This window comes from Musca domestica, unplaced genomic scaffold, assembly GCF_030504385.1.
Source record: "Musca domestica strain aabys unplaced genomic scaffold, Musca_domestica.polishedcontigs.V.1.1 17, whole genome shotgun sequence".
NCBI lineage: Eukaryota > Metazoa > Arthropoda > Insecta > Diptera > Muscidae > Musca > Musca domestica.
The window spans coordinates 1,236,787-1,358,682 of record NW_026712230.1 but is presented as its reverse complement, the minus strand read 5'-3'; the positions used below and the strand labels follow the sequence as shown (position 1 = coordinate 1,358,682).

Below are 121,896 nucleotides of genomic sequence, written 5' to 3'. Positions count from 1 at the left end.
GTTTTTACTTGCCAATGAGGCCAGCTGAAAATGTGCACCTTCGGATGACCACCAGAACTCAAGCGCCGGCCATGGTGTGCGCCGCCATAACGGCTGATGGTTTCTCTCCGCTCGTATTAATCGACCGTGGCATCAGAATAAATGCCGAATATTATTCGCACTCAACACGCACCACCCAAGAATGGTTACAAAATGAGATTCCTCGCTTCATTTCCAGCGCACAATTGCCACCAAAATCTACGGATACCAATCCGTTGGACCATTGTGTCTGGAGTATTTTGGAAAGCAAAGTTGGCACTGAAAAATACCAAAGTGTCGGTCAAGCAAGTGCTTCTCGTGGGGAATGGGTCAAAATACCGTGACTAATTTGAACAAATCTAAACTTATTCTAAAATTTGATGCTATTTCCGAAATTTTTTGCTACCATTCAATAAAATTTAAAAAAAAAAAAAATATTGCGTTTGACTTTGTTGCATTTTTTTTTTTATCTCAGCCTGTATTTCCATAATTTTATGGAACTTTCCTATAATTGTTTTTCGTGTTGCACAGTGTTATATGCGAGAAGGTTGAGATTGAAAAATGTAGTTCGACCCCCCATACTCCTAAAATAGCCTTGTGCTGTAATTGTCGTGAATTTCCATTGATATAAATTGACAACACTAAATAACAAATTACAGCGTCTTATCATAATTAAAATACCAAGAATTCATAGTTAGTATACCTTAAAAGTCAACCAAGCACCCAATAAGTAACTTCTAAATCGAACGGATTTATCTCAGGCGGAAAGGTGTACAGTGAATAGTATAAATTATCATAGACATGTTCAGGAGCAGGGAGGAAGATGTATTTCCACATTTTTCACGGACAAAATGCTCCTGGAACTGGAATTTTTTCTTCTTGCTAAAATTTTATAAGTAAGTTTAAATCTCGGTACAGATTGTTTATATTCCATATGATGAGGGTATTAATAATTCGCACAAATGTATTATTTGCCTTTTAATAAATGGTATTTCCACAAACGACCATTTGTCACATGACTTATGACAATTTACCAATCAATTATTCAATTAAAAAATTCGTTTTTATTTCTTAACACATTTTTACAAAATACAAATAACATTATTGGTAACATAGAAAAAAGTATATACTATTTGAATACATATAAGTATGCCTGTAAACTTATGGCAGCTTTTACAAATTAAATTTGGTATGTTTCAGTTGGCTAACTCCAACTTCATTTACATTGTGATGTACAACTATTTTAACATTTAATTAAAAAAAAAAAAAAAAACATAACAAAAAAATCTTCAATAAATATTGTCACACATATTCAATAAATTATTAATGGCGAGAGTTAGACATCACAGCTGTATGGGTCACACCCTACGTTGTAGCTTATATCAAATTAGTTGCCAGCGGTATTTAAGTTCGATGCCTCCGTAACGCCATCCGTTGACAGAGTGGCTTGGTGCATTAGTTTGTCCATCTCTTCCTTGGTGGCGCGCTTAAAGAAACCGGCCCTATACATGCCATATGTTATTAAGGCCAGGACCAGCAGACCACCTATTACGGACACTATTATAACCCATATGGGTGTACCGTACAGCTGATGCTTCGAAATAATATTGTACTCTATATTTTTGGCAACAGCCAAAGTTGTGCCCAAGGGGTCACCAGTCTTTTGTACATTTAAACCAACAACGACCACAAAGAACTCCCAGGGTTCGATTAGAATCTGATTGACCGCCTTCAGGTCCACGTGGTATTTCATGGTGACTGTTAGCGGCTTATTGGGTTTGAAATCGTACAGGGGGATTACAGCTTGGACACATATTGTGGTCTCGGGATCGTTACAATTGAAGACTATCGTACGATTGACCGGAAGGGTTCCTTTCAAATCCTCGCCCAACAATTCATACGATTTTGGATTTGCAATCCGAGCATAATGTTCCTTGTTGACAGTTAAAGTTGCCGCTTCACGACGTCTGCGTCGACGCGATGCTGAGCCAGACATAAATGAATCTGAGAGGAAACAAAAAAAATTAATTAATTAATATTCGCCCTAACTTTATTTCTCTTCGCTAAATACTTACCGCCAAAGGACTCTTCTCTAATATTGAACTCATTTATGTGACCCATATTGGTGGAGTCGTAATGCATGCCATTGTTGTTGCCTGCTCCGTCGCCAATCGAGGCAATTTTGCCGGTAAATTGTGTCGAGTAGCTGGATGCTTTCTCCACTGCGTTCATCAGGATTTGCGTGGTATTCTGATAGAACTGAACATCCTTGATTTGTGAATCGTAGACGGCTTGCATTGTGATGTTGCTCAAATCAATAATTGGTATATTTTTGTTATTTCCTGAGTTGATGTAGGCCACGGGTATGTCAAATACGACTTTCATAGAACCGATATTACTGGGTCCAACACTCTTGATCTGTTGATACATAAAACAAAACACTTGCATTAGAATGAGTACATTACAAATATGTCAATATAAGTCGGGAATTTGCTTTATTGTGGCATTTATCACTTCTAAAAAGCGAGTATTGGGCAAAATAACAATGGACCTAAATTGGGTGTTTAATGCTAATATGACACACTGGCTAACATCTACATCTGACAGGGGGACGACCTAACACTAGTTTTATAATTAGTACAAATATTGAAGGCAAGTGGGGAATAATTTCATATTATAAGAGAAAAAAAAAAATAAACTATTTGTGGGAGTAGACCGACATATCTGCATATAAGATCGGGTTATAATTGGGATATACGAAGCAGGAAAAAATTGGATACTAATTGAACATTTTATGAGAATTATTTGCATTCAAAATGATGACATTTTGGGGCGGGAACGAGAAGCAGCGGACAATATTTTCAAACATGGATAAAATTAAGAGAGTTATAATTCGAAATGTTGGCCTTTTTGTGGAAGGTACATAAATGAGAGGTAAAATATTGTCTATTTTCACATCTAACATAAGCCATTTCTACATATTGCGATGTACCAAGTTTCAAATGCATCGGGTACTCCCTTCGTTCAACATTAGATTGGCACTAATTCCACGTTTTACTAAAACAGTTATTATTCAAAACTATTTTAACTTTTGTGGGTGAGGTACAAGAAATAGCGAACCAATATTGACCATTTTGGCATCTGACTTGACCGTATCAAATGATATATACTCTCTGTAGCCAAACTATCTGAATTAATAAACATTGACAATTAATTACTAGTAATTAAAAGCCAAAAGTCGGGCGACTGCATGACACCCTACACCACTATGCATTTTTAGTAGAGCTCCCCTAACAAAGCGAGCTATATATATATATATATATATATATATATATATATATATATATATATATATATATATATCTGAATTAAAGCGTGTTTTACTCTAAACTTCGTGTACCAGTAAGACCGTTTGGATAATGTAGTTACATTTATCAAAACAAGTTAAAAAGTATCAGTCGGTATTGCCGCCAGAGATATACCCTCAGCCTATGTTCGACTATCTAAATATATTTTGACTAGTGTTAAGGTTATTCAAACGTTTGACCCTCTATGGAGCAGATCCCGAAGGAATGGGCCAATATTGCCCATTTTCTATCGGACCCAAAATATGATATAAATATTTCGACAGATGTGCCAAGTCTAAATGGAATCGGACGTTAATTTGGCGATTTATGAGCTTCATGGGTACTCAAAATTTCAATATTTTGTGGGGGAGGTACTTGATGGAGTGGACCGATATTGTCCATTTTCACACCTGTCCTAGCACTGACGCAAATACTAGGATTTGCAAAGTTGGAGCAAATTCGGATTATCCTTTCTCTTTCTGTGCAAAGAATATATTTTTTGAATATTTCGACCTTTTGTGGGGGAGGTACCAGAAGGAGTGGGCTGATATTGTTCATCTTAACACAAGACCTTGGGTTAATATAAATATTGGGATGTGTGAAATTTGAAGACAGTCGGACTCTTACATAACATTTTATGAGAGTTGTAATTATTCAAAATTTTGACCATTTGTGGGGGAGGTACTTGATGGAGTGGACCGATATTGTCCATTTCCACACCTGCCCTAGCACTGACGCAAATATTAGGATTTGCAAAGTTGGAGCAAATTCGGATTATCCTTTCTCTTTCTGTGCAAAGAATATATTTTTTGAACATTTCGACCTTTTGTGGGGGAGGTACCAGAAGGAGTGGACCGATATTGTTCATCTTAACACCAGACCTTGGGTTAATATAAATATTGGGATGTGTGAAATTTGAAGACAATCGGACTCTTACATAACATTTTATGAGAGTTGTAATTATTCAAAATTTTGACCATTTGTGGGGGAGGTACTTGATGGAGTGAACCGATATTGCCCATTTTCACACCTGACTTTGCACTGACGCAAATATTAGGATTTGCAAAGTTGGAGCAAATTCGGATTATCCTTTCTCTTCCTGTGCAAAAAATATATTTTTTGAAAATTTCGACCTTTTGTGGGGAGGTACCAGAAGGAGTGGACCGATATTGCCCATCTCCGAACTCGATCTAAGTTTGACAAAAATATTACGTTGTAGCCAATTTGGACCAAATCGGATACTCCCTTCGAGAGTTATCGTGTGCACCAGCCAGCCAGACAGACAGACAGACAGACGGACGGACGGACGGACGGACGGACGGACATCGCTAGATCGACTCCAAATGTTCTGAAACGGATTTGGTCCAAAGAGACCTAGGGTCTAAAACCGTTATTTCGACTAGGCACGTTTTGGCCGTATCAAATGATATATACCCTCTGTAGCCATATGGCTGAGGGTATAAAAACATAAAGTGAGTGAGGCCGATATATGGAGCCATACCAAAACGGAAACCACAATTTTATACTTCAAGGATTGTCATCTTCTAAAATACCAAATTTGAAACAATTTCATGAGTAAATGTGACTAGGATGATCAAAATACCGAATATCGGTGGATATCGATTTATGTGCGCTATAGGTATTCTATATTTCGCCACCGGAGCTAGAACCCATCATGGCCAACAAATTCCAATTTTAAGAAAAATTCGAAGGAAAATGTGGCAAAAATCATCAAAATACCGAATATCGGGAGGTACCGTTATATGGGGGCTACACTAAAATGTAGGTCTATACGTACAATGTTTCGCCACCGGAGCTAGAACCCATCATGGCCAACAAGTTCCAATTTTTAGACAAATCCGCGTAAAAATGAGGCAAAAATAATCAAAATACCTAATATCGGAAGGTACCTCTAGTATGGGGGCTATACCAAAACGTGGGCTATACCTATACATACAATTTTTTGCCATACAAGCTATAACCTATTATAAACTACAAATACCGATTTTAGACAAATCCCTGAAAACTGTGGCAAAAATCATCAAAATACAGAATATCGAGAGGTACCGTTATATGGGGCTATACCAAAACGTGGACCTATACATACTATGTTTCACAACATGAGCAAAAATCCATTATGACCCACAAATACCAATTTTTATACAAAACCGTGAAAATTGTGGAAAAAATTAACAAAATACCGAATATCGAAAGGTACCAATACCAACCATCCTAGGCACAATACAAAGTGTTTTGCTCAATTTTGACGCTCTATGTCAAATAATGTGGACTTTATTTAACAGAAAGACAGATGGACGGACAGACAGACGGGCATCGTTAAATCGACCTAATTTTATGCTGATTATGAATATAAACCCTTAATGGGTCTACGATGAATATTTAGGGATGTTATAAACGGAATGACAAAGTTAATATACCCTCCTATCCAAGGTGGGGGGTATAATAAACAAGTTATAAAGCAGTAAGTTCGGCCGGGCTGAACTTTGAACACTCCACCATTTGGAACGAATTTGGACATTTTCAAAAAATAAAATCCGTTAAAAATTCTGGTAAAATCGTAAAAATACCGAATATAGCCGTTATATACCGAAATACCGAATATAGCCGTTAAACTGTGAATAATGTAGCATCATCAAAATACCGTAGATGGGGAGGTACCGTTATATCGGAGCTTTACGAAGACGTAGACCTGCATAGACAATTTGCTGTTACAGGCTGTAGCACCAATTTCGAACTTCAAATACGGCATCTCAAACAATTTCGGTGAGTATTGTACCTAAAATCGTCAAAATACCGAATATAGGGAGGTACTGATATATGGGGCCTATACGAAGTCCTGGACGTGCATACAAAATTTTCTGTTACAGACTGTAGTTCCCATTACGAACTCTTAATACGTAATTTTAAACTACTCCGGTGAATAATGTCGCTAAAATCATCAAAATGCCGAATATCGGCAGGTACGGTTATATGGGGGCTATATGAAAACGTGGACCTACGAATTTAACCTGTCTGCTCGCAAAATAAACATGTGTGGAAAATTATAGCCTTCTATCTCAATTCTTTCGAAAGATAGTGTGATTGCAACAGACAGACTGACATCGCTAAATCGACTTAGAATTTTACGCTGATCAAGAATATATTTATACTTTGTTGTGTCTGACATGAGTATTTCGAGGAGTTACAAACGGAATGACAAAGTTAATATACCCTCCATAGAATGATTATGGATATAAAAATATGATAGAACAGTGTTGACATTTTTGTTCTGGATACCGTAGTTATTTTGTAGTAGCAAAGTAGTTAGGCTTAATTCCACAATTGTTGGTTTTATAAAAACAATGTTTTTATCGTCACATGGGTAAAAATGTTTTTTGTCATAGGAGCTTGCTAGGGAGAATATCCCCAGAAAAAAGCCAAGGGAGCTGATGAGGATTGGTGACTCTTTCCGAATCCATGGTATTCCCTGCCTTAACCCCTGGTAAACATTGCCATGTTTCTTCACTAATAAACAAACGCTGTTTTTATAAAAACACAAGTATGGGATCAATCGAACTATTTTGCAACAACATGGTATAAACCAAACATGGACCTATTTTTAAACTTATTCAAGAAAAGCCCGAATAGGGGGAAATATATTTTTGAGGTGTTTTAAAAAGAAAGACGAAATAAAGGTACTCTTCATTTTAAAAATCTAATTAAAATAAAATTAAAGAAAATATTATGGGAAGAAGAAAAAATTAGTATGGGAAAATATTATAGCAATATACAAAAAAAACCTGATCGAGAACATAGGAGATTTGGAAACATTATGACAACATTATTATTTGCATCGTATCGTTAACACCTGAGTTTCCTAAAAAATATGTAAACGGTAACACATTCATATTTTACTCACATCATAGAGATTAATCACTTCAGCTGTATTGCCTGCCTTTTCCAAGTTGATATGCTCTGTGATTGGCTTTCTGAATCGAAAGAAATGACAAAACGTTCAGTATCCAAGAAATACATTTACACTAGTTTACAACTCACCCAACAGCAACAATTTCGGTGAACTCGGTTAGGGTAATCACATCTGAGGCAATGTTATCCCTGTCGTTAAGTTCCCTTCCAGTGCTGAAGACCTTGGCCACTATGGTCATACTTTGTCCCGATATGTTGCTTGTATCGAATATCACTGTGACAGTGTCCTTTGAGCCCTTGGCCATTGGTTGGCCCCGATTGAGGTCACATATTAGAGAGACATCCTGATTATTTGTTTTGCAGTTGGAGGGAATTTTGGCAAACGGCATACGATTGGAGGAGGTGATGTTGATCTGGGGTAAATAGGCAGTTTCACCGTTGTTTGAGACATCATAGGAAACGCTGAAAGTGCGGCTACTACCCAAAACGAATTTATTCCTGCAAGGGGGTGACATCGAAAAACACAATCAAGACATTGACGGACCGTTGAAAAAAATCATTTACTCACTCTAAATTACTTTTAACTTGCAAATCGGCCACACAAATTTCCGAGGCACATCCGGTGCTGAAGATAATCTTCTCCGTGTGGGATGAAGGCTCTGCGGGATCTACAGCAGCACAAGTTTCACAGAATTCTGTTGTAAACAAATAGAAAAAAACAGTGTTGGCATTTATTTTGTTATGTCATATGGGCAGGTTTAAACTCTTTTCTAAAAAAAAAGAAATAAAATAATCTACAAATATTAGTGCAGAAAGTGATGATGTTTACCAAGGGACAAAAAGGTAACAAAGACTTCTCTTGGATTTTGTCACAAGTTGTTTTCAATTAGGTGTGTCTGGTCACTAATTCTTTTCCAGCAACTTCTTTTCGAGAGAGTAAGGTAGTTTTATTCTCTTTTGCAAGAATCCATTGAAAAGTAAACAGACGGATTTCCTGACAAAACCTGGCAGCAAAAATATTTTATCCGCCATAAAAAGAAGCAAAGCATGTAATTTTCATTAAAAACTAACAATAAACATGCTTTTGCGTTCGGCCGTGTCGATCTTTTTATACCCTCCCTTATTGAAAGTGTTACGTTTCTTAAAATATATGTAAACTCTCCAAGGTCCCCCTTTGGAGCAAAATACCACTGTTATAAGGAAATTGCCATATCAAATATCGGGAGTTATCGTTATATGAGGGCTATGTAGAAACGGACTTACAGTAACGATTTGCCAAAAATTGTTACAAATTTTAGCGTATCCAGACAGCCCTAATAACATCTTGGCATAATACCCAAGGAAATTAGGAGGATTTGTGGCTAATTTCGAAGCCATTATTTTCTTTGTCCTACCCCTTGTAAGCCATGCCATTTTTCTCCACTGAATTAATTATTCGAAGTTTTTATAAATAAAACAAAAACATAATGAAGCCTGATTGCTTGGAAATTTAAAAATTAAACCAGTAAAGAAAGGTCAAAAGTCTATATAAATTAAGTGGAGGTAGACGCAAAAAATTTGATGGAGGGTGAATCATATATTTGGGAGTTATAACTATATCAGAACCGATTTTCACCAAATTTCAAGTACTTGCTTCTAGGCTGAATCAGGTGGTATGTGCCTAAATCTACTCCATTTGGGCTGATTTTAACCTTTTGGTGCACAATAAACGTCAAATCGGACAAGTATATATATGGGAGCTATAGCTAGATCAGAAACGATTTTCACTAAATTTTGAAGTATTTGCTTCTAGGCTGAATTCGGTCGTACATTCTAAAATCATTTTCTTTTGGGATGATATTTTCCTTTTGTGCACAATAAACCTGAAATCGGATAAAGATAAATATGGGAGCTATACCCATAATCTGAACTGTTTTTGATAAAATTTGGGCGGGGAACAGGCCAGGTCCGACATCTGGTACCAAATATTTTGGAGTGTATATTGCGAATGTGAGGGACTTATATATCAAATCGGATGAATCAGATATATGGGAGCTATATCTGAACCGATTTTAACCACCATTTTCAATAGAGTTTTTGTTATGGGGGCCAAACAAATGAGTTGAGATGCGACCTGCACTTTTTTTTACAAAAATACATGGACAGATGGACGGTCATCTACGTTTGATATTTACTTTTTTATACCCTGCGCTGCGCTGTGCTACAGGAAATTATGTTTTTGTGCATTTGTCTGTACAAGGCAAAAGATAGTGAGGCAGATGCATACTCCCTTTTCATGCAAAATTAATAACTTCTAAAGTCCGACAGTTCCGGCTTTCCAAATCCTACCTTCAGTATTCGGAATGCCATTGGCCAATCCATAGCGCAATTCCATTTCAATCGGTTTGAATATGGTTTCCACATTGAAACGGACATTACAGTCGATTTCGGTGCACTGCTCCTTCGTCGTGGCTGTAGATTTGAATTTCATTTCGTTGCTATTCGTAGAGGCGATTTGAACCCGCTTCACTTGGGGATCCAGAATAACGTGCATGTTCAGTTCTTGGGATTGTGTTTTAGGCGAAGTTGTGATAATGCTGTAACACACTTTGACTCGGAAGGATGTTTGTTCTGGCTTGATTTCACGGGTTGCCGAAGAAATACTAGCCTTAATGGATACCACCGGATATGAACGATACACGAATACTGTTTCCGCATTGGGAGCACCAATGGCAAAATCATTGAAACCATTGCCATCAATGTCCGAACCCTTAGAGAGACCGTGACCAAACATTGCTTGGCCGTAAGCGGACTTTTGGGCACTGTTAAAATCGAAACGCTGACTATGACGTTCGCGTAGACCACGTTCGCTACCCAAATAAACGAATACAGATCCATCCTTGGCGAACGGAGCACTGACTGCAATGTCATTGAAACCATCATGATTGATGTCGCCCAAGGCGGTGAGTGTGCTGCCAAATCGGGCCTTGCCTCGAATGGGTGACAATATAATATTCCGTTCGAAATTCATCTGAAATTAAATAGAAACTCAAAAAGGGTTGTTGATGGAGCCTGCACTTGACTTACATTGCCTTCGTTGAGGAAAACATAAATGGCTCCATCATCGAATGATCCCGAAATACTGTGCTGCGGGGCAGAGACGATCACATCGGTCAGACCATCACCATTGACATCCTCGGCTAAAACCGCATAACCAAAATACTCTCCAAACTGTGTACCGCGAAATACGTAAAGTTTGTTTAGCGAGTTCCTGGAAAAATCGAAGATATATGCCTAAACCAGGAAAGGAATGTATTAGTTCACTCTGCACCCTCCATTTATTGCAATCGTTTCGTCCTAAACTTACCAACCCCGATTGTTGGTTATCCTGAGGTGCCGAGGCAACGTATAATAATTTCTTGCGATCATTCGAATCGAAATAGCCAGATGCCACAGAATAACCGAAGTAAGAGTCGTCGGGCTGATCGAAATTTTTGGGATTTGGTATGTCGACTTCGTATCTTGTAAACGGTGTGGGCTGAACGTCGGCCTGTCTGGTAATGCGTGCCCGTGACACACTGCTGGTATCGCGACGGCTCAAACTCGGTTCGTCAGTGTCCACCACCTTGCGATAACGTATCACGGATCCCTTCCATGTGTGTATACCTGGAGCGCCAATCAAGAACTCTTCGTTGTCGGGAGTGACATGGGCACTGATGCCCTGTTCGCCCAACATGTAATAATAAATGCGCTTTCCATTCTCGTCTGTAACTTGTTCCTGCTTGCCACGTAATGGCGAAATTCTTGTCACGTTAACCGGATTCTGAGTCAGCGTGTTATTGATCCAATAGCAGATACCGTGCATTAGGTAATCATTTGTAGCAGGTGTGATAAAACGAGGAGCACATACGATAAGTTTGTCCGTATCAGTCCGACCTCCGTCTATGGATGCTCCCAGCCACTGGTGATCTTTCATCTCCGAGTCATATGAATATTCACTGACCGGAACATTGATATTTCCACGATCGTCGAACACATAAGTGTTGCATTTCGGTGTGCCAGTTAGAGTACAGCGATAAATGGCACCGGTTTCATTGACAGCGCGCTGTTCCTCCAATGTTGACTGAGCACGTGGAGCACCGACAATAATGCTGCAATGATAAGAAAATACGAAAACCTTTAAATCTCCATATAAAAAAATTCAACTGTCAATTTTTATCTTTGACTTCAAAGTCGAGGAACAGATGTTCGTAAATTTCGATTTAAAAATAGTCTATACTCTTTGTAGATTTTCGGTGGATACATGTCTACGCCAAATATTTAAAAACAACAAATTTTATGAATAAATAAACGTATCGGTTCGAAAATTAGTATACCAGACAAAAGTGATTGTGTCTTCGATCCTGAGTACTTATTTGGGGTCTGAAGTACTTAACACGCCTACGTTTTATACCCTCCACCATAGTATGGAGGACATATTAAGTTTGTCATTCCGTTTGTAACACCTCGAAATATACATTTCAGATCCCACAAAGTATATATATTCTTGACCAGCATAAAATTTTACGTCGATTTAGCGATGTCCATCTGTCCGTCTGTGGAAATCACTCCAGCTTCCGAAGGAATTGAAGTAGATTGATAAAATTTTACTCAAATGTATATTATGTAAATGGGCCATGTAGGTCCACGTTTTGGTATAGCCCCCATATAACGGTACGCCCCGATATTCGGTATTTTGATGATTTTTGCGTAAATATTCATCGGAATTGTTTTAAATTTGGTATTGAAGCTACAAATGAACACTGCAGCCTATGACAGAAAATTTTCTGAGCAGTTCCACGTTTTCGTATAGCCCCGATATAACGATACCTCCCGATATTCGGTATTTTGATTATTATGACAAAAGTTACTTATGCAGGTCCATGTCGTCGTATAGACCATAATGTAACAGCTACATTCATATATGAACTTTTACGGCGGAAATACCAAAAAGTGTGGGCTGGTATTATCCACTTCCACACCTGCTCTAATATAACTTTAATGCCGTTCAATGCTGACATACAGACAATGAAACTATATCAATATAACGAGTATATTTGTAGACAACTACGAAATCGTATCTGAGAACAGCGCCATTTACTTACGATTGACCATTTTCAAGATAGATGTTACCTTGTCCGATTTGAGGTGGTAATTGTGCAATATGGGTACATTTCTCTTAGGTTGAGAATCACAGTTATTCTAATTATAACACGACGTCACAGTTTAACCGTCTAATAAATATTTCATGTTTTCAAATGTTTAAATCATGGCAGAAATACCAGATAACAAAATAGGCGAAAAATACAACAGAGCAACTTTTGTCGGAACTAGATAAGTCAAAATTGTAGGCAAGTCACATTTCTGGGCACATTTAATTGACATATAAAATTTGAGACAATTTGTTTTGCACCAATAAGAACATCTCATTTTGATACATTGAATAATTTTGTTGTCCTTATTATTTGCATTAAAAAACGGAAGGAAATGTTGTGTAAAAGCAAACAAAAAGTCGAAGACTCGAAATAAGACAAGAAATCAAAAAACAACCCTCCAAATATAATTTGCAAAATCTGCTGCTCCAAATAATGGATTTTTCCGTGAATTCCTAAAAATGTGTTACCGGCTCAAATCGTGGATATTTGAAAAAAAATTCCGGGTCTCAATCGTGGCTATTTTCAAAAAGAGGATATTTTGATTTATTTTAGACCTAAAAATTTTTATTTGTGAAATGAGAACAATTGTCTGTCTCGTTTAACAATTAAAATCCATACTGGATCCTATCCCGAACATGTTTGTAAAAATGAACTTTTGATACCCTCCAGCCTTAGGGTAAAGGAAACATTTTTGTATAAAAATATCTGAATTCAAAAATGCTTTACTTTACATTTTATATAACAGACCGTTGGGATAATGCAGTTAAATTTATCAAAAACCATAAAATGAGTGAGGTAAAACACCATAAAGTGAATGAGGCCGTTATATGGGGCCCTACCAAAACGGGAACCTCAATGGAACATTTTATACTTCAAGGATTGTCAACTATCAAATTTTCTAAAATACCAAATATGAAACAATTATGTGGGTAAATGTGACTAGGATTATCAAAATAGGGAATATCGGTGGGTATCGATATATGTGCGCTATAAAAAAACGTGGAACTAAATATTCAATGTTCTGCAAAGGGCCAATTTTTAAACAAATTCGTGGGAAAATGTTCCAAAAATCATCAAAATACCAAATATCGGGATATATCTCATTTTAAAACATAGACACAATAAATGCTAAATTTTGACTCTCTACGTCAAATTTCATGATTTAAACTGACAGACGGACATCGTTAAATCGACTTAAAATTTTATTCTGATTATGAATATTTAGTGATGTTACAAACGGAATGATTAAGTTAATATACCCTCCTTTCCAAGGTGGAGGGTATAAAAATTGGGAACAGAGTCTTGTAAAATAATTTATTTTTGGGCAATTTCAAAACTATTCTCCTCTAGTTAAGAAGCTATGACATAATAAATATTCTGAATCGTTTTCAATTCAAATTGATTCCACAAATCGTACTCTATTCCAACCCTTCTTCCTTCCTTGGTTACATAAAAATACTACATGTTCTCCATTTTCATTTATATTTCATCCCAATCAATATCTCATATTTGGTTTGTATTTAAACTTTATCTCAAGTCTGTTTAAAAAAAAGTTCAGTCGGAGTTCCGACATTTAAATACTTATTTATGTTTACCTTAATTGAAGGACGTATCATAAAAATTAAATAATTCCAACTTTTCACTAAATCTAACATTAATATTTTAAAGAGAACTGAGAATAATACCAAATTTAAGTGAATAATGATTATTAAATATTTTGACCCTTGGTAGAATAGGTACCGGATTTAATGTTCAAATATGATCTGATGAAGATCTTATAGAAGAACATAGACTATTAACTTGATGATTCATTTAAACTTTAAAGGATACAGAAGAAGTCTTAGAAATTGGTGAATAGTAGAAAGATGGCATAGAACTAGATGTGTAAGTTAAGGAAGATATTGGTCTTTGCTTGCCCTCCAATATACGCTCGTTTCAAACCACACAACACCTCATATTTTAATTGTTTTTTATTATTTTTCTTTTCAAAGTTTTCAATTTTAATGATTGTTTAGATTTTTTTATTTTATTTATATGTGGGGCGAATTCATATTACAACAATTTATTTGTCATATCAATTTTCCCACATCTGGCCTGATAGGGCTAGCTTGTAATTTTATCATGGTTCAAATGGCCATTCTGGAACAGTTCCACACAGAATTGCATATCAGAAACAAACTTCCATTTTTACAATTCGCGACTTTTCTGGAGACTTTTTTTCAAAAATTTCTTTCGTAGAAACCTTTTTACTAGAATTAAAAACAACCGAAAACAAATGCTCTGAGTTTTGGCACATCCGACCGAATTAAGTCCAAAAGCATACAATTTTGGTGAAAATCAGTTCAGTTATATCTTTAACATACGATTGGTCTTTAAGTCCCTCGCATTTGTAACATGCATTCAACAACAATGATATTTGATACCAGATATCTTATAGAACTTGGAAATACCTTTGCCAAATTTTATCAAGATCGGCTAAAATTTATATTTCTCTCCCATATATATCCTTAATCCGATTTCAGATTATTAGGCAAGTAATCGCTAATATCAGCCCAAATGGAGTGAATTTCGGGACGTACGTTTCCATTTGGCGGAACTCGGATTCGATACATATTTTTTTAATATTATCCTTCTCGAAGTGATGTCATGCACTCTATAGCAATATTATTTGACATAATAGATAAAAATGTCTCCGTCAAATTTAGTGAAAATCAATTGGATATGCCTCCCATATATTACTTTACTCTGAAACTAAATTTTTACCAAATTTTCAATTTATAGCAAATTTGGTTGAAAAATGGCTACCACGCTTCAAATACCTTAAATCGGCGGAACTATTATACGAAAGCTATACGACTACTTGCTTCAACCTGTCCAGAAGTTATCATTATATTTTTCTACAAAAATATTAGTATTGTGAGGGGTTAAAAACCTATGACGCAGAGCATGAAAATCGGTGAATAAACAGAACAAGTAATATTTTTATCGAGACACACAAAAAACAGAGCAATAATTTTACAATAAGCATTGTTTATTCTGCATGTGAGTTATGTCACCAAATTCTTGCGATCTTTGCGAATATCAAAAATACTACCTTTAAATTGTGTGACTCAGAAAAGAAAAGAAATGTGTGATTCAAAAGTTTTATAGCACATTGGAAAGGGAAATAAATGTATAGATGCGTTGCATATTGCTTAGTGTGTGATAGTGTCTATCTGGCTTTCTTTTTCACTTAAAAAAAAAACAAGTCTGCATTATTGCCCATCTTTTGAAACATATATGTATTTATAGTCACAAGTAAATCGAATTGCTCCAAAATTGGCTGAATTGGTTATATTCTGAATTTGATCTATGATTCAAAATTCAAACTACCAAAAAATTAAACTTTCTATTTAAACATAAAAAATCAAAAGTTAATTTCGTATGTCCCCAGTGGAAGCTATGGCTATATCTGAGTCGAATTTAACCAAGTTTTATGAACTTGCTTTTAGGTACATGCCTATTTAGTGAGATATTTTTCCTTTGGTCCACAATAAACTTGAAATCGTTCGAAGATATATATGGGATAAGATTTAGAAGATTTTCCAAAAGAATTTTAGTTTTATTTAATTCTTTGGTTCCTCTTCTATTGATCTTACGATCTCGTCACTTGGGTAAAAAATATTTTTTTTATCATAGAAGTTATTTTTGAAATAACTTCTGGGGAGAATATCCCAGACAAAAAACAAGGTAACTGATGAGGATTGGTGGCTCTTTCCGAATCCTAGGTATTCCCTGCCTTACCCCCAGGTAAACATTACCAGGGGTTCTCCACTAATAAACAAACGTTGTTTTTATAAAAACAACAATAAAGGGAATAAGCCTGACCATTTTGCAACAGGAAAAGTTTTTTTCTCAATTATACATGGACAAAGAGACGACTCGATTCTATACATATCACCAAGAGACAAACATTTTCTTATAACATGAGAGTTTTCCATTGAAAAAGAGGTATTCCTTATATATAAAATAATACTATAAATAACATGATATGTCATCAAACTACAAGGTAGTTTGTAAAGAGAACATACAAAAATGGCTTGAAAATAATATTATAATAAGCTTAAAAACTCTTGAGAAAATTGTGAAAAATGTTTGTACAACACATAAAGAATAGTAGAAATTAAAGCCTTATTTATAATCTTACCCATGATATTTTAGAATAAACATGCGAAAGTAATATTATATTGAGCTTATTTTTTTTAAAGCATAAAATATTTATTTTTGCATTTATAATCATTTTATCCATTTAATTCAGCTCTCGCTGCCTTTTTACTTATTTGAGCTTCTACATCTTTAGCATTTGTATCGTGCAATAAGCATTTGTATCGTTTAAATTCATACTTGTATTGCCCATTTGGGCAAAATTAATTTGAAATCAGATAAAGATATATATGGGAGCTATATCCAAATCTGAACCGATCTCGATAAAATTTGGCAAAGATATTTCTGAGCTGTATTTGATATATTTCCCCAAATATGAGTGCATATGAACAATATATATGGGAGCTATAGCTATTTCTGAACCGAACTTCACCAAATATGGCGTACTACCTTCTAGACTCAATTCGGTCGTGTGTGCCAAATTCCATCCTATCCATATTAATATTAGATGTTTGGTGCACAATAAGAGATAAATCGGACGAAGTTATATATGGGAGCTATATCCAAATCTGAATCGATCTCGATGAAATTTAGCAAAGGTATTTCTGAGCTGCATTTGATATATTTCCCCAAATATTGTTGTTACAGAGTGCATATTACGGCTGCGGAGGACCAAAATAACAAATCGGATGAACAATATATATTGGAGCTATAGGTATATCTCAACCGATTTCGATCAAATTCGGCACACTTATTTTCAGGCCTAATTTGGTTGTATGTGCAAAATTCCATACTATTCGGCAAAATAAAAGGCAAATCGGACGAAGATATATATGGGAGCTATATCTAATTTTTTGCCGATTATCTCCAATTTCAATAGGGTTCGTCCTTGGACCAAACAAATGTTGTTTGGAAAATTTCATCTCAATCGGATAATAAATGCGACCTGCATTTTGTTCGCAAGAATACATGGACAGACGGACAGACGGACTGACATGCATAAATCAACTCAGAAACTGATTCTATGGAGATCCTCAAAAGTAACTATGGGTCTATCTCGCTTCCTTCTCCATGTTACAAACAAATGCACAAAGACATAATACTCTTACCACCATGTGGTGGAGAGAGATTTGACAAAAGTTTGCGTACCATAAGTGTTTCACAAGCATTGATAAAAATCATTATGACAAACTATTTTTATGATATTATTCTCAAGCTGTATTGCTATTTATTTAAATAAACCATCGTTTATTTCTTTTCAGTGTTTATATCAAGGGGTAAGACTCATAGTATTAGTGGTATTAACATTTGATTTGTAATGTTAAAAGTAACGCATTCGTGCCAAATAATTGTTAGCTTTAATTTGACTTATCAATCCAAAATAAGTTCGAATTCTTTCAACCGATTCATTATTCATCTTTTCGTAGTATTATGATGATTAATAGCAAACAAAAACAATAATGGTCTACAACGTACGCAGCTGTCATACTATATTTTAAGTCGCTCAGGGAAACAAAATGCAATTTCAGACAACACCCAATATCTTACGTATTTTCATATTTGCTGACCGCTGTGAAAACAAACGCAATTATTTTAAATTTTCTTTGCTCATTGTGACAAGCTTATAATTCTGAAATCTCTATAAGCAACAGACTATAAATATATATATATATGACTAGCCGAGTCCGGTGCGCCTCGCTGCCCCTTTTATGCATTCAAAATTTTGAGTTCTAGTTTATTCTAGTATTCAGGTTCATGTTTTCCTATAGCGCACATATAACGATACCCACCGATATTCAGTATTATGATAATCCTAATCACATTTGGTGTTTAAGAAGATTTGGTAGATGACAATCCTTGAAGTATAATTTACAATAGAGGTTCCCGTTTTGGTATGGCCCCATATAACGGCGTCACTTACTCTATGGGCTTTTGAAGAATTAAATTTAACTAAAATTCTTTTGGAAAATCTTTTAAATCTTACAACCGCACTTATAAACATTTTCATCTCTCTCCACTTGTTATGCTTTTGTTTTACTTGAACGAAATAACATAACCATATAAGTTGGTTTTTTCTCTAACAAAAAAACTCCATGTGTCGACAGGGCTTATTGAATTGAACTGACGATCTCGTCACTTGGGTAAAAAAAAGTTTTTTTGTTGTCATAGGAGTTATTTTTAAAATAACTTTTGGAGAGAATATCCCAGACAAAAACCAAGGAAACTAGTGAGGATTGGTGGCTCGAAACCTGGATATTCCCTTCCTAACCCTCTTGTAAGCATTGTCATCTTTCTCCTCTAATAAATAAATGTAGTTTTTATAATAAAAACAAAAACTAATGGGATTAAGCCTGACTATTTTGCAACAACAAAATTCTCTAGCGATTTTGGAAGGTTGAATTGTCAAATTTCAAGTTGTACAGAATGTTTAATATTTCTCTACTATTGTATACCACCGTACAAAGGTGCATTCCGGTTTAAATATTTTGAAACTTTTACATATGTTTATACCCTACAATATCCTATCTCGCCGAGCTGAGTCGATCTAGCTATGTATGTCCGTCCGTCCGTCTGACCATGTTAATTTGTAATCACTCTACAGGTCGCAATAATGATCCGATCCTCACGAAATTGAAAATAAAGGTGGGATTAGGGTCAGAATAGAACCCTATTGTTTTTGGAGATGATCGCACGATATTTAGGGGTTGATATGGACCAAAAACAGAAACATTTACTGATTTGCAGTTGCTCTATAGGCGAAAATTTACACGCAGTTAGAGTTTGGGTCTGGACAGAAACCTACCAATTTGAGCGGCCATCGGACAATAATTAGCGGGTAAAAAATACCCTAACTTTTATGTTAGAAAATAGGAAAAATTTCCACTAAACCGCAAATATTTTTAATCCTAACCAAGTCACAAATACATTAAAAGATCACTTCAGACCATTACAGTGATGCTAATAGCCAAGAAATCGGATATATAGCAAAATAGGTACAATACATATGTAAAAGAATTGATCTTATTTATTCTGCTTATAAATCAAGAACCGCTGGACCGATTTTCACAGTTCCAATCAATTCGGAATGGTCTTTTTTTTCTAATATTGTAGTAGTAATTGATAGCTAATCGACACGGAATTCCGCATCGGAAGAGAGTTGAGCACAGGGAAGAAGTTTAGCATTTTGGATGACCATTGGATTATATTTAGCTGTAAAATGGGCCACAACTTTCGTGTGCAATTGTTTTGAATACTTCACAACACTACGGAGTGCGTAAATATTGGCCAAATTCTCCGGGTCAAAAACTTAAGGGTATCTTCTAGGCAGTGCTCTTTGGCATTCTTTCAAAAACGAAATCTTCCAAAATGGATTTGGATATAAGGGGACTTCGAACATATTGTAGTGTGTAGGGTATCACATGGTCGGCCCCGCGCGTCTATAGCCTTTGCTCACTTGTTTTAATTAAAATTGTGACTTCTTTGGCTAATAGTATTTTTTTTTAAATTTGAGAATCCTTTCTATCAATATATGAAAGTCAGCACTTTAAAACAAAAATTGAATCAAGTTTTTGCTACAGATTTAATGGTTGACTGACAAAATTGGGAGATATTTTTAAGTACCATTAAGTTGAATGATACATTTTGTAACAATTACGTTTACTGGTATGTTTATAAAGACTCGTGTTACAAAATTGACCAAAATAGAAAATATGCTTCATTGTATATAGTTCACTTCTCCCTCAGAAGCAATAAAATTGGCATACAATATTTCAGCCAGAATCTTTTTAATTATTTATGGTTTTTTTAAGATTTAGTGAACCAGTTACACCATTAGAAAAAAGCCAGGATTGTATTAGTGCATATTAATATAAAAATGCTTAAGGATGCTCTGTTGTGGAAAATAAATTTTAATGCTCACAATTCTTAATCGATTGTAGTAAAATCTTCCACTGTGTATTTTAAGTGCCCAGAGAACCTCTCTGCCAAAAATTATCGACATAGGTTTACGTTCGAATTTATTGACCAAGGGTACTCCGCAACTTTTATTATTTTGAAAAAATAATCAATGTTCAATTTAATTTGACGGGGTTACGAAAATTCTTGTTAAAACACTTCTGAATTAATATTTTGTGAATATTTATTAAACGCAATAGTTTTTCAATACTAAACCAATAAGGACAAGTCAAAAGTCGGGCGGGCCGACTATATGATACCCTACACCACTATGCATATTTTGTAGAGTTCCCGTAACAAAACAATTTATTTGAAGTAGAACATACCATCTATCAACATTTGGCTTTAGAGCAGTCTTAATTTGGTTTGAGAGGAACGACATCCAAATCTAAGCAGATCTCGATAGAATTTGGCAAAGGTATTTCCAAGCTCTTAAGATACCAGGTATCAAATATCATTGTTGTCAAATGCATATTACTAATATGAGGGACTTAAACGCCAAATCGGATGAAACAAATATATGGCAGCTATATCTAAATTTTAACTGATTTTCACCAAATTTGAAGTATTTGCTTCTAAACAGAATTCCGTCGGATGTAGCAAATTCCAGGACTTTTGGACAGATTTGGCCATTTGGCGCACTATTAGCCCGAAATCGCTTGAAGATATACATATATGGGAGCTATATCTAAATGTGAACCGATCTTGATAAAATTTGGCAGATGTATTTTTGGGCTGTATCTGACGTCTGATATCAAACATCATTCTTGTGGTAGCGAATGTGGGGCAATTAAGCACCAAATCGGATGAAAAATATATATGGGAGCTAAAGCTATATCTGAACGGATATTCACAAAATTTAATATACTTGCTTCTAGACTGAATTCGGTTAGATGTGCCAAAATTCACGTCATTTGGACTTATATTGGCCATTTGGTGCAAATCGGTTAAAGATATATATGGGAGCTATATCTAAATTTGAACCGATTCTCACCAATTTCAGTAGGATTCGTCCTTGGGCTTAACCAATATTGGTTGAAAAATTCCATCTCAATCGGATAATAAATGCGATCTGCATTTTGTTCACGAGAATGCATGGACAGACGGGCGGATAAAGACTGAAGTGCATAAATCTACTCAGAAAGTGATTCTATAAAGATCTTTAAAAAATAACTATACCCCTTCTTTCTTCATGTTACAATCAAATGCACAAAGACATAATACACTTACAACTAAGTGGCGTATGGTATAAAGAACATGGAAATGGTTTTGGCAAAAAATTTGCACCAAGCTGTTATGTACATCTCCACCAGACGAGCAAAATCACATTGTTCAGATAGCTATGAATTTAATTCAATTCATGCCATATATTTTATTGGATAATATTAACTTGGACGTGATCATTCGTGCCGTATTAAGTAATTTGCAATTTTCGGGAATTAATCTAATTATACTTATCTGCAGAATGACCAATTGTGCAGTGACACTTAATGCCACCAAAAGAATGAAATTCTAGCAAAACTTTGCCATTGAAAATTTGAAACATTGGACAAGGCAGAAACATTACCTCAAGCAACAGTTATTCATAAATTGTTGTTTTAATTTTGCTGCAAATAAAAAATAATTTTCAACATAATCTTATCGCTTTTAAAAAGTGAAGTAAAGGGAAAGGGCTTTATTCTTGGATGATAACATTTGTTTTGATGTCGATATAATGTTTAGCAGACTTCCAAAAAAATTCTGATAATTCCTCAAAATTGTTTACAAGGTTATGGAAGTGGTGACCCATTCATTATCACAAAAATATTTATTTAAGATTTACACCTCATTGTAATTGAAACTCAGCACCGATCGATGAGTGTGTAAACAGTTAATGTAGTGGTTTAAAATCGATTTAAATTGTACATTGGTATCCAGCAATTCAGAACAGACATTCGAAATGTTCAATATATTTTAATGGAGCAGAGCTATCCAGGTATGGACAAATTTGTTTTTGGAAAGCTAGTATTTGTTAAATAAATATTGACTTCATTTGTGAGTATTTGCCAACATTATCGCAAACATACGTACAAACATTTGTTATCGTAAACAACACACACACAAACACTTATACGCGTACATATCAAGAGATAAAGAAGTGGAGATATGCAAGCCTTAGTATGACTTCATTCTACCGATACTAACTGTATTTTTTCCAACAAAAGCGGACAACGATTCCGATGATATTGATGACAAACCTTGCAAATTCATTGAGCTGTTATGAATCATTTCGATTTCGAAAATTCCACTTTACAAATGTTGACGAATCGCTAGGACATATCAATTGTCCGACTCTGAATGCAGTTACTCACCCCAAGGGTCTCAGATTAAGAGCAAATCCAAAATACGACGACTGATATTTCGGCATATCCGTGACGAAGCCAGGATCTTTGACGACAATATTCGGTTTCGGTGATATATTGAAACAATTGACGTGAGTTGTTAACAATAATAACATGAGGATGCCAATGTTTGGCCACATTAACTTGTGTGGCAGCATCGTGTTTGAATTGGAATGCCGTTTGACGCGCACTCAACACTTTCGATACCCGTTCGACTAACTATTTTGCACAAACGTTTGTGTTTGTGTGATTTCAATTGAAGGCAATGCGACTCTCAAGATATTTAAAGGCGTTCTTGACAACCTAGCGCGTTGTTGTCATAAATCGTACTGAAAATTCTATTCCGACAGCGATACAATGAAAGTTAACTGTGAATTGCGCTCACCGTACAATCTATTATCGGTCGAATGGAGTCTCTCCGGAACCGTACAATCTATCCAAAAGTACAGTTGAAGATAATATAATGAGAAAATTAACTACTTAGCCGGTAAAGAGTTAAATGTGTGCTCAATGCACTCTTTGCTCTCTGTTAACTGTTTTCAAAAAATATTTTAAAAAAATGAGAAGAACAAAACAAAACAAAAACATTGCCAAAACAGTAAGCTGTTATTACAACTTTACAATATTCCTCCGACCTCCCCTTGCTCAATTATGTCACGTTAATAATTATAATACCGATTGCACCTTTGTATCATCTTCAAATTTGGTTATGTGTTGTTGTCTTCTTTGTCTGAGATTTCAGATTTTTAGCCAGTGTCAGCTTTTGTGTCAATTATTGTCTTGCTTTCCGCAAATTTCTTATGAGTTGAACGCGAATTAATTCTGATCACGTTTAGCTTACTTCGGTTTGTATTGGAGGGAAATATAAACAATTCAACGCATTGTTATCAAATTGTATCGGAATTATGAATGAATCACCAAATTACATATGTATGCGTGTACATGTGTACGAGTAAGTGCCTGTAATGCAATATCAGATGAGCATATAATATTGTAAAATTGCTTAAAACTATCTGCAATTGGGTTTTAATTTAAAAAGAGTTTGTGCTAAATACATATAACTATTTTCCAGATTTTTCTTAATTTAACAGGAAAGCCTTCGTCAATATATTTGGATCTGAAGTTTGGCAAGATTTAAACCCCTTTTGGAGGCATGATCCTTTGTCATAATAAGCCTTCGTAATTGTCGAGAACACCCAGAAAATGAACAGTCACAAACCGTATAACTCATAAAAAGCAAAAAAGCAGTAAGTTCGATCGTGCCGAAATTTCAATACCCTCCACCATTTGTAACGAATTTGGAAATTTTCAAAAAAAAATTAAAATGTTTAAAATACCGAATATATTCCTTATATAGGGTCTATACGCAGGTCCACCTGTATAGGCAACTTTTGCCATAAGCCATTACGAAATCAAATACTAAACTTAAGAAAAATCCGGTGAATAATGTTGATAAAATCATCAAAATACCGAATGTAGGGAGGTACCGTTATATCGGAGCTATACAAAGACCTGGACCTGCATAAACAATTTTCTGTCACAGGCTGTAGTAACTATTAGGAACTTTAAATACGAAATTTCAAACAATTTCCTTGAATATTGTACTTGAAATCGTCAAAATACCGAATATATGGAGGTACTGATATTTAGGGCCTATACGAAGACCTGGACATGCATTGACAATTTTCTGTCATAGACTGTTGTTCCCATTACGAACTCTAAATACTAAATTTGAAACAACTCTAGTGAAAAATGTCGCCAAAATCATCGAAATACCGAATATTGGTAGGTACCGTTATATGGAGGCTATACGAAGACGTAGGCCTGAATATGCTATTTTTGTCATATACTGTAGTACCCATTACGAATTCTAAATACGAAATTTGACACAACTCCGGTGAATAATATCCCTACAATCGTCAAAATATCGAATATCGGGGGGTACCGTTGTATAGGATATGGTGCTTAGTAGGAACTTCTCGTTAGGATTTTTAGACAAATTCATTGAAAAATGCAGCAAAATCCTCAAAATACCGAATATCGGAGGATACCTATATATATGGGGGCTGTACGATATCATAGACCGTTATAGCCCATCTTCGAACTTGACCTATCTGCAGACAAAAAACTGATCTATGCAAAATTCTAGCTTCCTATCATTATTCGTTTTGACTTTAGCGTAATTACAATGGACGGACGAATTGTTCGAATTGGCACTTCCTATCTTAATTCGATTCGACTCTAGCGAGATTAAATCGTCTTAGAATTTTATGTTGATAAAGAATATATATATATATATATACTTTATAGGATCTAAAATAATTTTTCGATTAGTTACAAACAAATGACAAATGGTATAAAAATCAATTTCATTACCATTGACAATTTTCATATTTCGGCGTAGCTCACATATAAAATATTCGTTGTGGTGTATGGCATAGAGCATCGGCTCTTGCCCTTACTAATTTATTTATTACATTGAAAAATTTAATGCGGAAAGCACGGCATACCTTTAGGAGCTTTTATGTGAAATCATAGCTACAGAGGGTATGTATTAAATAAGTTTACATCAGTCGATCTAGTCATGTCCGTTTGTCTGACTGTCTGGCTGGGTGGTACACACGATTTTATCCAAATTTGATATATGGTAATAATTCTACCAAACTTTGATCAAGTTCCGAGATGGGCAATATCGTTGCATTTCTTGTGTTAATTCCCCAACGAAATTAAAAATGTTGAAAATAATCATAATTTTTTTTGAAAGCGGTAGGCGCATTCAATTTGGTTTATTTTGGTTTACTTCGCTTTTTTGGTTATTATACCCTCCACCATAGTATGGAGAGTATATTAAGTGTGTTATTCTGTTTGTAACACCTCGAAATGTACATTTTAGACCCCACAAAGTATATATATTCTTGATCAGCATAAAATTCTATGTCGATTTAGCGATGTCCGTCCGTCTTTCCGTCTGTGGAAATCACTCTAGCTTCCGAACGAATTGCAGTAGATTGACAAATTTTTTCTCTAATGTATATTATGTCTGCAGGACTTTTAGTATTGAAAATGGGCCATGTAGGCCCACGTTTTGGTATAGCCCCAATTTAACGGTTCCTCCTGATATTCGGTATTTTGATGATTTTAGCAATATTATTCACCGGAATTGTTTCAAATTTTGTATTTGAAGTTCGTAATGCGAATTACAGCCTATGACAGAAAACTGTCTGTGCAGATCCACGTCTTCGTATAGGCCCCATATAACGGTACCTCCCAATATTCGGTACTTTGTTGATTTTAGCGACATTATTCACCGGAATTGTTTCAAATTTCGTATTTGAAGTTCGTAATGGATACTACAGCCTATGACAGAAAATTGTCTGTGCAGGTCTACGTCTTCGTATAGACCCCATATAACGGTACCTGCGGATATTCGGCATTTTTATGATTTTAACTACATTATTACCGATTTTTTATAAGTTTCGCATTTGAATATTGTAATGGCGTATGGCCCTAATATAACAGCTAATGAGAATTGCCAAATTCGTCCCAAATGGTGGAGGGTATTCAAAGTTTTTACTTGTTTTTATGTGAAATTTGTACCAGGAATTAAAGTGAACAAGATCGGTCCTCGCCTTTTTGTTCCTCTTATCCATCTATTGCTCTCATAAAAGATCACGCAAAACATAAATAAATATTCTTTTTTAATTTTAAAACATATTCTGCTTACATTTGAGTTATTTTAGATAAAGTTAGGATCTTTGCGTCTATTAGTACATTTGTTTAAACATGGTCATCTCAAATGCTCGAGAATAGATGTTGTGTGTAGGCGGCTCACAGACCAAAAATGTTCAGAAATTACATAAAAATTGGAAATGTTTTTGGTACTAGTAGCTCCAACGAGATTTCTCTCAGATTCTTTCACACAACCAATCTACATTAAATCGCCAAGAAAATTGAATAGACCACACTTTTGTTTCGTATATTTTATTTTGTATATTTTTGTTTATATCTCATATAAAAAATTAATACTTATAAAATCTTATACATAAAGAGCACGCATCACATCTTCCTCGTTTCATTTCTTAATAGTATCTGGAATAGAAAAATCCTCAAGAAGCACAGTGCAATGCTTTTCTTTAGTTAATTAACAATTTACAAATTTTAATTACACGCTTCACTCGCAGACTTGTATGTGTGGTTGCTAGCTCACTACTTTAGAGTTATTTACACATGGCAGCTAATCGAAAGTTAACCTAAGACTAAACAAAAATTAGATCTACTATGTATTCGATAATGTCCCTATTTGTACGAGTTACGAAATAAGGCAAAAACAAACATATGAGAACACACAAAGTACAGATCGAATCAAAATTCTAAAACAAATAAATTAACTTAAATGTATGCACACGAAAATAGTAACATTTGGTATCGAAATCGTCCTAAAATGCCTGACAACTCCTGCGACAGCTACAGTTGAATATCAACACGTTCGAAGTGATGGTCTAATGGTGATGTTGTTCGCGTACGTTTGGACGTACTGGGTTTGTTTTGAACAAAGTAATTATTAAGGAAATAAAATTAAAACAAATTTGTGCCACTTTTGCAGAACAAAAACGGCGGGAGGTGTATTCACAGCTTTTTGGACTCGAGACAAGATCACAATGAAAATTGCATGTTGTCGACGTTGCACTTTCAGTTATCTTCGGTGTTAAGGTTCGATGTTTCCGTTACACCGTCATTCGACAGCTGAGCTTGGTGTACCAGTTTATCCATTTCCTCCTTTTTGGCACGCTTAAAGAATCCAGCTTTGTACATGCCATAGGTTATCAGTGCTAATGCCAACAGGCCACCGATAATGGCCAAAATTATGGCCCATATGGGGGTGCCGTATAGCTGATGCTTCGATATGATGTTGTATTCGATTTTCTTTGATATGGCCAAGGTTGAGCCGGTGGGGTCATTCGTTTTTTGAACATCAACATCGATGACTATCACAAAGAATTCCCACGGTTCAATTAGTATCTCATTCACTTCTTTCAAATCGACGTGATATTTCATGGTCACTGTTATGGGTTTGTTCCGTTTAAAGTCGTACAGAGGAATGACAGCACGAACACATTGTGTCATTTCGGGATCGTTGCAATTAAACACAATGGTTCGATTGACCGGCAAGGTACCCTTCAGGTCTTCACCCAACAATTCAAATGATTTGGAGTGGGCAATGCGTGCATACTGATCCTTATTTGCAGTCAAAGCGGCAGCTTCACGGCGTCTTCTTCTTCGTGCTAAACTGGTTAGTATGGAATCTGGAGAAAAAACCGTAAATTTAGAATTTGTATTTACTAAAAATAATCCAACATCCTACCTCCAAATGATTCTTCTTTGACAGTAAACTCGCCGCTGCTGTGCATTTCTACTGTCCGGAAATGACTGCTTCCGCTTTCGGTAATTACTTTTGTGTTGAATTGAGTCGAGAAACTGGACATTTTCTCAACAGCATTCATCAGAATTTGGGTATTGTTCAAATAAAAACTGACATCCTTGATTTGCGAATCGTACATGGCCTGCATGGTGATGTTGTTCATATCGATAATAGGTATGGTTTTCGTTGTGCCCGGTATTGTATAGGCCACGGGAATATCGAAAACAAGTTGCATAGAACTAACAGTGCTGGGACCGTTGCTTTTGATCTATAAAAAGAGAAAAAAATGGCGATATTAAATATTGCGGCTTGAATAGGTTTTGTACTCCATAATAAGACATAGTTGGCACTCTTTTCGAAAAGAACATGTCAGAATAAAAAAAGAATAAAACTTAGTTTTATGCATTGTACAATAAAAAGGTAAGTCAGAGCTACCAGCTGATTACAATTTGTTTTTTTTTTTTTTTTTTTGTAAGTGTGCCCGACTTCTTCCAGTTTTGTGTATGTATTTAATGTTTTTAAAAAATGAAATCAAAATATTTTCAAAACCAATGATTGGAAGACGCGTACATTGCGGCTCGCGCATTAAAGCTATTAACCAGTTTTCGCATGAAATTGAAAGATTGAACAGTTTGGATTATATTTTTGAAGACAATCCAGACATTTAATTTATTTTTCGAGTTATTTAACTTATTTTAAAAATGAGGAAAATATGAAAATAAAATGAAAACAACTTGTATATAATTTTGAATAAGTCTGACAGGAAGGGGGCATAGCCTCAGGGCTGTATTTTTGTAGTTTTACGAAGCTGTTCTACCTCCTTATTGTACCAACGTACTATTAAAAGGTAAGAAGACTACTTTTAACAACAATTTGACAATAAACTTTGAATTTCCAATCACAATTGTGTTTTTGACAGCAAACTTGTTTGTCAGATGGGCTTACTGACCGACCTTATGTAGGCCTTGGTAAGGTGGTGCTACCATCTGTAAAAAAGTACAATAAAGCTTTTAATTTTTAGTTAAAGGTTTCAAATGAATTTCAAACCAAATTATGCGTAATTCGACTTTTTAAGTACAAAGTAGATATAAATCCTCCTTGCAGATAATGCTGTGGTGGAGTAGAGGCACATTATTTGGTGTTACCCCCCTACTGTTTGCTACTACAAAGGTTTCAGTCATAATGCTTAACAGAATTAGCTGAAACTTAACAAACCTAGTTAGCTAAACGTCGGACTCTATTGACAAGTTGAACACATGCATTTATATGAATATTACCGAAATATATTGAGAGTACGAAAATTTTAAAGTTGAACAATTCCAACATTGACAGAACTTACTTTTTTTGTGTTCATTTCGAAAAACTATTTTTTGGAAACAAAATAAATCCTTTTAATGTCAATGTATTAATTTTTTTTAGAGGCGATCATAAGCAGCTTTTTGAATATCTGACGTCACTCAAAACGTACAACAATGTGGTTCCAACAAATAAAAGCTCAAATTAGTCAATTTGTCCTATTCTCTCAGAAAATCACTGATGTATATAACATCCAAATTAGCGCTATGTATAAGCGATCGAAAGGATTTATGCCGATTATACTGACGTTTAAAATTATGTGTTCTTAGTGAACTTATTGTCACGAAATACACATGTTTAGGAGTTTTAAAGAAGGTGAAATCTGTCAACGCTTTTGTTTTCAATGGCACTTACCTCATAGACGTTTACAATTTCAGCGGAATTAGAGACTTCTTCCAAATTTATGTGCTTAGTTTGCGGAACACTGCAAAGAAAAAAAATAATGAAAATATCTGATCCTTTAACGTTCTATGTTAATACTAACCCCACAGCTGAAATTTCAGTGAATTCCGTCAATGTGATAACATCACTGGCAATATTGTCTCCGGGTGTCTTTTCATTGCCAGTACTAAAGACCTTTGCCATTAGGACCATCTTCTCTCCCGAAATGTTGCTGGTATCGTATATCACTGTTATCGTATCTGAGGTACCATTGGCCATGTGATGGCCACGATTGAGATCACAAAGAAGCATCGAATCCTGGACATTGTGTTTGCAGTTTGAGGGTATTTTGGCAAATAACATTCGATTGGATGAGGTGATGTTGATTTGGGGCAAATAGGCAGTTTCTCCCCTGTTAACGACATCGTACGAGACTTTAAATGTCGGACTACTGCCCAAAATGAAGGTACGGCTAAAAATGGACAAATATGGAAGTTAATATTAAGCAAGATATCAGACATGAATCAAAATCCAAGAAAATACTTACTCTAATCTGGCTGTCATTTGCAAATCTGCCACACAAATGTCTGTATTGCATCCTGTGTTGAAAATTATTTTCTCCGTGGATATTTTGGGTTCGGCGGGATCAACGGCAGCACACGTTGTACAAAATACTTTTGTGAAGAAATTAAAGAAACATGCATAAAGTTAGATATATCTGAAAATCGAATTCACGTTCAAATGCATACTTACCTTCAGAGTCCGGAATTGCGTGCACCAATTGATAGTGTAATTCCAATTCGATCGGCTTGAAGATGTCGCTCACACTGTAACGAACGTTGCAGTCAACCACTTTGCATTGAGTCGTGCTGGTGGCAGTTACATTGAACTGCAGTTCGTTGGTGTTTGTGGAAATAATGCGAACACGTTTGACCTGAGGATCAACCACAAAATTCAATGCCAAGTCCTGTGATTGCACCGTTCGCGAATTGGTGGCAATGCTGTAGCAAATTGTGATTGGGAATGTTGTTTGATCGTGACTTATTTCACGGGTCTGTGAGGAGACTGTGGCCTTAATGCTAACAACGGGGTAGGCGTGATACAGATACACAGTTTCGGCATTGGGGGCACCAATGGCGAAATCATTATAGCCATTGTCATCAACGTCTGATCCTTTTGAGAGGCCATGACCAAACATGGCACTGCCGTAGGTCAGCTGCTCCGTGCCAGGATAATCCAATCGTTGGGTGGGCTGCTCTCGCAGACCGCGTTTACTGCCCATATACACAAATACAGATCCGTTTCCAGCAAATGGCGCTCCCACAGCAATGTCATTGTAACCATCAAAATTAATGTCGCCCAATTTGGTGAGAGTAGTGCCAAATCGGCCTTTTCCATGGAACGGCGACGTGATCAATTTGCGTTCGAAATATAACTGTTAAATAAGTGTGGCATTAAAAATAAATTCAAATCCCAGTTTTTCAAGAGTACAACTTACGTTTCCTTGGTTTATGAACACATAGATGGCGCCATCATCGTAGGAACCCGTGATTGTGTGTTGAGGTGCCGAAACAATAACATCTGTGAGATTATCGCCATTGATGTCTTCGGCAAGAACGGCATAACCAAAATATTCGCCGAATTGTTTTCCCCGGAAGACAAAGTGTTTGGTTATTTTATATTTGCTGGGGTAGTCAAATATATAGGCCTGAAAAAAAAACAATAAATTAATAGGCGACTTTAGAGCAACACCACCAATCAATCTCACCTCTCCTGACTGTTCGTCTGCCTGAGGAGCTGATGCCACATACAAAAGTTTCTGAGGATTGTTTGAATCAAAGTACCCAGAGTCTACGGAGTAACCGAAGTAAGAATCACTGGCCTGATTGAAATTTCTCGGCTTAGGAATATCTGTTTCATAGGACACACGGATTTGTCGTGCAACTCGTGACACACTGCTGGTATCACGTCGACTCAGACTTGGTTCATCGATATATTCCCTTTTGCGGTAACGTATTACCGAACCTCGCCACTTATGGATACCAGGAGCTCCAATCAGGAATTGGTCATTGTCCGCTGTCACGTGGACACTAAGACCCTGTTCAGCCAACATATAATAATAGTTGCGCTCACCGTCATCGTCGACAATTTGGTCTATTTTCGCCCGCAGTGGCGAAATCGAGCGAACGTTTTGTGGTGTGGCCGATAATGTATCGTTTATCCAATAGCATTTGCCATGCATCATGTACTCGAATACCGTGGGTGTTATAAATCTGGGAGCACAGACAATTAGTTTATCCGTATCCTTGGTTCCGCCGTCCATGGCAGCTCCCATCCACTGGAAATCACGTTGTTCTGAGTCATATGTATAATCACTGTCTTCGATGTTAATGTTTCCCCGATTTTCAAACACGAACGGGGCACATTGGGGCTTGCCATTGATGGTGCAGCGATACACAGCACCAGTTTCATTGATTTTTCGCTGTGACTCTAATGTGGACTGGGCACGAGGTGCACCAATAATTAGGCTAAAAATAAAACAAAATCGAAAATATTATTTTTGACGGAATGAATTAAAATTTTGTGCATAATTTATATAAAGAGTCATTAACTATAGTTTTTTTTTTTAAAAAAAGTGACAGGCAAAAGTCATATTTTCATCTCTCGTACAGGGAGAACATTTCTTTCGTTTGACTATTAAGGAGAGTAGAGGTGGAAACTTTAATTGCTCCTATATTTAATAAAATAAACTGCCTAGGCGTTTTAAATATAGCAATGATTTTCTCGGGCGTTTGTCATTCGAATGCGTGGTTGCGGAGACACTGGATAACCTATAGTTAGCCACTATTTACTCGATGCAGTTGAAATTAATGTTGACATAGAAACGAAAATACTTTCAAGTGCTGATAAAGGCACCAAAATAACAATTTAGGAAGCCTATAGCCATTTAAGTATGAACCACGTGCAATCCAAACATGAAAGAATCTAAAAAAATGGTGATGTTTCAGAATTTATACAAAATGTAATTCTATTTCAATATTCCACTATTTATCAGATATTCCTCATGATTATATGAGATTTATCAGCATAAAAAATATTGATTATTATGCTGAAAGTATTAGTCCAGCGTGATCTATGTTTGGGTATAATTTGAGATCCTAGGTCTCTTTACCAGAAAGAGTGAGCCGATGGACAATGAACCTCAGTAAAGCAGTACATAAGAAAGTTACATAAAGTTAAGTGAGAGGGGTCCAAAGCCGCTATTTTTAAGAGGCTGCATCAAAAATATACTTTTACTCAAAGCGACCTTGAGAATGAGGGTACAAAGTAAAAATGTTTTCTTTGGATCTTGCTATAAGTTGTAAACTTAAAAGGCTAATAGTTATTAACTTCATGTAACTTTATTGTGTGCTGCTTTACTGAGGTCTATGACATTGTAGAAAAATCGAGATCGTGTGTTTATAAATTGCGTCAGAAATTAATTGCGTGAAATAACAGTAATATTTCTATAAAATACTAGCTGAACCCGGCGCGATTCGGTACTCCTTTTGCTTTTATATGCATTCAAAATTTTATATGTGAATATTTGTTGCTTTAAAAAAATTAATAAAACAAATTCAAACATTTAAAAACGTAATTATTATAATATTATAATGCGTAAACAAACAAATAACTCGGTCTACCAACCCGTGAACATGCCAGGAGCAGCTGACCATGAGAAAAGCAGGAACATGCCAAATTTAGCCCGCATACACGAAGGGTTTGTCCTTCGGATTTATTAATTTCATAGCAAATGCCAATCGTGCAGGGAACTGTAGTCTTTTGAAGTTGATTGACATTTCTGTTGCAATTAGAGAATTCGAGGTAGCAACATAATTCCCCGTAATATATTTCTAATTTATTTGACAAATTTATTATTGTAACCAAATTCCGCCACACATTCTGAATTTTATTAGAATCGGACATAAATATCGTGTTTGGTACATAACATACATGAGAACGGCCTAAAAATATACATATGGAAGATATGCCCAAACCTCAGCCGATTTCAATATAATTTTGTAAATTTATTTCTGTACCGAATTTAGTCACTCATGCCGAATTTAATTGGAATCGGCCTTACGTTTCGTTTTTGGTGCATCAAGTATGTATGTTCGTTTTAAATTCCGTTACGCATTCCCAATTTAATAGAAATTAGAGATACATATCGTGTTTGGTGCATCAAATACACGAAATCGGTCGAAAATATATAAGGGAGCTTAAACCAAATCGAAACCGATTTCAATATAATTTGGGGAATTTATTTTCTGATCAAATCCTATCATTAATTCCAAATTTCATTAAAGTAGAACATATCATAAAATACGAAATCGGTAGAAAATATATATGGGAGCTAGATCCAAATCTGATTCGATTTCAATATAATTTAACAAATGTATGTTCGTTTTAAATTCCATTACACATTCGAAATTTCATTGCAATGTGGCACACACAGCGTGTTTAATGCATCAAATACATGAAATCGGCCGAATATATATATGAGTGCTATATCCAAATCTTAACCGATTTCAATATTCAATTTGGCAAATTTATTTTTGTTTCAAATTCCGTTACGCATTTCAAATTTGGAGACTGTATCTGTAATCGGCCATATAAAATCTAAATTTTTTGGAGGTACAGGGTTGTCCATATTCGACGGACCCATCTGGCAACGCCATAACTTTTGACAGAAATGTCACATCGCTTAATGACATACCGCGTTTGAAGCGTCAGTCCCAGCAGATTTTTACAATGAACCAACACACGCCACGCGAATTAGTTGAAATTTACATTAAACAGAAGAAGTCAATTGTGAAAACTCAACGTGCTTTTAAAACATTAAAAAATGTGAGAAGTACGCCTTCTAAGAACACCATTAAGCGTTTATACGAAAAATTTTCGACTGGTAAGGCTCTTTCTAATCCCAAGAGGCCATATAAAAGTCGACCAAGGCGATCGGCCGAGAATATCGCTGCCGTACGAGCCAGTGTTGAGAGGTCCCCAAGAACATCCCAAAAAACGCCGTTCTTAGCAGTTGGGCATGGCTCGGTTCACTTTACAACGGATTATTCGCATTGATTTGCATTTGTTCCCGTACAAAATTCAATTGACGCAAAGAATGTTGCCTGCGGACAAGCCTCGTCGATTGGAATGGGCCCAAAGAGTTATGGGTGCGTCAATGTGGGCAACCCTGTACATCCGATTCTGATGCTATATATCCAGTCCCAAGTGGAATATCCATGGCGATGTTGTAGTATACTTAGAAATTTCCTTTTATATATAGATGCACATTTTATGTCCCAATATATTTTGATATGCCCGAAATCAAATGGGCTTTAAACAGAAAGAGACATTAATCTGGGTTTTAATTCAATATTCTCTGACCAGCCTTTTTCATATCTTGATTATTGGGACTCCTTCCGCCGATTTATAGTATATCACTTCTCTTTTAAAGGAAGAGAACGTACAATGACAAATACGATTACACTGAACATATACGTTAACATGTCACTCTAAAGTGGAATTCCAAACCAGTTAAACATTAAACATTATCTATGTTTTCTTTTTCTTGTATTAAGGTAGGTCAATTTCAAATTTGGACTGACCCATATTTACATGTAGCTCCCATATAACGGTTCGGTACGATTTTATCCATCATTTTATACGAAGAGTGCTAATATTTGTGGTTTTTATGGGATATATTTTCTTATTCCAAAACAAATATAATTTTTTTTAATTTGTATCGGCATTAAATGTGCTGTGAGTCAGAGTTTTTGTGGTGTTCTGTTTTTTATAATTAACACTGAATGAAGACCACTGATACGAGTATTTTTTGTTATTACACCGACTTTGAAAATATTTTTTTTTTATTTTGAATATTATATAGTTCGTTTAGGTAATATTTTATATACCTATTTTAAACAAGACTTATATGCAAGAAAACTTGTATATATTTTTGAAACTTCTTCTTTGCCACATATTCGTTCTGTAAATAAGATCGAAAAGGCCAGAGGTAGCCACGAACAATCCGTTTGATTAGAGTCAAAAATTTTGGGAATAATTGCTGTTGCATAGTATTTTTATAATACCATTTGCCGCCAGATGTTGTCATCCATCTTTTTTAAATGGTATGGGCTTTATTATTTGTATGAGATATATATTGGTTTCAATGCTAAATTTAGTTAGTTTCCCAAATTATTAATTGCTACATAAAAAGTGCGCCTGTTTACACGATACTTGAATGAGTAATATCCGCATTGATCTCTGACAAAAGAAGTTACTGAGTAAATCTTACAAGCCCCAGGTAATATGTTTTAAAGAACTCTTTTGAGTCCATATTGCAAGTATGCGACAACTGAATTATTATAATTAACATATTCGGCTCATAATCAGGAAACTAGCGAGACTTATAAATATATATATGTTTTATGACTATTTGGCGGCTCTTTATTTAAATCGGAGCTTAACAAAAGCTTCGGTTATAAAAGAAAACGTCATAAAAATACGTTAAGAAAATTATAACACACGTACACACCAAATTTAGATGCAGTAGAACCCTTTGTTCCGCCTGCTGCGGCTGACCAGTCGGGGGAAATGGGCTTGCAAATGGTGAACACCATAAAGAAGTATGAATGTTTAATTTGTAATTAATATTCCATGCGCATTCAGTCACTGTCTGTCGATATGCTGACCAAAAATGTTTTGGCCATTTGGCATTTTAAAATCTCATTAATATAACAAATTGTAAGGATGTATTAAAAAATACTTAATATTTTCCATAAATAAAAAAATGTTAAAATTGACTGGCATTTAACTGTTAACAATTTGGGTGTGTGCGTGAAGCGGTTCGAGAGGAATTGGGATTGCGTCACAGGCAACATGCATATATACGAAGATCTGTTTCTTCACTCTGACTAATTCTAAGCTGGATAAATCGCTTTAAGGTGACTAATAAGAAATTAGCAAAAAAGACAGGGTGTCATCACTATTCATCATCATCAATGATTCAAACTTACCCCAGCTTTCTTAGGCTCAGCGTAAAACCAAAATATGAGGACTCATATTTTGGAATAAATGTGGGCAATTGTGGTTCCCGAATGACGGCATTGGGTATCGGCGACAAATTATAGCACTCCGATACACTGATAATATTACACAAAATCAGTGTTAGAAACACGCTCAGGGGGCCAATTAAGCGTAACCGGTAACATGTCAGCGTTAACATTTTCAATTTCTTCATTGGCTTGTTTTTTTGTGATTTTAAATGTTTTATGACACAATTGACACACACACACGCACGCGGACCTAACGTAATAGGCGTTGTTACAACCACGAATTGTTTTTCGCTTTCTTCTTCTTTTTCTCCTTCTTGCGTTTTATCGATTCCAACCGTGAGCCAAGGAGCGATTTAGGTTCTTGGCAACCCAACCCATGAAAAGCAGAAATCAAACTAAAGATGCTGGACTCAATGCTTGGAATGGTCAACCGAGCAGACAATCAGCTACTGCGGCGAACATTTGTATATTGATTTACGTGTTTATGTTCTCTCGCATGACGTCGTCGGCCAAGAGAGTCCGCTAAACGTATGAGTAATGAAAAAGTCTGTGTCTAAAAGCTTACACAAAAACCGGTAACACAGCCCGTGTTTGCTTAGCCACAAGCTCTCTATCCTCTCAGTTAACTCCAAGTTGTGGTTTGATATGTTGCGAGTGATCGATGTGGGATCGAACGCTTTCAACTGTTACTCACACTCTGGGTTTTAGGTCAACTAAAAGCTAAAACCTTGTCATACACCCTCCCATCCTACACTGATGGCGGGGAAAACCACTCAAAAATCAAATGAGTCCAGCTGTTGACTTGTGACGGGTGGTATGGGTGTTTTTTCTTTTGGTCTGGCATTGTGGCTTTTTGTTTACAAGTGTTTGTTGGACGGACTCTTCTCGTTCGTTTTCTTCTTCTTCTTTATGTTTGTTTTGATTCGATTGAAAAAGTATTTGAGAGATGTCTCACAGCCGAGTACTTGGAATCTGGCATGAATCACCTCCTTTGTTGGCTTAGTCTGTTGTTACAATCAAAACGTAAAATTTATATTAATGCCGCATCGAGGTATCTGTGTGTTATTAATTGACGTTAGCTTGGATTACCATAACTGGAAAGTCGTTCAAATTCAAAACCAAACAAATTATGTAAAACAAAAATATTGGAGAAAATGCTCCTGCAGTTAACCCCCATAAAATAGTTCATTAGATTTAAAATATCAGATATGCAAAGCGAATGGCGGTACCAAAATCCATTTTGTTTGCCATGTGATTTATTGTGTGTCGGTAGATTTTTTGCTTGCTTTAAAACAACTGACATAAGTAGTCGATAGTAAGTATATGTTGCGAAAAAAATCAATGATTGATTAATATGTTTAGAAGAACTTTCCTTCCTCGTTTTTGCACAAATACACAAGCAGTTTATATAACAAACGAATTGATCGGTGCTGATCACACAATGTTTTATAGCGCACCAGAACATTTTTTTTGCTCATGCAAAAAACCTAAATATCGTATTTATTTATTGGGTTTCCAAAGGAGAGGACAATAGAGTTCAAGTACTTATTTCTTAAATACCAAAATTGGTCTTTGTGACGTAGGCATCCCGTAGGGCCATTCCCGGAGAAGCGCTTGCTTGAGGTGATCGACACTTTGACATTTTTTAGTGTCATCCTTGCTTTCCAAAATACTCCAGACACAATAGTCCAACGGATTGGTATCCGAAGATTTTGGTGACGCTGGGAATGAAGCGTGCGCTGGAAATGAAGCGAAGAACCTCATTTTGTAACCATTCTTGGGTGGCGCGTGCTGAATCCTGTTGGAATGTGCAAGGTCTGCGACCAAAATGTTTGCGTGCCCTTCAGAATATTTTCGCGATAATATTCGGTATTTATTCTGATGCCATGGTCAATTAATACGAGCGGAGAGAGACTATCGGCTGCTATCACCATCACCATGGCTGGCGTTTGAGTTCTGGTGGCCAACCGAAGTTGCACATTTTCAGCTGACCTCTTCGGCAAGTAAACACAATCATTTTGTTTGTTTACAAACTGCCGAACAACGAATGTTTTCTCATCGGAGAAAACCAAATTCGGCAGTTCACCACTTTCGGCAAAGCGAAGCAACTCTTTAGCTCTATTGAGTCTATTTTCTTTCTGTTGCAGTGTAAGTTCATGCACTTTTTCGAATTTCAATGGCTCATTTTTTAATATTTTTCGAATGGAATATTGCGATATGTTCAGCTCACGAGCCATTTTTCGGGCACTGCGACGTGTGTTTCGATCAAGTCGCTTCTTTACTTTTCGAAACATTTCTGCTGATGTTGCTGTTTCTTCCGTCCACTCCTTTGACGTCGAGCTACACTTCCAGTATCATGGTAACGAGCGATGGTACGAGACACAAAAGATTTATTCACATTTAAATGCTGGAGTGCTCTAACGATAGTCACTTGTGGTTTTCCAGCCAAATATAAAGAAATCACACTATCACGGTTCAGATATTTCTATAACGTCTTTGCACAAGTTGCAACCGATTTGACTTGTAAGCTATCTGTACGCCGTAATATACACCCAATATTTTTGCTAAAATTTGTTCTGATTCAAATTGAGCTGCTATTCCTTTCGATTTAACCGTATATGCAGAAGAGAAGTAATGTGACAACAAATAAATTTATAAATTTTAGTCAACATTTTTCCGGTCAGTAACCACCAATTTTTGCTGACTGAAAAATTACATACACTTTACGAAAAGTTGCAAGAAAAATCTGAGAAATAGGAAAAATACTTAAGATCGGAGATTTTCGGTATTTTTATAGATTCCGACAGAAGGAAAATTGCTCAAGTCTGGGTCCCAGGCTAATACATACACATTGGGACTCTGGAACTGCTTTAATCTGAAATTGAATGATCAAATATAGGAGATATATCTAAATTTTAAGTTCGGGGACGCCTATATCAGGACCCATTTATCACACTGTTTCCTAGGTTTACCTTGAACGAATACAATGAAGTGGTTGGTTCATCATTTGAATAAAATTATATTGAATTCCAAATCAACGTTATAGTGTTGAGGTCACTTATAGTGTTTACATTGTTTTGTGAAGGTAAGAGTGCAGAACTTGCATGTATCAAAAAAAAAAAAAAAAAAAACATACATAGCACCATGTTCTCCCAGGTGGAGGGGTAGTATATTACTTTAATTTTATGTTTCGATATATTTTTGCATAAGTATTGATATCATCCTTATTTTAGAATATTCAATCAAATTTGAAAAATATCGGCCCTTACAAGGAGTTAAGAATCAAATTTACCAGTTTTTGTAAACGCATTCGATTTTTTCCAAAATTATCTAATGACTGTCGGGCATAACAAAATCAAACTCATCGCCTGATGGCCATCATAAATTATGATCTAATATATTAATGGCTTTTTAAATGCTGGTGCTACCGTCGAGTCCACTCATAATTGTATCCATACCTGAGTTCACAAAGAACGTAAAAGTAAATGATATTTTGTGTAGCGTTTGGAACAAAAGTAAAAAAAAAACAATCCTACGAAGAGAAATGACCTTAAAAATAATTTACAAATCAACTCACAACGATAGCACAATTCGCCAGGAAATTCAATTAAAATTTATATTAAAAATGATTGCCAAAAATGTTTACAAACAGAAATATAAAACAAATTTTGGGTGAAAGTCATGAAATATTGCTTCTGTCTGTATGACTTGGAATTTTATCTCAATGACTACAAGATGACTTTCTTAATATTGTACGGAGACAACAGAAAACACTTTCAGCCCTTCAACCAATTTCGAATTTGCTCAAAGCCAAATAAATGCAAAAAAATGGTCAACAAAACAGTTTGCCGAAGATAAATAATAAAAAGATTTTTTTCATGATTTCACTCGCAGAGGTGAGACAATTTTGGTTGTGTTGTTGTATTGTTTTTGGGATTATCTCAAACCTAAAGTTTTCTATTTTATGTGCTGTCCGTCGGGCGTTTAATGGAGAGAGAGCGGGATCGGGCAACGTTAATAGCACAATGACAATCCAAGTGTTAATTAATTTAGTTCATTAAATGAGTCATTCACGCGATATGCTAAAAACAGAATAGAAAATAATTGCTATAACAACAAAGGAACTTAAAAAAGTAGAAACGAAAAAACGGTATGGAGAAAAAACAATAAGAGTTTCTATACCAAGAGACGAATAGTAAACAATAGATCGAATAACCAGTTTTAAGTTGCTCAGAACTCTTTGAAGAAATCAGTCTTTTTTATTGGCTATCAAGTTTTTAACAGACGTGGACAGTAAAATAGCAGTATAGACAGATTTTTAGTGACTTCAAAACATATCCATATATCAACATCTTTAGAAATCTTTTACGAGTATTTATACCTTACAACACAACGATTCGAAATATTGGTACTACGATGTTATGCAGATCTTCTTATCTCGCCGAGTTGACTCGATCTAGCTGTATGTGCCCGTCCGTCTGTCCATGTTAATTTCTAATCATGCTACACGTCTCAATTATGTATAGTCCTATCCTCAGGAAATTTTGCATGGATTTCGGGTGAGGGTCAGAATAGGATCCTATTGTTGGGAAAGTTGATCGCAAAATATGATGAAATCATATCACCAAAAAGTGGTGATTTGGCATTAGTTCTACAGATAAAAATTATAGACTTATCGAATCATAAATTTGCGTGGGTTTAAAGTTTAGGATGAGGCAGAAGACTACCATTTTGTGTGGTCGTCGGCTAATATTTAATATTTCATTTTTGTTTGAAAGATGGCAAACGCAGAAATGCCATTCAAACCCATTTTGTCGTAGAGTCAACTGGCACAAAACTTAATTTCCTATGTAAAAAGTACAAGAAATGTCAGAATAGCAAATATTTCGGTTCCCGGGCCCAAATTGCATATTCAGCAAAAAATTCTAAATCGATTTAATGATGTCCATTTGTATGTATCTTAGAATCAACATACAGCACATAGAATTTGTCATAGTCGGAATGTGCTCTACCTCTGGTGGTAGAACATTTTCCATAATGCTCTACGTTTTTAAAAAGCCTTCATATTATGGTACCTTGGTGTTTCTATGATTTTCGCCTTACTTTCAAATAATAATTTCATGATACTCGCCCGACTGAACTTAATATATATACCCTAAAGCACAAGGTAATCAGGGTATTATATCTTTGTGCGTTTGTAACCGACAAAAGTTCCATTGTTCCTCTTGATGATCTGAATCACATTCTGAATCGATTTATGCATGTTCATCCGTCCGTCCGTCTGTCCATGTATTTTTCTTAACAAAGTACAGGTCGCATTTATTGCCCGATCCAAGTCATTTGTTTGACTCAAGGAACTCTGTTGAAATTGGAGATAATCAATCAAAATTTAGATATAGGTATCTTCGTTCGATTTGCCTTTTATTACGCATCAAACGTGTAATATCAGCCCAAATAGTATAGAATTTTGCACATACGACCTAATAAGTATGCCAAATTTGATCAAAATCGGTCCAGATATAGCTATAGCTCCTATATATATTGTTCATCCGATTTGTTATTTTTGTCCTCCGTCGCCGCAATACGCATTCTGTAACAGCGGCATATGGAGAAAAATATCAAATACAGCTCAGAAATACATTTGCTAAATTTTATCGGGATCGGTTCAGATTTGGATAAGCTCCCAAATATATCTTCGTCCGATTTGCCATTTATCACTAAATGTGTAATATTAGCCTTGGCACTTACGACCACATTAAGCCTAGAAACAAATATGTTCTCAAATATGTTCTCCACAGCACTAGTATGCACTCCTTAACAACGATATTCGTGGAAATATATGAAATACAGCTGAGAAATACTTTGGCCAAATTTTATCGAGATCGGTTCAGATTTGGATATAGCTCCCATAATTAACTTTATCCGATTTCAAGTTAGTTATGCACCAAATGGGTGATATAAGCCCGAATTGAAAAGGCACAAATGTCCCGACAAATTTAGTAGAAATTTGTTCAGAAGAGGATATTCCTCTCATATATTAGTTCTTTTGCACTTTAAATTATAACAATAATCATAGTTTGTATGAGTTAGCTCTCACAAATTCCTCATAAAAACATTTATTTGTTATGTGAAGCTCTAAAAATATGCTAAGTGGTGTAGGGTACCATAAAGACGGCCCCGTCCGACTTTAGGACCTTCTTTACTTGTTTTTACGTGTTGTATGCTCTCAGTTCAGTAGAGTACCTCATGGTCGGTTTGCCCAGAATAGGAATTTGAACGAAATAATGTTTATTTTTTAATATTATCTTTTCGGAATTACAAAATAGCTCCCCTGTACATTCATTACCAGCGCCAGTGCTAGCAAACATCACTCCTCCGTTGGGCTGTCGAGTTTCAGTGTTTGAGGTTAGTTTTTCTCTCTTAATAACCTTAATTATACGCATTATTAAATACCTACAACATACATATTTTAGTTCATGACTTCAATTATCTGGTCGACGCTGTGAAATTACCTCAGAGTACAGACAAGCGTACATGACACACATTTTGATCTCTGCTGTTCCATTTAAATTAAGCCCAGCGACCCTGTGTGCGTGTGTGTGTGTGGCGTATAGTTCTTTCGACATTCTGGATGTTTGATTCAAATCACTTTATTTTTGTACAACAAAAAAAGTCTAGCTCAAGTACTTTTGAGTTAAGATTTTTTGGGGATGCTGATGTCATGACTTCTGCTGTTTCTTATTAAAGTTACCGCCATACACAAAATTGACTGAATGTGCACACGAACTTTCCCAAATAATTAGTCTACTCGGTAAAGCTCTACTCGTGTAGTGATATAATTATTTGTGAACTACGTTCTGATTCAGCCCGTAGTTTGCATATGACTCTGCTCTCCACAATGAATTGAATTATTCGTTGGTTATGTTGAATATTCAATTTAGGGACCAGCCGACAAACAAACTTGCATGCAACTATGGCGACAACAATTACCATAGATCCATTCATGCGTGATGTTGTGTTGTTGGAGTCGGAGTCGTAAATCACATAAAAACATCATTTGACGACAATGATTTGCACGAATGATTTACATGTGACTCTTTCGCAAGAAGCGCGCGAAGCATTATTTCCATATGTGTTTATTCTTGGAAAATTGTGGGGAACAATGAGAGCAATAAAATCAATCAATTAATGAAATAAATAATGTAATAAAAGTTAGTGTAAATGTGATAACTGTTTCTTTGTTACATGGATAAGGAGACGAATTAAAATATCTGCAGAGAATCACTGTCTAAATCAAATCCTGCATATTCGGATGTACATCTGTCTGTCTGTTAAAATATCCTTGTAATCAAAGTACCAGCTTCGGTTTTTGTTTGTTGTATGCCAAATGCGTACGGAGTAAATATAATTATAAAAGCTTCTATTTCGAAGAATCTTCCAAATGTGTTCGGAGTGAATATAATTATAGAAGCTTCTATTTAGAAATTGAACAAAATCTCTTTAGATATATCTCCCACATAAATATTCCAATATATTTCATATTTTAAGCCGACGAAATCTTTAATATGCACTAGAAGATATTAATCTTCGATACAAGATGTAAAATTTGGTTGAAATCGGTTGAGATTTAGATATAGAGCTTTATATTTAGATAAAGGTTATGTTTGTAAAATTCGGTTGAATTTTAGATCATACGATTAAATTTCGATCATAAAGTCTGTAAAATTCATAATAGCATCATTTTTGTTAAGAAAGAACTACACGGCTTAAAAATAGCGTCAAATTTAGTTGAAATAAATTGAGATAAAAATATAGCTCTAAATTAATTTTCGGTTTCAAATTTATACCACACGTAATCCGAAATACACACTAATTTACGATCATAATTGATACTATTTACTTTGCATACATTTCTAATGGGGTATCAGAGTACGATGTAGTCCTTGATTGCGACATAGATAGTTCAGATTTGACTGAGATGTCTAGGTATCAAGTAGATTCGATTTCAGAATGAAATCTTTGGTGTTAAATAGTTTGATTGTCAAAGTCAAAAATATATAATTATTTTTCAATGATTATTCAATTTTGAAATTCTTATATTTTTAAGAAATATTGCTTTAATTTGGCACTTTACGTCGAAAGCGAATTGGAACCCATTAAAAGATTATTAGACTCACACAATATCTAACCACAATTTAGTTGTTTGGATGTCCTAATTTAAACCTGGCCCGCCGTAATTTACCGTTTTTTGGTTGCCAAATCATTGGATATAAACGATTCAATTGTTCTAAGAAGTATGTCAATTAACTCCAACGACAGTTTCTTCATCATTTTTAAATTAACAAGTAAAAAAACTTCCAGTTCGGCCGCGCCAAAATTTTTTAAACCCTCCACCTTTGGTAAAGAAAATAATTTTATATTTTAAAAGTATGTGATTTGAAACGTGTTCCACTTTAAACTACATATACCAGTAAGATCATTTGGATAATGCTGTTAAGTTTTAAGAAAACCATAAAGTGGGTAAAAGAGGCCGTTATATTGGGGCTATACGGGGGTAAACGGGAATTCCCATAGACAATTTTATACTTCAAGGATTGTCATCTATCAAATCTTCTTAAATACCAAGATTAACACAACCCGCGGATATCGGTAGGTAACGTTATATGGGGGCTATACAAAAACGTGGACCAATAAATACAATGTTTCTCCACCGGAGCTAGAACCCATTATTACCTACAAATACCAATTTTTAGATAAATCCGTGAAAAAATGTGGCGAAAATCATCAAAATACCGAATATTGGGAGGTACCGTTACATGGGGGCTATACGAAAACGTGGATCGATATATCTCATTTACAATAACAACCACCCTGGACACAATACAAATTGTTGTGCCAAATTTTGAGGCTCTACGTCAAATAATGTGGGCTTCATTGTGATTTCAACAGACAGACGTACTGAGAGACACACGGACGGACAGTATGTTGCAAACAGAATGACAATGTTAATATACCCTCCTTTTCAAGGTGGGGAGTATAATGAGGGCAGAAGGCATATTTCGGACGTACTTGAAATATCTTTGCGACAACTTTGTTTCTACGAATCGTAGGAGAACTAAGCAAATTATATCGAGTAGGCGTTGAGGGACAGTTGGAGCACAAATCATTCCGGTGGAAATTTAAGGCATAACCGCCATTACATAACTACTTAAAAATGCCCTCATTACAGATATACAATAACTTTATCGCTGTTCGATCAACCGAACTCCTTCTGTTGTGTTATTCATTTCTTTCTTTTGTATTGACATCCAGTCGCATTTCAGTAAAACTACCTACCAATTCAACTTTCTTAACTTAATTGCCTAATCGCTGCTATCAACTCTTTTAACATATCCGGTTTTTGGACATGCAATAACCTGGGTTGTTATTGTTTTGTACATGTTATTTAAATGTAACGACAACAACAACAACATATGACAGATTGGTTTGTCGATAGTCGTATTGCTCAATTTGTTTTGTTGTTAATAGATTATTTTTAAACCATTTGAATTTATTAGGAGTTTCAGGAAATTAGAGATGACTACATTCATTAATCATTTGTTGGATTGACAGATATCAACTATGGTTAAATGCAATGATATTATAGTTAAACTACAGACATAATGTTACTTCTGATGTCGGAAGATGTACCATTGGTACCCATGAATGTTACTTCATATCGGAATACAAAATGTAATAATGCCAAAAATTTCATTACATTTTCATAATGACATAACTGGGTTAGGCCCAAGCCCAAGTAATTTGATATTGCAACACGAGTCTTCACTCCCCTCTTTTGGATAGAGTTAGTAACAATTTTTTTTCTCATTGAGCATAAACGTTCAACTACTCCTTTAAAATTTAATTTCAAATTTCAATCAATTTTATTAGTTGCCTAGCTAAAAGATATACAGACATATTGTTAAAAAGCTTAAGAAAAAAAAAAACACAACACCTATTTGCCGTGAGCAACAACCTCAGATAATTCAAGGTCCAATATCTCCATCATCTTGACTAGATCTCATGAAAAAAAATGCTTCTACAAATGTTGGAGCTAGTCAAGAAATCTCCATTAAATAAAAATCTTAAACAGCAAACAACTTCATGCTCAACGCAATGCAACGCCCGTTCGCAGCGCATATTTGTAGCTTATTAAATATCAATGGATGCATGTTGTTCACTGGCTGGCTAACTGACTGACAGACTGGTTGTTGTTTTTGTTGTTCCATATTCAAACTTTATTTTTTATTACTGCGACAACAAAGAGATGAAGTGGAGTCATTGCCATTGCTAAGCTACAAAAGTTTTCCATGAATACTCATCCAACCGTTCCCAGACGATGACAGCCAAACTATGCAGCCATCGAAGAGAAGGGGGGAGGAGTAGACAACTATACAAAACATACAAGACAACAACGGCGACGTCTTCAGAGTGAGTCATGCGATTGAACCTAGTGGCAGTCTGTGTTCACATATTGTATGTAAACGTTAAAAAATTTTGGTAGAAGTTAATACAAAAAGTGAAAAAGACTAAAATACGAGGGTTGAAATACAAAACATTGTACATCACTTTTCTATTGTAATAAAAATAAATATTATTATATGTATAGCCCCCGTTTTTTATTAAAACTTACAAACTCTTTATTGTGCATTGGTATTTTACAAATTTTTTTTCTGCTTGCTTCTAATTAAAACATTGATGATGATGGTAAATAAAAGTCAAAAGACATTTTCGAAAATAGAAACAAATTAAAAAGTATCGGTCGGTTTTGCCTACAGATGTATAACCACAGCCAATATTCGACAATTTAAATATATTTTGACTTCTGTTATAATTCTTCAAATTGTTGACCCTCTATGGAGTAGGTTCATAACATAAATATTACCACGTTTGGGCTATACTGGTGACTTTCTCTACTTTATGTGAGATATGTGATAATTTTTAAGAAATGTCCGTTCCATTTTCATACTTCATCTAATTCAAATAAAGTATATTGGTATGGGCAAAATTACAAGAAAATCGAACAATTATATCCAATTTTATGCGAAAACATAAATCCCATATTCATATTGGATTTCTGATTAAGAGAAATATTTAGATATAGCAAGTTGTTGTTTTGCAAGTTATGACAGATAAAAGTATTGAAAACCGTGACCCTTTGTGGATGAGGTAACAGAAGGGGTTCGCAGATATATATCATCTTCACAACAGATATTGTATTAGCAAATATGTTTGTTGGTGTGAAATTTGAGGAGAGTTGGGTGCTTATTTCGCTTTCTTTGAACGTTTTGTTTTTCAAAATCTTGAACCCTATGTGGGGCAGGTAGCAAAAGAAATGGTGGAGTATCTAAATCAGATCTCCGAAAAATTCGTTCAAATTCGAGTAAAGTGTGTAACTCGTTCGAAGTCGAGCAGGAAACGAAAGAAACTCAAACGCATTAAAAAACATTGTCGTTAATCTGTACCAACAAAGCATGTAAAAGTGTTGTTGCTTTTGTGCACAAAATCCACCCGTCCTATGATCATACTGTTTTTCTCTTCTTTGATTTTGTACATGATCCCCCCTCTCTCACAGTTCACAGCAACATCAAAACCGATTTGCTGGTACACACATACATGCATACACACATCAGTAGACAGAATATTTTTTCGAAGCTATTTCACTCTTAGATCAAGCTCTCAATCTATTTCGAGCGATATTCACTCTAATTTTTGAAATAGGAGAACAAGACTCGAAAGCGCACCCTTACAAAGCAATCCCGCTCGCGAGCAATTTTTACTCCCAACTGAAAACGAGCAAAAGTGTACGATAATTCAAAAAATTGATTCCAGAGAGCAAATTTTGACAGTGCTGTACCAAGTACGCTTGTTGTCTTTGTATGTAAAACTATAGATCTTTAAATATCTTTTCTATTTAAATTTACTTAGTAAATTTCGTATACGTCTTGCAAAAAAGCAATAATGTCTACTAGGAAGTGAAAGTAAAATTCTGACAGTTGAGTTTTGAAAATTTACGGGATGATACTGGGAATAAATGTTCAGTACTATTCAGCGAATTTGATTTGTTGTTCCTCGATCAGCTGTTTTAGGGTAAGCTACTTATGCTTAGGACAGATGTGCATAAACTTCTCTTCAAGATATTTTTTTACCGATTTTACCGACTTTTAGTTATTTGATTTGTTTTCAACATAACATTCTTATAATTTAGTGAAAAAAAAAAACTTTTTTTTTAAATTGAAGAAAATTTGTAATTTGTGTACCCTTAACTGCAACACTCAGTGGTGGTTCCGTCCTCAACTTTGGCAAAACACCTCGTTATTGTAAAGGTGCAGAGGGAGGGCGACGTTGCATTGATTACACTTTTTTAACGAAATAAAGCGGTTTTTGTGCTTTACTTTTGGAATTTTTTGACCACAAAAAATAATGGCACGAGCAGAAGCACAGTCTGCTGGCCTGCCTTTGTTTTGGAAGTCTTTTGTTTCCCAAAACAAAGAAAAGCAAATCTCCTTCTTGCGTTGCTTCCAAAAAACCCAAAAACAACAAAAAAAGAACTGAAGAGGTTAAAATCAAAGTGCACACATACCATATGGGCTTCGTTCGGTAAACAAACCGAAATGTTTGCTTTTTAGGTCTTACCCCCCAAAAAAACGTATGCAGTCCTTGACTCATCATTTGGAGGAAGCAGAAAAAGTACTGCTGTAAATCATAAAGCATAAAATCTTGTTTTGGCACAGAATGTCACTCACTTTGTTTGTTTTTGATGTTTTTTCCATTCCGTTGCCACATGGAAGACGGGCGATAAGTGTGGCAGTTGTGTGTTTCAAATTATTTGCCAGAATTTTAATGGGAACCGAATTTTATTCTGCATAACTGTAAACTGCACTGGTCCGTCTGCATGCAAGTATTTCAACTTGCCTAAACAGAATGTAGAAAGTATGACTCATCTGAGGGAATACACATTCCGATAATGGCATGGGAGGGATAAGCAGTTTATATAACAACTACATCCGTTACCAAGGACGGACTATCGATGACAGCCTTAAATTAGATTTGTTTCTCAAAAGGAAATTAAGACTTAGAAGCAGTTCGTTTGGAAATATATTGTCTTCCTCGATAAAGAGAAGGGAAGAACAAACCTACCTAACACAATGCGAGTTTCTTTTCACACATTAAAGAGAGCAATGAAAAAGTGATATTTTTAGACAAATGTACGTTGATGAATGCGGACAGATGATGTTCGTATGTATAATTATGTGTTGTGTGTAGCCGCCTGTTTTGAAATCTATCACCAAGGGTCATCAAACTTTGGAGGCATCGTCGATGTTGACGCAATAATTGTGTAGTTGTGAATTAATATTCGCCAACTTGACGTGCAAAGTCTTGGGCCTATAATCAAAACAATAACAACACAACAAACAATGTTAGCAATTTCGCACATGGAATGAAATTTTGGCAAGCATTTCTGTTTACACACAGTGCAGATGTATAGAATAGGAACAATCTCTAGATAAAAAGCGCGCTACAGTCATCTATGTACAATAGTGTTGGGGTTTAGAACTTGAGATACTTTAAATTGTATTATTGGGGAATTATGTTTCATATTTTTATACCCTCCACCTTGAAAAGGAGGGTATATTAACATTGGCATTCTGTTTGTAATATCGCTAAATATTCGTCGTAGGCCCTATAAATATTCATGTTCACCATATAATTGTAAGTCGCTTTAACAATGTCAGCCTGTATGTCTGTGCGTCTGTTGAAATCACTATACAGCCCACATTATTTGACATCAAAATTTGGTAGAACAATTTGTATTGTGTCTAGGATGGTTGGTATTGAAAATGATATATATCGTATACCGTTTTGGTATAGCCGCCGACGATTTTGGCACATTTTTCCACGGATTTGTCTAAAAATTGGAATTTGTAGGGCATAATGGGTTCTACCTCCGGCGGCAGAACATTGAATATATAAGTCCACGCTTTCCTATAGCCGCCATATAATGGTACCCACTGATATTCGGTATTTTGATAATCCTTGTCACATTTACCACGTATTTTTTTTTTCAAATTTGGCTTTAAGACTTGCAATAGATAACATTCCTTGTTGTAGTGTAAAGTTGTCCAAATGGGTATCCTTTTTGGTATGGCCCCATATAACTGATTTTGTTTTTTTATTTTTGAAAAGTTTAACTGCATGATCCAAATGGTCTTACTGGTATTTATATTTTAAAGTGGAACACGCTTGAATTAAGATACTTCTATATAAAAATGTTTCTTTACCCAATGGTGCAGGGTATTAAAAGTGTTTTACCTATTTTTTTTTTTATTTCTTATATTGGGTAGGCCTTATCCCACCTCGTCGGAAACCATATAACGTATATATATATATATATTCACTATCCACGTACAATTCTATATATCAATCACAATAGAGCCCGCAATAATAAAGATAGAACTTTGAAATTTTGCACAGGTACAGAATTAATCAGTCCACATTTAGGTGTAAATTACGGTATATTGGAGGATTGTGTCTAAATTTTCAGCCAACTCAACTGGTCACTGTGAGTAGTTTAATTTCTTTAGGTATTGTTTTTGATATAGCCTTCATACAATGGTTCCATCTGATCAAAGTTTGGCCTTAACTTCCACCAAAATCATACTTTGGGTTCTACTCTCAGAAAATAAGCAACACAAGTATAGCCCCCATACGAAGGAACTTTCCCACCTTAGGAATTTTGAGGAAAAACGGTTTGGTGATAAGTCAAAATTTCTCATGACGGATGTTATAAATAGATCGGTCCAGATCTACTTTAAGTATTTTCTACCAATTTTTATTCAATGATGGAAAAAACTTTTTTTCCTGCTTTTAATAAATTGAATTTTGCTGCATCCAAAATCCGCAAAATCTCTTCTGATTGGATCTTAAGATATGATTTTACATACAGAAGAATAATTCAAAAGTAGATTTGCTTGGGAGAACTGTGAAAGAACTCAGATTTATGTTTGGTCATACCGTTTTAGCTTTATTTGCTAAAGAGATTAGCAAAATTCCAATCAGCAGACACAGTACAAGATACAAAATCATTTAAAAACCATAGCCTGACGAGGATTTCCAAAACTGGTCCGTAGCCATTTTTTTTTAAAAACGTTCCTTATTAAACTCCTATCGTAGTGAAAGAAAATTCCATCCATCACATTTCTTATAATAATTTTAATAAATGATAATGATTTTCTCGCACCTTTTGTGTTCAGAAAGTTCCTAAAGCGCTTCTTGAGTTCATCGACGAAGCTCATTTTTGGCTAAATGGGTACGTAAATAGGCAGTCGATTTTGTCGATTTTGATGTGAAGATCAGCCGTAAGCATTGTAAAAGCTACCAAGACATCCATTTATCGTATCATTGGACCGCACTTCTTCTAATCGTAACGTAAGTAACGTTGAGCCTTACCGTGAGATGAGTTCCCATAACGAAACAATTGGACGCCTAAATTATGCCATTTATCGCCTTTAGACTATTTCCAGAATTTTATTTAGTTTCATATAGCTCTTTCATAAACAATTGTTCTACAAAGAATTTTAAATTATCGTGAAATATACAACGTAAAAGAATTTCTTTTAAAAATGCATATTACCTACTTATAAATATTTATATAAAAATATCAATTACCAATGTTTATGCAGAAACGTTAATAATAATATTTATTTATACTGTTTTTATTTATGAGAAATATTTTCTTTTGTTTTTTTTTTTTTTATTTTCGATTGCAATGATTTTTAGTATTGCATGTTAACATTTTCTTTTTGCTTCAGGCATAAAGTCTCCCCAACCTATATAAATACATATGTTCGAACATACATACACATGTATATCTAAATATTGAATATCATCCCCGTCTCAACGGTGATTTAGCATCTGTTTAATGGCACTTCAAAACGCTCTACTCATTTCTAATTTAAATGTCAACAAATGAAATGTCAGACCAAATTTCGGTTGAACTCCATCAAATTTGGGGGCATTTTCCATTTCATCGCCTCCACCACCACCACCATCGATCGATTTGTCCACGTCTGTTCGAATATGTTTCTTGAACATGACATGTTGCACCAGACGTCGTCACATGACGATGTTGTGTTTAACGGTCACCGCACACACTCCCATGTGTTTTATGTACGCGTACACACATATGTACATAATGCATAAGTTGCATACATGCGCGTGTGTATGTTGGTGAGTATATAACAAACATCCATGTGTCTGTGTATGTGTCATTGTCGATCTGATAAAACACGAGTTTTGTTGGCGGTAATAAAAACTCTTGGCAGCTTTATTTATTGTCTTTTTGTCCCCCCCGATCAGGCAATAGCTGACATTTTGTTGTTAATTTTATTTCCACTTTTAAGGCACGGATGCGAGGAGTAGCGGATGGACTTTGAATTGATTTGAAAAATGAAACGAATGACACTGAATTTGTCATTGGAACTGCTCATGGGAGTAACAAACAAGAGTAGATGTTTGTCGTGCAGACAGAGAAGAGATTATCAAATACGACATGATTTTGTATTTGAAAAATCTAGCAGACATCTCAACATTTTGGGAGTGACACTTTGGTTGTCTATTCTTTCGAGGGCACTTTATTGAAAAAACACGAACAAAAAAATTATCCGCCACTCAGGAATGGACATAAACATACAGCAAGGAATGAAAGGCAACAACATTTCAACTTGGTATTTAAAATGTGTGCATTTATTAATTTTTTTTAAGAAAATCTTTAAAAACATCTGTGTTGAGATTAATATCAAATATTCAATACAAATTAGCTTACTAAACTATGCACTGGTCTAAAGAGGTGGCAGCAACATAGACGAAAAAACGATCATTAGAGTAGAGAAATAAAATGAAACTGGGAAGACGCTAGTAGTCTATATATTAAAATGAATTAATATTTATTTTATTAAAAAATATGTCCCAAGTGTCTTTACCTTTGGTCCAAAACTATTAGATTTTCATTCCTATTGCGTAGTACTCATAGCAATATTTAACATGTGTATATTTTTATTTGCATGAGGAGTCAATTTCCAAATTTAATAGGGTTTGCCCTTGGGCCAAACAAATTTTTCGTGCAAGGTTTCATCGTAATTGGGCAATAAATGCGACCTGTACTTTGTTTACAAAAATACATGGACAGACGGACGGACATGCATAAATCGACTCAGAATGTGAATCTATGCAGATATCAAAAGAAACTATAGGTCTAACTCACTTCCTGTACCACCCTGACTATAGGTCTAACTCACTTCCTGCTACACCCTGACCGTTTCTGGTTTAAAACACAACCAAGATCGTTGTTATTTATTTTTTCAATACCAATGGAAGGAACATTGCAAAAACTATCTATGTTTGATGATGCGGTTTATGCATTGGCAGGATTGGACCGAAAAACTTCATGGATTCTGCGAATCGTACCGAAACTGTAAATGGTGAGCGTGATATCATATCCAACATTCTTGACTAAAATGCAAGAACTCGACACGAAGTTTCAACAAGATGGTGCCACATTGGATTTACAGAGATGCGAACTCAAAGAACTTTATTTTACGTTCGGGCCCGATCAATTGGCTGCCTATATCGTACGACTTTACACCTTTATACTATTTTTTTTTTTTTTTTTTTTTTTTTTTTTTTTTTTTGTGGGGGCTATTTTAAAGCTCATATCCATGTACATATAGACACTTCAATTGACGTCTTGGAAGACAACATTGAAGCATTTACTCGTGAGATACTGAATGGAATGTTGCAAAGCATATGCCAAAATTGGACTAAACGAAAGGACCATTTAAGTCGCAGTCGCGGTGAAAATTTACATAAAATATGTTGTTTTGAAAGACTTTCCCATAGTTCTTAAAAAATCAACCTTTATATCTCAGCAAATCTTCGGGTTTATAGTGCCGGCCGTGAGTCGATGTAGGTCGTTAGAATCGTAAACCAACAATAAAGACACATTCCATGCCCATTTGCACAAATCTCAAACAATCTTCCATAAATATAGCAACATCATTATGTTTTATTTTCAAGTTGTTTTTATTGTACGACTGATTGACAAAATCCATATAGAACAATGCCGTAATCAAAAAAAAAAAAAGGTTTTTGTGGTGGCTTCTTTGTAAAAGAACAAACTCCTATGTTATTTTACATAGAAGCTAGCCGCTGACTTAAGCCTGCAAAAAAAAACCTTTTATGTATTCTCACCTTAACGCCTAGCTCAGATACAGTGATATAACATATTACATACTATGCATATTTTCAAAAAAAAAAAAATTTTCGACAATATGCATAACACGATTCCAAAACTTCATTGAGCCACGGAAGCACATGGTTCCTACATAGATGGATTTCCTTCAATGAAATGAAAATACAATGCAGTCTTCCACATTTTTCACGGATTCCATCAAAAATCCATGCAAAACCAAACCTACCACAATTTAATTTACGCCAGTTTTTTTTTTTTTTTTTTGCAATCACATCTATGGCAATTGGTGTGGTTTTTGGTGTTGTTGTTGGTGTTTTTTTATTATAATTAATTGATGGCTTCGTGGAAGCAAACACTCGCTGTCATAAACATATTTATATTTAATTATATTTATTAATGTTAATTCAACGGAAAAGAACACCACCCTTATCAACCTTCCCCTTCTTGCATGCCGCATGTTTTTGTCACACGCATTTAAAGTTAATTGAATGAAAAATTCAAAAGAAAAATAAATAACACATTCTGGCCAACATCAAAAGTCGGAGTGGACAAACATAGCGACCGACCGAACGACCACAGACAGACACACGCAATAATAAAATTTAATCAAATTTAAAAGCAATTAATTGCAATATTATGACTCGTCAGCCGTGGAGCAGAGAAGCAGCATTGGTGTGTGTGGCGGGGTCCATCAAGCCTCAGTGACCATCGTGTATGTTACATATCGCTTGCATATGCTGCCGGCCGGTATTTTTTTATTTAAATTTACAACGAATAGTTAAAATTTATTTTAAAATTCTATTCTACTAATGGATCGTTTGGTCTTTAAGGGGGAATCCAACATCATAATGTGTGGGCCGATAAAATGTGAGTGCCAGTGTGTTGCATGGATGTTCTTTGGGCATGATGATGAGTAACTTACACATTTTGGGCAATATTCCCTTTTCCCATTGCCAATCAATAGTGGCGGTGTCGGTGGTGGTGGTGGTTGTAGTGTTGGTGTTAATCGGATGCATTCTTTGTTTACATTGCTTCGGCGAAAATGGAATACACAAAAATACCTAGTTTTCGGTATCCACAGTAACACATGGCATCGTACACATGGCATCGTACGTACTAAAGGGCTGCAAATGTGACAATTTTCTCTCTTTATGCCATGGAGAGAAAACGCTCGTCATGTTGTGCCCTGTTTGATCAAACGCATAACAGTACGTGACATCCAACCAAATGCTCGATGTCTCGTCATGTCGGTCACACTCAAACCCATCGTCATAACATGTAATAACTAATAAAAGGGAATGTTGAATAGTGTGTCAGGCAAAAATGTTCTATCAAAAAAACAACAACAATGATGAAACAATTGCCAACGAAAAAGACACACACGTGATGAATGCAAAGCGCAATCGCTACCTGCTTTTCCGATATGTGAAAAAATAATTTTTTTGTAATAAAGAATTTCTTGGCGAATACTAAAATATTAAAGGTACTTCTAATTGGTCCACACGAAACATTCACATTTCGTGGTTATTGACGAAAAATCTAAAATGTTAATCCTTATTAAAAAACAATAATCCCCTGAAAAATGTTCTTATTTTGATTATAATTTCATAAATGTTTGCCTCCGGTATTTAGGTGTAAATGAGAATGGGTGCTACTGTAATTCACGTAACAACACTATATACTTCCATTGTTAAATTCTGTGCATATTCTGTTATTGAATGAGAGTCAAATCTCTGCCCACAAACTTTAATTTTAAAAGAACACTTTATGTAGATAGAAAATAGGCAAACAATATTTACCTCTTTTTTATGACCAAAATTTTATGATAATCACCAATAAATTGGGATTGCTCAGTATATATTTCATTTTTTTCTATTAATTTGTTGATGTCAATGCACATTTTGTTATTGAACTCAATTTTATATTTACGCGGTGTTTGTTAGTTCAAAATTACAGCACACACAAAAACACATCCTCACCGTCGAAAGTAACACACACACACTCTCTCAATTTAAGCACACGTACACAAATGACACACAATTTGACGATGACACGGTTGGATGTCATCGTTGACACCCTGCATTTTTCGAGAACACCATGCAAATATTCGAGTCAGCCATGCCACGATCGAACCTTAGACAATGGCACACATGAATCAAAATGGGGGATGTTGTTGGTTGTCATTGCTTTTCAAATACATAGCGCATGATTGAGTCGACAAAGTCAGTGTGTCGAAAAAAGCATAATTCAAATAATTCGTCTTGTGCAGGCCTTTAGTACGTACCGTGGTTTATCGTATCCAATTTTATGTGCCAAAAAAGAGGGATGATTTTTTTTACTGTTCCCTTTGTTTTATTTTGTGTACCCTGAGCCACGGCACAGGGTGGGGTGCAATCATCTTGCCACGTCCTGTTCGTTCCAGAACTTTGTTATGTATACGCAGAACACCCCGTTGAGGGTAAAATGCGCAAACTGACCAAGTCAGTTGGCATTGAACCAAATTTGCCAGCAATGAAAGACGAGTTTACGATTTGTTTTTTTTTTTACAAATTTCAAAAGCGTCCCAACTAATGCAGTCCCAATAAATAAATATCTCTTTTATGGTATTTACAGGAAGCATTTATTTTATTTGAGAAATAAAAGGGAAATTGCAAGTTTGAAACAATAAGAGAGGCATTCTTCATTTTGTTGGGAACTTTTAATTTTTATGTGGAATATAAGCAAGTTTATAGTAGACTGAAGTGCATATTGGAAACTGTTTGGATTTTTATTGAAAAAGATATAAAACATGGCGATTGTCTATATTTTTTAAAGAAAAATAAGATATTTACAATGAAAACGCTGGAATTTTTAAAATTGAGGAAGTAACGAACTTATGCATTCTTCTAGGTTTTCGTTATTGGGTCATTATTGTAGGAAACACGTCTATTTGCTTCCATTTAGATTTTTGAAGAAATGTTAAGTTAGGTTTCAAATAAATGAAAATACATGCTTAACGCAGTATGTTTGATTACAAAGTCCGAATTTCAGTCACCATATAAAATAGAAATCCATTTGAAGAGTGATATGAGAGTCAATGCCAAAGCAGGCCGTTAGCCTTTCTTCGATTCTTACTTTCTTTGCTTTGATATTTTCATGAGAAGTTTTACAACAGATGTATTATAAGCACAAATTCGATTTTGTTTTCTGGTTAAAACCTTGTAGGGCTAGTTTTGAATCAACTTAAAAATCAATGAAAATAATAATCGGTTCATCCAATTCTGGAACAACAAAAACAAAAAAACAAAAATAATTTTTCTATGTAGATAATTAAACAATCTACATAGAAAATAAAATCTTTGAAATATTTCAAATCGTAACCTATATTTCAAAATTTCAACTCTAATTTCGAAAATTTACACAGAAATCGGTAAACATAAGAGTCAATATGCATTACCTTAATTATCATAAAAAGACCAATGTTGTAGACTATTTTTCTACAAATATTAAATTTTTTAAAAAAGAGCAGACTGAAATATTATTTTAATAGAATACACATTTTTAAATATTGTAAAAAATAAAAATATATATTTCATTAAAATCTTCTAATTATACCCATATATCATTTGATACGGTCAAATCGTGCTTAGTCGAAATAACGGTTTTAAGCCCTAGGTCTCTTTGGATCAAATCCGTTTTAGGACATTTGAAATCGATCTAGCGATGTACGTCCGTCCGTCTGTCTGGCTTGTGCGCACGATAACTCTCGAAGGGAGTATCTGATTTGATACAAACTTGATACATCGTAATCTTTTTTGTCAAACTTAGATCGAGTTCGGAGATAGGCAATATCGGTCCACTTCTTCTGGTACCTCCCCCACAAAAGGTCGAAATTTTTAAAAAAAATATATTTTCTGCACAGAAAACTCAACTCTTATAAAATGTGATATAAGAGTCCAATTGTCTGCAAATTTCGCACATCCCAATATTTTTATTAACCCAAGGCCATTCTTTCTGGTACCTTCCCCACAAAAAAAGGTTGAAATTTTGAATATTCATTATGTTCATAAAACGCAAAATTAACATCCGATTCCACTTAGACTAGGCATACTGAATATTTCTATCAACACAGAATCTGTTATAAAGACGGTAGAGATCGGACAATTCTTTCCCACAAACGGTCAAAGATTTGAATAACCAAAACGTTTATAATATCCGAAATAAGCATCAGGTTCTCTTTATATTTCACACATCCCATTATTTCAACAAACACAAGATTCACAGCAACCTCATGACCGACCTGCTGTTGCACACGCACACAAAAATCTGCAAACAAAATAAAAACTCTCTATTTCGAGCTAACAAAGGATATTCCACATAAAACTCCCACCCTTCGAGCAAACCCTCTCGCGAGAAAGTCTCACTCTCGAGGTAAAGGAGCAACTCGTATGCTTGTAAAAAGACTTCAAAATGAATGAATTAGTACCTATTTCCAAAACAAAAAATTTTTCATTATAAAATTCAATAATATATTAGAATTTTGAATTCTGATATTTTATATTCAAGAACTAGGAACTACTTCATTAATTTCATTGAAAAATAAATTCAGACAATTGTATATTTCTTTTTAGATAAAATTTCATGGATTTTCTTTTTATTAAAGTATGTGGTTTAAAATTTACCTCAAAGTTAATTTCTTAAAAATGAGGTGAAATACTTTATTGAAAACATTTTCTATAATTCGTATGGTATAATTCGGTCTGCGTTTATTTTATTAAATTTAAAGATGAAATATGCAGACGAGTATTATAGTATTTCAAACTTAGACGCATGTAAATCGGTCGATACTGACTCACTGTTTTCGATTTCAAAACATTTGTATGTGCAGCCAAGCCATTTCCTTTCTAATACCAATGTAAGTCTTTTAAAACAAGATTTTGTCCATAATCGAAAAAAAAACTCTCAACACTATTCATTAGTAAACCTTTTAAAAACAACATTTATATTGGCCATATATCGCACATAATTCCGCATCAACTTACATTAGTTCCACCCATATCGACAAAAGTTTGTGAAGTGTAAAAAACGACTGTGTCGATTTGCATCGCTCGTCGTTTAAACTAGTTTTACCAATGGCTTGGAAAACTGGATGAGGAGTGGTTCCACTCAATGGGAATATTGAACGAAAAAACCAAAAACGAAAAAGTTTGGCAAACGAAATAAATTAATATTCAAATCTTAAGCACATTAAAGCAGAGAATTGAAAATGCCACAAAATGTTTAATGTTGAGTGGTGGTTGGTGATAAATACGAAAATATAAACAAAACTGCAGATAGGAGAGGGAACAAAGAATGAGCCATTCTTTAAGCGTTTCTTAATACCCACCGATTTATTTTAAGTGCCTGCTGCATAATGGGATTTTTATGTTTATATCGGTGAGTGTGTGTGTGTGTGTGTATGTATCTTTGTATTGAAGTGAGTATGTCTTTTAGGGTTATGTTTCTTTGAAGGACCATTTTAATTCGTCAATAAAATATTATTTCCCAATAACAATATCAGATTACATTTCAAAATCATTGGAAATTAATGTCATTGCCTGAAAATGATTTTTGTTTTATTAGAAGTACTGTATAAATTATTTTAAAATTTTCAAGAATGTAATAACAAAAACAGATTTTTTAAAAAAACTTGCCTCCAACCGAAACTTGTTTATAAAAAGCAAATGTTGTTTTGAGCAAAACAGCTGTGTAAACAGCAATTTCTCTTGACACAAATCTTAAGCCATAGCCACTTAAATTTGAATTTTAAAGAATTTGAGGCTGTACATAGCATTGAAAAAAAAAACGAGTACTGAGAAAAAAATTCTAAAAAATAACCGTGTTTAAACCCTTTTTTTAATAATTTGTGGCTTACATACATACTGTGTTCCACATATTCTGAAACAGTTTTCATTGTCTGACTAAACTAACCGTGATGCGGCAATGTTCTCAAAAAATTTATTGTTAAGCAGTACTTTTCAAATAGATAGAGTAACAAGATTTTTATTTCTCTGTTTTCCATTTTGATCAGTTATTTGACATTTTGGTTGAAGTCTTTCTATTATTTTCATTTTTTGCCAATTCATTGAGCGAAGCACAACAATATTTTTAAAAAATGGTAGATGAAAATGTCGTACAAAATATTAACGAGTAACAAAATCAAAACAGTCTCATATACGAAGATCGGTCTAAAAACGTTATTTGTTATAGAAACCCAATTTTGAAATAAGTAGGAAGTATGGATTTGATAGCAATGAAGAAAATTATATTTAGTAGCTAATGATCGACAATAGAAAAAGTAACAGAGTAATTATGTACTTAGTCCAGCACAAAAAAAAAATACAGTACCAGCAAAACAACAAAATTTTTTAATTCTAGTCACCGAAAATCGATGCTGGCTTCACCTGTACAATTAAATGTAATTCAAAGATTTTCATTCTGGCTAGAAATCGAATAATAGTATGTCAAGTGGATATTTACGAAGTGATAAGCAACTTCATTAGTCCTCAATTATGTAATACAGCAATGTCGGTTAATCTACATTATTCATAGCTGCATTTTTTTAATTTTTGTTGCAAAACACAAAATCAAAATATGTTCTAATTAACTTTTTATAGCTACATTTTAGGCATTGCTAAATCAAAATCTGGAGCAATATATCTTGAAAAAAGAAAAACGCTTTTCCAACATTAAAAGACATATGTAAGACCAATTTCAGACTGCTATCATTTCTAAGCCACTCGTCCAACAGCAGTTAAAATTATTCCAGTGACAGCTCATTATGTTGTTTACAAGCTCATTTTGGTGAGAATTTTCCAGAAAAATAGTTATTCGTGATGGAATTCAAGTGTGATAGTGTGATTTCTTTATATTTTTCTGGAAAACCACAAGTGGCTATCGTTAGAGCACTCCAGCATTTAAATGTGAACAAATCTTTTGTGTCTAGTAACATCGCTCGTTACCGTGATGCTGGTAGCGTAGCCCGACCTCAAGGAAGTGGACGGAAGAAAACAGCAACATCAGCAGAAATGGTTCGAAAAGTAAAGAAGCGACTTGATCGAAACCCCCGTCGCAGTGGCCGAAAAATTGCTCGTGAGGTGAACATATTCGGCAAATATTAAACAAGTAAAAAAGCAGTAAGTTCGGCCGGGCCGAACTTTGAATACCCTCCACCATTTGGAACGGATTAGAGAACTTTCAAAAAATAAAATCCATTAAAAATTCTTTTAAAATCTTTAAAATATCTAATATAGGAAGGCGCCGATATATGGGGGATATACGATATTGTGGACCTATAAAGACAAATCTATGTCTGGGTGTAAAGTACTCACAAGGAACTCCTTGTGTGGACTTTCAGATAATTGTATTGAAAAAGTGGCTAAAGTCATAAAAATACCGAATATAGGGGGTACCGTTTTATGGGGGATATACGATATTGTGGACCTATATAGACAATTGCGTTTCAGGGGGTAAAGTGCTCACAAAGAACTCCGTGTGTGGATTTTCAGACAGTACTACTGGAAAAAGGGGCTAAAAACATCAAAATACCGAATATCGGGGGGTACCGTTATATGGGGGCTATACGATATTGTGGATCTATATCGATAATTCTCTGCCGAGGTTAAAGTACACACAAGGAACTATTTGTGTGGATTTTCAGACAATTTCATTGAAAAATGCGTCTAACATCGTCAAAATAACGAATATCGGGGGTACCTTTATATGGGGGCTATACGATATCGTGGACCAATATAGCCCATCTTCGAACTTGACCTGCCTACAAAAGAGAGATCTGTGCAAAATTTTTGCTTCCTATCTTAATTCGTTTAGACTGTAGCGTGATTACAACAGACGGACCGACGGACGGACAAACGGACAGGGCTAAACCGTCTTAGAATTTTACGCTGATCAAGAATATATATACGTTGTTGGGTCTAAAATGATTATTTCGATGAGTTACAAACGGAATGACGAACATAATATACCCTCCATACTATGTATGCTGCAGGGTATAAAAATGAGCTCGGTGTAAAGCCTTTGAAATGCCAAAAAGTGCAAGAACTTACACAGCAACAAAATAGACTCAATAGAGCTAAAGAGTTGCTTCGCTTTGCCGAAAGTGGTGAACTGCCGAATTTGGTTTTCTCCGATGAGAAAACATTCGTTGTCCAGTAGTTTGTAAACAAACAAAATGATCGTGTTTACTTGCCAAAGAGTTCAGCTAAAAATGTGCATCTTCGGTTGGCCACCAGAACTGAAGCGCCGGCCATGGTGATGGTGTGGGCCGCCATAACAGTCGATGGTCGTTCTCCGCTCGTATTAATCGACCGTGGCATCAGAATAAATGCCGAATATTATCGCGAAAATAATCTGGAGGGTGTATAAAGGCCTTGGTCACGCAAACATTTTGCCGCAGACCTTGGACATTTCAACAGGACTCAGCACCATCGTACTCAACTCGCGCCACTCAAGAATGGTTACAAAATGAGGTTCCTCGCTTCATTTCCAGCGCACAATGGCCACCAAAATCACCGGATACCAATCCTATTGTGTCTGGAGTATTTTGGAAAGCAAGGTTGGCACTAAAAAATACCAAAGTATCGATCACCTCAATCAAGCGTTTCGCTGGGCAGCGTGCGACAGTTTCATTGGCCGTTTGAAGACCATATTTCGTGCCAAAGGTGACCAATGCGAACAAACCTAAACCTATTCTAAAATTTGATGCTATTTCCGACATTTTTTGTTTTCATTCAATAAAATTAAAAAAAATGTAAAAATATGGCGTTAGATTTTGTTGTAGTTTTTTATCTCACCCAGTATAGACCATTTTCAATACCAAAAGTCTGGCAGACATAAAACTCAACCTACTTTACTTTGTTCGGAAGCTAGAGTGATTTCCACAGACGGACGGACAACACTAAATCCACATAAAATAATAATAAATAATTAAGTATTTTTATGACAGTTTTATATAACTACTTTTGAGTAAATGGAAATAAAAAATCGAATTGGAAGTTGCAAAGTTTCCATGATAAATTAATATAACCGAATTGGAAATAAAATTATCTGATTTGAAAACATCACTTTTAAAATTAATATTAGAAACAGAATAGTTGGATTTTCATTAGGGGTTCTCCAATGTGATTTCTAATGAATATGTATTTTATGATGAAGTAAAATACATATAGAATAAATTAAATATAATTAATAACAGTCATGATATATATTTTTGATGAGGTGGAGTTACATATTTTGAGCTGTAACGAAATTTGGATACACCCAAAAAGCGCATTTGTACTTGAATTTCAAGTGAAATTTTATTTGAGGAACATTCTTTTAATATCGGCTATTCTAAGTTAAACCATTTGTAATTTCAATATAGCCAATTAATTTCCACGACTAGCTTGGTTATTCCCATTGAAATGGATGTTAAAGAATATGGTACGTTTCAAAACTAAGGAATCTAATTTTAATTATTAAGACGAAACGTTTAACTGTAAAATAGGATTGTGAGAACTTTATAAAACACTTTTTCCACTTTCTGTCAAAATACATTTTAAAACATTGGCTAACTCGCCATTAATTGGCAAAAGGAAACAAAAATGAATATTCATAAATCGCCTTAACCATTTTCCCTTAACATCTAGCCGTTCATAAAAGTTTATTATAAATATTTAACTAATTCCAGTTTCCAATTAAATTAATGAATAAATCAACATCTCTCGGCTTCCAGACAGGGTCCCCAATCAACATGTGAGATCGTTCGGAGATGGTGGGCGTTTTATTTATAAACCCATCGAACAAAAATTAGATAAACCAACTGTGTGTTTGTTGTCTTTTAATAATTTGATTGCAGGGGGCATTTTGGTTTCGGTGTCACCCCACAGCAATCGGCTGACCACTTTCCCTTCACACACTCTCGGACGATGTTTGTCAAAACATCGAACCACAGTTGGAATCAAAAAAAAAAAAAAAATAGAAACTCTTCAACTTCACTTTTGCGCTCAGCCTGTGGTTGGCTGCATTCATTTCATTTGCCCACTGCCGAAGTGATAATAATTTGTTTAAATTTTTTCTTTTGTCGCTTCACGTACAATTGCCAAGCGCTAATAGATTTATTTGAGTTTTACGACATGCTAAATACTTTGTTTGAATGTAAACTAACTGTTTTTTTTTTTCTTCGGTGGACTGGGTGTTGGTTTTTGGTATTGGGCTGGCGTTAATTAGACCGAAGTTGTGTTTGTTGTAGTTCCTACCACTCCAACTACAACTACTTAATAGACAATTGTGACAACTCGTCGTCTTACCTTGTGGGGCGTATCACCAAAGAGTATCCAAAATACGAGCTGCGTACTTGCGGCTGGAAAAATTTCAATTGCGGCGCACCAATAACCACCTGGGGCTTGGGAGCAAAGTTAAAGGCATGCACCGAGGTTAATAAACTGCCAAAAAGGCAGCTCAACAGTAGACACAGCACTGGACTGATTTGGGAAGACATTTTCGTTGTGGGGTTATTGATTGATAAGTGACACACAAACAAATCAATGGGTTTCTTTTCTTTATTTGTCTTCTTTTTCTTCTCCTTCTTTAACTCTTATTTCTCTTGGTTTCTTATTTTGATAAAGAACTTGTAATCAATGCACTTTCGTATAAAGGGCTAGCCAATCAATCTTCAACTTTGGATTTATTTACTTTAGATTTTATTTCTGTCACTTCTTATCCGTCGTTCACTTAACTGCACTGCTCGCCACTTCTTGGTCTGCAGCCACTGATCTATGCTCTTGATTGGACTTTAGAACTTTTCAATTTAGACATGTTTGCCTCTTTACGTTTTTCCATTCAATATTTATCACAATTTTCGCTGGATTTCTTGTTGTTGTTATTGTTGTCGTTGGAATGATAATTTTCCTTTCGTTTCGAAGCACTACATTGCACTGGATACACACACATGCACAGACGCGTAAATATGTATGTACGTATGTTTTATTAAATAAAATATATTTAGTTAATATCGCGTATTTCTTTTTTTGAATTGGATGGATGGATTTATTGGTGTACGGATGATATGCAGAAGATTCGTCGTTGGCTTGTTCGTTATATATTTTTTTGTTTTCGTTTCTTAAACTCGCATCGGATGAGGATTATTATTTTCTCGTTTTCATAATTTAGTTGGATTTATTTAATAATTTCGATGCTGTCGTTTCTTTGTGTATTTGTTTTCACACGCAGTAAAACACTGCTACTACTGTTGCTGCTGCTGCTGCCGATTTCAATTCGGTGCGTTAATATTCATTCCTCTATCTTTCGGATGCTTTTTTCCACTTCACTCCACTCTGTGTGATTGCGTGTGTATGTATTTTTCGCTTTTGTTGTTGTTTATCTGTATCTGGGGTTCTTTTTTTTTTTTGCTTGTGCCTTATTCTAAAGTAGTTGTCGTCGTCGTCCGTTGTTCTTTGTCGTATTCACGCGCGTTTATCCGCCCGTTCTCAGACACACTGCTACTTGCTTCACCGGCAACCGAAATCAAAATAAACACCATTCGCTCTGCTCGCAGACGGAAAAGGCCCTAAGCTCCGCTTATTTTGCTTGTTTGCCGTTGTCGCGTTGCCGCTACATGGCACTGTGCCAGTGTGTTGGTGGGTGTGCCTGGATGGATGGATGGCTGGCTGTCGGACTGACTGCATTTGTGGATGGTTGTTTGGTGTCCGCTGTTGCTCTATAATGCTGCTGCTGCTGCTGCCGTGGCTGTCTGCGTTTTATGCACAACGCAGCGATAGTTTATTGAGCACCAGCCGTTAACGTCGTGATTGTATTGGCCTGAGCATATGGGCTATTCTATAGCAAGAGTTCATTCACAGCAATGGGAGATGGACGGACAGACGGATGGGCATGTCGTCTGTTTGAATAATTTGCTTCAGGGAGGGTATTTCTTTGTCATATTTGAGGGAAATCGATGTTGTCTCAATCGAAGGAGCAAAACCTATTGAACACATTTTGAGAGGAAAAATAAATGCCTTTCAACAAATGGGGTTGAAAGTGTAAAAATATAAAATGTTGAATGCAATTTGGATCACGGTGCTGTATTTCACAAAATAAGAAAAGAATGACATTAATCTGCCTGTCAATTGCGGAGAAATCGTGGACGAGGTTTGCAATTAAATACCAAAGATATTTGAATTTCTTCTGGAGATAACAAGATTTTCCCATGCGAAGGGACCAACATATCAAAATGTCCATAAATCACGCCAGACAGAGATCAAACTTTTCACGCCGTTAAATGGATAACCACAATTTACACCTCTTTGGGGTTCCATGTGGTATGTTTTTAAACTATTTGCTACGTTACCATAACATTCACCGTAGTTAGCGTGGAGGGTATATTTATTTTTTCATTCCGTATGTAACTCATCGAAATGATCACTTAAAACCCTACACAGTATAAATATTGTTGATCAATGTAAAATTCTATGACGAGTTTAACATGGCCGTCTGTTGTTATCACTCTAAGCTTCGAAGGGTTAAACTTAGACGGTAAAAATACTTTAAATGTATATTTACAATTACATTAAATTCAATTTACTCTTATTTAAAATTCTATTTAATCTTTGATAAAGGAAGCAGACCTTCAAAATGTTTACATTAAATTGGCGAGTAAAATAGTGCTTCTGGGCAAGTAATCGGTATATTAAATTTGTCATTCCGTTTATATTCATGATTAGCATAAAATTCTAATTCGATTTAACGATGTCCGTCTGTCTGTTGAAATCACGATACAGCCCACTTTATTTATACATACATATTTTTATTTATATTATTAAAAATTTGGCACAGTACTTTGTATTATGTCTAGAATGGTTGGTATTAAAAATTAGATATATCGGTCCACGGTTTGGGATAGCCCCATATAACTGTAGCTCCCGATATTCAGTATTTTGACGGATTTAGCTAAATTTTTCCACCAATTTGTCTAAAAATTGATATTTGTAGTTCGTTATGGATTCAAGCTCCGGTGGCGGAACATTGTATATATAGGCCCACTTTTTCATACAGCGCATATATAACGGTTCCTTCGGATATTCGGAGGTTGATGTTTTAAGCATATTTTCTAACAGGTTTGTGTGGAAGTTGGTATTTGTACTTTATAATTGGTTTTACAACCGGTTCAAAAACGTTGTCCATATTGGCCAACGGTTTCAATACAACTGTTCGGTATTTGATATATAGACCCATAATCGACATTTTAATAATCATAATCACATTTGCCCACGCAATTACGTCAAATTCGGTATTTTAAACTCGCAATATATTACAATCTTTGTAGTATAAAATTGTCTATATGGGCTCCCGGTTTCGTATGGCCGTATATATATATTTTTTTTTTTTTTTTTTTTGAAAAGCCTAACTACTTTCTCCTACCGATATTATTGAAGTTTGTAGTTTAAAGTGAAACACGTTTGAATCCAGATACTTTTGTATTAAAATGTTTTCTTTACCTATTAGTGGATCGTTCGACCTGGCCGAATCTAATTTTTTTTTGCTGTTGATTACTTACTTGACGCCGGCAATCGCTCGCTATTGCTGGAGGAGCCTCGCTGACAATATATAAATTTCAATGGAATAAATCATCTTTAACGAAAATTAAAAAAGATAGCTGACAACATATTGGAAGCAATATTAGTTTATTTTGATAATTTAAGCGACACTTTTCAATTGTTGATAGGCTAGATGATAGAAAACTAACCACACAGAACAATATTTTTCCTACATCACCTATATATGTCTTATTTTTATTATATTCACGTTTTGGTATAGTCTCTATATGTAACTGTACCACTCACTTTATGGTACTTCGAAGTCTCGTTTTAATACTGAATGCCATCCGATTTTAATTTTAAATATTTTATTTAGCTCGTGGCGTTTATTTGGCTAAGGATATGTAATATAATAGAATATTTTTGAAAATAAACTACCTTGTTAAATATATTACTCACCTCAAATGATAATTTGACACAAGCTAAGAGTCATTTGAAGTGCGTAATACACTCACTTTGCTGTGTTTTTCTTTCTTGTCCGAAATAAAAGTCCTGCAAAGGGTATTCTTTGCCGAAAAAGTGTAAAGAATTGTATTCATATTGCTTTATGATGGTTTAACGACCGTAACCCAGCTTTACTTGACGTAATATTAGTGGCACATCTTTTTCCGTGGAAGTTTTTTTTTTTGGCAATTACTCTTGGTAAATTCAAAAATAAATAAAACTTAAAGTTCAAACAGCAAAAATACTAAAACATACAATAGTAAATAATTAGCACATGAAAATGTAGAGATGATATTGATATTTGAAATTACCACATTTTTATTTGCGTTGCTTTGTTTTTGCAAATTATCGACTGAAAGTCCATTATTAATTTTAATTGTTGTTAACGTATTTTCCTTAATCGAACATTTAAATAGCACATTGACAAAAATAGGAGCTCACATTAAAAACTTTGTTGATTTCAAAAAATTTAGTTAAATATTCAAACTAAATATTTAAATTTAATTGCGCAAGCAAAAAAGAAGCTATATTCAGGGTCGGGCAGAACTTGAAGGAATTTAAAAAATGTAAAAAACTTCCAGTGAAAAATTCCTCTCAAATAAAACGTGATCCATTTTATGGGCTGTAGTATCTGTTTCGAACTTCAAATACGAAATTTGAAACCATTCCAGTGAATAATTTCGCCAATATCATCACAATACGGAATAGACAGAGGTACGTTATATGTGGCCTATACGAAGACGTGGACCTGCATCGGCGATTTTTTGTTATAGGCTGTAGTACCCATTACGAACTAACCCTGCCTACTGACAAAATACACACGTGTGCCTTTTGCAATTCTATCGCAATTCATTGGAAAAAATAGCGTAATTACAGCAGACAGACGAGAAATATACAGACAGACAGACGGACATCGCTAATCGAATTTTACGCTGATCAAGAATATATACACTTCTTTGGGACTGACATAAGTATTTCGAGAAGTTACAAACGGAATGACAAAGTCAATATACCCTCCTAACTATGGTCGAGGGTATAAAAAATACTTTTGAGTCGTCGTTTTTTTAAACTAAATTTAAATTAACACTGCATACATTAGAATATGCGCTTTCTTCCAAATGGGGTAATTAAATGTCCGAATTTTGAGTTAATAATTCTACACAAGTCAAGATCCAAAGTATTTTGAAAAAATCCTTTCCAAACATATTTTATTTAAAAAAAAACCCCTTTCAAATGTAAACATTTCTTTTATTTCAATTAATGCAACTGGAGTGTCTTAAAGTAAGATCAAACCCTTATTAGGGTTATTAAAGAAATGCATTAATTAAAAAACTTGATTAAGTGTGAAACGATATTTTAACCACCATAAATTTGGGATTGCCCATATAAAGATGAGATAGTAGATTACACATTTTATGTTGTGGGAATATGACGAACGCGATACTGTAAATTAAAAAAATAAAAAATTCTATAGTATTTAATTTAAAATAATTTAATTATCAATGACATTTATCAACCATCATAGAAATTGAAAAAAAAACAAGGGATATAGTTGACATGTTTCTTAAGATAGCTCTAAAAGTTTTGAGAATAGAGAATATATGTGTGAAAGATGGCTACTTTATAAATATACTAATTGAAAGTGAAGAAGTGTCTGGTTCTGTTGCAGAATGATCTTAGGCGAGAGACGTTTCTCAGGCGATATGGTCTCATACAGCGGCGTTCTCAGAAAAAAAAATAGATAAAAAACAAAAAGTAGTAACCATTTCGTATGTTATATATACGAAATATAAAACTAATAAAACAAAACAAGCGAACAAAATTAATAAAAAAAACATAGTTATTGCTTAGTTCTATATTCTTTGAATAGGAAATGACCTGCATCATCAATTATTTTTCCACCATTGTTTATATTAATAAGACTTTCTTTGCAGATTTTCTTAATAGAAAGTCCTGCATACATTTTTCGTCTACCCAGACCTTGGAAGTATGCAAATACTTTTCTTTCAAACATGCTTCCTTTTTGAGAAATCATATGTTTTGGAATTTTTGTACAGATAAGTAAATTGTTTCTTTTGTGTGTTTAACATTAAACACAATTTGTGAAATTAAATTTAGTTATTGACATTACTTTTTGCTGGCTAACTCAGCACTTTTGTGATTGGAAGCAGCTAAGATGTCATTTGCATAGACTAGCTGTTAGATGTGTGGTGATGGGCTATCAGATTATATATATGATCTTCAAGGTTAATGCTATATTGGCTTTTTATTTGGAGATGTCGTGTTTTCCCGTACAAAAAGTCAGAACATGCCGTAAAATATAAAATAATATTTAAGGTAACTGATTAAGAAGTGGCTAAAAATGCATCTCCCTTCAAGCTCAAAATTTTTTGCTTTATTTTTATAACATTAAAACAGCACTGCGATCGAAATTTTTTTCCTTTCAAACAAAAAAAAAATTAAAAAAAGTGATTGGTAGTACCACCGAAATATTTCAATATTCTTATCAGCACATCATAAAATGCATCATTCATAAATGCCATAAAATAACTCTGCTACGATCGACATCTAATTGGATAGACACATTTGGTAGCATATCAAACAGACAATGATAATTTTTTACACCGTCGGCAATTCCGGATGTAGACGTGGAATTGACCATACCCAAAGCATAACCACTTCGGCGCCCACAATGCTTGAGCAAACAGGCAGTAAATGCGCTGTGCAACCAATTGAATGCGGTGCGATCCGATGCGAGTGTGGCTACAATCAGTGGTGGTTTTTGTGTTCGATGAACACATAACTTCTGACACACGACGGTGGCGACAACGCCACACAGAGTAACAAACAGATCGACCCCAAATGAGAGGGAGTCTTCCATGAAAAGTGTTTTCTTTTTTTATTCGAAAGAATTTCATTTAAATTCGAGTATCGTTTTTGCCCGAAACTAAGTAAATAAATAATGAAAACTTGAATATGTGTGTTTTTCTTTCTTTCTTTTTTTGGGGGGCTTCATTCCCCTGTGTTGCTTTTGCCTTTGTCAGTCGCCTCGTCAAGTTTTATAAACATAATTGATACAACTTATTTGCGCCCTCCAACGGGTGTATGTTGCATTGCTGAGTGTGTACAAACAAACATACGGCCGCATACATCACACACACGCACACACTCTGAATATATGGATACATTTATGTTTCTATGCAAGAACGTACATATATACACGTACTCATATGTGCAGTCGTATGTTTATGTACTCATGTCTGTATGCAGGGAGACTTCTTGGCAAGAGAACGAAAAGAAACAAAAAAAAACATAAAATTAAATTTCAAAATCTAAATAAATAACTCCACCAAAAATAAAGTTTATGGAAAAATCAACCCCGGATTCTTTAGCCACCGACTTTCATTGTTTGTTGAGAGCCAACGAACCTTCTAAGGAAGGGGACGCAGTGGCAGTCTGCCAGTCTTTCGTCAAAAACCCGCCAGTCAGCCAGCCAGCCACTGTTCTGCTTTCGGACGCCTTATCAGTTTTGGTGGGTTGGTTTCCAATTGGAGGCATTACCTACCTCAACATGTGATTAGCGATAATAATGCTTAAAAGCAGTCACATTCAAACTACCACCACAAATAACATCGTGCAACGGGCATGCACATATTCGGCCGAATGAATGCATTAACGTCGACTGACAGGGATCACCAAAAGTTCTCCTTCAAAATTTCGAATAAATCTAACTAATTTTACTCTTATATACATACATGGACGTTTTTTTAAGTAAAAATAGGAATCGCCATTATTAGGGTTTTAAGGGGCCGAACTATTAATATAAGATAGAGAAACCCTTTATGAATAAAAGTATAGGGATTCTAGTTGTCCCGAAATAATTCGAATGATGTGTAATATAACAAAACATGACATTTCTCTGCCACAAGAGTTGTTATGTATTGCTATCTATTTCAATCAATTCCCCTTCAAAATGCGGTCAAATTCATCAAAATACCGAATATCGGGAGGTACGGTTATATTGTCCACTACAGCGGTTGGTATCTATTGCGAATATCAAATACTAAACTTGAATCGCATCCGCTTAAAAATGTTGGGATAAAAATTATGTAAATACTGACCACTATTGTAATATAGGGGCTTAAGGATAAATTCGTTGGAAAATTTATTTTAAATCGTCAAAAAATCGAATATCTGGAGAACAGTTGTATGGGGTTATAGAAAAACGCGGACGATTACAGACAACGTTCTATTTGTAGAACTATTAGAAACCGAAAATTACAATTTCAAATTTTTCAATTCTGTTGAAAATGTGGCTGAAATCATCAAAATATTGAATACCTTGGGGTACCGTTATATGGGGATATACCAATACGGAATATGTTTGACAGGATAGAACCAAAACACAGAGAGTCCAAAATAATCAAATGAGAGTCCGAAAATCAGAAGTTATCATTATATGGGGCTAGGCAATCATCCAAGACGCAAATAATATACTGGGCTGTATATTGATTTTAACGGACACACGGACAGACATAGACTTATGATTTAATGCTCTTCACGAAAACATATGTTTTGAGTCTTCAACGAATATTAGGATATGTTCGGTAAATAATAAAACATTTCAGCAACTATTATTTTCTATTTTTTTTTTGAATACTTTATACTAGTAATGCGATTCTCTAACTCATTTTTTTAGTTACTGTCAAAAGTCGGCAAATTAAAAAGCTTTAAATGTCGGTAATTAACGAAACTCATCGGTAAGCTAGCGACGAAATCAAAGTATTAGCGACTACTTTGACCTATCGATGGATACCAATGTTGTCAACCTTAACATATTTTTTATATAAAAATTTTGGGCTTCAAAGATACCGTTTTTCTCAATAAAAAAAGAAAAATATAAACAAATAGTTAAATAATATGGTCCTGTAAAATGTTTCAATGTTTTCCTACAATTAGCTACAAAAGCCAAAATAGATTTCTATTCGTCACATGAGTTCTGTTACATTAACATTAAAGAGAAAAATTGGACAAAATCCCTTTTAGACTGTTTATTGGTTTGGACCTTATTTCACTTACAGAAGCCGCCGTGTTTTGTTCCGTGGGGACAGTTTCAGTGGGCGTTTGAGAAGGTTGAGCTCTTGAAACTAAAGGTTCAAGAAGAATATCAATGTATCCTAACATGGCAAAACGATTTTGAGAGGTTTGACCCAAGTTTCATATGTCTCTAGGTTCACTGATTCTCGGCCGTTTTGTGTTCAATTAACCAGAAAAGGCTGAACTGGGTAAGGATGCGGGATTGTTTGTTTTCTTGGCCTTTTATTTCTGACAAATTAGGGAATTTTGAGACTCACTTTCATAAGATATTCTTTCTTCAATGGCCTTATTTTTGGTCTTTGCTTTCTCGGGAATCTTTGAATTAGTTTGGGGATCTTCGGTATTACTGGAAAATTTATTTTGAGAGTTGTTAACATTCATCTTCCGATTGATTCTTTTGGATTTTTTGTTGTCGCACGGTTTGTCTTGAGGCACATTTTCAGACATAATCCATTCATCCCCGGCTATTGGATCGACCATTTCTTGTATAAAAAATTCGATTTAATGATTTTAAAATTCCATTTATTTTTTCCGATTTTTATATTTTCTATTTTTTAGGACACAGTTCGAATACATAAAATAAATGTTAACCAAGCCACACACAATACAATTGGTTGTACAACTTGGAGAGGTTGTACTCAAAATTGTATTGTTTGTGGCCCGGTTGTACGAAGTTGTGTCTCGGTTGTATAAAAAATCAAAATTTTTTGATTTTTTTCTCATGTTGTACCAACCGATTGTAACGTTTGCGGGCATGTAGCATACAATTTCATTTTGTGTTTATTTTTGAAGAGGCAACACCACTGTTTCGCACATCAAAACAATACGAAATCAAATCAAAATCATTTAAATGTGTGATTTTAATGTATATATAAAATGGAATTTCAATTTATAAAATGGAATTTCAAAAATTAATAATAAAAGCTATTGAGTCAATTATAGAGCATGTATTTTTTCCGGTGTCATCTTAACTCAAACAAACAAAGTGAAGTTGTACGAAGAGGTAGTGCACCAAATTGTATCGTCTGTGACCGAAACACACAATTTGTGTACTCTAAAAGTTGTACAACCAGTTGTATCGTGTGTGGCTTGCATTAGATGAACAAACTATAACTGCCCGAGGGCCTTTGTAGTCCAAGTTCTTAGCATAATATTTAAAACAGCACGGTTTGTTGAATTTTAAACCAAAAAATAACGTGAAAACTTTTGAGTCATCCCCTTACTAGCTAAACAAATGCAATGACGTTGTGTCTCTGTATGTATGTGTAGTTATTGCATTTTGTCACAACCACAAATGCATTCTTTGTACTCTGTTGCAGTTAATGGATGGATATGAACATGCAACTTATGTATGATGATGATAATACGGGTCATTAGCTCATTTAATATCAGCAGCCGTTGCAGTTCTGCAAACCGCAACCACGCTGTATTCAAACTCACACCCACTCAATACAGCAGCAGACTAAGTACGTTCCATCATGCCCTGACTCGATCTATAGGAGCATGCTGTGAAAATGTCAAACGAGTGCGTAAGTGCTCTTGTACACGCATGCCATTGTTGTGTCGGTAGCGCAACTACTTTTTTCCGTACTGTCACTACCGAATACAGAACTCGAACGGGCCGACGATAAGAATATGAAATCCCAGTGGACAAGAGTGCCAGTAGCACATGTCAATCGTGGTTCCAAGTGTACATCAGCAGCACACAACCATAGTTCAAATTGCACACAATGGACGGCCAGTGAGAGTGGCTGTGAGTAAACAACACCCTACATCAACAAAAGACAAACAGATTGATGGACGCATTGGCTGACTGCGTCAGTCATTTGGTATCAGTATGACGGTGTTCAATTTACAATTTTACATACACTTACTCTCAAATTAATGGCACAGAAGTCATATAAAATATATATCTTCTAGAATATTTTAATGATTAGAATATATTCCTTTTAGCATTTTCGACAGAGTAAATATTTGCCTTTGGCTCTTATTTTTTTTACTGGAAAATATTAAGGCAAAAGAGAAGCAAAGAAGTTCGGACTGAATTTTCTAATTTATTTTATGTTGAATAGTAGGTGTCTACAAGAAAGAATAACTGCTTATTTTTCCTTGTTAAAATAATGGCTTAGTAATCTGTATACTTCATTATACCCTCGTATCGTTTGATACGGCCAAAACGTGCCTAATCGAAATAACGCTTTTAGAGACCTAGGGCTCTTTGAACCAAATCCTTTTCTGGGCATTTGGAGTTGATATAGATATGCCCGTCTGTCTGTCTGGCTGAGGCGCATGATAACTCTCGAAGGGAGTATCCGATTTGGTCCAAATTTGGTACATCATAGTATTATTATCAAACTTAGATCGAGTTTGGAGGTGGGCAATTTCGGTCCACTCCTTCTTGTACGTTCATTTTTCCATTCAGACTTGGCACACCTCAATATTTTTATCAACACAAGATCTATTATAAAGATGGTAGTGATAGGACTATTCCTTTTGGTACCTCCCCACAAAGGGTCAACATATTGAATAACCAAAAACGATTATAAAATCTTAAATAAACATCCTTTTCTGTTCATATTTCACACATCACATTATTACTAACACGAGATCTTCTGTGAATATCCCATATTCATCGGTCCAACCCTTCTAGTGCCAAATGTTCGAAATTTTGAATATCATGAATGTACACGCGATATTAACATTTTATTTCATTCAGACTTAGTACATCTCAATATTTCCTTCTAACATTTCTATCAGACCATTTCTTTCGATATCTCTCCCACATAGGGTTCAAGATTTTGAAAAACAGAACACTCAAATAAAGCGAAATGAACGTCCAACTCTCTTCAAATTTCACACATACTAACATTTTTGCTAACACAAGACCAGTTGTGAATATGATATATATCTGCGAATCCCTTCCTTATACCCTACACCACAAGGTGGTCAGGATATTATGTCTTTGTGCATTTGTTTGTAACAGGCAAAAGTAAACGAGATAGACCCATAGTTCCTTTTGATGACCTGCATAGAATCACATCCTGAGTCGATTTATGCATGTCCGTCCGCCCGTCTGTCCATGTATTTTTGTACACAATGTACAGTTCGCATTTATTGCCCAATCCAAATGAAATTTTGCTTAATCATTTGCTTGGCCCAAGAACGAACCCTATTGAAATTGGAGATAATCGGTACAAATTTATATATAGCTACCATATATTTCTTCGTCCGATTTGCATTTTATTGTGCACCAAACGTGTAATATCAGCCCGAATAGTATGGAATTTTGTACATACAACCAAATTAGGCCTGAAAATAAGTATGTCAACTTTGATCGAAATCGGTTTAGATATAGCTATAGCTCCCATATATACTGTTCATCCGATTTGTTGTTTTTGTCCTACGCAGCCGTAATATGCACTCTGTAACAACTGTGGGAAAATATATCAAATGCAGCCCAGAAATATCTTTGCCAAATTTTATCGAAATCGGTTCAGACTTGGATATAGCTCCCATATATATCTTTATCTGATTTCGAATTAATTTTGCACCAAATGGGCAATACAAGTCCGAATTTAAAAGATACAAATACTTCGGCATAACTTTAAATTATAATTATAATCATGGCGCGTATGATTGAATTCTCCCATAAAAACTTTTAATTGTTATGTGGAGCTCTACTAAATTAGCAAAGTGGTGTAGGGTATCATAAAGTCGGCCCCGCCCGACTTTAGAACTTTCTTTACTGGTTTTTCAGTACTTTTATCTGTCATAACTTGCAAAATAAGTCGGCGATTCTTTACAACTTGCTTCATCTAAATATTTTTCTCAACCAGAAACCTGAGATTAATTTGGAATTTATGATTTCGCATAAAATAAAATAAATGTTCGATGTTCCTTAATTTTGCCCATACTAATATTTTCATCTGTACTAGATGAAAATGGAATACTTCCATCGACTATATCTGGTACTCAGGCACATTTTAACATTTTCTAACAATTGTCACATTGAGGAAGTAACCAATATCCTGGCACGTCGCAATATTTACATCATATTTATTTAGGTCCGATACTAAATGGACAATTTTGCCCAATCCTTCGGAACCAACTCCATAGAGGGTCAACGATTTGAATAATCATAACAGAAATCAAAATAAATTTATATAATCAAACACTGGCGGAGGGTACAAATCTGTCGGCAAAACCGACTGATACTTGTTTCTGTATAGCTTTTATATAGCATTCAGATATTTTAAAAGTTTTCACTACATTTTTTTGGTGCAATTATATGCATAGGAAAATTTCAACAGAATATTAAACTGAACTCAAAATTACTCTGCTATGATTTTGACAGTAGATGTTTGACTCTCTTTCTCTATATTTGTGTGTACCAATGTAATTTTTTTATTATTCCAATTTATGTATGTGAAGAAAAGATGTGTTCTGGTTAACAAACAGATGGGACAAATTGAATAAAGAGGATCGTTACCACATGACGACGATACACACTCTTACTTCCCCTCCTCTTGCTCGCGTATGTAGAATACGCCAAGCCAGTGTGGCGTTCGACTTAAAATTGATACTGCATGCGACTTATGTATGTATGCCTCGGATGGGTGTTTCTCCGCCTATCTTGCATTCATTATCACCATTAGCTACCCAAAACTGATGAAGGTACAGTGATGGACGCACACAAGTATGTATGAATGTACGTTTGATGTCACTTATTGCGTTATACTTTGTTTACACTTATCATCAAAAATAGAAAGTAATTAACGCATCTTTTTGTTTTCAAAGTGGCTGAAAATTCGTTGAGCCTACTAAACGGCTTACTGCGGTGAAATTATGTGTATAGTTATTATTAATTTCAATAATAATTCCAAACTTTTACAAAGAATGACAAATATTAACATATTTGTAATGCAATTGGAGACATCATAAATATTTATTTAATCATCTAGAAACTTTCCAATTTCATTCTAAAAAGTTGATTTCAATGTTCTTCATATCTCGGGTTTAAATGTTGAAAATTTATGTCGAAAATATATGATAATGGTTGTACCAAAATATATAGTTTCTGATAAATACAAGCAAAGACTACAGGGTGAGATAAAAAATTGCAAAAAAGTCAAACGCCATCATTTTTACATTTTTTTTAATTTTATTGAATGAAAGCATAAATGTCGGAAATAGCATAAGATTTTAGAATAAGTTTAGATTTATTCGAATTGGTCACCTTTGGCACGAATTATAGCCTTCAAATGGTCAATGAAATCGTCACACGCTGCCCGAATGTTGGTCTGCGGTGTTTTGGCGCATTCCCGGCGAAGCGCTTGCTTGAGGTGATCGACACTTTAGTATTTGTAAGTGCCAACCTTCCTTTCCAAAATACTCCAAACACAATAGTCCAACGAATTGGTATCCGGAGATTTTGGTAGCCATTGTGCGCTGGAAATGAAGCGAGGAACCTCATTTTGTAACCATTCTGTCTAAGGTCTGCGGCCAAAATGTTTGCGCGCCCATGGCTTTAATACACCCTCCAGAATATGTTCGCGATAATATTCGGCATTTATTCTGATGCCACGGTCTATTATAACGAGCGGAGAGCAACCATCGCCTGTTATGACGGCCCACACCATCATCATGGCCGGCGCTTGAGTTGAGAATATAATGAGGTGTCACTGGAATAATTTTAACAGCTGTCGGACGAGTGGCTTAGAAATGACAGCAGTCTGAAGATGGTTGCAGTTTTTTCATCTCACCCTATATTCATATAAATACTCAGTGAAATTTATTTTTTCTTGTCCACGAAGAATTGAATAGCATTACCCATTATTAAACAATAATTCTGATTAATGAATTAACAATTGGGTGACTGATCTGAGATTACGACGATAATTGTAATAATATAACAATAATAACATGAAGGAGAATTTGGTTTACTGAGAGCCTGTGATTTTGACAAGAGCTGATCAGAGATATTGATGCACAGGGAGAGAACGAGCTTATACCTCTAAAATATTGTAACGACGATCGCACACCAACGTAATGTTTTGTGTAATAAACGTACAAGATCGTACTAAATTTGGTATGAGACATCTAAATTTAGTAAAATTGGTATTCTATCATATAATCTATGTTAGGACATAGGATTGAGTATCCTATCTCATGTTTTATTAGACATTCACCTATGTATATAAATGAGTAAAATATGAGTGACTGACGAAACGGCTGAAGCTGGAATCTTGAAACTTTGCATATGGACAAATATTGGTGGGTAGGGGTGATATACCGCCGAGTTTTTGGAAATACGAACTAGAAGTCTACTAAAAAATACCGAATTTGGTTCTTTTTGATACATTGAGAACGGGCGTTTTGATATTTGGTACAAAAATTAAGTTTGGGAAATTGTCTTCAGATAAGTATGTGTTTTTGAAAATGTGTGCTAAGTACTAAATGGTACTAAATTCCGTACAAATTGGTTTTGCTTGAACGAATTGATTGGTGGTTAAGGTTAAGATAGAGAGTTAGGTTTGGAAATACGTTCAGCAAACGAAGGAAAGGTACTAACTGTTACTATATTAATAATGCCTAAAGGGATACTGCATGAAATCTGAAGTCTGGCATTAGCATCACTGTCCGTGTGTAGAGTTGAGATTTGGAGGTGGTTTTGGAATTAAAAGTGTCAAATGGTACTAAATTTGGTATTTGGATAAGGGTTTGAGTTGGAAGCTTAAAATTTGGAATTAGGATCACCTTTTGTGCATTTTGGTTCATACAGGGCGGAGGATTTGGAAATAAGCACTTATAAGTATGAAAAGTAGTAAATAGTATTAACTTTGGTATTTAGGTAAGGAATAGAACTGGAAATTCGAGTGAGAGTCTTTGATGTCGTATAGGATAGACAAACTAAAGGTTTTGCGAAATCCGAACATTACGTGTACGACAATTACTAAAATACACTAAATTTGGTTCATATATTTAGAATACTGTGAACGGAATAATATTGAATTTTTGTAGAAGAGTCAATTCTGGAAATGGGGGTTGATGTAAGGGAGTGGTTTTGGAAATATGTACTAAATGTAAGAACTGTGCTAAATTTGGTACAATCCCGTTTTGGATGAACGGAAGAAACTGGTAATTTGAAATTTTGTAATTAGGGTCCCTGTTGACTAAGGTTTGTGGTTAATTTAGTACTAAGTGGTACTAAATTGGGTTCTGGGTGAAGGAAGGAGATGGAATCCCGAAATTTGACAGTCGGTATCTGACATTGACATTGATATCTAAGATAGAGAGGTGGTTTGGAAATGTGTACTATAGTTGTTCGAAAGTGGTACTAAATTTGGTATTGGGTGAAGGGATAGAGCTAAAACCGTAAAATTTTATATTGCGATAACTGTTGGGATCTTGGATTGAGATATGGAACGATTTTGGAAACAAGTACTGAAATTATAGGAAAAGTACCAAATGTTAGTAAATTTGGTATTTTGTGGATATATAGAACTGGAATCCTGAAATATGATATTGAGGTCTCTGTTGGTATCTAGTGGTTATTTGCAAACTCGTGCTGTAGTTGTTTGAAAAGTACTAAATGGTATTCATTTTGGATCACGGGTGGTGTCCAGGATGAAGAGATGCATATTGTGTTTGATATCGAGGCCACTGTTTCTGGGGTTTACATATAAACACATATGTGTCTATTGTGAAATGTATGAAGTTTTGATTAAAAAAATTGTCAAACTGAACAATTTGAATACTATCTAGTTAAATACCTTCCACCATTTGGAACGAATTTGGAAATTTTCAAAAAATAAAGTCCCTAAAAAATTCTGTTAAAACTTTAAAAATACCAAATATAGCCGTTATATTGGGGTCTATACGACGTTTACCTACATAGGCTTTGTTTGTCATAAGCCATTACCATATTCAAATTCGAAACTTAAAATAAACGGTGAATAATAGAATAATATAGGGAGGTACTGTTATATTCAGGCTATACGAAGACGTGGACCTGCATAGACAATTTTCTGTCACAGACTGTAGTCCCCATTACGAACTCTAAATACGTAATTTGAAACAATTCCGTTAAATAATGACGCTAAAATCATCAAAATACCGAATTTTGGGAGGTACCGTTATATGGGGGCTATACGAAGACGTGGACCTGCAGAGATAATTTTCTGTCATAGGCTGAAGTGTCCATTTCGAACTTCAAATACCAAATTTGAAACAATTCCGGTGAATAATGTTGCTAAAATCATCAAAATACCGAATATCGGGAGGTACCGTTATATGGGGGCTATATGAAAACGTGGACCTACATGGCCCATTTACGAACTTAGCTTGCCTACTTGAAAAATAAACACGTGTGCAAAATTTTTGCCTTCTATCTCAATTTGTTCGAACGATAGCGTGATTACAACAGACAGACAGACGGACATGGCTAAATCGACTTAGAATTTTACGCTGATCGAGAATATATATACTTTGTTTGGTCTGACATGAGTATTTCGAGGAGTTACAAACGGAATGACAAAGTTAATATACCCTCCATAGTATGGTGGAGGGTATAAAAAGGCAATTTAAGGTAGACTTTTTCGCTATCGGGTTATAGGACACTTGATAGTACTGTATACACGAAAATTAATGTATAACAAGTAAAAAAGCTGTAAGTTCGGCCGGGCCGAACTTTTAATACCCTCCACCATTTGGTATAAATTTGGCAATTTCCAAAAAAAATAAATAAATAAAATAAAAAAAATCCTTTAAAAATTCTGTTAAAATCTTAAAAATACCGAATGTCTATACGACGACGTATACCTGCATAGGCAACTTTTGTCATAAGTTATTACAACATTTAAATTCTACTTGTTTATAATGTAGCTAAAATCATCAAAATACCGAATATAGGGGGTACCGTTATATGGGGGCTATACGAAGACGTGGACCTGCACAGACAATTTTCTGGCATGGGCTGAAGTATCCATTACGAACTTCAAATGCGAAATTTAAAACAATCCCGGTAAATAATGTCGCTAAAATCATCAAAATACCGAATATCGGGGGGTACGGTATATGGGGCCTATACGAAGACGTGGACCTACATGGTCCATTTTCTGTTTACTGCTGCAGTGTCTATTACGAACTTCAAATACCAAATTTGGAACGGTTCCGTTAAATAATGTCGCTAAAATCATCAAAATACCAAATATCGGGGGGTACGGTATATGGGGGCTATACGAAGACGTGGACCTACATGGCCCATTTTCTGTTTTCTGCTGCAGTATCTATTACGAACTTCAAATACACAAATTTGGAACGGTTCCGTTAAATAATGTCGCTAAAATCATCAAAATACCGAATATCGGGGGGTACCATTATATGGGGGCTATACGAAGACGTGGACCTGCACAGATAATTTTCTGTCTTAGGCTGTAGTATCCATTACGAACTTCAAATGCCAAATTTGAAACAATTCCGGTGAATAATGTCGCTAAAATCATCAAAATACCGAATATCGAGAGGTACCGTTATATGGGGGCTATATGAAAACTTGGACCTACATGACCCATTTACGAACTTAACCTGCCTACTGGCAAAATATACATGTGTGCAAAATTTTAGCCTTCTATCTCAATTTGTTCGAAAGATAGCGTGATTACAACAGACAGACAGACAGACAGACAGACGGACAGACAGACAGACAGACACACAGATAGACAGACGGACATGGCTAAATCGTCTTAGAATTTTACGCTGATCAAGAATATATATACTTTGTTGGGTCTGACGTGAGTATTTCGAGGAGTTACAAACGGAATGACAAAATTAATATACCCTCCATAGTATGGTGGAGGGTATAAAAAGTGCCAAATAGTACTGAATTTTGTACCATTCTAATTGGGTGAACATTCGGAAATTTAGCATGAAACTGCCACTGTCGTTGTGTATTACTACTTGTACCACTCATATTGGGTGAACGGTTAAAACTTAATTTCGAAATTTTGGAGGGATCGGAATATTTAAGATCAATATATTCTAAAAGTACAAAATTGAGTACCACCGCAATTGGGTATGACAGAGATTAAATTTGATACATTTTTCAGAAAATGAGGAGTACTGCTTGCTAGCACATATTGTTACATAAAATTATGTTCCGAAGCTAGAGAGCTTTATACGAACAGATAGACAGATGGTAAATCGATTGAGATTTTTATTATGATCAAGAATATATATACTTTGTAGGATCCATAATGTATATTTCGAAGTGTTATAAACGAAAAAACAAACTAATATACCCTTCATACTATGGGGGAGAGTATAAAAAAGGAACGTTACTACTCTGAGCCCTCAGTCATGAATTAGTTATCATAAGAAATGTATTTTTGAATTTCTTTCATAAATTTACTACAAATTGATTTTTAAAATTACAATTTTAAATTTCAAACCACACTAAGTAGTTATAATTATACAAGTGTAATAAAAAAGGGAAATTACACTCACGTACGTACACGTGCAATATCCACAATGTATTTTCTTCAATTGGCAATAGAATGGTAATAGCGGCTATTAACGATCAATAAGCGCCTCCAATAGTGGAGGAACACCTGTTGGATACAAACATTTACAGAAGGTGCATACAAAAATTAGTTTCATAGTCAGTCGGTGTAATTGCAAATCAGTATTCTAAAATGGTTAAAAGTTCAATCGAATAGACAGGTCGGTGTGAACAAACACCAAAATTGTTGAAAAACGTGACAGCCGCGAGCGGAAGTTTTTTCACTCTGTTGTGGTCAACTGTTTCGAAATCATTTCGAAGCATAAAATGTGTTCGTTTCGAAGAAAATGCAAAGCAAAATAAAACAAATAAAACGAAAATGAAAACACTTAAGAATGATTGCATTGCTGATAAAGAGAGTTCAGTTGCAGTGGCTGTCGAATCGTGCAGCGCACACACATTTTAAGCTCATTACGGATTATTGAAGGAATTAATGGATTATCAAAGAATTGTTGAAACCGAACAGAAACTGCATCTTTTGTCTCATTACAAAGAACAATAAGACGAGACAAATGATTCATTAAACTTCCGCCAACTATAACTGTTGAGGACGGGGATGGCGTCTGCAAAAACTAAAAAAGAACTCATAAAATAACAAAAACAATTCCGACGAATAAGAAATGATAAAGGAAACGTACGGATCTATTTTCAGCAAAGATTTTTTGTATGAGCAGTTTCAAAACTTGTATCATTTCCAACACGTAGATGCAATCCATTGATGTTTTTTGGTATAGCACCGATAGACATATCAGATTATTTTAGGTGGCATGTAGGTCCACGTTTTCATACAGCTCCCATATAACGGTACCCCCCGATATTCTGTATTTTTATGATTTTATCCACATTTTTCAACGGAATTGTCTGAAAATCCACACAAAGAGTTCTTATCTATATAGGTCCACGATATCGTATATCAGAGTTCATAGTGAGTACTTTATCCCCTTGGAGATTATTGTCTATATAGGCCCACGATATCGTATAGCCTCCATATAACGGTACCTCCCGATAGTCCGAATTTTTATGATTTTAGCCACATTTTTCAATGGAATTGTCTGGATATCCACACAAGGAGTTCCTTGTGAGTACTTTATGCCCTGGGAGAGAATTATCTATATAGGTCCACTGTACCCCATCGTTATTTTGACGATTTTAGCCACATTATTCAACGGAATTGCAAATGCACACAAGGATTTCCTTGTGAGTACTTTGCCCCTTAGGAGAGAACTGTCTAAATAGGCCCACATTTTCGTGATTTTTTCATGATTTCTGCGACATTATTTACCGGAATTGGTTCAAATTTCGTATATAAAGTTCCGAACCGTTACTATAGCCTATGACACAAATTACTTATGCAGGACCATATAACGGTTTTCATTTGAGTGGCATTTTTCGACGAATGTTTATTTTTTTTGTTTTTTTTTTTTTTTTTGAAAAGTTTGAAGTTTCTTCCAAGCTGCCTTTTAACTTGTTGTCTTTGAAATGGTTCCAACATTGACTTTCCTTTGTGGAATGGAATTTCCCATAAAATAATACAACCACACATACATTCATATATTTTTGCATATAAATCAATCTATGTACTACATTTGTGAGTAAATGGAGTTTTATAAGCATAAAGTGCATAATTGTCGCCGCTTATTTTTAGAATGCGGGACGGCAGTTGCAAGAAAAACAAAAACAAGACTAGAGAACAATTAAATTCAATTTTTATCCCTAGCTTAAGCAGTCGCGGCATCGGCATTTTAAATGAAATAAAATCAGCAATTGATCGTTCGCATTAAAGGCTGAACATGTCGGGCACCACACATCAGCAGTTATGGATGAGTGAGTGGGCCGCATCGGCTGAGACAGTTTTAGTCCTCAACAACAATAACAGAACAACAACAACAACAACAATGGCTACTTAGTGTTATTTGAACAAGCAATGACTGTGAGTATCGCAAAGATTGTGTGTTGAAATTCTAAAAATAGCCACAAAGCATACACACACACACACGACCGTAAAAGTGAAAAACGAGGGGATTCGCTTAGTTCCTTACACCCACTCCTGCTGATGCAGTGCAAAAATATTTCGTGTCTCTAATTTTAGGGTTACCATACTGAAATTATAAACTCATTTCCTCTGTCGGGATTTTTGTGGATATAGATCCCGTATACGAAACTACCAAATTGTATTTTGTTAACATTACCCTTAAGTAGGATATTCTTCTCCTACCGCTCCTAAGCATTTGCTATACAATGTATATAATACAATTAATATAACTACATAATCAACACACAACACTATCTATCTAGATATACTCTTCATCGTAGTCAAAACAGGTAACGGTAATTCGGTCGGGACGAAATTTTAGTACCCTCCACTTGTGGCAAAGTGTGCAAGTTAAATAAAGGTAAATCCTTCAAAATGCCATGAAGTGGGCGGTTCCGATGTATGGGGTGAACCTAATTATAATATTGTCTGTTCCCGATACCGTTATTTGGGGCTATTGAAAGGGGTAGACCTATATGCACCTCTTTCCATCTGAGATTGGTGCCCACTAAAAAGTTAAAATGTCTACTTGCAAACAATTCCATTAGAAATTGTATCTACGGTCATCATCCTTCCATCAACTTGGACCAATATAGAAAATTTTGTGCCAGGGAGATTAGTACCCATTTTAAACTTCATAATTACAACTGAAGACAATTCTATTGGAAACCCACAGCTGAATTCGGTCGTATATCCCAAAATATATGCTATCTGGGTTCATATTACATATTTGCTGTAAAATTAAAGTGAAATCGGCGAAGTCATATATGAGAGCTTTAGATATAGCTGAACCGATCTAGATAAAATTTGGGGTATGTATTTCTTTGCTGTATCTGATATACCATACATCGTTTTGTGGAGTGCATATTATGGGACTTAAATATCAAATCGTGTAAAAGATGTATATAAAAGCTAAACTATATCTGAACCGATTTTCACCAAATTTGACAAACTTCCTTCTAAAGTAAATCTGGTGGTATGTGCTAAAATTCATCTAATTTGATCATATTTTGAGAATTTGCTGAGGATAAACGTGAAATCAGGCGAATTTAAATCTGGCCCGATCACTACAAATTTCAATAGTGATGCCAGAAGGATAAGTACAGTAAGATACCAAATATGGGGATTTACCATTATATAGGGACTCCAGTAAAACGTGGACCTATATAGACAGCCAGAGAGATAACTACCCCTTACGAACTTCAAATAGCGATTTTTAAACAATTCCGTTGAAAGTAGTGACTCAAATCATCAATATACCAGATATTTGGAGATATCGTTGTATGGGGGATATACGACATTGTGGATCGATATATTCCATTTTCGAACTTGATCCGACTGAAGACAAAATACTGATCTGTGGAGGGTATACAAATTAATACTTATTAGTCATTATGAAAAACTATTTTGAAAGCCAATGAGTTCCCATTACTTTGTAATGCATTATCTAATGACATGTGCTTCCTGACGTCATAATATTCGACAATTCAAAAAGATACACAAATGTCCATATGACCCTTACGTCTTTTCTTATTGCGACAGCGTGCAGTCTTTAGCGATTATTTATAAGATATACACTGAAAGAAAAATGCTTCGTTGTATCAATGAACCGGTTTCGTTGATTTTTTTATTGATGCAATGAAAAGCTACATTAATATCATAAATGTTTTGTTCATGCAATGAAAACTTGCGTTGCTTTTAAATTCAATGATTTTTGGTTTCATTGATTTCATTAATGTTACGGAACTTCTTATTTTTACAAAATTTAGTAAAAAATGTGAATATAGAAATGATACAAACAAATACGCAACCAAAATATTTGCAGTTAGTGGGAAAATTGTGATAATTGTTATATTTAAATTTGTGGTCCAATTTAATGAAGTAGTTTCATGAAATGGACGAAACGTTACGTTATGGAGTTCGTTCTTAGACCAAACGAATGACACATGGAAAATTTCATATCAATTGGACATAAAATTACATGGGCAGACGGTCACACTTACTGACATGCATAAACCGACTCAGAACGTGATTTTATAAAGATCATCCAAAAAAGTAGGGGTTATCTCGTGTATTTCTACCTGTTACAAAGAAACGCACAACGACAAATACCCTCTACCACAGTGTGGTAAAGTAAAAACAGCAAAATTCGGCCCGACCGAACTTTTAATACCCTCCACCATTTTCATTTCACTGAATCACGGAAGAATTTTCATTATATTAATGAACAATTTCGTTAATTCTACATTAATGACACTCAATGAAACTTTTTTCATTTATTCATTGACGGAACGTAGGATTTCATTTATGGTATGGAGCTTTTTCTATCAGTGTATAAATCAATCAAATTTTTAAAATTACGCACAAATTATTAACAAATAAAAAAACATTAAGTTCGGCCGGGCCAAAAATTTAATACCCTCCACCTAAGGGTAAAGGAAACATTAGAACCCATTGTGTCCCACAAATACCAATTTATAGACATATTCGTGGGAAAATGTCGCAAAATCATCAAAATATTGAGTATCGGGAGGTGCCGCTATATGGGGCTATACAAAAACGTGAACCTATACATACAATGTTTCGGCAACGGAGCTAGAACCCATAAGGACAAAAAATACCAATTGTTATGCAAATCCGTGAAAAAATGTGACAAAAACCATAAAAATACCGCATATCGGGAGGTACCGTTATATGGGAGCTACACCAAATCGTGGACCTATACATACAATCTTTCGCCACCGCAGCCAGAACTTATTATGACTAACAAATACCAATTTTTAGACAAACCCGTGAAAAAATGTGAAAAAATCATCAAAATACCGAAAATTGGAAGGTACTGTTATATGGGGACTATACCATGGGGACTTTACCTCATTTTCAATACCAACCATCCTATACACAATACAAATTATTCTGCTAAATTTTGACGCTTTACGTCAAAAAGTGTGATTTTAACAGACAGAAGGACAGGTGGAAGGTATAAAAATAGGGCCAATGTCTTTGTGGGTTTTGCTTTCTAATATTTAACTGTGACATTTAACTTTTTCTCCTTATATAATTGCGATATTTGATTCTGGAGTTGTACTTACCACACTCGGATTAATTTCAGTCCATTTAGATCAACCTAATGGATAGTGCCGTAAAAGAAATAACATAACAGTAGAATGCTAAATACAATAGATTATATAGTTACTACAGCACAGATATTGCCATTTCACCCATCATTTGAAGTCTGAGCAGCCGTTGAAATCAATCTTGATCTTGAAATTGTGATCCGTTATTGATCCAACACGTCGACTATCCGCATGCTTAAAAAATTGTGTTAACTTTAAAATGAAGATTGCGGAGATTTTCCTCAAATAACTTTTGCCCGCAAACAGTTTTTTTTTTGATTTTGGATTTAATTATGGTAAAATAAAAAATTTGACATGCTTCAATTTCAAAACATTTCCTATTTTCCAAATTGACAAAAGAATTCATTGAGAAATTGTAATTCTCTGTACAGTTGTTTATATGTTTCAGTAAGCATTCTATTATCAGCTGCATTTGTAGTGTGCTAGGCCAACAGTCATTGTAATGCATAATATGCGCCTAATTTCGATTTCAAGAATTTAAATTTATGGTATCTTAGATTATCCGTCTCCTTATCATGTCAAACAAAGTTGTTGTTGCATCGCATTAAGCAATTCCCAATGGGCACCCACTTGGCCATCCCATTCTCCGTAATTTGTTTGCTGTCGACAGCGACAACATTGGCTGGGATGACTTTCCGCCCAAGAGGCATCTATTATTGTGTTTTTAGTAACAAAGCCCGAACAATCAAAACTAAACGAACAAGTTCAAGTTGATGAACCCATTCTTGACTTCTGTAACGTTTCTTTGTCCCATTCATGTACTCTGCTGTAGGAAAATTAGTAATATGTTGTTGCAGCCCCCAATCTATGAATGTTCTTGGTGATGTCCACACATACGTACATGCATACATACACATTATATAAATGTGCATATATTGACTGTCAAGCACTTACGAAATATGATCATCTATTGGTGTGCCCTTTCGTGTGTTGTGATATGCTCCATTAGAATTGTTTCCCTAAAGTAGTTCTTCAGACTGACAGAGTAGAAGAATCCACGGAGCACAGAATTGGACCATGTCAATTCAAGTGTTCACTAATTAAGTAATAACGAACATTGTATCTAGCTATTTAAAGAGAAAATAATCAAATAATTTCAATTATAATAGAGAGAAATATTCTTACGCATAATAACTACGTATTTCGTCTATGTTTGATGGTAATTTGTAACATGACCTATTTTGGACAACAAATGTAAGTATTACCTCCGATAAATAATGGGGATTTTATTAATTCTACGTTCTATTTTAATCCCTTGGAAAATTGCTTTCTTCTTGATCAACAATTTCCGTCTGACTGTCCGTTTAGTCGACTTTTCTTCTAATATACCTATCAAATATTTACTCTTGAGTTAATATTATGTCAAATACGTTTGGTATAGATGGGCTACATTCCTCCCATAGCCACAAAAAAAATCGGTGTTTTTGACTCCATATCTATATTTTCCCATTGATATTGCTATAACTTATTTTTTCTTTCCGTGCCCTTAAAATGGGAATCCCAAAAAAATCCTGCCGCTTATAGATATGGGATTTATGCAGGTTTTTATGTACTCCACCATAAATGGTATGGATGGTATATTAAGTTTGTCATTTCAAACGAAAAAATCATTTAGGACCCAGCAAAGTATATATTATTTATCAGTATAAAATTCTAAGACGATTTAGTAATATCCCTCTGTTAGTAGATGGCTAAAATTTTGAAACGGTTCACGTTTTCGTCTAAAAAAGTCCCCATATAAAGGTACATCCCAGTATGTGGTTTGATGATTGTATTTAGCAAATTTTTATATTTAGCAAAAAATTATTCAAAATTTCGTATTTAAAGTTCGGAGTGAATACTAACCTATCAGGTAGAAAGTTATCTACGTATTTGTATAGCCCCCATATCAAATCTTCCGATATTCAGTATTATGGTAGTTGTAGCCACATTTTCCAACGGAATGATTATTAATTTGGTATTTGGCCTTACTAATGGTCACCATTTCTTCTGGCAAAAAAAAATCTTTATAAGTTAAAAATTTTCTAGAGTTCCCATATAACGGTAATTTCCGATAGTCGGTATTTTTATAATAGACACTAAAATCACAGGTATCATATAAAAGTACCTTCCGATATTCCGTATTTTAACATTTTAGATCATTTTTGAAGCATTTCGATTAGTTTAACCACAGTTCTTAATATAATTGTTTGCAATTTGGGATTTTAAGTATTATTTTAAGTCTTAATGTATTCAAAGTTCGGCCCAACTTAAGTGCTGTTTTTTTAAGACGATTGGGATCAAATTTAGAATTTAGACGTGTTAACAGGTAAAATTAAAAATATAAGTATATAAAGGCAAAAAACAATTAGTATCTACCAAATTTTTGGCAGTCGTAGCTACTTTCAAATCAAACTACTATCCTATTATTTGCACAAGGCCATGCAGTTATTTTGTGCTCAGTACAACCGTATAATTTGTAGTTAAATACTCTGCCACTGCTCAAGAACATTGACTCGTAAAAGTTTTGCACCCACAAGACATTGTACGACTCACTGTACGAGTATTTCATCATTTTTCTTCGTTTGCCGAAATCTCAACCTTTGATTTTGTAAATGGACACACACACTCTGTTTATATATTTCAATAAAATAATATAATACCCTAACTCGTCTATGAATATTTTAACAATGTCTATGCTTTAAATCTTCGCAAGGTAATAGAATGTAGCCTCATTTGCTAAATTTCATCAGGTAAAACAGCAGAAAGTTCGGCCTGGCCGAACTTTGAACACCATCCATCATTCGGAAATTTGAAAATGTTTCAAAAATATTGTAGCTTCCTATCTTTTAGCGTGATTACAACAAACGGACAGGTCTAAATCGTATATTACGCTGATAAAGAAGGTATATACTTTGTTATGTCTAAAATCATTATTTCGAAGAGTTACAAACGGAATAACGAAGTTTATATACCCTGCCTACTATTTATGGTGTAGGGTATACAATTCGTTGTTTCAATCAGATTTTATATATGAGGTGTTTAAAAGTATGCAAATATGCAATGTCTCGTTATGATTGGGAGGGTGCTTATCTTGGCAATTAGCTGCTCTTTTCACAAATTTAAAAAATTGTATTTAATAAACGTATTTGGTTGGATGTGGATATTGATGTAACGTTCCGCATTTTATATCATTTTCTTACCCTGGCCAAAAAACGGAATGAAAAGGCCGTTAGTTTTAAGAGATCTTCTGCGAAAGACGATTATAAGTCGGTGTCGGATATGACATCACTGGCTGACTATAGCCTTTTTACCTGTTTTAACATCTATGTATTATTGAGCAGAATATTTTGGATAATACAAGAAACCACATCTTAATAAAGAAATCAGATCGGATATAAATAATAAGTGTGGATTAGAAACAGTTTGTTTCGGATTTGTTCATTTATTACCAAAAAATACCGCTGCCAGACCATCCATGGATAAACCGAAGGATTTTGGCGATTAAAGCAAATATCTGGGGCAAATGTGTTTATGTAAGCCACGCGCAGGACGTAATAGACAAATATTCTTAATTTTCAGTTCATAATGTTTATTTAATCTTAATGAGCGTGACTTAAATTTAAAATAATCTCTTTAAAATCTATAGAGATTAGTTTGTGTACTTTATTTAATTTCGTCGGTCTCCTGAGTGTATGATAAATTTTATAATTAGTTTTCAGTTTTTTTAGTTTTTCGAAATAGTTAGATTTAATCTCATTGTTGTTGTCTTGTATGAAACGTATGGAACAAATTTATAACTTACTTCCTATGGCATGCCTATGATAAAACGAATGCTTAGGATGATGTTTTGATTGTAGTTAGTGGTGCCTAAATGGTAATGAATATTATTTTTGTAGGGTTATAATACCGTTAACAAATTTTAACATCACAACAGATATCTTAGTTTGACAAACATATGGACATTTTAAACTAAATCGGGATATGCCATTAATAATATTCGAGATTTATAATTTTTCAAAATATTTTCGAACTTAATAGACTGAAATAGACCCATGCTCGCCTTAAAACATTAAACACTTTTCTAGCGCTTTTGAAAAGTATATGTTAACATCATTGACATGTTTTTGTTACATGTTTACTGACAAATAAAATCCCGTTTCTGAAATATTATGTAATTATGCAATATTATATTAATAGAGCCAATTTCGAAAATAAAGAAAATTCGAAGTGAATTTGTAATTTTATTTGATAAAATTGTGTGCAAGGTAAGATAAACTTCTAAACAGTGGAAATAGAAAATAAATTGATCGTGACTTATAGGTAGAACCTCAAAATGGACAGAGGAAAGCACTGTAGTCATGGACTCCGCGAAGCTATTAGAAAACTTCATATTGATACTAAAACTTATCGCCAAATGGGCGCAGTTTTTGGATGTTCGAAGAAAATGGTAGAAAATGCTATAAAGTACCGTACAAACCAGCACAAAGGGGAAGAAAACCAAAAATTAATGAAAAAGTGCAACGTATACTTTTGCGCCGAGTAAAAATTGACCCCTTTATTTCATATAGGACCTTGAAACCCAAGTATAATGGCAATGTTCACGCTTCCATGATTTGAAAAGTATTAATTAAGAAAAATTTAAAAGCAAAAAGTGCAAGAAAAGTGCCATATCTCTCAAAACGTAACGTACAGAAAAGATTGGAATTCACCAAAGATCATGGAATATATTATGGTCGGAAACCGAGGTTAATTTGTTTTACTCAGACCGTCAATGACACCCAGTACGAAGACCCCCAACACCGAATATATGTCGTAAAATCAGTTAAACATGGCGGAGGTAATATAATGGGTTCTTCTCCTATTATGGTATCGGGTCTATATTTCGGATCGTAGACAAAATGTTAGTATCCATACAAATATTTTAGCTGACGTCATGTTGCCTTATGCTCGATGGGAAATGCCTTTGCCTTATGCTCGATGGGAAATTAAAGATAAAAATCCAAAAATTAAAAATGATCTGAGTGGACAATGATTGAAGAGACATGGAAGAATATTGCAGTTCAGACCTGACAAAAGCTTGTGGACTCTATGTCCAGGCGTTGTAAAGAAACAATTAAAAATAAAGGCTATGCTACTAAGAACAGATACTCTCTTAGATATAACATTTTTTAAAAGGTTTTTATTAAAACTAAATAAAAATTACAAAAAGTAGAACAAACCATGGTACAATGAAAAGAAGGTAGGCCAACTTCGAAAAAATTGCAAGTATAGAGGTCTACCTGTTTGGCTTGTAATGTCAGAATTAGTATCAAAACAATAAAAAATCAAACAACTTGTTGCATTTATTTTGAATAAATAATTGAAAAAACGCGATAACTGAATGAAAGGTCAACACTTCTTTTCAAAATCATGTACTATATATCTCTAAAGGATTATTTCGCTACAAGAACTCTAGATTTTGTCGATGCATACGTTGAAATAAACATTTTGAAAACACTCGAATTTGAATGTTTTCTGAACAATTTTTTTGTTATTGAAAAGAATACACACACATAAACAAATGAAGTTGACATATTAAGCCAAGAAAATAAAAAAATAAATTCATATACCCTATGGTATCATATCCAATTAAAACCACATTCGATAGACCGCATTCTGCGACATTTTTAATATATTCTAAAGCAATTTTTTATAATTGGAGAATGTTCATCCTATTCATTGGCACCGGTTCGTAAAGTAGAAAATTATTTAATTACAGATGTAAGTTTATTCGCATGAATTATAAAAACGAGAGACTTTAAAAAATAAACGGTCTTAAGATAATAATATTTAAGAATAGCGCTAAGCCAGTCATTCTTTTAGTATTTACTGACTAATAATGTGGGTTAATACAGGTAAAATTGTGTATTCAAATGCACAATAAAAGCCTCTACAGGGTGAGATGAAAAAACTGCAACAAAGTCAAACGCCATAATTTAATTTTTTTTTTTTAATTTAGAATAAGTTTAGATTTGCTCGAATTGGTCACCTTTGGCACGAATTATGGCCTTCAAACGGCCAATGAAACTGTCGCACGGTGCCCGGCGAAGCGCTTGCTTGAGGTGATCGACACTTTGGTGTTTTTCAGTGCCAATCTTGCTTTCCAAAATACTCCAGACACAATAGTCCAACGGATTGGTATACGGAGATTTTCGTGGTCATTGTGCGCTGGAAATGAAGCGGGAACCTCATTTTGTAACCATTCTTCGGTGGCGCGTGCTGAGTGCGATGGTGCTGAGTCCTGTTGGTATGTTCAAGGTCTGCAGCCAAAATGTTTGCGTTCCCTCATGCTTTAATACATCCTCCAGAATATTTTCGCGATAATATTCGGCCTTTATTCTGATGCCTCGGTCGATTAATACGAGCGGAAAGCGACCATCGGCTCTTATGGCGGCCCACACCATCACCATGGCCGGCGCTTGAGTTCTGGTGGCCAACCGAAGGTGCACATTTTTCGCTGACCTATTTGGCAAGTAAACATGATCATTTTGTTTGTTTACAATCAAATTCGGCAGTTTAACAGCTGTCGGACGAGTGGCTTAGAAATGATAGCAGTCTGAAGTTGTGTGTAGTTTTTTCATATCACCCTGTATATTATTTTATATGGGTATTGTGGCAGAAACTTCCACAACTATTGCATTTATTGCTCATAATTCTTTAATAAACCTATGGTAAACTTTTCCAAAATTATGCATTTAACAATATTTCATTGTCAATATGTTTATTTACAAATCCATTGTATATGCACAAATCAGAGATGAGAACCTGTTTTCAATGAAATTACATTTAACAAGGCACGTTACAGAATAATGCAGAGCTGGATATAATTATTTAAAGTGAGGTTACCTAGATTTAATTGTACCTTGCGGAAACCCTTTCCAACGCAAATGTTAACTCATTATGCATAACTCTATCGATCATTTCTAAAAATCTGCTTAATTTAAGCAAAACATTAAAAATTCTTTTTCGTGCTGTAGTACCTAATTTCATTTTCATTGTTTTTATCGCCCCTACCCTAGCTAACCATATCTGTGTGTTGACAATGTCATACAAGAAATGCACCTCTTTTACGGCTGTTCAAACCTCAATTGTTCTAAATACATTTTGTGATATGCAAACAAACCCATTTGGAAGAGGAGGCCGGACTAATTATCAATTTGTATACACCTAAGCCGTTATGTGGCCAAACAAACCCAAGAGACACACACAAACATGTGTCATAGTTTGTGGCATGTGGGAGGATAGATAAAACGAACGACCATTATCAATCAGGTAGTCACTTTCAGTTGTAACTGACATTCAAACTGTCATAAAACCATTTAAATAAAAACATTGAGGGCAACTCCTCTCCTTTAGGGCTGCACTAAATTAAGCGCCTGTCATAAAAGCGCAACAACACACTAAAACATTCATCATGCTGGGAATGTGGCGGATGTTTGTTCTTTTAATTCAACAACAGCATCCCGACAGACAGACAGACTCATAAATCATAATTGAAAATGGACCAGAAAAACCCAACATTTTTACAAATAATCAATGAAGGCACTAATTAAAAAGAGAACATAAAACAAACGGATGACCAAGGGGCGGATGGGTGAGATGAACGACCATTCAGCCCAACAATAAAACACTTTCTGTGGAATGCTACCCTTTCATCCGTAGGATTTTATTGCATGGTCATGAAGTGGAATGGAATTGCTCTAAAGCAGCCATAATTCCTGGAGTAATTTGCGCAAAAAAGACACGCCCGCTGTTCTAAAAATAAGAAATAGACCAAATCAGATTTTGTTGAATTGAAAACTGTGTGTGTGCGGGTGTTTCAAATGTAAAAGGGTTAAATGTTAAGAATTTTGAAAAATATGTCTAAATCAAATCAAGGCAAAAATAAAAACATTGACGCCAGTCTAATGAGTTTTAAAATATCATTTGGTCATAACTGTCATAGGGTTTACGAGCTGTCATGCCATTTACTGTTAGAAAATGCTGTTTGTTTTGCAAACAAACACACCTACACAACTTTTACTCTCTTATAATGTTGGCAATGACACATAAATAATATATTTGCCAATCATTTTTAAGAAACAATGAAATTGTTTTCAATTTTTTCCGTAGTATGCCCACGGTGCTTTTAAGTGTTATATAATATTTCGAATGAAATCGAATTTTGTTTCGCATGTAGGATTGATGAATGGATTTATCATCAGGGAAATGTGATGAGCTGGACAGTTCAAAAAAATACAATATTGGTTTTATTCCCTGCCTTACCCCCTGGTAAACGTTACCATCGTTCTCCACTAAAAAACAAACGTTGTTTTTATAAAAACAACAATAAAGGGATAAAGCCTGACCATTTTGCAACAACAAAATCATTAAAATACCGAAACTGCATACGCAATTTTTGGATATAGGCTGTAGTACCCATTACGAGTTTCAAATACGAAATTTGAAACAATTCCGGCGAATAATGGCTCTGAAATCATCTAAATAGGAACTCCTTGTGTTGACAAATCCACTTAAAAATTGGTTTCAGTCATCAAAATACCGATACGATATCGTGTATATAGCTCATCTTCGAACTTGACCTGCCTGTAGACAAAAGACTTCTCTGTCTAAAATTTTAGCTTCCTATCTTAAGTCATTTTGACAAAAGTGTGATTACAACAGAAGGACGGACATGCTAAATGGACATAGAATTTTACGCTGATTAAGAATATATATACCTATATACAGGGTGAGATGAAAAAACTGCGAACAACTTCAGAATGTGTCATTCCTAAGCCACTCGTCCGACAGATGTTAAAATTATTGCAGTGGCAGCTCATCATTTGTTTACAAGTGTACAAAAACATTTTGGTGAGAATTTTCCAGAAAAAAGTTATTTGTGATGGAATTGAAGCGTGATATTGTGATTTCTTTATATTTGGCTGGAAAACCACAAGTGGCTATCGTTAGAGCACTCCAGCATTTAAAAGTGAATAAATCTTTTGTGTGTCGTACCATCGCTCGTTACCGTGATACTGGTAGCGTAGCCCGGCGTCAAGGAAGTGGACGGAAGAAAACAGCAACATCAGCAGAAATGGTTCGAAAAGTAAAGAAGCGACTTGATCGAAACCCGAGTCGCTGTGGCCGGAAAATGGATCGTGGCTGAACATATCGCAATATTGCATTCGGCAAATATTGAAAAATGAGCTCGGGGTAAAGCCGTTGAAATTCCAAAAAGTGCAAGAACTTACACCGCAACAGAAAGAAAATAGACTCAAAAGGGCTTAAGAATTGCCTCGCTTGGCCGAAAGTGGTGAACTGCCGAATTAGGTTTTCTCCGATGAGAAAACATTCGTTGTTCAGCAGTTTGTAAACAAACAAAATGATCGTGTTTACTTGCCAAAGAGGTCAGCTGGAAATGTGCATTTTCGGTTGGCCACCTGAACTCAAGCGCCGACCATGGTGATGGTGTGCCAAAGGTGACCAATTCGAACAAGTCTAAACTTATTCTAAAATTTGATGCTATTTCCGACATTTTTGCTTTCATTCAAAAAAATTTAAAAAAATGTAAAAACTATGGCGTTTGGCTTTGTTGCAGGTTTTTTATCTCACCTTGTGTTCATGGTAGAATTGCATTTTCTGTAATTTATTTTATCAAATTTTATTATATAGAAAAAAGACTCCAAACTAAAACGTTCCTTATTAAAATAACGTTTTTAGACCCTGGGTCCCTTTTGACCAAATCCGTTTCAGGACATTTTGAGTTGATCTGGTTCGTCTGAGAGAGATCTGATATGATCTATTGCCCCACTCCTTCTGGTACCTCTCCCACAAAAGTTTAAAATGGTGATTTACAATTATTTCTACAAATTTGGAAATAAATTTCCGATTTTCTTATATTTTTTCGGCCAAAAAAGTCGTCGTATTGTAATATATTGGTGCTATTATTTTTGCACAACTGTGCGTATGTCCATACACACTCATATCAGTGAGTTAATGTTAGTATGTTTATATACTCATAGTGTCGAATATCAATTCATTTTTTTTTTGAAGACAAATTTTATATTCTTAATGGAAAATGGAATTTTGTTTTCAAAACCACCAAAACTGTGGATGTCATACCAGCCGAATAACCCGTTAAAAGGTAAAGTTAACAAACCACCGTTTGCATTGTCAGTAAATTTAAAAATAAAGGGGGTTTCCTTAAAATGTATAAAACAGAAATAAAGACAATACAGAGTGTCCGACTACAAATCCTAAGACTCTGACTTCGAAATTTAGAGTCGGCAAACGAAGAAAAAATATAAAATACGATGATAGTGTTGTGAGATTTAAAAGAATATTTTATGGTCATAATAGTGGCACAGTGTTTAGCGTGTTTAACTACAAATCTGAAGATTGTGAGTTCAATTCCCCCATTTGGCTTTAACAAAAGGGTAGTGGAGGTGTTTGCTTGTAAAGTAAATTACTCTAAAACAATTAAAATATTAATTTTAGCCGGGTCAAAATTTTAATACCCTTCACCTTAAGGTAAAGGAAACATTGGAACCCATTATGTCCCACAAATATCAATTTTTAGACATATTCGTGGGAAAATGTGGCAAAAATCATCAAAATATCGAATATCGGAAAATATCGCTATATATGGGGCTATACGTGGACCTATACATGCAATGTTTCGCCAACGGAGCTGGAACACATTAGGACCCACAAATATCAATTCTTAGACAAATCCGCGAGGAAATGTGGCAAAAATCGTCGAAATACTTAATATCGGGAGTTACCGTTGTGTGGGGGCTATACCAAAACGTGAACCTATACATGCAACGTTTCGCCACCGGAACTATAACCCATTATGACCAACAAATGCCGATTTTTAGACAAATCCGTGAAAAAATGTGGCAATCATCAAAATACCGAATATCGGGAGGTACCGTTATATGGGGACTACTATATTGTTCACATTTGAGCCATGACGCAATAAACAAGGTGTGCACATTAACAAAAAAAACGAATTGCTATTATAGAACGTAAATTGGTAATGAAGTTATTGAATTTTGATTGCTTTAGTCTGGAGTATTCCCCCATAACATTTTTTAATTTATTGAGTTTTTTTTTTAAATATCAATAATTTTTCCACCACATAAGAAAGGAGCATTTACTCCAAAAACGAAAAAAATTGTTGACTTATACCACTTTTTGAATAAATGAGCAACATATGTGACGGGATGACTCATAGCCGCTTTGAGACATATTGCATAGATTGAATGTTTTGATTGGAATGTCAAATGACTGAAGTATTCACTGAAACCAAATGTGCTTCAAATCGGAAATAAAACTGTCAATTATCTTCAACGAAATAAGAGGTACGAAGGCTTGTAATTGAATTTATGGTAGCTGCGTAGTGTCAAATTATTTCAGATGTCAATGTCATTGTAATACAGCATGGGAGTATGTTATTGTTGCCTTATGAAGATAAAACTGACATTGTCAGTTTGTAAATGTGGGTCAAATGTATCGAAGACTGAAATTACACTGCAAAAGTATAAATAATAACAATTGTGGATATGGTATTTGCACGTGTATGTGTTTGTTGTAGATGAAGACCCCTTACATAGATATAGGCGGTGGAAATAAATCAAGAAATGTTTGCAGAGGCGATAATTAAATGTTTACCTTTAAAAGAAAGACTTGAGGGATGGTTTACAAAGAAAACGTTGTTAACTTAAATATAGTTAACAGAATAATCTCCCACTAACAGCGAAAATTGCCGATCTGATTCCTTTATAACAAAATAATTAATAACTGGAAACAATGTTGTTGGTACTCGCACTGCTTCGCTGTAGAATATTTGCAACTCTTTTTCTTCTCGATCAGTGGGAAATTTTATGCGATTTGTATGTGAAGTATGGGGAAATCACTACAATTGGTGTGTGGACAGTGTTTTGGAAAGTAGTATTTAGTTTCAGAAAAAAATCTGAGATTGACTCAAATTCTATTTTCAAATCTTTTTCACAGCAAAGTTAGTTTTTGCAGTAATGGACTTTTTTCCCTCAACAACTAAATTGCTTCCAACACCAACACATGTTATTATTATACATTGAAGTTTTATTGGAATTCTCTCAGAATTGGAATTCTTTTCAGAGTGTAGAAACGATTCTCATCCACATTTTGGTATAACTTTCACGACAAATACTAGATATAGTTGAACGATTTGGTACATTCCCCATTTAATGTTATTTCTTGATATATTTTCCTTTGTGTTTGCCAAATTATTAATTAAAGTCGAGTGCCAATTGGTGTGTAAAAAATATGTCAGATTCTCAAAATATGACAACAGGGGTTTTGAAGGAATACCAAAATGTGGACATATTGAAAAGATTTCTGAAATATATTTTCTTGTTAACAAATGGTTGATTATAGCCAAAAAATGTGTAAAATGCTTTTAAAACTTCAAAAATAGACAAGCGTTTGGAACATTTTCTAATGCTTTAATAAAAACGCTAATTATTAATACCAATTATACCAGGATGTTAACTTGCATCCACTGTATTTTAATAAAACCACAAACCTGTTCTCTATTTAATGTTAGTAACGGACAAATGTTGTTTTGTGACATCTGTAGCAAATCTGCTATATTACGAAAACAAAACACCAGGGCGACATCTAACAATAACATTACACCATAATACAGCGTTGCCAACCCACGGATAATACTTATTGCTGTGGAATGCATTCTATCGCAGACATTTACCTATTCAACCTCCATCCAAGACATATCACCTATTAGATTCCACTATTAAATGTTGTTAATAGATGGAGCTAGGTTCTGTTAATATAAAAATGGGACAATATTACCACATGTACATGTAGGTACATGCAGGACCCGAAATGAAGTCCTCTATCTTCCGAAGGAACTGAGATAGACTGCTGATTTGGTAAATATGCGTTTTGATCCTGAAATTCGATCAAGTTCGAGAATGTGTATAATTGTATAATCCGTATATATCAGGCTCTTTTTAAATTTTTCAGAAGTAGGTGAAGATGGGACAAGCCAGAGCCAAGATATGGCAACCCTGTGAAAATAACTCTGTTGTTACGATATCATGACAGGAGGTCGAGCGGTAGATCCCTTATCGTTTGGTTGATTTTTTTAAGCGCTCTTACATTTTCGTGAAACTTTTTAAATCATTTTTGAAAATTAACCTGCCTTAGCAGGTATTCTATCAGATGTCACCCACTCTGATGATACCTGCAACAAATTCAATAGCACCAATGGAACAAGGAAGACCTTTACCACATAATCAGCAGCCAGTTTCAGCCAATGGCTTAAACAAAAACAACAATTATGGCAAGCGTCTAAGGTTAGAAGACTCTACACCACCAACTGATGTTGACATATCGGGGTTCAAATATGATCCTAATAACCAGAACAGGTATGCAATGTTTGCAGATCTGGAATTTGAAAATATTCAACAAGCACCGCAAAACAATAACATCGATCCAGAAAAGTCACCAAAAAAAGAAAAGACGTCTTTTTGCCCACCAATATTTTTATATAATATCAATGTCCTACTCCTAATTAAACAATTAGAAGAAAGATCGCCACCAATTAATTTCAAAATCAAAAATTTTGGTACAAATAAATGTAAATTATATCTATCTGATCCCACAGCCCACACTGCAATGCTAGAGACTCTTCGTGAAAAGTCTGTCCACGCGTACTCGTTTACACCGAAAGAATTAAAGCAGGTGTCATTTATATTAAGGGGACTTTGTCAAGGTGTTGAAGCTGAATACGTCAAAAATGCCTTGGATGAGGTATTGCCTGAAGTTATTTCCAAGGTATCAAAATTCAAAACTTCCAGATCAATAAAAAATAATTTGGATACAGGTCTTTTCTTGGTGACTCTTAATCCTGGTAAATCATTAAGCGACATTTCCCATATTAAATATTTACATAAGCAATCGCTTACATGGGAAAGACCAAACAAGAAAAATAACGAGATACAATGTCGCAGGTGCCAAGGATTGGGTCATATCTCGAAAAACTGCGGCTCTCAATATAATTGCGTAAAATGTGACCAGAAACATGCACCAGGAGAATGCCAAAGATCAAAGTCGGATTCCTCTGATCCATATTGCATTAATTGCCGATCTTATGGACATCCCGCAAACTGGAGAGGTTGTCCTGTATTTAAAAAATATGTAGCTAAGAGAAGAGAACGCATTCAAAACGCCATAAACACTAAAAAAGTAGCAACAGAAAATCTGAGTCATGTCATTTCCAACGATTATGCTACAGCAGATAAAACATTTGCAAGTCATTTTCATCCTACGACGAGCCATAGTAGTAAACCATCAATTATTGACGAATTTTTAAAATTGTCAACTATTTTCTTGCAACCAGAGGAACTAACCCTAGAGCAAGAAATAAACATATTTCTGGCAGAATTCAACAATATGTCAAAGAGTAAAGCTAAAGACGAATTCATGCGTCTTTTAAAAAAAGTTAAGGATACTTATGGTCCATAGGTTCTTAAAATGTTTAACCTTCAATGTCCGGTCTCTTGTGGATCGCAGTCGTCAGATCGAGCTACATAAATATCTCTCCAAAAACAAAATTGATATTGCATTTATCCAAGAATGCCATCTTCGAAGAAATAAAAAACTTTATATGAAGGATTACACATTTTTATATGACTACTCAAATATTGGCGTGGCAGTACTTTTAAAAAATGACATCAATTACAAGCGCACTACAGTTGAGGATATAAATTTTAATGCAGTCTTTATTGAGATTGAGACAAAAATGAACAATTCAATGCAGAAATTTTTACTAGGTTCGCTTTATATTTCAACCAATTTCAACACACAACACTTAATCAATGGTCTAAATAATTGTCTGCAGTTTACTAATAATTATGATGGATTTATTTTTGGAGGGGATCTTAATTCTAGACACACGACATGGGGTGATATAATGGACAACACCAATGGAAGGGCACTTTACAATTGGTTGCTTGATAATGCCACAGACGTTACTCGAATATGTGACTCTTCTCCTTCATACCCTAATGGTCCATCTTACTTGGATCATTTTTTGGTCAGCCCAAAACTGATAGATACTGATGCAGGCAACTACAAAATAACCAGTATTCCCTCATTTTCTGACCATTACCCTCTCAAATTGGATATTTCGTTCAATACAGGTGGTATTATCCTCAAAACTCCCAGAGTGGTTGTTTCTTATAAGTCCACGGATTGGAGTATGTTTCGTCGACAGTTTGATTCTGCATTGGAATCCATTTTACCACCTGCAAACAGAAATCTTGTTAATGATGAAGTTGACAATTGCATAAATATCTTTGAAAATACCTTTCATAACATATGCTAGGAACACAATTGGAGCGAACGACGAATTTCGCCCTACGCGGCGACAAAATGAGCCGCGAAAATTCGTCGTATGGAACACAATACCGACGAAATTATAAAACAGCTGATGAAGTTGTTTACTTTTTGCTCATTTGTTGACTACAATGAATTATACAAGAACACATAATTCTTTACGTTCTCTATTATAATTTCACTTATGTCCATCTTCTCTATTATAAATTCACTGATATCCATCTTCACTCAGGCGCAAGTACACAAATAAATAAACAAATTAATTATGTTTTTTTTTATACGAGTAACAGATAGTAGAGTGACCATAACAAATTTTAAAGTAAAAAGTAACTTTATTTACTAAAACACATAAAATTCGTACAAGTATGGCCACCTTGTACTGTTTTGTTCGCCGGTCGCCGGCGTATGAAATAGAAATAAAGCTAATTGAGTTCGCGGCGACCGACGAAATTTTCGCCGGTGCCGTGATTGTGTGCACTTCCATATACACATATGTGTTTTATTTTTGAAGACGAACATACGCCGCGAAAAAATTCGTCGTTCGCTCCAATTGTGTTCCTAGCAATACACAAACAGCACTGCAAAACAATTGAAGTAAAAAATCACCAAATCCTTTTACCTGAAAATATAAAGAGGTTTTATAAAATAAAAGATCAATGGCAAAAAGACCTAAAAAAAATATTTCATCGAAATGGCAACAGAACAAATCTTGAATATAATATATTGTCCAAACAAATACAGCTACTCAAAAACATTATACGGGACCTTCTTTACAAAGAGCAGGCTAAAGTTTTTAATTCTAAATTAAAAAATATAAAACCCAGTCCATCAGCTTTCCAACAAGTCAGCAAACTAATTGGAAAATCTAAAACACAATTTTGCCAACAGCTACAAATAGATAATGTGGCTTTTACTACAGGTAGAGAGATCGCAAACGCCTTCCATGACTATTACAGCGACACTTTCTGTGAGAATATTCCAGAGTTACCACCACCTAACATTGAATCCCGAATACAAAGTTATTTCACTCCAATTGCTAACCATATATACACATTTGATGATGGATTTAATTCATTACACAATTCTGACAATTACCACTTTACAAATGTCTCATCTATAAAAAAGCACATTGTAAGTCTGAATAGAAAAAAATCGACCGGTCTTGATGGAATATCAAACTATGTACTAAAGAATTTTTCTGATGAATCTTTAAAATTCTTAACAATTATATTCAACAACTGTTTGAATAATGGATACTTCCCTAAGTCATGGAAAATTGCAAAAATTATACCAATCAAGAAGAAAATAAACAGTATAACACCTCAAGAGTTCCGTCCAATATCTATGTTATCCAATATTGGAAAAGTTTTTGAGAGAATTCTACGAGAAAAATTAGAAAATGAGTTTGTGATACATCCGATTCCCGACTGGCAATTTGGCTTTAAAGCGGCACACTCAACAAACCATGCATTATTGAAGTTTCGTGAAGACATAACAAGTAACCTGAGAGAAAAGATCTGCACTGTAGCGATTTCCCTTGATATTCAAAAGGCTTTCGACTCTGTGTACCACAAGGGGATAATCTATAAATTAATACAACTTAGTGTGGACCCATTCTTAATCAAAATTCTCCAAAATTTCTTGACAGATAGGAAATTTACTGTCACAATTAATGATTGTCGGTCCAGTTTTGGATCTATATCGAGTGGAGTTCCTCAAGGTAGTGTCCTGTCGCCCCTTCTATTTAATCTTTTCCTTCACGACTTCCCCCATCAAACAGAAAATTCAAAAGCCATATTGTATGCTGACGATTGCTTGGTATATAGTCACCATAACTCACCCACTGAAGCCTTAAAGCAAGCCGCTCTTCACCTTGGCGATATAAGTAAATATTATAAAACATGGGGAATCACAGTAAACGCAGCTAAATCGGAAGCAGTATGTATTAGAAACGCATCTGGGAAATGTCATAGAAGCGTTGTTCCCGAAGCGAAGAATCTGCGTCTCTTACTGGATGGCATAGAAATTCCATTCCGAGATTCCTTCAAATATTCGGGAATACATATAAATAAATTATTTAAATTTAATGAACACGCCAGAGCATCATTGAAAAAGGCCAAGATAACTGCTGGACGTTTGTCCACATTAATGTGCAATACTTATCTGCCGCAAAATACTAAGCTGCTACTTTATAAAGTTGCAATCCGGCCAATTATTGGATATGGATTCCCAATTTGGTTCACCATTTGTAGCTAAAGAAATTGAGACGTTTGAGAGGAAGATTTTAAGAAAATGTGTTGGTCAAAACTTTCAAAATCCAACTAAAAGGTTCTCTAACCACCACATTTACAGCACCGCCAATATTGTGCCATTTTGCAGCTATGCCCTAAACCTGCAAAAAAGATTTGTAGAAAACTTAGCTGCACATGACAACATTCTGTTGAATGAATTATTTACTGCTGAAGAAAATACAAATTGGACAGAAGCTGCTTACCTTTCTACTATAGGTATCATAAATGTAAGATTTGACAATGATTCTGGGCAATATTCAACACCAAACTTTTTCACCAAGACAATACCTGGAATGCACAGGGGATAATAGTATTAAATAACAAATCTGTGATATTTACATTACTATGCTTAAGATCTCCCACAACAGTACTTTATTTTATTGTGTATGTCCCTTCCTTTGTCATAAGGTATCGAGAATGTATAATTAGCATACTTTTGCAATCACTGTTTTTATTAGCAAATCGCTTTTCGATGTTATTGCATATTCAATTTTTAATTTGTACGTATGTACTTTATTTTGTTTATTTTAAGTTCATCGTAAGTCAACAATTTAACGATATGTTTTTTATTTATTTTAGCTTTAAGTGTTAATTATTTGTAAGATTTTTGCAGACAATTCGCTCTGCAAGTCAATTGCAAGATTGGGAGCAAATCTTAAAACAAAATTTTCACGTTTGTTTACATCATATTTTTATTACAATTTCATTTTGGCATGAAGCCCGTACGAATATCACAGTGCAACAGAACAAATGATTATAGTTCCGTAATTTAACATTGTTATCGATAAGTTCAAACATATAATGTTATCGTAATCTGAAAAAAAAAGTCTCAATAAATTTTACTTACTTACTTACGATATCATGACAACATAGTTACCAATGTTGACTGGTTTAAACCGCTAAGGCAATGTGCAAATTTTCGGTAAGGTCCAAGAAATAGAATTTTGAAACCAAAATTTTGGATTTTTCCAATTTTTATTTGTTATTTGTTTCTGTAATTGTGGTTTTTATATTAACATGTCTCTGCCATGAGCTGTTACTCTATGTATTGTAACCCTTTGCTCAAAATGCATTTTGTCTAGTCTTTACCATTTTAGGTCTTTGGTAGGTGTTTGTACCCAGATTTTGGAAAGTATTTTTTTCTTGAGGACGGATCAGGATACCCGAAATTTCGGGTCCAAGACCTGTAACGATCCACTCTTCTGGCTCTAACTCCTTCAGAATACGTTAACTTTTGGCCCCGACCGTGCTCAGTCTGGGGTAGTGCTTTACCTGCGGAGATAGACTCGGATACGTACGCATAAAATTAAAGTTTTAAAGGTAACTTATTATCTAGTGTATGTGTGTAAGTGTATTGGTGTTGTAATCGTAGTTTAGCAACCTTAGATGGATGTATGTTGTTCCGCGTTCTCTACCCGCACTACCTGCTGACCGAACATGTTCCATCATTCCTTGAATTATCCATTTGGTGCACAGTTAACTTCAAATCGGATAGATGTTTATGAGAGCTATATCTTTGGCATACTTATTTTCAGGTCCAATCTGGTCGTACGTGCAAAATTCCATACTATTTGGGCTGATATTACAAGTTTGGTGCATAATATAAGGCAAATTGGACGAAAATATGTATATGTAAATATGTATTTGTGGACGGACAGACGGACGGACATACAAAATCGACTCAGAATGTGATTCTGTGCAGATCATCAAAAGGAACTATGGGTCTATCTCGTTTCCTTTTGCCTGTTACAAACAAATGCACAAAGACATAATACCCTATTATAACAACAATATCTTATGGTGAATATTCTAGTAATTAAGTAAGGTAAACGTGTGATTATAAATCGTGATTTTATATTGAATGAAGAATGTATGTTTTGGACTCACCAATGAAAATCCCACGCAGTCTCCAGGCCTGTTGACCGAGGAGCATAATGCCAATTTGCTATTAGAGTTAAAATAAGAGCTTCATTGCATATACCACGATTACCAAGGGGATGTACTTTGTATTATGTGAACTTAGCAGATATTCAGGTTCCGTTAACTATTCTTGGACAAAAAATGTATTTTTCGGCAAATTAGATTGTTGAATATTGTTTAAGATATATCTTTTCTAGATTTTGCATTAAAGATACGATTCTGTCCACGACATAACGTGTTGACGGTTGTTTAACGGGATAAAGCACCTGAACCAGAAGTAATAAAAATGGAGTCCGATCGGGTGTCCTTTAGAATATTTCGAAGAATCCTTTCCATGTATAGAGGAAGTTTCGAATGCTCGAAATTGCCAAAAATGTAGTTGAACCACAGCACCTAATTTTTCAGGTGATTAGAAATGGATTTGCACTTCAAAATGTCTGCTAATGATATTTCAGCTGCTGTATAAATTAATAAGGCCTTTTTTATATCCAACAAAACTTTTCTTTCTTTTAATATTTTTCGTCTGAGCTGTTTGGTGTTTAACCAATAATTATTTTTCTTTTTTTTTCAGATTGACAAAATAATTTTTTTCTACTTTCACAAGCCCTCCTATGACTTGCAATAATTTGTTTTTTGAATGTCTCTAATCGAATGTGACTTGGTCTTACCACAAGTCACAGACCCGGGTAAGACTCGGATCTACTAAACCAATATGGACTTACAGGTATTATCTAAAAGCTAATGAAAATTTGAGAGTATACGATATATATGACAAATTTTTGTTTACACTATGACCTTTCTAGAATGTGATATCTTTCCTGGGCCGAGAGTTATGGATCTTTGACACCGGCCAAACCGATTCTTTTCTGAAATGATGTTTTCAGTATGAAAACTTAATTAATTGGACATACCTTGAGGAGAAAATCTCAGACCCCGGTCGAAGTATTATAAGTTTGATTGGGCCAAAAATCATGTAAGACCTCGAAATGTTGGTTCTGCATATGGGATGTTATGTACGGATTTTCCTATCTCGCCGAGATGAGTCTATCTAGCTATGTATGTGCGTCCGTCCGTGTTAATTCGCAATAATGGTCTGATACTCTCGAAATTTAGAGTGGAGGTGGATTGAAGCGTATTGTTTTTGAAGATGATCGTAAAATATTTAGTGGTTGAAATAGACCAAACACACAAACAATTTTCTGATTTAAAGTTGCTACAGGTCGCAATTATATACCAATCGACCCAATGGGCTAGAGTTTAGGGCTGGACAGAGGCCTACCATTATGTTTGGCCATCGCACAAAATTTAGCGGGTAAATAAGACAATGAATTTTATGTAAAAAATAAGAAAATTTTAACTAAGACGCTAATATTTTAATCTCGACGAAATCACAAATTCATTTAGAGGTCACTTTTGACTGTTACAGTGATGCCAAAGTATCGGATACATAGCAAAATAGGTACAATCTATATGTAAAATAAATTTATGTAAATTGATTTCGCTTATAAGTCCAGAACAGCTGAACTGATTTTGACAATCGCGTAAAAATATGCCAATAAAAAAGTGAATATTTTTTATTATGTTTTCGATTTTTTCTCATATTACTTATCTCATGAGAGTTTTTAATTTTGACTTACAATATTCTTTGGTACATTTTGTAATATTTTTTCAACTAGCAATTACCGTCCGATCCTCACGAAATTTTCTATTGGTGCAGAAATCAAGCCTATTCTTTTTGAAGATGTACATTTAGGGATTCAAATGGACCAAAAAATTTAAAATTAAAAACCAATCGACACGAAATTTAGCATGAGTTTAATGTTTAGGGCAGGGCATTTATTCCCTATTTTGGATGGCCATTGGATTATTTATAGCGAGTAAAACGGACCACAACTTATGAAATTGAAAGTGAAATTGTTTTGAATACCTATTAGCACGATAGAGAGCGTAAATATAGGTTAGATGGCATCGGTCAAAAGCCAAAGGTACCAAAATGGATTTGGACCTAAGGGGACTTTCAACATATTATAGTGTTGTAGGGTATCAAATAGTCGGCCCCGCTTATATATGGTATATGTTTTTTTGACTCCAATAATAAGCCGTTTTCGACTTTTTGGAAGTTTTAAACAAATTAAATAAATCCTATTGACATCGGACATTGGCTTAGTATATCCGTGTCTAAACCGGATCTGGGACCGGACTCATTTTGAGTTTAAAGGCTTATATTTAAAATGTTTGAAAGGGTTTTGGTCATTTCCTTTCTTTTTTGTTGGTGATCCTTGCTTACATTGGCCTTCAAACGGCCAATGAAATCGTGCTTACTGGCTAAGTGCTTACTTGAGGTGATCGACACTTTGGTGGCAACCTTGCTTTCCAAAATACTCCAGATACAATAGTCCGGCGGATTGGTATCCGGAGATTTTGGTGGCCATTGTGCGCTGGAACTGAAGCGAGGAACCTCATTTTGTAACCATTCTTTGGTGGCGCGTACTGAGTGCGATTGTGCTGAGTCCTGATGGAATGTCCAAGGTCTGCGGCCAAAATGTTTGCGCGCCCAGGCTTTAATACATCCTTTAGAATATGTTCGCAATATTTGGCATTTATTCTGATGCCACGGTCGAATAATACGAACGGAAAGTGACCATCGGCTGTTACGGCGGCCCACACCATCACCATGGCTGGCGCTTGAGTTCTGGTGGCCAACCGAAGGTGCACATTTTCAGCTGACCTCTTTGGCAAGTAAACACAATCATTTTGTTTGTTTACAAACTGCTGGGCAACGAATGCTTTTGCACGCTTGTAAACAATATAATGATCTGTCACTGGAATAATTTTAACAGCTGTCGGACGAGTGGCTTAAAAATGACAGCAGTCTGAAGTTGTTGCAGTTTTTTCATCTCACCCGGTTCATGCTCTATTACAGAACTGTAATAATGTAAAAGTTTTTACTACCATAACAGATTTTTCCTTTATTATATCGAAAAATATTGCAAAACTAGTAGATTCTTACAGGTTCTGGAACATAACAAAAGCACCTAATAAACTTTTTTTCAAATTGTTCAATGTTTTTTTTTTTTTTATTTTAATATATATAAATGCTTTTTAAGAAATAAAATATAGTATTTGGTTGGTTGTCCTTTTATGTAAGAAGTTACGAGATCCGAACCACGTGTTTCCTCCACCGGAAGCAAATACTCGCAGTCATAGAACTGCCAGATCTGAAAATGTTTGATTATTTACCTTTTTATCCGATAGATTGGGGTATGAAGTAAGTTGATTGTACAACGTAGTAGTTTTAATATATCGGTACCACCATTTAATTAACATTCCTAGTCACATTTTCAAAGTGAATAACCGGTGAAGTATAGTTGCACAAAAATATGAACATATCGACATTTTCCCTTTTTAGCACCTTGGCCATCATTTTCTAAATTTTAAAAAGTTTGAAAATAATTTCGTAACCCCTTTAATTTGTTAAGTCAATCACTGTGGCGATACCACTTTTAGATATATGTATTCTGAAAGAATAATCCGGCGCAAATTTGTGGAAATATAGATTATAGTCAACACCATAGCTAGGCCCACTCAGATCGTCAAAGACTAAATTACTATAAATGAAATTAGTAATTTGCGATGGACAATGAATTTAATCAAATTTATTTATTTTTAACGAAATATATTCTTTTAAGAATGCCCTTTCCATTGTAAAGAAACAAAAAACCTATTCAAAATCTGAACTTAAAAACTGGTTAAATGAAGATACGTTATATGAAAAATCTAAATATATACCTTGCCAACATTGATTCTCGTTTGGCAAATTTTAATTTTAAATCGCTTCTAACTTGATTCCCTAAGCAACTAAAAGGTAGTTTCTCGAATCTCTCCTGTTCCCCACATGCCCATCCTTTGCGGAACGAAACAACTAAAGTTAATTATAAATAGAAAAACACATTGTCTAGCCTTTGAATTATGTTCCGCTTAGTCTGTGTCTGTGTTATACAATTCCTAGCGGCAATCTCAAATTTTCAAAGGCCACATTGACGATTGTTGGCTGTCTATGGAGTTTGGAAAATAGAGAAAGAAGCTTCTACGTTTTATTAACTGCTTTTCGATGATTATCAATGTAAATATTTTGAACGATTAAGAGTGTAAACCTTTGCCGAGCAGCAAAAATGCCGGCGGCGTGTGTGTGAAAAACGCTTTCTTCTCTACAACATACGGAAAGCACATGCATAAAAAGAAACTATAGCCCCTTGCCTCGCTCCCGGTCGGCATGGTGTTGACAACAAGCTTGGCCCATGTAAATAATACCTACATAGGACATTTACTTTTGAGGTGGATTAAACAAATATAAGGAAGGATTAATGTGTCTGACCGGTAATTGATCCCCTTGACTGGTTGCTATCGAATGAAGGCAAAAAATCAACTGAACGATACCGTTAACAACCGAACAAATGGACACAGTGAGGAAGTGCTGACATTTAGCCAACAGTTCAGACTGGACAGTCTCGCAAAGTGACAAAAGTAATGTAGGATATTACAGTGCAAAGTTCATTTGTCACGGTCGTTGCACAGTCAGCTCCAGATTACTGAAATCGGAAAGTTTTAGCCACTAGAATTATCCTTATACTAACAAGTGTCTAGTATAAGGTTGATTCTGATTTAGGTAGTTTTGAGGGCCTTGGACATATTCTCCGATCTAGTTGGTGAAACTAAATAAAAATATGATTAAAACCCTTAAAAATAAATGAAATTGTTAAGCCCCAATATAGGGGCTACACAAAAAAAATATTCTTGAAAATGTTAAATATCTATATTCAAAGTTTCCAAAATTAAGTTTACTCATTCCGTTTGTTCAGAAGCTTATAATGAAATTTGATCTAGAATATTTCATCCTATGACACTTTTCTCAATATTAGTATTATGAAAAATTTTGAAATTAATAGTAAAAAATGTACAATTAATATGTATATAAATAACCAATCTAAAATCTTATCATTTTAGCTTCGTTCCAATAGTTTGTGTTAGGCCTTTTTACCAGTATGGAGGGTATATTATGTTTGTCATTCCGTTTGTAACACCTCGAAATATACATTTTAGACCCCACAAAGTATATATATTCTTTATTAGCATAAAATTCTATGTTCATTTAGAGATGTCCATCCGTCTGTGGAATACACTCTAGCTTCCGACCAAAATGAAGTAGGTTGATAAAATTTCACTCAAATGTATATTATGTCTGCAGGACTTTTTGTACTGAAAATGGGCCATGTAGGTCCACGTTTTGTTATAGCTCCCATATAACAGTACCTCCCTATTTTTGATATTTTGGTGATTTAGGTGACATTTTTCACCGGAATTGTTTCAAATTTGGTATTTGAAGTTCGTAATGGATACTACAGCCTATGACAGAAAAGTGTCTGTGCAGGTCCACGTTTTGGTATAGCCCTAATGGTACCTCCCTGTATTCGGTATTTTGATGATTTTGCTACATTATTCACCCAATTTTATTTCAAGTTTCGCATTTGAATATCGTAATGGCTTATGACAAAATTTGCCTATGCAGGTCCACGTCGTCGTATAGCCCCTAATATAACGGCAACATTCGGTATTTTTATGATTTTAACAGTATTTTTAACGGATTTTATTTTTTGAAAATTGCCAAATTCATTCGAAATGGTGGAGGGTATTCGGCCCGGCCGAACTTACAGCTTTTTTACTTGTTAGTTCTCAGAATGCGCAGTTTAACATTTTTTTCAATCAAACCTTCATACATTGTACTAAATTTTCAGACTTTTTTGTTTGCCTTTTACCCAAAAAAAAAACGATTTAAATGTCTCCATATGTAAACCCTAGAAGCAAACAGCGACCTCAATATCAAATTTCAGGATTTCAGATCCATCCCTTCACCCAATACCAAATTTAGTTCAATTTAGTGCTTTTCGAATGACTGTAGTAGGCATTTTCAAATCCACCTCCAACCTTAATATCAAATTTCTGGATTCCAGGTCTTTAATTTCCTCCAATACCAAATTTAGTAGCATTTAGTTCAATTACATTGCACATTTCCTAAACCACCTCCAAATCTCAACATCTCTCAAACAATACCAAATTTATTTCTTTTAATACAAATAAAAACCACCGCCATATATCAAACTTACTTTCCAACATTTATTCTCGTGTACTAAATTTCAAGTTGTAGTTCTATCCGTTCAAAGTCTATCCGTCAGGGGTCTTCCATTCTAAGCTCTACATTCATAAACTACTTGGTTTTTGCTGCAATTATTTTTCAGGTTGCACAGTGTTAAGTAAGTATTTTAAATACGCAGGTTTCAAATATTTTGAGTTCAATAGCAAGTCTAACATTAAATAAAACTGTAACTTTTCACGAACAAATTACAGTAATACGGAGCCGGCTGTATGTTCAGTCAGTCTACTGATTTGAATCTACGTATAAATATGTGTGTGTATCTCTGTGCGAAAGAAAATAGAAATATTAATTGTTTACGACAGTTAATTGGTATGATCGGTTAAGAAGAAACAAACCAAACAATGTGTACACGTACGTAATTGGCCAAACAATACGCACGCATTGCGCCTTACCGGAGGAGAACGATTTGTGGATGTTGGCGGGAGGAGGGCGGTGAGAGTTGTACAATATGCCATTGGTTCGGATGGCTGCAATTGCAACCCCACCTAAGCCCAACCAATAGCGACAGACAACCACACACGTTGTTGCTTTGCAATTGCTCGTAACAGCACAACAAATAAGTTGTCACTTTGATGTTTGCATAATAATCGGTTTTGTTTGGTCATCCATTTTATTTGATATTTGATACCGGCGGCCTCAGCCCACATTCTCTGTTCAGCACATCTACACAAATCCGGACAAAAGTCATGCACACATTCCTCTGCACACAGCACACGGCAAATGAAGAGTGCCCCATACGAGTATGAAGACCTGGAGTTAAGTACTTGCATCCCATCCTGTCGACTTTTCGATGCCGGTGTTGTTACTGTTGCTGCTGTTGTTGTTGTTGGTTGTAACCTTGTTAGTTGTTTTGCAAATTTTTTGCTAATAAACCTATAATGAGCTCAAATAGTTGTAAACTCTTTCCTTAGATGACATATCATGTGGATGGATGGATGGCCAACAAGTTAGTGCCTGCACTTTGGGAAAGTGAGGCCAAGTGTGTCTACATTTGTAAATATAAACACCATTTGTACGTGCACGTGCTAGCATTGAAAGCAAAAACAACTTCATACAGTCATGCGTGTGAAGGAACAAATGTCACAAGACTAAGCTCTAGCATCGGTGGGCAGCAGTGGGTGGGGACATAGACAAAGCATAGCATTCATTTGTTGAAATTGCAAAATAATATGAAGATAGTTATTAACTTTGAATTTCTCTATGTTACTTAAGATTAAAAAGTACGAAATTACAGCCACTTCGGCTGACAAAAAGTTGCTGGAACTTCATTAGCCCAAATCATGAAGCTTTATGGGATTTGAGTCAAAACGTATACCTATGATCTCTTCTCAATCTACTGTTTTGTGGAATTGTTGACGAAATTCTTGAAAATTATGTTACAGGATACCTTCTTTCGAGGATAATTCCTATAAAAAAGAGTGTTTATAAACACTGCAAAAATCTTACCCGCAGATCTGAAACCATAAATTTAGAGAAATTTCCACAAACTAACACATAACAAATCAAGACTATTTAGCATAAAAACTGTTTTTCACACGTGTTTCCAAGACGCTATATGAAATGTTTACAAATATCGAAAGTAACAGATTCCTTCTGCAGGCAATAATAAAGACACATATCAACCGTCGTATAGGGGAACGACCAAAAAATTTATTACAAGGATATTTAATCACAAATCAGATTGGACCACTGTGCGAGTAATACTCACACCCCTGACTACTCGAGAGAGTATCAGTGTTAGAGAATGAATCTCACCACAGTACAAATGGATAGTATAGAGATGCTGCATATTCTCAAAATACCCACAATTTAACAATTGGACTTCAAGAGAAAGTCATATTGTAGGAAATGTTGTCTTGAATTTCCGCATTTTTTAAACATCAGAGTAATGAATTATAGATTTTATTATGCTAACTTGGGTTACTTACTTGGGGTTTGTGGATCCTTATGTTGACCCTAAATACGGCTAAGCTTACCTCGCCTAAGATAAAATTAAAATCTTATAGTTTCGGTCACACTGTGGTCAGGGTATAATGTTTTTGTTCATTTGTTTGTAACATTAAGAAGGAAGCTATTTGTAGGTTATTTTGATGATTTGGAAAGATACACATTATGTGTCGATTTATGCATTTCAGTTCATCCGTCTGTCCATGTTTGTATACCTTCCACCATATTATGGAGGGTATATTAAGTTTATCATTTCGTTTGTAACACCTCGAAATATACATTTTGGACCCCACAAAGTATATATATATATATATATATTCTTGATCAGCATAAAATAAATTAGCGATGTCCGTCCGTCTGTGGAAATCACTCTAGCTTCCGAACGAAATAAAGTAGGTTGATAACATTTTACTCAAATATATATTATGTCTGCAGGACTGGTATAGAAAATGGGCCAGGTAGGTCCACCATATAATGGTACCTCACTACTTTCAGTTTTTTGGTGATTTAAGCGGCATTATTCACCGGAAATGGATGCTTAGCGTAAGACAGAAAATTGTCCGTGTAGGCCCACGCCGTCGTATAGCCCCCATATAACGGCACCTCCCGATGATGATGTCGGTGTTTTGATGATTTTAGCGACATTTTTCGCCGGAATTGTTTCAAATTTGGTATTTGAAGTTCGTAATGGATCTATGACAGAAAATTGTTTGTGCAGGTCCACGTTTTGGTATAGCATTTGAATATTGTAATGGCTTATGGTCGTATTTATACCCTACAACACTATGTGTTGGGGGTATTATAAGTTTGAATGGGCCAAAAATTATGTAACACCTCGAAATATTGGTTTCCCACATAGGAAAGTATATATGGATCATCCTATCTCGCCGAGCTGAGTCGATCTGGCTATGTATGTCCGTCCGTCCGTCTGTCCATGTTAATTTGTAATCACTCTACAGGTCGCAATTATGGCCCGATCCTAACGAAATTTTGCACGAAGGTGGGGTTAGGGTCAGAATATAACCCTATTTCTTTTGGAGATGATCGTCAAATGTTTAGGTTTAGGTTGAAATGGACCAAATACAGAAAAAATGTCGGATTTTGCAGTAGCTATACAGGTCGCAATTATAGACCAATCGCATGTAGCTAGAGTTTAGGGCGGGGAAGAAGCCTACCAATTTGGGTGGTCATCGGATAATATTTAGCGGGTAAAATAGACCATATCTTTTTTGTTGAAAAAATTCAAAATTTTTCATTAAACCGCGAATATTTTAAATCCCGGCGAAATCACAAAGCCATGACAAGGTTACTTCTGACCTGAAAATACTTCTGAAAATATGTGCGATATATATGTCTATCAAAGAAGATATGCTTGAAAGATCTCTTATATGTCGAGAACGGCTGAAATGATTTCGACAGTTCTCATTAATTCAGAATGGCCTCTTGGCAGGAAAGAAAAAACGTCTAAAAAATCGCATAGAAATATCTCTCTAAAGATGAAAATATTGATTTTGTAACATTTTTCATATTTTTTCAATTTTGTCATATTTTTGGCATATTTTCATTTTGAATTAAACATTTGGTAATATTTCTACAGCTAACAAAACTAAGTAGTTAGGATATCAGGATATCATATACAGATCGCATTTATGGCCCGATTCTTACGAAATTTGGCATGGGGATAAGATGAGGGTCAGAATAGAAGCCTACTCTTTTTGGAGTTGATCGCCATATATTTAGGGGTTGAAATGGACCAAAAAACTGCAAAATTGTCAGCAGGTCGTAATTATGGGGGTTACCGGACATTGCAAAAGCCAAGCAGTTTTGGATGGCCATCCAAAAATATTCAATGTATAAAGGAGTTTGACAACTTTGTAGACAAAATACGAAAATGTCCATTCCAGTGACTTTTTGGAGAATTGACAAATACAAGAAAAAACGCACTTCTGACTATTTCGTTAACGCTGTTTTCGTTAAAGAATGTAGTCAAATGTCTGTATCTCATATAGATACATTTCAGTCAAAAACCAATAATAAATGTTAATCTTTTGCCACTTCTGAGAGATTATAGGTCTTTGGGAAATATTGGTTCCAGATCTAGGAAGACCATTTACTTGCAACATCTACCAATAATTTGGAAATGAGCAAATTAGTTTAAGTTGCTATTATTCGAAAATCAGAGAACGAAACCTGATGGCTTCCTTTTATTATTTGTCACAATATCTTGTGGAATTCTTTCGAGTATCTCGCCTATATAAACTGTATCATTTATTATAGTGTTGTAGGGTATTCAACGGTCGGCCCCGCTCGACTGTAGCCTTTGCTTACTTGTTTTAAGATTCTAACAGAATTTTTAACGGATTTTATTTTTTGAAAATTGTCAAATTCGTTCCAAAAAGTGTCAATTCGTTCGGCCTGGCCAAACTTACAGATTTTTTACTTGTTTTATAAACAAACTTCAGGTCGCATTTATTGACCTACCGAGATGAAATTGCTCAGATCATTTGTTTGGCTCAAGGACGAACCCTATTGAATTGATGATAATCGGATCAGATTTGGATATAGCTCCCATATATAGTGTCGTTCGATTGCATAAGTATTGTGCACCAAATGCGTAATATCAGTCAGAATCAAATGAATTTTAGCAAACACGGCAATGTCCAGGCCAGAAGTATGTCTGACAATTTTGATGAATATCGCTTCAGATTTAGGTATAGCACCCATATATATTTTTGTCCGACTTCAACTATATTGAATTCAGCCCAGAAGCAAGTATTTCAATTCAGGCTAAAATCAGTTCAGAATGCACAATTTGTGCAGTTAACAATTTTTTTAATTAAAAATTTATACATCGTACTAGATTTTCAGACTTTTAAGAAAAAAATAATATAGATATAGGTAAATATAGATATAGCTATAATTTCCATATATACATTTCATCCGATTTTGGGTTTAAGTCCCTCATATTAGTAACATGATATTTGAATACCGTATATACTATGGAAATAACTTTGCCAAATTTTATTGATACCGGTTCAAATATGGATATAGCTTTCATATTTATCTTCATTCGATTTAACGGTTATTGTAGTAGTAGTAGAGTAGTAGAGTATTTTTTATTTAAACATTTCAAATTCGTTACAGTGTATGTAATATTAAATTAAACTTTTATGTAATATTAAATAAAAAATTAGATATATAATATCAATAAGACAATAGCCTATGGCTGTCTGTCTGTAGCTTATATTGTATTTTTTTTTTATTTTTTTTTTTTATTATTATTATTATTATTTAAGACATTGTTTGAAAATACAAATTGGGATTTAAAAGTTAAATTCAGATAATAGCTGATTTCTATATTGTGTACAAATTTTTATAAAACTTGCGACATATTTCCAATTTACAATATATCCATTTAAAATATTTATAAGGTCATCTTCCTTAAGCAGTGTCTTTTTGAAGAACATAATTCTAAATTCTTTAAATATGGGGCAGTTACAAAGAAAATGTTGAAGATTTTCAGCTTCCATCAAGTTGCATAAGGAGCAGAGTGGGTTCCTATTTGCATCTATATTATTGAGATTAAGTTTGATAATATCGCTTCTGGCTTCGAATATCCACATTTTCTCCTCTGACGTTAACAGCGAGTTGATGTAAGTTTGACCTACTGATGGGTCTAGCTTCGAGTAAATTCGGATCGTTTGATTGGCTCTATTTATGGCATCGCACCATTATTTGTAATCTAATGTCTTTAG

The 121,896-nt window shown here is 34.9% G+C and overlaps 2 protein-coding genes across 3 annotated transcripts; both read right to left on the bottom strand.

The window, feature by feature from the left end:
• Positions 1-1,059: 1,059 nt before the first annotated feature.
• On the bottom strand, positions 1,060-23,296 carry LOC101890516 (integrin alpha-PS3). Its single transcript, XM_059120342.1, has 9 exons — positions 22,915-23,296; positions 10,639-11,422; positions 10,359-10,565; positions 9,621-10,302; positions 7,861-7,987; positions 7,422-7,790; positions 7,285-7,354; positions 2,094-2,436; positions 1,060-2,022 (listed from the first exon to the last, which is right to left on the bottom strand). The coding sequence occupies exons 1-9, from the start codon at positions 23,100-23,102 to the stop codon at positions 1,406-1,408; spliced, it is 3,387 nt and encodes a 1,128-aa protein (XP_058976325.1). The 5' UTR covers positions 23,103-23,296; the 3' UTR covers positions 1,060-1,405.
• A 3,613-nt stretch (positions 23,297-26,909) lies between these two features.
• LOC131801560 (integrin alpha-PS3-like) lies at positions 26,910-67,044 on the bottom strand. Of its 2 annotated transcripts, none has more exons than XM_059120341.1 (9): positions 65,809-67,044; positions 31,869-32,628; positions 31,599-31,808; positions 30,854-31,535; positions 30,648-30,774; positions 30,204-30,572; positions 30,074-30,143; positions 28,307-28,631; positions 26,910-28,247 (listed from the first exon to the last, which is right to left on the bottom strand). In XM_059120341.1, the coding sequence occupies exons 1-9, from the start codon at positions 65,997-65,999 to the stop codon at positions 27,634-27,636; spliced, it is 3,348 nt and encodes a 1,115-aa protein (XP_058976324.1). In that variant the 5' UTR covers positions 66,000-67,044; the 3' UTR covers positions 26,910-27,633. The 2 variants fall into 2 exon arrangements, with proteins under 2 accessions (XP_058976324.1, XP_058976323.1); XM_059120340.1 differs by lacking the exon at positions 65,809-67,044 and adding an exon at positions 37,156-37,628.
• Between the last annotated feature and the right edge of the window lie 54,852 nt (positions 67,045-121,896).

Excerpts from the sequence above, each read along its gene's own strand:
- LOC131801560 (XM_059120340.1), bottom strand. The coding sequence starts at position 37,379 with ATGAAGAAATTGAAAATGTTAACGCTGACATGTTACCGGTTACGCTTA. Across the intron at positions 32,629-37,155 it reads CTGAGCCTAAGAAAGCTGGG|CCTAATTATTGGTGCACCTC; the intron begins GTAAGTTTGAAT and ends TTTTATTTTTAG. Across the intron at positions 30,573-30,647 it reads CAAATGACAGCCAGATTAGA|CCGTACCTTCATTTTGGGCA; the intron begins GTAAGTATTTTC and ends GTCCATTTTTAG.
- LOC101890516 (XM_059120342.1), bottom strand. The coding sequence starts at position 23,102 with ATGCTGCCACACAAGTTAATGTGGCCAAACATTGGCATCCTCATGTTA. Across the intron at positions 11,423-22,914 it reads CTTAATCTGAGACCCTTGGG|CATTATTGTCGGTGCTCCAC; the intron begins GTGAGTAACTGC and ends TTATCATTGCAG. Across the intron at positions 10,303-10,358 it reads TTTTCCTCAACGAAGGCAAT|ATGAATTTCGAACGGAATAT; the intron begins GTAAGTCAAGTG and ends ATTTAATTTCAG.